The 143,188-nt window shown below is 50.9% G+C and overlaps 1 protein-coding gene, 2 long non-coding RNA genes and 1 pseudogene across 3 annotated transcripts; 1 reads left to right on the forward strand and 3 right to left on the reverse strand.

Moving 5' to 3' along the window:
• Positions 1-7,608: 7,608 nt before the first annotated feature.
• LOC138991695 (uncharacterized) lies at positions 7,609-16,597 on the reverse strand. Its single transcript, XR_011467563.1, has 4 exons — positions 16,058-16,597; positions 14,909-15,058; positions 14,217-14,781; positions 7,609-8,281 (listed from the first exon to the last, which is right to left on the reverse strand). It is a non-coding gene; the product is annotated as an uncharacterized lncRNA (long non-coding RNA).
• A 3,151-nt stretch (positions 16,598-19,748) lies between these two features.
• Positions 19,749-20,546, forward strand: LOC102286176 (chromobox protein homolog 1 pseudogene; annotated as a pseudogene).
• Positions 20,547-32,515: 11,969 nt separating this feature from the next.
• LOC138991845 (uncharacterized) lies at positions 32,516-40,524 on the reverse strand. The gene is made up of 3 exons (XR_011467738.1): positions 37,818-40,524; positions 35,146-35,295; positions 32,516-34,854 (listed from the first exon to the last, which is right to left on the reverse strand). It is a non-coding gene; the product is annotated as an uncharacterized lncRNA (long non-coding RNA).
• A 5,751-nt stretch (positions 40,525-46,275) lies between these two features.
• CRISPLD2 (cysteine rich secretory protein LCCL domain containing 2) lies at positions 46,276-113,702 on the reverse strand. Its single transcript, XM_005892455.2, has 15 exons — positions 113,543-113,702; positions 96,565-96,880; positions 93,612-93,730; positions 91,693-91,825; positions 91,152-91,267; positions 87,743-87,843; positions 82,488-82,628; positions 80,615-80,675; positions 74,855-74,921; positions 74,223-74,353; positions 73,027-73,070; positions 69,662-69,734; positions 66,529-66,604; positions 60,157-60,290; positions 46,276-48,658 (listed from the first exon to the last, which is right to left on the reverse strand). The coding sequence occupies exons 2-15, from the start codon at positions 96,802-96,804 to the stop codon at positions 48,604-48,606; spliced, it is 1,491 nt and encodes a 496-aa protein (XP_005892517.2). The 5' UTR covers positions 96,805-96,880; positions 113,543-113,702; the 3' UTR covers positions 46,276-48,603.
• Positions 113,703-143,188: the final 29,486 nt, after the last annotated feature.

Here is a 143,188-nt window from a genome sequence, read left to right on the forward strand (position 1 = left end):
CACTTGTCTAACACCCAGCATCTTTTGGTTTGAATGGATTCGCAGGAAGTCACTCTCAGGATTAGATGTTTCGCATGAAGACGCACACTTGTTTTGGATTTCCAACAGGTTCACATGTCAGCTCATGGATTCCCACCCCAACAATTCTGGGGTCCCTGATTTCCTGACGAGGAAACAGGGTGGGAGAGAGAGGGGACGTGGGCCCTGTCACTTAGCTGGTAAGTGGCAGGGCTGGGTTTGAGGCTGGGTCCTCGGACTTCAGATCATCCCAGCTGACTGTGGCCACACTCACTTCTCTTGTGATACTGTGACAGAATAAGAAATACGTGCATGGTCTTCGTCCTGGTTCCTGGGACAAGAGCTCCTAGAACCCGTGTAATCTGCCGACGGAGAGATAGGAGTGTCCTTGGCTACTCCTAACAAAACCCTCTCAACCGTGCCTGAGTTTATGCTAATGAGATGACTCTTGGTGCCCCCAGAGAGCTTCACGTGGGGGCTGGTTGTGGGGGGAACCAACCATCTGATTAGAGGGCTGGAACTTGCAGCCCCATCCCCAACCTCCAGGGAGGTGACTGGGGAAAGACCGGTGGCGAATGATTTACTCAGCCCTGTCTATATAATGGAACCTCCATGAAAACCCTTCTGGGTGGGTGAACACATCCATGTGTCCAGAGGGTGTGCAACAAAGATCAACAAAGATCAGACCTGAAACTCCATGGGGACAGAAGGTCTGAGCCCATTCCAGACCTTCCACTATGTACACTTTTCCATCAGTATCCTTTACAGTAAATGTAAAGGATTCATATTTACAATAATAATAAATGTAAGGAGGGAATTCCCTGGTAGTCCAGCCATTAAGACGCCATGCTTTCACTGCTGAGGGCTCAGGTTCAATCCCAGATCAGGGAACTAAGATCCCAGAAGCCACGTGGTTTGGCTAAAAAAAAGTAAACATAAGGAAAGTATTTTCCTGAGTTCTAAGAGCCATCATAGCAAGCTATTGAATGGAGGAGGGGACTTATTGATTTGTAGCCAAACCATAAAGAAGTGGGTGTCACCTGGGGACTCACCACTTGTGACTGGCATTTGAAGTGGAGGCAGTCTTCTGGGACTGAGCCCTTCACCTGTGGGGTCTGCTCTGACTCCAGGCAGTTAAGTGTTAGAACTGAATTAAGTTGTAGGACACCCACTTGATGTCCGTAGAGAATGAGAAAATTGCTTGTTGTGAAAAATCTACATATTTGGTGTCAGGAGTGTTACACATGAAACACAGACCTTCAGTTCAGTTCAGTTCAGTCGTTCAGTCATGTCCGACTCTTTGCGACCCCATGAATCACAGCACGCCAGGCCTCCCTGTCCATCACCAACTCCCATAGTTCACTCAAACTCATGTCCATCGAGTCGGTGATGCCAGCCAGCCATCTCATCCTCTGTTGTCCCCTTCTCCTCCTGCCCCCAATCCCTCCCAGCATCAGAGTCTTTTCCAATGAGTCAACTCTTCACATCAGGTGGCCAAAGTATTGGAGTTTCAGCTTTAGTATCAGTCCTTCCAAAGAACACCCAGGACTGATCTCCTTTAGGATGGACTGGGTGGATCTCCTTGCAGTCCAAGGGACTCTCAAGAGTCTTCTCAAACACCACACCTTAGCAGTAACTATATTCATTCATGCATTAACTCATTCAATGTTTAACAAGTTGCTTAAGTCAACTCTGCACTGTGGTAAGTGATGAACAAGAAAGGCGCATCCTGAATTCACAGAGACGGGACGCACAACCTCCAGATCACGGTCTCTCCACGCGCTGAGCCCAGGGCTGCGTGATTTACTGACAGAAACAGCAGAGTCTAATTCAAGTGTGTAGGGTGGGGTCATCACACTGGTAACTTAAAATTTCCCTTTCAAATTTAGTTATATAGCAGGCTGAATAATGACCCCCCATCGTATCAGGTCCTGATCCATGGAACCTATAAATGTTACCTTCTATGGTAAAGACCTGCAAATGTAACTAAGGATCCTGAGATGAGATAAGTATCCTGAGTTATCTGGTGGGTTTAAATGCACACTGGTGGTCCAGTGGCTAAGACTCCATTCTCGCAATGCTGGGGGTGGGGATGGGGGTGGGGGCTGGGTTCGACTCCTAGTCAGGGAACTAGATCCCACAGGCCACAATTAAGCGGTCGAGTTCACATACCGAAATTGAAGATCTCGCACGCGGCAACAAAGATCAGAGATCCCGAGTCCTGCAACTAAGACTTGGCACAGCCAAATAAATAAATAAATATTTGAAAAACGAAAACAAAAAGCAAACGCTATCACATGTATCCTTATAAGCGAGGCCAAGGAGGATCTGACACCCACAAAGCCTACGGCAGAGTGGTGGGAGGAGCAGAGACGCGGGTGTGGCCACAAGGCTGCCAGAAGCTAGGGGAGACAGGGGCCCTCCCGGAAGCCTCCTGGGGGCACGCAGTCCTGAAGCACCTGAGCTTGAGCTTCTGGGTCCCAGAACTGTGAGAGGATACAGTCCTGATTTGTTTTTTGCTGTGTTTTTTAATCACCAAGTCTATGGTAATTTATTACAGCTGTCACAGGAAATGAGCTCAAGGCATAACCTTCACAAATCCGAAGTGCACAGCACGATGAACTGCCGCACCCACACAGCACGCGTCACCCTGCAGACCAAGACAGACGTTCCCAGCACCCCAGGGGTCGGGCACTACCCTCCACCCTCCCCAGGAGCAAGGCCTCTGCCCGCCTCTGCCAGGAAAGTCTGGTCTTCCCTGCTCTCGAACTTCACATACAAGGGATCGTACGGCACAGACTCTTGTGTGAGGTGTCCTTTGCGGAACTTAGTATCAGTGCAGTGCATGCATGCTGATGGCTTTTTCTCTCTTCCTTTTCCTACTATAGGACTCCAACCTGTCTGTCTAGTATCCTATGGATGGACACCTCGGCTGTCCCCGCCTTCAGCTATCAATAAGCTGACAAGAACGTAGTTCCACGGTTTTGTGGACGTGCCTCCTGTCTCATTCCCGTACCTAGGAGTGGCCCTGCAGGGTTTGGTTTAGTCATTTTCTGTAATTTCCAGGTGATTCAAATGTGTAAATCAGGTGTGAGAACCACTCTCCAGGCCAGTGGCTCTTGACCAGGAACAGTTTTGCCCCCAAGGGACATTTGGCAAATCGGAACATCTCGGCTGGTCACAACTCAGAGCTATGCTAATAGTATCTCGTAGAGCGAGGCTGGGCTGCTGGTCAACCCCCTGCAGTACATAGGGCACACCCTACCCACCCACCCACCCACACAACAGGGATTATCCAGAGCCCATGGTCAAGAGACCTGAGGGTGAGAAATTCGACTATAGTCATTCACTCAAGACCACACGTATGAATAACCCACCTGCAGGCCACGGGCAGCTCCCAGAGTCTGGCCCTGCTCAGAGGGTGGGAAGGGTGATGATGGTGAGACCCAGAGGTCTGAGCCCTCCAGAGAGGCAGGCTGCTCTGCTGAGGATGTGGGCCTTTAGCGGAAGCTCCCAGGTGCCCTCCTGCCCCACGGACAGTAGTGTGGACTTCCGCTCAGTCCGCCCTTCCTGGGTCTGTCAACTCCACAGACACAGAAAGCCCCCAAGGGTGGGGACCATGTCTTAGCCGGTCCTCCGTTCCAGGTGGCCCTGTGGGGGGGCGGGGTGGGCACTGAAGTGAGGCTGTCCCATGGGACCCAGGACATGGGAACCAAGTTCCTACAGGAAGGCTCCCCCCGCTCCATCTGTGCTCCTTCCAGAGGTGACCCCATGTCCCTTCATGAGCTCCTCAACCTGCCCCCTCAGCCCTAGTCCACACTCCCCACTGGGGTACATGGCATTCCTCAAGCCCTCACACGCCACACATGGGCCACGAGAAGGCGGGCTCTTTTCTCAAGCCCCAGTCTCCACCATTTCTAGTCTATCATTTGGGGCCATTTTGGAGGTGGCGCTGTGCTGTGGAGTCCTTCAAATCCCCTCCAGCTCTCCCCTTGCTCTGTCTGGCTTCTCCGCTCTTCCATCACCTGTATCATCAATTCCCTGCATTCAGTACCCTCTGCTGAAAGGCCCAGCAGGGTGTCGGTTTCCTGGGCTGGACCTCGATTGCCCCGTGGGCCCACAGTGAGGCTCCCTGCTGCGGTCACACTTCTGGGCCCACCAGGGAGGGCAGGGAAAGGCCGAGCGGGGTCTTTACCCGGGTCTTCACCTCCCCGGGGTCGGGCTGCGGCCAGGCTCCGTCTCTCCCACCTACCCTGTCCCCCGGCTCTCCTCCCCCTCAGCTGCATCTCACATCCCCCTGCTGTGATCTGATTCACGCCGAGGTGAGTCCTCGTTGTGCGACTCTTCATGGGAGACGGCCCAGAAGTGGGAATTCCAGGAACGGTTACTCATGCTCGAAAGCCCGGCTTTCGAGACCACTATTTCACCAAGGATTAAGAAGACAACTCAAAAAAGTTACTTTCCTGCTCAGAGCTGTGTTTAGTCCTCTGCAGTCATTCTCCTCTGCCCTGAGCAACAAGCCACATCTGTGGCCTGGTTGGGATAACAGAAGGGGTGCCACTGGGGCACCTCAAAAAAGGCACTGGGCTATTTCAAAATCTTCTTCCCCTAGAGAAGTAAAGCCAGTTCAGCCAGCAAAAAACAGGCTGTTTTTATGGGAGCAAAACCTCTGTAGAAACTGGTGGACCCTTGGTTGCTGCTCTGTATCTGGTGTTTCTGGAACGGCAGATGAGAAGGTGGTGAGAAGGGAAGTGCGACTCCAGGGTGAGAGGGAGACTCAAGTGCCCTTTAGCACAGTCACACTTCCCAAGAATGAAGGGGGAAAAACACCTCCCCTCCCTTTCCACAAAGTTCAGTTGGCTCAACCCATCCTGTCTGAAAATAAAGAAGAAAAGCAGCTGATCAACGTCTCCTGCTTGAGGCCGTCCTTTGAGGAAGAACCCAAGCCATGACTCATCACTTGCCTGCGATAAGCATTTGCAGTTTCAGGCAGAAACAGGCCACAAGCATGCCAGGGAGGGTGGGGAAGCTGCTGCGGGGTCCAGAACTTCTGGCTGGTTGGGGCTTATCTGCCTTTGGTAATGCAGGGGGATCTGAGTTGCCATTCCATCGCCCCTCACTGGAAGGGTGTCTGTCTGTTCGAACACTCACAAGCACACACCCATGTGAGGTCCAAGATTCCCCAGGATGGGGGTGGGAAGGTAATCAGGCTCCCTTTCATCCTGTCTGAAGTTAGACCCAGACCAGGCACCCCGCTGGAGAAAACCCAGGCCGGCCAGACCTTTCGCTGTCTGGGTCTGCTCCACGAAGTGCTGGCATGTCCGGTTGGTGTCTCCTGGACAGCATGCCTTGGTGGCATGCCATTTTGGAGGCCGGCCCCTGTGAGCCGTGTCCACCGGCGTTAACGGGGCAGGCAGTCTCAGAAGGACTGCATCTCCAGGTCCGCAGCAGAGGATTAGAACCAAGCCCAGGACAGGTCCTGGCCGAGCGCACCGAAGCTGCGGCTCCTCACACAGCCACCAGAGGGTGCCGTCCAGCACCGCCCCTCCACTCCCCTTCTGAAACCCTTCCGAGGCTCCCCGCAGTTCCCAGGACACAGGCCAGCTTTGTAAACCCACTGACACGGCCGTGACCGTGATCTGGCCACTGACCTTTCCAGCTTCACCTTGCTCTCCCTGCCCTGTGCTCCAGCACGAATGGCTTTCTCCCCATTCCTCGAGAGGACACTTCCTGCATCCATAGGCTTTTGCGATCACTGCCCACTTCTCAGAGGCTCTCCCATTCATCTGCACCAAGAGAACCCCGGTGGTCTCTCAGGTTTAATAAGCATCAGATCAGGTGCCGAGGGAAGCCTTCCAACACCGCGATGAGGTTACGTGGCCCTTCGGCGCCCTGGTGTCCTGCACTTCTCGACAGCACTTACCACGGATGCAATTAGACCATTAATTCTGCTGTGGCTCATCCACTGTGTCCCCAGCTAGACCACCAGCATCTGAGGTGCCATGTTCACTGCTGACCCCAGGCCCACCCAAGGCCCCACTGCAGTCCAGTCTCTGGACATCACTCTCGGCACCTGGGAGGGCACGTCATGGCACCGGTGAGAGCCTGTAATTGTCAATGTGACCCGAGCCTCACAGCCCAGAGGGCAGCTGCTCCCTCACCTGGGGTCCCCTGTGAGGGACACAGGGAAGGAGCAGTCCCGCCACCTATCATCTGTGTGACCGTCACCCATTCCTCAAATGCCCCCACACACCTCGACACACGCAGAAACACACAGGGACACGCAAACACACGTGTGCAGACATTCCTACCACCTAGAGTAGTACCTGGCACACAACTGGTACTCAGTAAATATCTATTTAGTAAAATAATAAATCATTGAATGAAAAACGTGACTAAGTCAATGATGCGCTCACTATGCTGGGCGCTGGAGGAAACCCCCAAACACGCAAGTGTCTAGGCTTAGAGTCGTCACCTCGTACCCCCGAGGGGAGGCCTTGCAGGCAGGCGATACGGGAGGGCCTGGGAGTTGAGGAGCAGGACGGGACAGGATGAAGCCTGAGAGCGTATGATTTCATGCCCAGTCCTGGCCTCAGCCTGATCCAGCTTCGTGTGTCACATGCACGACTCACACGTGATACGCACGAAGTGCTTAGAAGAGAAAAACACCTTAACAAGTCTGCCCTGCATATGGAAATCGAAGGGAGAGGAAATTACGTGGCCAGTTCTGTTAGCGTTGGCCAGAGTCTGCGGGCCTCAGTTTCCCCTTTACAGATGCACAATGACCCAGGGCCTGGCCCGCGAGGCCTGCTGTAAGCCTCAAGCAGGGGACTCATGCCATCAGTCATGACCATCAGCCACCATGCTGTGGGCACGCAAGGCTGCCCTGGTACAGCTTCTTTCTGGTTGCTGTGGGGGCCTGTTCATGACATGAAACTAACCACATACCTTTCTGACTGAGGCAAGTGGCATTAAAGTACAATCGAGACGAAGAGCCACCCTCTGGCCAAGGCCATCCACCACGCTTACTCTGCCAGTCCCACCCAGCATCTGCCCCACAGCGAGGCCTCACTGCTCCGCTTCTGGTAAATGAGAGCCGAGTGCCCACTGCGGGCGGGAAATGGCTTGCAGATGGCAGGTGGGCCAGAGATTGCTAAAAACGGGCCACATTGGGGTCATTGAAAAGGCTCAGTACGTTGAAAGCCTTGAGCTGGCCAAGCCCAGGCCACAGCTGAGAAAGCAAGAGGCCGGAAGTGTGCACTGGGCTTTAGGGGCTGGACAGCGTCTTTTTAAGTGGAAATGTCAATTGGCTTCGAAAAGAAGACTCAGTTCTTGGAGGGAAGCCGGGACTGACCAACAGCCTCAGGGCATGAGCTAGCCCAACGGGGAGACCTGCTCCTATGTGGAGTAGGGACTCAGGGGCCTAAATGGGGCAGAAGAGGCGCGATTCCCCCTTGCCTCCCTCCATCCACTCACCCTCTCTCACCTTGTTTTTTCCTTCTTTCTTGACACCTCATTTTTCTTCCCTCCCTGCTCCGCCTCCCTCTCTTCCTGAGTTTTCTCTTCCACCAAATATTTATTAAATGCCTACCATGTCCCAGAGACTCTCCTGGGCACTGGGATTCAGCAGCGAATGAAAAGAACAGGACAATCCTGCCTTTGTGGAGTTTACAGTATAGTGAGAGATGAACAAGAAAATGAGTAAAAACACGTTTTTAAACAGCGATCTGGGAAACCAGTAAGGAAGAAAGGGGGATGTGGTCTGGGGGGTGGGGTGGGGTGGGTGGGGAAGGTGGCGAGGAAGATTGCTGGAGAGGGCATTCCAGGCAGAGGGCGCAGCAGCTGCAAAGGCCCAGGGCAGCAGCGCGCCTGGTGTGTCTGAAGAACAGCAAGGCAGGGTCTTCCCTGGTGGTTCAGCAGCTAGGAATCTGCGCTTCCTCTGTAGGGGGTGGGGGTTCAACCCCTGGCCGGGGAACTAGAGCCCACCTGCCACAAGTAAAGACTTCACAAGTGGCAACGACGACCCAGCAAGGGGAAATAAGTGAGAAGAACAGCAAGACGGCTCGAGCTCACCCAGGTCCATCCTCTGGAAGGCCACAGAACACTCCTTTTTGTCCTGCTTGCCTCCTGGTTCTCTCTTGGGGACTCAAGGATGAATTCTGAGCATCTACTTCACGTACAAGTCTCTGCTCCATGCTGGGCATTCAAGTGGGAAACTCACGCAGGGTCTGCCCTCAAAGAAGGCGTGGACAGATGTGGGTGCCTGAAAAAGTTAACACAGAACCACCTTACGACCAGGTGTGTGCCCCCACACACACGTTCGGAAGAACTGAAAGCAGGGACGCAAACAAACCCTCATACACGCGTGTTCACAGCATCACAGTTCCCAACAGCAACAGGTGGAACAGCTCAAGAGCCAGTGAACAGATAAACCGAGGGTGGTCTGTCCTGACAGTGGGGTATGATTTGGTCAGAAAAGAGAGGGAAGCACTGACAGCAGCAGCAACACGGATGAGCCTGGAAAGCCTCGTGCCAGGTGAGAGGAGCCAGACACCCAAAGTCACAGATCATGTGGCTCCCTTTATGTGGAATGTCCAGAAGAGAGAAGCCCACAGAGGCGGAAGGTAGGTGGGTGGCTGCCAGGAGCAGGGGGAATGGAAAGAGGGAGAAACAGCTTCCTGGGTGCGGGTTTCCTCTGGGGTGAGGGAACATTCTGGAACTGTGTAGAGGTGGTGGTTTATAACGCTGTGGACGTGCTAAAGGCCACTAAAGTGATCACTTTAAAAGCGTTAATTTTATCTGACACTACCTCAATAAATTAAACAAAACCTACCAAAGTGCGCAAGGCTGAACTCCGGAGAGACCAGCTGGAGGTGCTGCTCAGAGGCCGCGGCAGAGAGGTGCAGGCAGGGCGGGGGTGGGGGAACTTGGGATGTGCTGGGATTTCAGAAGGACGCCCCACCCCCAACAAACGGAAAAGGAGGAGTAGCCCCGGCTTCTGTAGGCCTGGGTGGATAGCGGGGTTCATCAGCGTCTGGAGCACAAAGCCCCCGGAAGCTTCAGGAGGAAAAGTGATGAGCCATCTGTGTGTCGGGTTTGTGGTGCCTGGGCGCCTCCCAGGGTGGAGGTGTGGGGTCCACAGCATCTCCCACCCAGTGAGTCGGTGGGAGGACTGCTAACATCTTTCTGGAAAGACAGGCTGTGGGTCCTGTTTTCTGGAGCCGGCTCTCCCCACCCCACCTTCTGGGCTGAGCCCTGAGATCAGAGTGGCTGCTGTCAGCTCAGTGGGCATCAGATGGGGAGTGTGTCTGGGCTGGGTGTGGCCCTGGAGGTTGGGCTTCTCAGGGTGACAGGGGGCTATGCTCGCGTCAGGGGCATGGCCGGGGTCTTCCCAGCTCCACCAACCTGATGAGCCCCTTCCCTGGGGCTTGTGGAATTTGCCTTCATCCATTTCTCTTGTGGGGCAGAATCCAGATGCTTGGCCTTCCTTAGCTGGATCAGGGCAGATCCGCTGGGAGGGCCCACATGAGGACCCCAGGGCACTGCCCTGATCCACCGACCAGGCTGGGGCCCCTGCCTCACAAGGGTCAGCAGGGAACTGGTCCTGCTGTTTGTAAACCTCAGAAGGCCGAGCCGAGTGGACCCTCTAGAAGCCAGGCCGGGTCCACAGACATCTGGAAGCTGTCAGTCTACTTCCCAGTCTACACTGATGCCCTTGGCATTGGGAATGCTGCCCTCGGGATGCAGACGCAGGTCTGGGGGTGCAGAAGAGAGGATGTCCCTACAGGAGCGGGGCCAGGGGCCAGGCTGTGGCAGGAATGCCGCGCTCAGTGGCCAAGGGCCAGCTGAGGAGGCAGCTTTCGCTCGGGCGCTCTGAGGACAGGCAGGCAGCCGGTTCAGGACCTTCCATGTGTGCGCCAGGCCTCGTCTCAGGCTTCATTTCCTCACACAGGAGCCGGGGGCGCTTCCCTGTGCTTGGCCTCTGTCTGGATGTTCCCCGCACCCCTCAGAGCTCACAGAAACACTGCCTGCCTCCCATTATAAGCTCTTGCACACCCCATTAAACACTAAATCTCAGGGTCTGTCTCCTGGTTGCCAGCCCAGGTGGGCAGGGTGTGTCTGGCTGCTCGTGACTGTCTGTGCCTTGTGCATGGTGGAAATCAGGAAAGGACTCGCTGTGTAACTGGACGGATCACTAGAAACCCCTGAGAAATGCTTTTTCCATTGTTTCTCCTGTTATAAATGCATTCAGTGACACGTGGATGACAGAGCTCCTAACTCTGCTTGTATTTTTGTTTTGAGGGAAAAGGAAGTAGATACAAGCAGAAGCTTCTTGTCAACATTGAAGCAACCGAGAGTTGCAGGGGAATGAACACTCGTCACAGCTCTTCAGCTCTTAAACCTTCCGAGGCTTGTACCCTGGGTGGGCAGAGCTGCCCATTGGACTGGGTTTGGGGTGGGGACTGTGGGATCCTGAATCTTCCAGAGAACCAGCTGTGCTCCCAGAACTGTGGTACAGGAGTCTAAGTTTCCTTCAAGAGAGCAGGGGTCAAAAACAGAGCTGTGCATCAAAATGCATTTTCCTGGGCTTTGCCACTTCGGGTGTGAGGTCTGGTCTGGGACCCCAGTGTGGAGAGGCTTGAAGGGCTCCGGCTGACGGAATGGCTTGCAGCCTCTCGAGGGACGACCCCTAAACCTGGAGTCTAGGGCTGGGCAACCTCCACGACCCCCAGCTCGTGTGGACACCACCCCCTTCCCACCGTGGTGACTTTGTGGGAATGAAGATAACTGGGGACAGGGTGGCCCTGATTAGCACTGAGACAAGCAGAATGGTCTGACTCATCAACAGCCTCTCTGAAAGCCAGATCTGGAAAATTTAGGCAAGGGGAAAAAAAAATGAAGTAAACAAACATGAAGAGAGGGGGGAAAATGTTTTTTAAAGGACTGGAACTAATTTGGGGGTTAAACCCAGCTGCCCACACAGATTCATTTCAGCTTTTCCAGTGTTATCCCATATGATTTATTTCCTGCTAAAGCATCTGACAACTATTGTGTAAACAGTTTCCATTTATCCTGGAAAGGCGTCTTCTCCAGCTCTGGGGAGGTCCAACCAGGCCCCAACTTAATCAGAACAACAACAACCGGTTTTGATTTGGAAAGACAAAACCCACAGGAAAACAGAAGAGTAAGACCAATGAGTCCAGAAGGGCCCTTGAGACAGCCTGGAATGAGTCACTTAGGGCGCCGCTGGCTCTTGGAAAGATCCAGGTTTGAGTCCTGCTGTGTGTCCTGGGCAATTGACTTAGCCTTTCTGAGCCCCGCTCTCCCCATCTATAAAATGGGGAGAGTACTTGGACCACCTCACAGGGAGGCTGTGAGCACAGCACATTGTGAACACTTAGAAACAGTATTACTTATTATTCTTATAAAGTGAAAACATGGCGCACAGTGAAGGACTTTTTCTCCCTACACTTAATACACGGGCTCATTCTGCAAAGGCTCCAGAAAGAAGGAGAGCACCAGGATTTTGGTCTTGGATATGAGGTCACTTACTATGAAGGAAACAGGTGAAGATCAAGAAAGGCTAGGGGATTTGTTTGTTCAAGGCTCAGTCAGCTAAAGGCATGACTGTCTTCTGAATCTAGGAGTCCTTTAGGGGACCTCTCTGGCAATCCAGTGGTTAAGACTTGGTGCTTCCAAGGCAAAGGACATGAGTTCAATCCCTGGCCAGGGAACTAGGATCCCACATGTTGCACGGCACAGCCAGAAAAAACAGTCCTTTAATCCGAAAGAAAAGGGACCTTCCTTTTGAAAAAAGTGGTCTGCCAACCTCACCACTGAGTCATTCTTTCAACGCCATGACCGAAAGAGACCCTTAAAGCCTGTGCTGTGAAGCTAGCTGGAGGAAAAGGAACTTCCCATGAGCTGATACGGGGGCAGGACGGAAAGCAGGCACGGGGGAAGGGGCTTCTGGAAGTGAGTGAGGGGGGCTTTGTGTGCGTGCTGGGGTCCGGGGCAGCCTGGCAGGGGGCTGCAGAAGAGCAGCGTGGCCCCCGCCCGGCACAGCTCCTGAGTAGCCACTGTTCTGTGGGATGTGATGCAAGAGGAAGCCCCTGGCTTCGGCCCAGGGCAGCCAGGGCTACCAGGTTGGCCTAGGAAGTCCACTCTGGCCATGTCTGTGGCTCAGCACAGGCCCTTGCAGGTCAGGGCACAGGGAAGGGCCACTGCCACCTGGGAAGTTCATCAGCAGAGCTGGGCACCACGTGGCAAGAGGAAGCGAGAGGCCAAGGTCTGGAGGCCAGGAGAGCAACTCAAGGTCAGCATTGGCGGTGCCCAGCGAGGGTGAGAGGGGGCAAGGGCAGGGCAGGCCGGCGGCCCCACGCAGCCCCGGACTCCAGCAGGCAGCAGCCAGGGTCAGCACTGCGGGGCCGGCCGGGCAAGGAGAGCCCAGGGTTCCCGGCAGCAACCCCAGCTGTGGCCTGAGGACACAGTTCACTCACTCTCTGCTGTGACCTCGGCTGCCTCCTGTTGGGGAGGGGCGGGTGAAGGGTCAGCGGAGGAGGCGGTGAGGACAGGGAAGCTGGGATGATCTCAGTGTCTGGGGAGGCACCCGCATTCCGGCCTCTTAGCTGTGACGTCCACTCTGACTCAAAGCCAGGCTTAGCACAGGCCTGGAGAGGCCTTGGGATGGGGACACTCCTCAAATTCCAAAAGCATTCCATGCAAGAGGGACTCAAAGGGGTAGCCTGGCTCCTCCCCCCATGTTCATTAGCCCCTCTGCCCTGGGCTGTAGGTTAGGGCCTCCAGGCAGAGAGCCTGAGACAAGGATTTGGGACAAACAGAATATAGCAGAGGTGCTCCCGGAAGGCAGGTGAGGGGTGCAGAAGGGAGAAGGCAGGGGAAAGATGAGGGAGAGAGTGGTCCCGAGCGGGTGGCCTGCTGGGGAACCCACGACTAGGGGTGAGCCTCTGGGCTGTCCCACGAGAGGGGCAGGACCCAGGCTCCCCACACCATGCTCGTCCTTCCCTGCCTCAGGGCAGCTCCCCAAACATCAACTCCTCCACGAGGTGACACCCATCCTCGTCTGCCTGGGACTGAGGGCTTTCTGGGCTCTGGGACTTTCAGCCAGATGCAAGTGGGTCAGCCTACTCTCTGGCTCTTCTGGGGAACACTGCTGCACCCCGGGCTTGCTCCTGTGGCCAGAGAAAACCTCAGATGGGACACGGCAAGTAAGAAGCCGTTGGCATGCATCACAGCGGGGAGCTGAGAGGTGACATGGGCAAGGGCATCCAGTAGCATCTGCCCCACCAGCCCTGTCACCCTACAAACCTCTAATCGCCCCACCTCCTTCCTGCTGCCTTCCCTTATCCACCAGCTGCAGCGTGCCAGCCAGCCATGACACTGCCCTAAACATTCCCAACACCAATGACCTCAGGGCCTTTGCACTGGCTGTTCCCTTTGCCTGGAAATCTTTTCCCAGACACAACCACAGTAAAGTGTGACCTCCACGAGGGAAGCCTGCGTGCAATCGGTGCAGTGTTCCCAATCACAGAACAGCGCCTGGCACTTGGTGAACGCTTATCCACTCATAAAGCAATGAAAACGACGTAAAACAACATGAAGGAGAATGAATGATCTCAGTGCACCTGGAGACGAGTTTCCAGGCCCTTCCACCCAAGGAGACTGCCTCCCACAAAGGAAACTGGGGGACAGTCCTCTAGACGACTGAGAGAAGGTGGGGGTTCCTGACGCTCACCCTGGGGTGCTGCCCCTGCTGCCTCATGCCCTGTGCGGCCCCAGCGAGGTGGTCATCAGAGGAGGCGTGACCCAGAACCAGGACTTCTATACTTCTCCACTTCAGAAAATCAGCCTATGCAGAACCCCATCAAATAAACCCCCAAATGTGGTTTTGCCTTACTTAAGCAGGGGTGAGGCATCTAGGCCCATGGACAACCCCAGGGACTGGGGTACAGCCTGAAGTCCACTGACTCGGAGAGCAAGGGGTTTCAGCACAGACATGGAATGCTAAGACCAGAGCTTCTCAAGTGGCTGCATACCCCCAGCTGCGGGTCGTATTCAATGCAGAATCTGAGGCGCAAGGTCTGAACGAGAGCCAGAGCCTCTGCGTTTCCAACCAAACTCCCAGGTGATGCTGAGGCTACTGGCTTCAAGCCCGCACCTTTGGGAAAAAGCCTCACCTCTGCCCAAGTCAGGGAGGATTTGATCCTCTTGCCTGCAGTTGCAACCAGCTCAGCAGAGGGAAGATCTAGGAGAGAGGCGGCAGCGACCTTGGAGTCATCGGCAGTGGGAGGAGCAAGGCAGCCTCTCAGACACACAGGCCCACGTGTCTGAGTCAGGTACAAGGTCCGCTGCTGTGACAGAGAGGCCCCCAAATACACCTGCTTAACAATACAAGATATTATTTCTCTCACAATCCAGAGGGAGGTGACTACTAGCAGGGCGATTTTGTGAGCTTCAACACATGGTTTTTCTCTCTGGATCCAAAGTGGTTGCTGCAGCCCCTGCCGTGGTGTCCACAAGCCCGACACTGGGAAGTGGGGAGAGACGAAGGCAGCCCAGGCCCGTGCTTTTTAAGGGCACACATAAGGACATGCGATGCGTCTGCTCACACTCTGGTGGCCAGACATAGTCATGCGATCATTTCTAGCTGCAAAGTAGGCTGGCGAGTGAGCAGTCTTAAGCCCAGTGAAAACTGAAGCATTCTATCATTAAAGGAAGAAAGACGGTGAGTACTGGTGACACCTGCAGGAAGAGAAGTTGTTATTTTAAAACTCAAAGTTATATGAATGATATTCCAACAGCCTTATTAGGCAGAGGCTGCCCACCCCAACTATGTGGATACAGAGTGTGTGGTCAGTGGAATACTGACCTCTCGCCAAAGACATGCATGTTTCAACCTCCAGAACCCGTGACTGTGTGACTTCACATGACAAAAGGGACTTTGTGGATGTCATTAAGGACCTGGAGGTGAAGAGAGGATCCTGGCTTGTCTCATGGGCTCCGTGTCATCATGAGGGTCCTGGCAAGAGGGAAGCAGGAGGATCAGAGAAAGGAGACATGAGGATCAAACAGAGGGCGGAGGGATGAGCACTGAAGACCAGGCTGTGAGCCAAGGGACGTGGGTGCCTCTAGAAGCTGGAAAAGGCCCGGAAATAAGTTCTCCCCTGGGGCCTCCAGAAGGAGCAGCCCTGCCCACACCTTGATTGTTGCCTGAAAGACTCATTTCAGACTTCCAGCTTCCAGGGCAGTAAGAGAACACGCTCGTGCGGTTTTAAGGTGTTGGGTATGTGCAGTTTGCTAACAGGAGCCATGGGAGGCTGTGCGGGGAGAAACAGCCTGCTGCTCAGCGGGGCCCTCCAGTTTGCATCCATAGGGCCCTGGGCTCTTTGCTGCTCCCACAGACCCTGCTCTGACTCAGATCAGACCTTCAGCGACCTCAAAAGACCCCTTTTGGGAGCCATCCTCACCAAGCACAGCTTAGCTTTCACTAACTGATGACGATCATAAGTAACCCGGATGAACCCAGGCCCCATGGGGCTCAGCAAGTCCTCAAAGTTCCCGTCACTCTCCGCCTTGCAGCCACCAGGGAACTTCTGAGAGAATACGTGAGTGCAGCCAGTCCAGAGGTCCCTGCAGTGGCTCTAGACACTACCTCCCTCTCCTCCTGTTCCGTAAGAGTGGCTGGTCTCACTGTGCCCCCAGGCCAGGCTCCGTCTCTCAAGCCCCAGTGTCTGCTGTCACCTCAGCGCCCACGGCACCTCGTGGATCACAGCTCCTGCCGCCCCCTGACCCCCACAGAGGGGCCCACAATCCTCTCTTGACTCTGAAAGCGCAGTTTTCTCTCCCTTGGCCTCTATCTAGAGGATTCCTGATGAATTCTACAAATAAGTAATCTTTTCACAAATATGTGATCTTCACCAAGGGTTTCTTATGCACAGGTGCTTTGCCCAACACAAGCTGACCTCCACAACCTCTAGACCTCACGGCCACCCTTCACAACAAGGATGTTGTTACGCACCCCTCGCCCCTGCGGCAGGAAGGAAATGGGTGGAGAGGTCCAGTGCTCCGCCAAGGTCACCTTGCCGGGAGGCAGAGGAGGAAGCTGGACCCCAGGCTGGCAGGGCACAGCCTCCTGTGGCTCCACTACTCTGGTCTGTGGCCAGAGCTGCCTGCAGAGAACACGTCCTCCCGCCGACCCGAACAGCCTGTTCACATCTGCTTCCAGAAGGGTGGCCCTCAGGGTCCCCTCAGGCCACTGCCCCCTTTCCTGATGGGAAGATAAACGGAGCTGGCGTTGTGTGTTGCTGGTTGGGCGGGAGGCAGAGAACTCGGGGGCCAGGAGTGATGAATCAGCAAGCATGAGCGCGGCCCAGCCTGAGGGTCAGGCTCTTCTCTGCCAAAGGACACGTGACCTCTCTCCTTGGCTGGGCTGGGAGGCTCTGCTTAAACAGCATCCTTTCAAGAAGCCCACGGAGGGGCCATGACAGCCCCACTTTCACCCGAGGTGACAAGGCTCTCTCCTGCTGTCTCGGAAACCTGGGAAACACTGAGGAGGAGGGGCAGGCTGGCCGGAAGCCCAGCGCTCAGAGACTTAGCTTCTCATCTGTAAAATGGAGCAACAGCCTGTTTCCTGTGTCCAGGTGCTGGAGAGGACCAATGAGATCCTGAAAGAGGAAGTATTTTGGAAACTCAGCTGTGCTTCTTTAAACACTTTGGTAGAGAGCCTGTGAGGCCAGGCTGGGGAGGGGACTTGCTAGGGGGACCGCCCTGCCCTCCAGGAGTTTTCAGCATGGACAAGAAGGCCCCCACACCATCACAGATAGGCCCAGGAACCCAAAAGTGCCAGGACATCCTGGAAGGCCCCAGGGATAGGAGGGGAGCTGAGGCTGGAAGGATGAGTGGGCAGAGAGCAGTCTGACTCTGCAGAAAGAGCAGTCCTGGAGGCAGTCGGAACACAGACTCAGCCCCAGAGTCCTGGCCTTCAGATCCCCACTGGTCACTGAGGAAGCTCCTCAAATAACCTCCAGGGATCTGAGGCCCAGGAGGGAGTGACCTGTTCAAGGGCACACGGCTGGGACCTGGTGGAAGCTTTCCATGACAGCCTGTGCAAAGGCCCTGGGGTGTGAGGGAGTGGGGAGAAGTGACAAGTGTGTCTCGGGGGCCGAGTCAGGTTGTGAGACCTTAGGGCTGCCCCCACCCTGGAAGCTGAACCCATGCAATGGTGACAGCACGATGTGAGCGGGTCCCAGCCAGAGATGAGGCTGGGGACAGAACTGCTCGGTCCCCGTGGGAAGCACACGTGCCGGGAACCCCATCCATCCCCCAGTGGCTCTCCTCCTCCGCCAGGGCTGGGGCGGGCAGGGAGGGAAGACTTTCTCTCTGGCTGGGGATGTGGGGCTGCCTCGCCCCTTGGGACTCTGCTTGGCCCCATCCCTCTGGACAAGCATTTGGAACAGGGTGGGGTGACTTCCTCCTGGAGATAAGGCCCAGGCAGGCGTCCATGGCAGCTGCTGCAAGGACAGCTGTGGACACAGAGCCTGGTTCCCTGAGCCTGGAGATGCTGCCATTTTCTGATGATAATTGAGCCTAAAGCCCCCAAAGATCCTAGGGGCTTAACCCACCTCAAAGACTGTGTGATGTTTTCAGACGAAATGCAGCTGGAAAGCCTGCAGCCTTTAAAAACAGCCCACAGTTCAGCAGGCTGCCCTGCTTTGCTGTGTTATGAGGCCTGACCTTGAGGGCAGCCGGGGCAGAGCCTTTGCTTGCAGATGGTACGTAGCTCATGTTTCTAACCTGTTTTGCTTTTTCGGGAAAAAATTAAAACGTTCACAGGTCACTCTTTCCCTCCCTGCCCTCATTAACAATAAAAAGTAGCTTTAGGGCATCTGATGGGGAAAACATAGCTTTTTTAAGGAGCTCTTCTGGGATATAACTCGCAGGCCACACAATTCACTCTTCTAAAGCACACAGTTGCATGGGTTTCAGCATATTGAGTCATGCAACCATCAATACAATGACTTTTAAAGCATTCCACCACTCCTAAAAGAAACCCTGGATTCTTAGCCATCACCTCCAACCCCTCCACCCCTGGCAACTACTGATCTGCTCTCAGTCTCTCTGCATTTCCTTTTGGACATTTCATATACATAGCATCACACAAGCTGCGGTCTTTTGTGTTTGGATTGGGCTTCCCTGGTGGCACAGACAGTAGAGAATCTGCCTTGCCATGCAGGACACCCGGGTTCAATCCCAGGGTTGGGCAGATCACTGGAGGAGGGAGTGGCTACCCACTCCAGTACTCTTGCCTGGAGAATTCCAAGGACAGAGGGGCCTGGCGGGCTACAGTCTACGGGTTGCAAACAGCACAACACGACTGAGAGATTAATTTCCTCTCCTTTTTTTTTGACCTGAGCATGATGCTTCCAAGGCTCATCCACGTTGCAGGCAGAGTCAGTGCTTCATCCCTTTTTACGGGCAAGAGATCCTATTCCATTCTGTGGACAGACTATGTTTGGCTTATCCATACATCTGCTGATGGAAATTTCGGTTTTTTCCACTTTCTAGAGGCTGTGAATACTGCTGCTACGAACATTTGTGTGCAAGTTTTTGTGTGAACCTAACTCTTCACTTCTCTTGGGTATATAAACAGAATTGCTGGATCATATAGTAACTCTACATCTAACTTTCTGGGTAACAGCCAGACTGGGAAACCATGAAGTATTATAACTTAAATGAAGCATTTATGAAAAACTCACTAACACTTGCGGAGCATTTACTCTGGTCAGGCTGTCAGAATGTTGCCGTTATTTCAGCCCCACGACAAGCTCGCTTGGCGCGTACTGCTTCCGTCCCCACTGTGCAGGGCAGGAAGCTGGGAATCAGAGACGCTGAGTCACTGAGTAGGGGGCCCAGCTGCTAAGTGTGGAGCAGGGATATGAACCAGGTTGTGGTCCCTTCCCTCCTGAAGACCTGGGACAGGCGGCCTGCTTCCAGTGTCAGGAGGACTGGGCTTCTTTTTTAGCCAGAGATGTTCTCATTTTGAAGAACTAACAACCCAAAGACCACTTTCTAATTCCTCCTCCTGGGAACTGATCAGAGGCCGGGTCACGATGCTGTGTGGCCGTAACTGACTCACTCGTCCTTCACCTTAACGGTCCACCTGGCTCAGCCCTGGGAAAGGCCTGCCGGCTCGAATCCCTGCTCCAAACCAGCATCCCTGCGGAGAACAGAACCCAACCAGGCCTTTTTCCTTACAGCAGCCCCGACACATGACGGCACGTGAGCCAACTTTCCCAGCTTGCCTGCCGAACTGAAAGCAGTCGTTCTCGGCCCTGAGCTGAGCAGAATCCCGGGGGCCATAAAACCCCAAGTGACTAAACAACCTAAGTGTCCACCAACACATGAACGGATAAAGAAGATACAGTACATATACACACAATGGAATACTACTTGGCCATAAAAAAGAAGGAAATAATGCCATTTGCAGCGCATGGATGGACCTAGAGATTATCATACTGAGTGAAGTGAGTCAGCCAGAGAAACACCATACGATATCACTTATATGTGGACTCTAAAATATGATACAAATGAACTTATCTATGAAACAGAAACAGAGAAGAGACAAGGGGGACGAGGGAGGGATGAATTGGGAGTCTGGGGTTAGCAGATGCAAACTATTGTATATAGTCTGGACAAACAACAAGGTCCTACTATAGCACAAGAAACTATATTCAGCATTTGCGCGTCACCCTTCGGCCTGAGTAGACCAAGACCATGCTACGTGGGCTGGGTGCACAGCTGGGGGACTGGGCTGGAGAGGAAACATAGTAAATTGGGAAGAGGACAGACAGGACAGCCTGGGCGCTTGAACCAGCGTAGGGAGGGTTGACGACTGCAAGACCCGAGCAGCATCATCCTTTATACCAGAAAGCTGGCGAGCACTATGGGGAAAAAACAAATCAAGAAGAAAGTGGAAAAGGTGCTAGAAGAAGAGGAAGAATATGTGGTGGAAAAAGTTCTAGACCGTCGAGTGGTAAAGGGCAAAGTGGAGTATCTCCTAAAGTGGAAGGGGTTCTCAGATGAGGATAACACACGGGATCCAGAAGAGAACCTGATTGCCCTGACCTCATTGCTGAGTTTCTGCAGTCACAGAAAACAGCACACGAGACAGATAAATCAGAGGGAGGCAAGCACAAAGCTGATTCTGATTCGGAAGATAAGGGGGAGGAGAGCAAACCAAAGAAGAAGAAAGAACAGTCAGAGAAGCCACAAGGCTTTGCCCGGGGTTTGGAACCAGAGCGGATTATTGGAGCTATGGACTCCAGTGGAGAACTCATGTTCCTAATGAAACGGAAGAACTCTGATGAGGCTGATCCGGTCCCTGCCAAGGAAGCAAGGTCAAGTGCCAGCAGGCTGTCATATCCTTCTATGAGGAAGGGCCGACGTGGCATTCTTACCCCTCAGAGGATGATGACAAAAAAGATGGTAAGAATTAACTTTCTTGAATACCAGCCCCTGTCACATCTGACTGGGTTTCAAGTGGGGAAAGAAGGTGTTCTCCTTGTCTTGATGCCATAAAGGTGGCTCGAGATGTCCTTTGAAGAGCCAGGATAGTTTGTGTGCCCTACAGCAGCCCAAGGGCTTCAAAGCTGCACACCCATCCGGTGGAGGGGAAGGAGGGTCAGTGTTTCAAGGCAACCCGTTCTGAACTTTGCTTAAAAAAAAAAAAGCAAAGGGCCTTCTATGAAGGACAAAAAGTAGAACGGGATGTGGGAGAGCAAGAGATACTGTAGATCTTCAAAGAGCATCTCCACAACCCACACAGCCTTCTTCCCAATGGTGTTAACTCTGCATTTTTACAGCATAGCACGTGTGTAAGCTAAGCTAAGTCACTTCAGTCGTGTCCGACTCTGTGTGACCCCATAGATGGCAGCCCACCAGGCTGTGTCGTCCCTGGGATTCTCCAGGCAAGAACATTGGAGTGGGTTGCCATTTCCTTCTCCAAAGCATGAAAGTGAAAAGTGAAAGTGAAGTCGCTCAGTCGTATCAGACTCTTAGCAATCCCATGGATTGCAGCCTACCAGGCTCCTCCATCCATGGGGTTTTCCAGGCAAGAGTACTGGAGTGGGGTGCCAATGCCTTCTCCAAGCATGTGTGTAGTTTTGGGCTATTACTGGTGTATTATTTGGGGTGGGTGGGGTGGGGTGGGAAAGAAGGGAGATGGGTTAGGATCATTTTTGTTAAAATTTGGGGAAACAGTGAAACAAAGGAAAGAACAACTAATGATGATTGGGTTCTGTGTCCAGAATATTGTATCCTTTCAAAAATGTCACTGGCAACCTAAATGAGGACTGTGAGAGGCTGTTTAAAAGCTGTGAATGCCTGAAACTTAGAAGCCAAGGTATTCCCTGCCTGAGCGTAATGCTGTTCCCAACAAAGGAATAAGAAGCTACCAAAGGTGCCATTTGGGGGATGGAAACTGGTTGAGGAGGAAAAGTCTTATTGGAGTGTGTACACAGGCAGATCACTCTGTCTTAGAGGTGCTATTCATGAAACTGACAAGAAGACCCTTTCTTTTCCTATTGTGAAGTTACAAATATCAGCTTCTCCATCCAAGCCACTGGGGAAGTATTTAGGGAAGGGCAGAGAGTGGTATAGGAAGTGAGTTAGTAGGGAAAGACGAGGGCTGGTGCTCATAGGGTGGAAAACTCTTGGAGCCTCTGCTTTTTGAACTCTGAAACCATCGGTGGCAGGGTTCAGGCACTGACAGCACAAGTTCAAGAGCTGAATGATTTCAAAAGCCCTGATCTCAGGAGAAGATAAATTTTCATACTGGGGCAGTGGTTCACTTTAAAACAAATTTTTAATCCTAAGAATTAACTAAAATCCAAAACGCTGTCTTGAGTCATGAGATCCATCAGTTGTTGACATCGTCTTGATCTGCATCTAGAACTCTATTGTAATTTTTAGGCGTGTGTTAGGTTTTTGTGAAAACTTTCATTTAAATGTAAACTTCATATCAACACTGTCAGTTTTTTGTCTTAATAAAACTATATACATTTATTAAAAAAAAAAAAAGAAACTATATTCAACATCCTGTGATAAACCAGAATGGAAAAGAAAATGAAAAAGAATATGTATGTGTAACTGAGTCACTCTACTGTGCAGCAGAAATTAACACAACATTGTAAATCAAGCATATTTCAATAAAATAAACTGAAAAAAACCCGCTGGGCCTAACCCTCTGAGAGTCTGAGCCTATGGGTCTGGGGTGGGGCTGAGAGTCGGCAAGCTCCCGGGCGAGGCTGACGCTCCAGGTCACTAAGAAGCCAGGTGTATCAGGGCTGGGCCACAAGGCCTGCACAAGGTGTGAAGCGCTTCTGTCTCTACTTGGGCAAGCCTGCCCGTGAGGGATGAGGCCCCTGCTGCACTTGGGACCTTTGTATCCTTGGGCGTTGTTCCTTCAGTTGGAAGGAAGAAGGGCTGTCTAGACGGGTGGGCAGTAGTTTCACAACTTATCAAGGTACCCACTCGGACCCCTGCCTTTGTATTTGTAAACTGATCCCTGGTGCTCTGCTGCCCCCCAGTGGCGGGCAATTCTGCACCACCTCCTTTGGGAGGTGCCCCTCGATTGCTGACTGTAGGCAGGGGTGCCTGCTCCCTGACCCAGAACCAGGGTCCTCATACTTGGTTTTCCTTGGGAACTGATCTGTTGTCAGTCATTTACACTTTAGTAAGAGTAAGTTCAAGTCCTTGCACTTCGTTCCAGCAGAGAGTGCCACCTGAACTCCAAAGCTCATACTGGAGGATAGGAATGCTTTGCCGCTGGCTTTAAGTTTTATGTACCCGAGAAGGGCAGGTAGGGTCCTTCCGAGAACAGAGGGCAGCTGTCTCCTCTGACCCTGGAAGGTAGGAGAAGCTGGCCGTGGCCCTGCTCCCAGCTCTGGGAGCTCCAAGCTGGAGGGGCGGGTGTGCACTTTGCATCTGCCTTGAGAGACAGACACCAGCCAAGGCCACAGACACCAGCGGGGGCTCAGATAGGCTACAAGCTTTCCTACCTTCATTACTGGCCAGTGAGGAAACTGGAAGACACTTGAGTGGTTGGCCCTGGAATTCTATGGACCCAGAACTCAGGGAGGCAAGAGCTAAAGGGGGTGTGAGGTGACCCGCACATCGATGACACTTAAAACTCTTAGAAGGTGGGTCTAAGAGGAGGGAAGAGGCCCAGGGCTGGGCATAAACGGAGAAGGACAGGAGCTGGCAGGAGAGGCCAGGGAGGGTGAGGAACCGCGAGGGGTGAGGACTGTAAGTGTTGACTGACAGATGCCAGATGGAAGTGTGCGGTCTCAGAAAAACGCGCCGTTTGATCAGCCACTTTGCTGGCTGTGGGGCAAAGCCTGACTGCTTGGAGACAGGGCCAGGGATCCAGCCTGCGGCTCCGTCCTGGGGGGTGGACTTGAACTCGGGCATCTTCCCTGTCCTTCTGCTTGAAGGCCAATTTTGAAGGATGTGGCCACAAGTCAAAGAATGTCTGGGGCCACCAGGAGCTGGAAGGACCCTCCCCTGGATCCTCCCAAGAGAGCTGACCCTGCCCACACCTTGATTTTGGACTTTTGGCCTCCAGACTGTGGGAGAATATATGTTTGCTGATTTAAGTCACCCAGTTTGGGTAATTTGCTATGGCAGCCCTAGGAAACTAATATGACATGGTATCAATGTATCCATATGTGTGTGGATGCTAAATTGCTCCAGGCTTGTCCATCCCTTTGTGACCCTATGGATTGTACCCCGCCAGGCTCCTCTGTCCACAGGATTCTCCAGGTAAGAATACTGGAGTGGGTTGCCATGCCCTCCTCAGGGGATCCCCTCGACCCAGGGGTCTAACCCACAACTCTTCCGTCTCCTGCATTCTTTACCAATAGAGCCACCTGAGAAGCCCTTTTATCTCTATACGTACATAGATACAAAATAGCCTCTCGTGTGTGTGTGTGTGTGTGTGTGTGTGTGTGTGTATAAAACGTATCATGTAATGAGAGTTTACTATCTCCACCAGTGCTTTTCAAAGTGTGGTCCAAGGAACCCCTGTACGGTCTGGATACCTCATCAAACATGAAGATTCCTCCCAGACCTCCAGGATCAGGCTCTCAGGCGTGGCCCCCAGCTGGCTATTTTATGACAGCTTCCAGGTAATTCGGAAGGACCTGGAGGCCTGGGACCCCCAGTGGCCCCTGGATGCGGTCATGAGGGTGGCCTGAGGGCAGTGGGAGGAGATTCCTCACCGAGGGCCCGGGAATGCATCCAAGGAGAGCAGGAGGGACAAGGACAGGCTGTTCTGTGGATGGGAGGTGGCCGGCGTCCCTGCCTCGAGGCTGGTGTGTGTTGTGGGCCCAGAGGTTTGGGGTCACGAGGACCCAGCCCCTCCCCCACTGCAGCTGCCTGCAGGAGGAGCCAGGAGCACAAAGGCTGTTTGACGTGGCCTCCTGATGTTTCGGCAGCTGCTCCGTGTCAGGCTGCTCCAGGAATTCCAGGGCCCAGGAAAGAGGTCGGGGCTGACATCCCAGGAGCAGCTGGTGGGATGGCCACAGGCCCATCTGGAAGGTTCGAGGCCTCAGGGAACACTTATGTGACGGGCTTAAAGGGAAAGTTTGGAAGTTAGCTTAGGGGCTGAGGACAAAGGAGCTCCCCATACAGTGGGCTGAGGGTCCGGGAAGCCCCTTCAGTCCAGTGCCTGCCACGAGGACCCTCTCTCATCCCTCAGGCCCCCCACAGCCCCCACGGGCTCCATGCTGTCAGGGAAGGAAGGACAGAGGGGTGTGTGTAACCTCCCCTTTTGCCCTGTCAGCCTGGCAGAGGGCTGCACACAGTAGGCGCTCACGAGAGTTTGCTGAGTGAACGCGTGCACACATGGACAGTTTCTGCTCTGGGGAGGGGGCGGTTTCTCGGGGGGGTGGTCTCTGACCAGCAGCTCAGCACCCCCTGAGAGATTAGTAGAAATGCAGTTTCCTGGGGCCCCCCAGATCTCTTAAATCAGAAACTCAGAAGGTGGGTGACAAGCTGTGTAATCATCAGGGGTCCTGCTGCCCCCGGCGTGGAACTACTGTGCAGTGTGGTGATGGTCACCCCGGCTGAGTGCCAGATCGCCCTCAGAGCTCACCACACAAAACCAAGGCCAAGCTCTCCACAGACTGGCTGAGCAGAGTCCCTGGAGGGGCCAGGCACACTGGATCACAGGATCCAGTGATCCTCTGGGGCAGCCAGGCTGGGACCCACACAGAGCCTGTGAAGTGACACGGATCCAAATTTGGATTCAAATCCTGGCCCCGCCTCTTGACAGCTGAGAGACTTGGGGCAACCAAGTGAACGGCCCCCGCCTCAATGTCTTGGTAAGAACACAGGGGACGGTGAGGACAGGACCTTTCCCGCAGGCGTCAGGGAGGCGACTGTGTTTGCTTCTGTCTCGCGTTTCCAGCGGCACCGGGTACACAGTGCCTAGGAAGCGGCAGTGACAGCGGTACTGTCCCACTATCATTGTTGCCACTGGTATTACTTCGCAGCCACGCGTTCCGGGAAACAGACTCACTCAGAAGGACGATGCAGAGGGTGGGGTGCAGTTATTACACCAGCGGCCCAAGGCAGAGTCTCCTCTTAGCCAAGGACCCTGACCCGTTTTTCTGAAAACCTTATATACCCTAAGTGTATGTGCCAAACCCACCTCCCCACATTCCCTGAAACTAGTCTGAACAAAGGAAAAGAAAGATACAATCAAAGCCTAGGTAGTTAACAGGGGACAATTATCAGTAGGCCGGTGGTCATACCCCAATAAGCATAATAGAATTTATGATTCTCTTCGGTTACACAGATAATTAGGGTATTCTTTTAGGCAAGAGACAGTCTAGGTACGAGTCCTGGGGCTCTTCCGTGCAGGGGGCCTGGTTTTCCAGTTGGTATGTCGTTTCCATAGATACTGGGCATAGAGCTCAAAGTCCACCGTCCAGCCCAAGGTGGAGTCCTGCTTTCAAGATGGAGCCTGTTCTGTCTGTTTCCTCCTTCATTCCCCACTCCTGATGCTCTTAACTCATAGTATGAGCACCATTCATAGGGATATATTGCACCCTGACTCTCCGACCTCTAATTTGGGAGAACGTCATCAACCTTTGGGTTACAAAGTTCATAATGCATTGTAAAATAAAGGGTCCACAAAGCAGAACTATCAAGGCAGCTATAACAATGGGAAATACAGTTTTCCACCAATCACCCTTCACCCAAGATAGGACCGAAGTCCAACAAGGAAGATTATCATCAGACATAAATTTTACCTGACCTTTCGTGACAGCTAGGGTGGCTGATATATAGCCAGATAAATCAGGAATACAGACATAACATTCAACTTTAATCATAGCACAGGTCCCTGTTTGTACTGAAACTCTGGTTAGTCTCAAGATGATACCAGCAAGTCCTTGTAGCAGCAATTGATTGCAGAGCTTCCCCTCTGTTTCTTCTTTAAGATGATCTTGGTTTCACGGGGCTCAGTGGCGGCCTGTTGTGTAGTCCACTCGGCGTCCTCCGGGTCTGCGTGGTATGCTCTCCTCACCGTCATGTGGTGGATCCACACCTGCAACTTTAACTGCAGTAGGGCTGGTCAGAACAACAGTATATGGACCCTTCCAGTGTGGGGCCAAGGAGTCGTGTTTCCAGGCTTTGACCACACCTGATCCCTGGGCACAAATTTGTGAATCTGTTCCCCAAGGGGGGATGGCGCCCTTTCTTGTACAAACTTAGTTACCTGATTTATCACCTGGTAAGGTGTTCCTTACCCAGTTGTTCCATCTGCTGTGAAATCTCATCTCCCCTTACCTGAGGCAAATTTGTTGGCACCTGTTTTATTATGGGAGGGGGCCTCCCATATACAATTTTGTATGGAGAAGAGCCTTGGGACTGTGGCGTCATCCTGAGTCTGAGCAGAGCTGTTGGAAACAAGTCCACCCAGGAAGAGTCAGTCTCTTATGATCCACTTGGAGACTGTCGCTTTAAGTGTCCAGTTGGTTCCTTCCACCATCCCAGGACTCGGGGGCCTATATGTTGTATGTAATTTCCACTTGATGTTTAAAGTGCTGCTTACTTGCTATACTAAATCAGTTACGAAAGCCGATCCAGTGCCGGTAGGAAATCCAAATCTGGGAACTACCTCCCTAAGCAGACACCAGGCTACTGCTGATGCTCTTTCAGTCCGGGTAGGAAAAGCTGCTACCCATCCCGAGAAAGTACATATTATGACCAGCAAGTAATGGTAGTGTCGGTGAGGTTTCATTTCAGTGAAGTCCACTTCCAGGTGTTCAAAGGGCAGCGTGCCTTTTACCTGAGTCCCTGGAGGTTTCTGTCTGTGCCGAGAGGCAGCATTGACCTGTGAGCAGGCGGGGGGCCTGGTTTTCCAGTTGGTATGTCGTTTCCATAGACACTGGGCATAGAGCTCAAAGTCCACAGTCCGGCCCAAGGTGCAGTCCTGCTTTCAAGATGGAGCCTGTTCTGTTTCCTCCTTCATTCCCACCATGATTATGATCACTACTATTACTACTGCTATCATTACCTCCTACCATCACTATTATTACCGTAACTACAAAAGACTCTGATGCTGGGAGGGATTGGGGGCAAGAGGAGAAGGGGACGACAGAGGATGAGATGGCTGGATGGCATCACTGACTCCATGGACGTGAGTCTGAGTGAACTCCAGGAGTTGGTGATAGACAGGGAGGCCTGGCGTGCTGCGATTCACGGGGTCACAAAGAGTCGGACACGACTGAGTGACTGAACTGAACTGAACCATTATCACTGCTATTAATCCCTTGGTCAGGAAGATCCCCTGGAGGAGTAAATGGTAACCCACTCCAGTATTCTTGCCTGGAGAATCTCTTGGACAGAGGAGCCTGGTGGGCTACAGTCCATGGGGTCGCAAAGAGTCAGAGATACTGAAGCAACTTAGCACGCATTGTTACTATTATTACTATTAATATTATTGTCACTGTTATGATAACCATTGTGTTACTATCATTACTAGTCTTTTTATCATTGCTAGTATTAATGGTAATACCATAACTATTACTACTACATTGCTACTACAATTTCTATTTTGACTACGGTTAGTACTATCACTGTTAGTATTCCAGCTACTATGACTGTTATTGCTCTGCTACTATTTTGTCAAGGCAGAAGCACTCTGTCCTCCACACTTCTTCAAGGAGGGACAACCACCTCTCGCGCAGGCTGAGATTTGGACTTTTGGAACAGGAACCTGACTAAAAACCCGACACTCTGCAGAACCAAAGGGGTCAGGGTCCTCCCAGGTCTCCAGTGCTGCAGTGCCAGGCTGTGCCCGGCGGGGAGGGAAGCCCTTTGGAAATCAACGGCTGGAGGCTGCAGGGACCTGGAGTGCAGCCCCTCCCGACATCTGCATCTGGGGGTTAATCTCCAGGAATGGAGTCACAATCTTCCCCAGACAGTCAGGGGTCCCCCTGCGCCAGACTCAATCCTGCAGGCTCATGTTTTAAAGCGTTTCAACCTTTTGTCGTTCCTGAGCAAACAGACTGGATTTACTGGGAAGGCTGCTTCCAAGGGGCTCTTCCTGACCCAAATCCTATCTTCCTGGGGCCAGATGTGAAACAAAACAGAGCAGCTGTCCGGCCTTTTGAAGCCAGGGAAGGGAACACTTCATTTTTTTTTTTAATATAAATTTATTTATTTAATTGGAGGCTAATTACTTTACAATATTCTATTGGTTTTGCCATACATCAACATGAATCCGCCACGGGTGTACACGTGCTCCCCATCCTGAACCCCCCTCCCACATCCCTCCCCATACCATCCCTCTGGGTCATCCCAGTGCACCAGCCCCAAGCATCCTGTATCCTGCATCGAGCCTGGACTGGCGTTTTGTTTCACATATGATATTATACATGTTTCAATGCCAGTCTCCCAAATCATCCCACCCTAGCCTTCTCCCACAGAGTCCAAAAGACTGTTCTAGACTTCTGTGTCTCTTTTGCTGTCTCGCATACAGGGTTATCATTACCATCTTTCTAAATTCCATATATATGTGTTAGTACAGTACTCTTGCCTGGAAAATCCATGGATGGAGGAGCCTGGTAGGCTGCAGTCCATGGGGTCGCTAAGAGTCAGACATGACTGAGCGACTTTACTTTAGCTTTTTACTTTCATGCATTGGAGAAGGAAATGGCAACCCACTTCAGTGTTCTTGCCTGGAGAATCCCAGGGACAGGGGAGCCTGGTGGGCTGCCGTCTATGGGGTCGCACAGAGTTGGACACGACTGAAGCGACTTAGCAGCAGCAGCAGCATACTGTATTGGTGTTTTTCTTTCTGGCTTACTTCACTCTGTATGACAGGCTCCAGTTTCATCCACCTTATTAGAACTGATTCAAATGTATTCTTTTTAATGGCTGAGTAATACTCAACTGCGGGAAGATGTTGAGCGCATGCAGCTAGTTTGCTTTACAAGTTTTCTTTGGGAGAACAGGAGAAAACATGACATTGACCTTACAGAAGAAAACGGCAACGAGCTTATAACATTCGGAGCGCTACACACCTGGATTCAACAAATGGAGCAAGAACTGCTTTCAGAGGAAATGGGGGCTGAGCCTGGCTGGCAGATCCTGATGGAAACAGAGAGGTTAAGCTATGCAGAGCCAGCTACGGGAACTTTTCTGCTCTGACCAGCTAGACTTATTCTCTGGGAAAAAATGAAACACTACCTCCATCAGAGGCTGGACTGTCCTAGAACTGATGAAATACACATCCCTTTTCATGTGTGGTTTTCCCTAATTATTGTATTAGTACATGGTCATTAACAATTATTTGGGAAACAGAAAAGCAGAAAGTCGAGAATCCTGTGTGCAGAGAAAACCTCTGTTAATCTTCGGTGAATTTCCTTTCAGTCTTTTTTTCCATACATTTAAAAACAAGGACAATATTGTACTGTAAGCTACGTTTTGTACTTTTTAAGTTTATGATGACAAAGAGTTTTATTTCCCCCTCTCACATGAGTTACCTGGACGAGCAGACACCGCCTGGCCCAATTCTCTAAGCCGGACACCTGGAGGCAACTGTGACTCTGACTTCTCCTTCTGCCCAAACCTGTGAACCCGAGTCCTGTCAGGATGGTCCGTTCAGTATCTCTCAACCCATCCACCTTTCTCCATCCCCTCAGCCCAGAGAGTGGGAAGCACTTCAGAAATATTTGGCTGAGGCCTCTCACCAGGGGTGGGCGACAGCCTCCTCCCTGGCTCCCACCCTCAACTCCAACAAGCTGTTCTCCACAATGTCGGCAGAACACACTTTCAAAATGCAAATCTGATCACCATCACCCCCTGATTAAAACCTCAACTGCTGTAGCCAATTGCTCTTAGGATAAACACCGGACTCCTTCTCCAGGAAGCCTCCCTGACTGCACACACAAGCACTCCCACTTCATAGCACCACGTAACCCCGCCACCGACTGCCATTCTCACGGGTGTCAATGGGCCCACCATCCGGCCTCCCTGAATCATGGCGCCCTGGGAAGCTCCCTATCGTCAGTGCTCAGCCAAGAGCAAGCACTCTGAGAATACATCTGCGTTAGATGAGTGAAAGCAATCCATCAACACAGTACTAGAGCAGCCTTATCATTCACGTCGTGTTTCAGGGTATGTGATCACCCAGTGCAGCACATCTCTGTATGGCCACAAAATTTTGGCATGGCCATCTTAAATGCTGAGGATGCCATGACACTCCAATGTCATTATTCAGGGGGGAGATCTGGTTCTCAGTCTACAGAATTTCTAGGGAAATAGCCCAGCAAAAATAACTCAGTTTGTCTCAGGGACTGGTCTCCAGTCCCTGAAAATCCTGTTAGTTATCTGCATCCTTGCCTCCTGGGCATGGATGGAGGGATGTCCCCTCTCCTGGAGTCAGGAGATGCAGTGGTCCTTTGACCACGCTAATCACTGAGGACCATTATCAGTGACGGAGCCTCCTGGGGCCGTTTTGAAAGGCAGCTTGCCCAGGTAAGCTGAGGCCACAGGTCCAGCCTAAACACAGAAGCCGCTGGAATCTTTCCAGGTGCCAGCCTCTTAAATCCCTCTCCCCAACTGTACTTTGGGGTTAGGTCCCTGAAGCCCCTGCAGCAGACACACCAAGAGGCCACCGTGGGGTGAATGTGGAGTCTGAGACCCATCCCTGCTGACACCTTAGGAGTTTCCTACTGTTTCCTAAGGTTTGCCATCCCTGTCTTCTTGGTTAAAATAATGATTTTCTTCCAAGGGCAGGTGGTTAAGTCTGTGACTCACTTTTGGCAAAGCAACGAGGGGAAAAACCACCACACAGTCTGGAAGGAGTGGAGCCGGCCAGAGAAGGAGACTGGACCTCATTCCTCGGTATCTGGGCCACAGAGGGAGAAAATGAGGTGTTTCAGTCTCAAAACGACCGTCATTCTGATCAACACCACCGCTGTCCTTATAAAGCCGTCCAACCCTGAGCCAAGGCTGCAGCACCACTGGTGCCGGTGTTTTAGGGACAAGACGGAGGCCCAGACTCGAGACATCAGGCTTCTAAGCGGCAGGGCTATGCATCTGGCTCCTTACCTGGGCATCTGGTCTGCGGTGCTCTCCCGCTCCCCGGACATCCCGGCAGCTCTGGCAGGTAGAAGGCTGAGAAGTTGAGAGGGCAGGTTGAGTGGCCCGATTTTCCCCTTGGAGTGATCTCTCCAATTTCATTATCAGGGGAGAAACCTGGCTCTTAAGATTATGGAATTCTGGGGAAATAGCTCCGCAATAAGTAGAGACTGGAGACAGTGGTGCCTGAAAATCCTGCTGGTTATCTACATCCTGGCCTCCTGGGAATGGAAGAGGCAGCCCCTACCCCAGATGTCCCCCCTCCTAGAGCTGTCTCCGGTTCCCATAGATGCCACCCTTCTCACTTACAGGAAGGTGGGGCAGTGAGGATCCCAGGGCCAGCATGTCCCAGCCATGGCACCTGTTTTGGGGCAAGTTAATTACACACCTGGAGCCTCAGTTTTCCCACCTGTAAAATGGGCTCAGGACACCTAACTCACAGACTTGCTGGGAAGCATTTTGCCCCTTCTCCTCTCCTAGCTTTTTCCTCTTCCTTTGGATCTTGGTGTAAACTATCTCCACCTAGAAGCCTTCCTGCTCCCACCCTGCTCCAGACTACTGGGTCCCTGAGCCCCTCTCCTCCCACCCTCCTCCCCTTGTAATTCCTGTCCTGTGTCTGTTGCTTCCCTGAAGGTGGGGGCAGGGTCTCTCTCACTGACCCACCAGGGTCAGCGCTAGAGCCCAGCATGTAGTGAGTGGATGCTTCTGGCATCTCTCGAGCTAGGAGGAGGAGGATAAGGACATCCAAACCATCCGAGGAATGGGCCACCCACTTGAGCAGGACAGTCTCCAGTGCCCTGGCGGGGGGGGGGCGGACCAAGCCGGCATGAGCGTGTTTCAGGGTTGGAGGAAATCGAGAACCTGAAAGAGCAGTGCTGGGATACAGCGTGACATCACAGGTTTGGGGCTGCTTACTCATTTTTTAGTTATTATTTTTTGTAACTTTTTATTTTGGTATAAATTCAACAGACAGGTTGCAAGAATATAAGGGATTCCTGTGTACCCTTCACCCAAATTCACCACCACTGACATTTCGCCCTATTCTTTCTCTCTCTATGTGTTCATGTAAATACCATACATACGTAAGTTGCAGACATCGGCCTCCTTTCTCCCTAAACACTCTGGTGTGTATTTCCCAAGAACATGACTTTCTATCACCCAAATACAATAAAATGATCAAAATCAGGAAATTTAACATTTTAACGGAATATAATACAGGGGAACCTCCAAGATGTTGCTGGCTTGACTCCAGGCCACTGCAATAAAGCAAATATTGCAACAAATCATACAAATATTTTGGTTTCCTGCTGCTTATGGAAGTTATATTTCCACTATGCTGTAGTCTGTTGAGCATGCAATAACATTATGTCTGAAAACACAATGTATGTGCCTTAATGTAAACATATTTCATTGTTTTAACATTCTAATCATCACCTGGGCCTTCAGAGAGTCCTCCTCTGTTTGCTGGTGGAGGGTCTTGCCTCAGCACTGATCTGCTGACCGACAGGGTGGTGGCTGCAGCAGTTTCTTAATATGAGACACCAGTGAGGCTGGCTGCAGTGACTGACTTTGGTGAACAGCTTCTCTGAAGCTTGCAGTGCTGCTGGACAGCATCTGGCCCACAACAGAACTTCTTTCAAAATTGGAGTCGGTCCTCTCAAACCTGTTTTATCAACGAAGTTGAGGTCGTAGTCTAAATCCTTTGTTGTCATTTCAGCAGTCTTAACATCTTCACAGGAATGGATTCCATCTCACGAAACCACTTCCATGTCGATCCATAAGGAGAATCTCCTCTTCAAGTTTGATCATGAAATTGCGGCAATTCAGCCACATCTTCAGGCCCCACTGCTAGTTCTCTTGCTGTTCCCACCACATCTGCAGCTAATTCCGCCACTGTATTTTGAACCCCTCAAAGTTGTCCATGAGGGCTGTGTATTTTGATACTTGAACCTCTTCCCAAGAATCATGAATGTTCTTAATGGCTGTCTCATCGCCTGCACTGAACGTCTGCTATTCACCGCAGGGCCGTCACGCATGAACTGAGCTAGTGCTTCTGCACGGTGCACTGTGTCACCAGGCACTGTTATGTTACAGAGATGGCGTCTTTCCTTCAACCTCACGAACCACTTCTGCAGCTTCCTCACCTCTCAGCCTTCGCAGAACTGGAGAGAGTAGGGGTCTTGCTCTGCATTAGGCTTTGGCTTCAGGGAACGTGGCTGGTCTGATCTTCTATCCAGACTGCTCAAACTTCCTCCGTATCAGCAGTAAGGCTGTTTCACTTTCCTATCGTCCATGTGTTCACTGGAGCACCCATTTAATTTCCTTCAGGAACTTTCCCTTTGCATTCACAACTTGGCTAATGGTTTGGTGTGAGACGACTAGCTTTTGGCTTGCCTTGGCTTTCACTAAGCTTGTTTCCAGCTTTTGATTTAAAGTGAAAGACGTTTGACTCTTCCTTCCACTTGAACACCGAGAGATCACTTCAGGGTTATTAACTGGCCTAATTACAATATTGTATCTCAGGAACAGGGAGGCCCAAGGAGAAGGAGAGACAGGAGAACACCTGGTCACGGAGCAGTCAGAATACACACGACATTCATGAATCAAATCTGCCTTCTAGTATGGGCGTGGTTCATGGTGCCCAAAACAACTGCAATAGTCACATCTAAGACCACTGATCACCATAAAAATATAGCAATAATGAAAAAGTTGGAAATACTGAGAGAATTATCAAAATATGACACAGAAACAGGAAGTGAGCAAATGCAGTTGGAAAAATGGCACGTGACAGACGCAGGGTGGGCTTCCCTGGTAGCTCGGCTGGTGGACAATCTGCCTGCAAAGCAGGAGACCCGGGGTCAACTCCTGAGTTGAGAAGATCCCCTGGAGAAGGGCAGACTACACACGCCAGTATTCTTGGGCTTCCCTGGTGGCTCAGATGGTAAAGAATCCGCCTGCAGTGTGGGAGACCTGGGTTCGACTGCTGGGTTGGGAAGATCCCCTGGAGAAGGGCATGGCAACCCACTCCAGTATTCTTGCCTGGAGACTCCCACGGACAGAGGAGCCTGGCAGGCTACAATCCATGAGGTCGCAGAGAGCCAGACACGACTGAGCGACTAAGGACAGCACACAGACCCAGGGTCACCGCAAATCAGCAATCTGTGAAAAATGGATATTCACAAGGCGCGATCAAGTGAAGAGCAATAGACCAAGGCTGGCCTGTACTGCTGGGGTCTCACAGTATGAACGCATTCTGCATGCTCTAGTATACCTCATTACTCCTATCTAACCCGCCGCTCACTCTCAAGGTCATCTCAGCGACACCGCTAAGAAGCCTTTATTTCCTGGGTCCAGGACTCTCCAGAGACCTATCCCCCTTCACTTTTCCCCTATTTTATTCAGAATCACTGAAGGAGGTAGGCGGGGTGAACATGGGGAAGGAGGCCTTACAGAAACAAATCCTCTTCTCTGAGCTGAGGAAGCAGCCTGCGGCTCCGGCTTGCAGGTCTCCCCCAAAGGGAACTCAAATTCTCCCCCTTCCATCTGTGTGGGCTCAGTTTACAACCACATGTCTTCACCTGCAGCCCAGGGCTCCTGAAACTGGAAAAAGGGGCCAGGCTTGCATGGACTTCTCCTGAACTAGTCTGGTCAGTTTCGCATTCATTCATTCACTCACTCACTCATTTATCCACCTGTTCCTGGTATGATCACTTCTTGTTGCTCAGTTATTTTTATAACCTTTCACTTGTTATTGTGATGTTATCGACACACTTACAGGGCTTTCTTGGCTATTATCCATCAGCCTTTATTAAATAGTCCAGTCCTTTATTAAAAATTGTTTCAAACATGTTACACACACTATCTCACTGACTCCTCATGATCGCTCTGAGACAAGAACTTATGTCTCTTGTACAGTTAAGGAAATGGAAGCACAGAGAGGTTAAGGAACTTGCTCAAAGTCACATAGCTGCAAGAGGCCCCAACAGGACTCCACCCCGGGAGCTCCTCATTCTTCAGTTATACTCCCTTGTCTGATGATACAGATGGGGGCGGGGGTGAAAAATAGACTTTCGAGATGGTGAGAGGCTGATGCTCATGCAGTTGGGGGATGAAAACCAGCACAGGCGCATGTGAGGTGTGTGATGAGTCTCTAAGGCAGGTGGGTCTCCCACTGGAGCTCAGAGAGGGTTCTGCAAGGCCAACTACACTCAGCAGGTGGAGTGGAGCTGGGATCCAGCCTAGGTCCAGGGTTCTGGTGTGTATCTGGCTGCTGTGTGTCCCAAGTCAGCAGTGGAGGTCACAGAGTGGCATCTGGGTTCTACAGGAAGGTCTGGCCAGAACCTGGTTCTGCCTCTTGTCAGCATGACTTTGGCCAAACGATTTAAGTCAGGCCTCAGTTTCTTCATCTGACAAGTGGGCCTGGTAATAATTCTTAAGTCTTGGTGTTGTTGTGAAGACAACCCACAGCATCTTAGCAGGCTCAGCTCAACAAAGAGTAGCAAATGGGGCCCTTCATTTTGACACTGCGCCGTGTCTGTTACCTTCCTGAAGTTAGCCGGGGGAAGGCTCAGGAAAGGAGGGAGGGGAGGGGGTGGCAGTATGGTTTGAATTAAGCTGTTTATATGCACCCCAGTTCAGTGACAAATGGCTGTAGTGACGGAAGAGCGTGGTTTCAATTTTCCATCTGGGAGCAGACGTCTCGTGGCTCTGCCAGCCTCGTCCACAAGTAGGCAGGTCATCCCAGCGGCCTTGGGAGCCATGGACAGTGGCTCTCTATCCACATGCTCACTCCCAGCCAGGCTGCCCTGCCACCAGGCTGGTGGGGGAGGAAAACTGTCCTTGCCAACCCCACTCAGGCCTCCCCTGGACAAGGTGCTGGGCTACACTGGGCCTGTTTCCTCATCTGTAAATGGGGTATTGTAGGGTTGTGGTGAGGAATAAACAGGGGATGCCCATGAGGTGTGAGGAGTTTTCCAGCCACCCACTCCTATAAGTAACTTGACCTTTCGATCTCAAGTCCTGCCCATGCCTAGTGAACTTGGTAGAATAAAATCTGTCATTCAGGGAAAAGCATCCTGGTTTTTGCTGTCGTTTCAAGTTTAAATTGGTTCATTCAGAAGGCCCTGCTTCTCCTTGAGGTGGCGTTTAATGGCCTTTAAAACTGGAATCAGAGCCCAAACCTCCTTGGCTCAGGTCCCACTCGCAGCCCCGGTTTCTCTGAGCTGAATCCCAGCCCTTCCCACAGCCTCAGGGCTGTCCTGACCGCTCTGGACTCTGGCCTCCCCTCCCCTGCCCCTGCCCTCCCTCCCTCCAGCTTCGGTGGGGTCCCTCGGACCAGGCGCTCTGACTCCCCAGCACCCTGGGGCTCGCTGCTGCCTCCACCTGGGACGCGCCGCCCCTTTGCAAGGTGCCTTCCTGACCACTCAGGGTAGAACACCGACAGCCCCTGCCTCAGTGCTCCCCGCCCCCTTCAGGGTTTATCTTGACAGCACTTCTCACCAGCTGACATACGTGTGTAACTTGTCTTAATGCCTGCCTTCCCTACAGGAAGGCAAGCTCCACGTGGGAACAGACACATTTGTATCTGCTGTGTCTTCATCGGTGGTGTCTCCAGGACCCAGACAGTGCCTAGCACAGAGCAGGTGTTCAATTCTGAATGTCAGGTGGATGGAGGGATGGACAGACAGTGGATAAACAGATGGTAGATGATGGATGGACAGATTGTAGACGATGGATGACAGATGGAGGGTGGGTGGGTGGATGAATGGATGGGAAGACGAGTAGATGGTAGATGATGAATGGACGTGTAGGTGACTGTCTTCAGTCTGCAGGCTGGGGAATTCTGCAAATTCTGGAAGGAAGTGGGGAACAAGACCTTTCTCCGCTCCAGTTTCCAGAACTGATCTGGGGGTTTCCTCTCTTTTTCCCCACCTGACTCCAGCACAATGAGAGGCAGGCACAGATGGCCCTTCACAGCACTCACAACTTATTTAAGCAAAAAATGGACCATTACAAGAATGTTGTGGATTCCCAAGAATCTCAAGGAGAGCTGGAGGCACAGGTGGGAGCATTCTGCAGCCAGAGACCACCCCACAGAAAGGCCTGGTGGGGGTGGGACCTACCTGCTGGGTGACTGCCATGCGGCCCAATGGGACTGGAGTCCAGACGCTCCTGTTAGGCCCCGAAACACAGGCAACCCAGTCCACTATAAACTGCAGATAAACAATAGCATTTTAGTAAAGGTATGCGGCATGCAATAGTTTAATGTTCTTATTCTGTCTAAATCTGGCACCACCACCTGCTGTCCCTGAAGCCCCTACAGCTCCCCGAGACAAGTCTCTAGACACCAGCTCCCTCACATCAGAGGCTCCCAGTCTGAAGTCATACAGACACATCCTAGGTCTGCACCTAGCTGCAAGGCATTCTGGGAAAGCAACCGTCTCCAAGCTCCTACAGCAGGAGGGGGCTCCGCCTCCTGGGGTCGGGGACTTGCTTAGACCACGGTCAACAGCTGGGTCTGGGCTCCCACTCACCCGTTGTGTGGAGAGCCTGGGCAGGGTGAAGAACCAGATCCTGCCCAGATCTGTTGTGTGGTCCCTGAGATTTGGCTTTTGAGATCTGAACTTTTTTTTCCCTCAACCCATTTTCTCAACTAAATATGTCTATTTAGATACAATCTCCACTAAAAGGAAGTAGGGTTCCTTGGAGAAATGGCTGATTCCAGGACTAGGGCAAATTAAGTACAAGGCAAGCCAGGAACACCATGTGCCAGAAGGCTGAGCCAAAATTGATGGGGCTGTGTCAGAAGGACATAGGGCCAGCTGGAAGGGGCTCCTGCTGCTCAAATCTGGGATGACCTGAGCATGAAAATACAGAAAAAAAATGTAATCCACCACATGAAATAAGAATGAGTCCGTAACAATAAACATGAGTCTATGTTTGTATATAACATAATACACATGGAATATACATTTATAAAATACACTGCGTGAATAAATGAATGAACGGAGGAGAAGGGAAACGTTTTCCTGAGGTGAAACTGCCAACTGACAGATGTGGAAGGCACAACGTAATGAGAAGTAACATCCGATAACCATCACAAAATGCTTGTTTCAGGGAAGAATCATCACCAGATATTAAAATTGGGGACTGAAGGTTTTATGGGGGTAGGACATTTACACAGTTCCAATACATCTCGCTACAAGATAATTAAAATATTTACCACCAAAAAATATAGGCTCTTTTCAGTGGAGAAACCTGGCAGATATCATCTTAACCAAGATATCAAATTGACATAAGAGCCCCACAGCGAACAGGCACATGGCCCCTGGTATGAGGCACTAACACTTACAATATCCCTTCTGTGAGATTCCTTCCAAAAACATGTCATCTGAATCTCATAAGGAAGAAACGTAAGACAAACTTGATGTGAGGAACATTCCACAAAACACTTGGTCAGTCATCTTTTTTAAAATGTCAGCATCATAAAAGAAGAGCATAAAGTGAAAAGCTTATCCAGATTCAAGGATACTAACGAGATGAGAAAACTGAGTGTGATTCATGATCTGAGATCTTTTGCTGTAACAGACATTCCTGGACAATCGGCAAAATCTGAATAAGGTCTGCGGATTAGATTACATAATGCATCCATGTTCATTTCCCTGATTCAGATAATTACACCAGGGTTATGGAAGAAAATGCCTCCTTCGTCCGAAGAGAACATCTGTGTTCTTAGGAAACACATACTTAGGTATTTAGAGATAAAGGGGGTTTCATGTCTGTAACTCCCTCTTAAATAATTTAGAGGAGAGAGAAAGAAGATCAAGGAACAGCAGTAAGTGTTCCTATCTGGGGAAGCTGAATGAAGGGCAGAGGAGAATCCTCTGGAGTATTTCTGTGGCTTTTCTACAAGTCTGAAATAATGTCAAAAGAAAAAGAAGAAACAAAAATCTGTCTAGTAAGTCAAAAGCTAAATAAAACTCACGTCTTTGTTCCTGCTCTTCTGCTATGGCCTCCCTTCCCAGAGAAAAACAGGGGCTGCTGCCTGAAGGCTTAGGGCAGAACTTGAGGGGGAAAAAAACAAGGAATGCAAAACACATTTGTTAAAATGATGATATAAACTAACATGTACGTAGCGCTTATTATGTGCCAGGCTTCCAAATGCTTTAAGAAAAATATTAACTTGTTTGAACCTCATAACAACTATACAAAGCAGCTGCTATTACAGCTCTACTCACAATAGCCAAGACACGGAACAATCTGAATGTAAACAGATGAATGGATAAAGAAGATGCGGTACATATGGAATGGAATATTACTCAGCCATAAAAAAGAGCAAAGTAATGCCATCTGCAGCAACTTGGATGGACCTAGAGATTATCATACTAAGTGAAGTAAACCAGAGAGAAAAAGACAAATATCACATGTAGACTCTAAATTACAATACAAATGAACTTATCTATGAAACAGAAACAAACTCACAGACATAGCAGATTTGTGGTTGCCAGGGTGGAGAGGGTGAGCAAGGGATGGAGTTTGGGATTAGCCTACGTAAACTATTATATATAGAATGGATAAACAGCAAGATCCTACTGTATAGCGTAAGTGAAAGTGAAAGTGAAGTCGCTCAGTTGTGTCCAACTCTTTGCAACCCCATGGACTGTAGTCTACCAGGTTCCTTCCTCCATGGGATTCTCCAGGCAAGAGTACTGGAGTGGGTTGCCATTTCCTTCTCCAGGGGATCTTCCCAATCCAGGGATCGAGCCCGGGTCTCCTGCATTCCAGGCAGACGCTTTAACCTCTGAGCCACCAGGGAAGCCCGTATGTATAGCATAGGAAACTATATCAACATCCTGTGATAAACCATCATAGGAAAGAATATGAAAAAGGACATATATATATATATATATGTGAGTCACTTAGCTATACAGCAGAAATTAACACACTGTAAATCAACTACACTTCTACAAAACAAACTTTTAAAAAAGCCAAAGTAGCTGCTATTATTGTTCCCATTTCATATATGAGGAAACTGAGGCTGCTGCTGCTGCTGCTGTCACTTCAGTTGTGTCCGACTCTGCGCGACCCCACAGACGGCAGCCCACCAGGCTCCCCCGTCCCTGGGATTCTCCAGGCAAGAACATTGGATTGGGTTGCCATTTCCTTCTCCAATGCATGAAAGTGAAAAGTGAAAGTGAACTCACTCAGTCATGTCTGACTCTTAGCGACCCCATGGACTGCAGCCTACCAGGCTCCTCCATCCATGGGATTTTCCAGGCAAGAGTACTGGAGTGAGGTGCTATTGCCTTCTCCGAAGACTGGGTTGAATAGTATCCCTCCCAAATTCATGTCTCCCTGCAACCTCAGAATGTGACCTTACTTTGAATTGGGATCTTTGCAAAGGTAATTAGTTAAGGAGCTTGAGGTGGCCACATGACCTGGGGCAGACATTGGAGTGATGTGGTGAGAAGCCAAGAGATGCCTGGGGCCCCCAGAGCTGGAAGAGGCAGGAAGGATCCTCCCCTAGAATCTTCAAATTCTAGGAAGTTTCAGACTTCTGATCTCCAGAACTGTGAGTAAGTGTCTGCTGTTTAAGCTACTGGATTTATGGTCATTTGTTACAGCAGTTCTAAGAAGCGACACCTATAGTTCTCACCTGTTCACAGGTGAGCCGGACCTGACCTACCCAAGGTCCCTTCTCCCATTCGTCCTCACAGGACCCACTTGACAGCTGGATCTCAACGTGGAAAAAAGACGTATCTCTCCAAACTTCCTTGCAGCAAGGAGTGGCTGTGGGACCCAAGTCTGACCAAGAAGGTATCAGTGGAAATTCACAGGCTGAGACCTCTGGGAAAGCTATGCTTCCGTGGTTTTTCTGGTTGAGGCAGACTCAGGTTCTTGCTCAGAATTCCAGAATTGAAAAATACACTACCTGGAAGAAAAGAGGCAGAATCAAACAGCCATGTGGCTTCTGCCCTTCATGGTATCGCTTCCTTCCTGGAAGGTCTGCTACGGGGTAGAGGTGAAGACTCATAACCACAAGGACACACGCCACTCTCTGAGGATGGCAGAGCAGTAAGTGGAAAAGAACCTGGAGGACTCCGCAAGCGTGCATCCCCGGGACCTCCCTGCCACTGCGGTTGGGTCTCCGTTACATGCAACTCAATGCATTCCCAGCTGACATTTTGACAAAGAAAATCTAATTAGGATTTGAATTATATTCGACACGTATATTGAATTAGCAAACTGTTGATGGAGACGGGTGCTTATTAAACGAGACAGCACAAGCTTGGTGCCCAGTTAATCCTGGCATGTAGTGGCACTTGGCACAGGTGGGTTCCTTTGCTGCCTTCCTGGGTCAGACAGGGGCAGGGGGACAGTGGGTCTGGACTGGTGCCAGTGGGATGGAGTGGAAATATCCTTGGACCACAGCCATGAGAAGGTGAGAGCCCACGAGCTGGGAGCCTGCTGGCTGACAGGCCAGCCCATCCCCATTCAGGTGGCAGCAGGGCCCAGAGGGCAGCCTTCTGCCCACGTGGGATCCAGGCCAGGCACTGACAGAAGAACTGGTTTAATGGTCTGTCTCCTGGTCCTTGGATGAAGGCTGCTACCGGTTTAGTTGGCCAGGATGAGTCAAAGGAACACCATGAAGGTTTCGAAACCTGGGCCTTCAGCACCAAATTTATTTTTTTAAGGGGCTAAAAGATTTTTAAAGTCCCAGTGGTAGTCTAGGACAGGTCTTAGTGTGAAAAATTGGAAGGAAAATGGGTAAGACAAACAAACAAATCAACCCCATAAAACATGTAACGGTTTCAGGACCACCCACCAAGCTGCAGGGTTTTCACTTTTCCTTTTTAGAATGAAGTGGCCATGGTTTGAGGAGCCAGGATTTCACAATTCCTGCCATCCCTTCCGTGGGTCCCCAGGGCCCTCGGGGCAGGGCAGGGGAAAGAGGGAAGGCAGGTCTCTGCTGGAAGCCAAAATCAGGGAAAAGGCTCTGCGGTCGATCTAGTTCAAGGATCTTCCAGCTTCCGTTCATATTCTTCCAGGGAAGAGGCGTCACTCCCTCTTCATAAGGCCCAGTTCATTTTTGGAAGTCCTGCAATCTGAATCTTCCTCATTGTACTTGGTAGAAACCTGTCTCCCTGTGGCATGTACCCACTGGTATTAGTTCCATGCTGCAAAGCAATGTAGTGATACATGCGGCAGCCGCGGGCACCCACCAAGGGCTGAGCACGCCTCAAGTATGACCTCACTGAATCCACACAAGCACCCCGTGAGCGCTTCATTATTGCCCCTTTACAGAGGAGGCCACCGACGCTCAGAGAGGTTCAGCAACTGGCCCAGTGTCACAGCGCTGGTGAAGAGCTGATGTGGGATTCAAACTCAGGCACGTCTGCATCCTGGCTCGTAACTCTTAGACCACGTGACCCCTTCATGGCCAACGGTCTGCCTTTCTTCACTCTAAACCTTTTTCTGTCACAGTTGCTCACGATAAACCTCGGACTGGGCATGTGACCCACTGGTGATGAAATGAATGCAAAAACAGGCCCGCTGGGGAATCCCAGGAATGATTTTCTTCCCCAATAAAAGAATACTGTGGGAAAGAGGACCCACCCCCTCGTCCCTTCTTCCCATCTCAGACTCAGTGTGGGGACAGTCTGTGACCGGCAGCCATCCTGCCCACAGAGGAGGGGGGGAGGTTTGCATGGATGCTGACCAGCTGTCCCAGTATCCCTGAGCCTCTGCCCCCAGATCACCTCCCTTCTGACTTCTCATGTGAGATATCTGGATGTTTTCAGAGTGATAATTCTCCAACGGACCCAGCACCAGAATCATCCTGAGGGCTTGTGAACTCCAACAGGTTCTGATTCACAGGATCTGGGTTGGGACCTAAAAATCTGCTCTTCTGACAAGTCCTGGGTCTACCGCATGGGTTCGTGTTAGCTGCCGCCCCAAAGCGTGTCACCCAGCACAGTGGCCATGATTACTAGAGCACCTTTCAGCCCGCAGCTCCCCTGGAATCACTGTTCTGCGGTGAGGTCACTGTGAGAAATTCCTAAATGAGCAGAGGCCCAAACAGGCAGAAGTGGCTTCTCTGGCAGGCCAGTGGTTAAACCTCCCCCATTTCAATCAAAAGGCATGGGTGTGATCCCTGGCTGGGGAACTAAGATCCTACATGCCACACAGTGCAGCTGGAAAAAAAAAAACTGTCCAAGCTTCCTCAGTTGGTAAGGCGGTGGGAGGCAGGCCAGGGACCCTCCGGTCAGTGCTCAGCCCCTGGGTCACCTTGTGCGACGCCTCCTCTGTTGGGGTCCCCAAGCAGCATGCTGGCATTCAGCCTGCTCACACCACTCCTGCACACCTTTGCTGTGTCTCAGACCAACTCTGCAAGAAGGGAGCACCAGCTCCCTCCAAGTTGCCATTGTCTCCTCAGCCAGTGCATCTTTTGTGTGTTGGACATTTAGGGGCAAAAACTTCAGGACCCAGGGTTGCGGCATCCTGGGGGTTCAGAATAACTTCCTGAAGCAGGAGAAAGAGGTGTGGGCACCAAGGAAAGCTGCAGGCTCTGTAGGAGAAAGGCTGGAAGGGCCGCTCCCAGTGCCCGGAGGTTGCCGTTGATTTGGGAGGGGGGGCATGCCTATGGCCTTGACAAAGCATTTGTCAGAAACCTGCATTTCCCAAACATCAGTAGTCATCATCTCATCTTTGTGATTTCTGTGACCCACCCACAGACCTGCTTATGCCGTATTTTTAAATCAACATTTAAAAAGCCTTAAATGGGAACTTCCTTGGTGGTCCAGTGGTTAAGAATCCACCTGCCAGTGCAGGGGACACAGGTTTGAACCCTGGTCCTGGAACTAGGACCCTACTTGCCACAGAGCAACAGAGCCCATGTGCCACAACTACTGAGCCTGAGCTCTAGTCCAGGAGCCACAACTACTCAAGCCCATGCGCCCTACAGCCGGCGCTCCACAAGAAAAGTCACTGCAATGTGAGCCCAGGCCCCACAATGAAGAGTAACCCCGCTCGATGCAGCTAGAGATCGCCTGCCTGCAGCAATGAAAACCCAGCGCAGCCACAAATAAACAAACTCTAAAATTAAAAAGCCGCAAGTGCATTTATTAAAAAGGAAAGCTGAAAATTCCCTGGTGGTCCAGCAGTTAGTACTCTTCAGCTTTCCCTTAGGAGGCAAAGGTTTAAGTAAGATTTCGCATGCCACTGCCAAAAAAAGAATAAAGGACCACTAATCCCACCATCCATGGGAATGAGAAGCACTTCTTACAAATAGATGGCCGGTGAAGGCAAAGGCAGAGCGTGGATGGGGAGATGAAAAAGGTCGGCCGGGAACCCCCAAAATGGTTTGTGGATGCTGGCGCTCGAAACACACAGAGACACACGACTCAACTGGACAAAAACAGACTGGCACCGGGGAAGATGACGTCTATTTAGGGCTGAGCGGGGTTTCCCCCTCCCCAAATTCATGTGTTGAAGCCGTAATGCCTGCTATGTCTGTATGTGGAGATGGGGCCTTTGAAGATGAGCGTGCTCATCTAACTCTTTGGGACCCACTGGACTACAGCCCTCCAGGCAAGAATGCTGGAGTGGGCTGCCATCTTCTCCTCCAGGGGATCTTCCCAACCCAGGGACTGAACCCGCATCTGCCCGCACTGCAGGCGGATTCTTTACCACAGGGCCACCAAGAAAGCCCTTCTGGAGATAACTAAGGTTAAATGGGAGTCTACATGGCAGGAATTGATCCTACAGAACCCGTCCTCGTAAGACGAAAAAGAAACACTAGGAATGCTCCAACAGAGAAGACTCAATGAGAAGGGGGCGCCTGCAGGCCCAGAAGAGAGGCCTGAGGAGAGCGGCCCTCTGAGCCTTCATCTTGGACTTCCGGCCTCCAGAGCTGTGGGGTCCGCAGACTCTGCGGTGGGAGCGCCGTGGGCAGCCGAGAGGACTAAGACGCTGATGGAGTGAGGGTAAGGCTGTCATACTCACCACGCCGTGCGACTAGGTGGTCAGGAGGCATCCCCTCAGGCCGCAGCCCAGCCCGGCCGACCGGAACCCACAAGAACGCACACACCCACGTCCTCACACACACATGCCTCCACGTCCCCACGTCCTCACGCCCCCATGTCCGCAGCCCCCCAACGTCCTCACGCACACACGTCCTCACGCATACACGTCCTCGCGCCCACATCCTGGCGTCCCCACGTCCTCACACCCCCACGTCCTCGCGCCCAAATCCTCACGCCCTACATGACTTAACGCTTTACGCACATCGGAGATAGAAATCCTTCCACGATTAGCGTCTCCACGCCCGTGCGCCGCGTTCCCGGGAGAATGGCATGGAAAAGAACCACCAGCCTGTTGCTGCCGCTAAGTCGCTTCAGTCGTGTCCGACTCTGTGTGACCCCATAGACTGCAGCCCACCAGGCTCCCCTGTCCCTGGGATTCTCCAGGCAAGAACACTGGAGTGGGTTGCCATATCCTTCTCCAACCAGCCTGGAAGGAGCTTTTAAACTTTTTATTACACAGATGAGGTGTGCCCTTAAAAGATAAGTCCCAGAAACGTTTTAGAAATAAAATCAGTTTTATTGAAACGACAGCAACGTGGTCCCTGTTCAAGCGAAGCACACATAAATTTACAATAAATTTTTGTACATAGGAAGTAGTAAAATACATCATTTTTCATAGAAAAAAGCACACATGTAAGCTGCGGGCTGAGTGAGCCTACAGACAGTATGAAAAATCAGAACATGACGGGAAAAACCGGAAGGAAACCAAAACTTTCTATTTTGGGGGTCCCAGTAACACTGTCGGCCAGATTTATCATCTTATGGGTGAGGTGCTGAAGGCGCCGTAGGCACTGTTAAACATTAAATGAGAAGGAGGTCCCTGATTAGTAGGAGAGCTTCTCCTTTGAAGCCCTGTGTTCATTTCTGGAAGATAAATGGTTCCAGTTTCAAAATGTTTGTGAGAGTGAAAGAGATAGCAAGACCTGGTTCTGGGCAAGGAGTTTCTAGTCCATTATATGGGCCAGTTAATGAAGGAACTGGGAATTTTACTTTTAAATGATAGAGTTCACTCCTATTGGATGTTTCAGACTCCCTCGGGCAGAATGCTTCAAAAGCAAACCTGAAATTCCCCTGGACTGTCACTAATTCTGAAAACCCAAACTCAGAGTTTGGACATGGTCACAGCCACCAAAGCCTGGTGACAAGCAGAAGCCCAACAGTGTAATACCTAGCTAGCATCTGATCCAAGGACTCAGATCTTTGGCAGGGACAAGATGAGTATCTGACAGTCTGACCAAATTCTTCCACTCTGACATTTGGAGTCGGACAGTCAGTACTTATGAATTATAACAAGCCCATAGTGTGCAAAGCAAAAACAGTCCTGCTCATTTCAGCTCTGTCAAGGTTAACGGTTTCATTCCTTCTACAAACTCCCGCTAGCTGGGAATAGTATTTAACTTCTGTTTCTGCTCTAATTACGGACACACTAACGGAAGCAACCAGCTTGGTTCCTCAGGTAGAGTTCCTTGTCCAGACGATCTTAGTTTTTTTTTAACTTTTTGCTAGCTCTTTTGCCTTAGAAATATGCTGATTGAGGGTGAAATCAACTTTGAAACTGGCATTCATGAAAGTGATCTTTTGGCCGGTCTGGTGGTGGAAGGTGGAATTTTACCTTCTGCAAAGAAACACTATTTACAGAAGGGTTTTTTATTTCACTGTGGGTTCAGGTCGAGGCTTATGAAGTTTTATATGGCAATGGCAGCCAGAGAGCACCACGCTCCTCGGAGCCTCAGAAACATTTGGCAAGAACCGTTCCACAAAAACAGGAAGAGAAATCCCCCGCGCGTGTTACCATCTCTTGTTATTATGCCGCAAGATGGTTTCATAACCACAGGCTGTGTCTCCTTCCAGAGCTGCTAACCTCGGCGAGGAATGTACTGAAGAATGAAGCCATTCCTCCCACTGCAGAAAAATAGGTCATCTAACGGATGGGGAATCTGCACACTTCAGTGCCATTTTAAAGGCAGCAACTAAACAGCCCTTCTTTGGCTGTTTTTAGACATCTTGGTGGGACCCACAGAGAACGAGGGGTTGAAATTAAAAGGTGGGCTTCATACAGAATCACTTACTAAGCAAAGACCCTGGTGGGAGACAAAAAAACTAGTCTGGGTGGAGTGTGAGCCGCAGTGAGGAGGGGATCAAAGAAGGGTCCTGGTTCGTTAGTCCTCAATGAGACCAAAGGTCGAGCAGGCAGACAGGCCACGTGGACGTAGGGAAGGACCAAGACAAGACACATCTCTGGAATTAGGGCTGAACTTGAAGTCAACCAGCACTGCTGTGTATAGAACCAGCCCGCATGCAGCAGGACGGGAGCAGGACAGGCGCCAGGGCAGAGTCCCCCAGACCAGCCCGTTTGTCTGACCAGCAAACATTAATCCCATTTTCACCATTGGTAGGGACAGATTGTGTTTCTGAATGTTTTAAATAGCTACCTCTACTCCATCCCTGAAACTCCCCCGCCCCCCAAGTGTTCTCCGTGCGCCTCTTCCCATGGCCCCAGTGCCTCGCGGTATCAGCTCCAAATCCTTCATTCTCTCCTCCGGTAGGAATCCTCTCTCCATCCATAGAAAGACGCCTCTGCGGGGAGACCCCCGGGCCTCAGCAAGATGATCACCAGCTGTCTGCTCAGGACCCCAGGGATGCTCTCTCTTCCAGGTGCGAGGAGCTGAGCCCAAGGCACGGCAGATGGGACGCTGGATGCCAATCAAAGGAAGCTTCCTGACTCCCCACATTCCCGGCCCACCCCCCCCATGACAAAATAAAAATAAAAAGAGAACCCCTGAAGCCGTCTTGAGGACGTGCCCTTCTCCCCAGCCCTGCAAGTTCACTGCCTGACGGCAAAGATGCGGAAGGCCTTTCCGTCTCTAAGGGTCCTCAAACTGAAAAAGAAGGAAGAGCGCATGTTACCGAAAGTTCTGCAGGGATCGAGCTGGGATGGGGGAGCTGGGTGTCCACAGGTCCCCTCAGTGGAAGCAGTGTGGCCAAGAGATGCTTCCTAAAGCTACAGGAACAGGGCTCGCCCCGGCCAGGAGCAGCTGGCAAAGCCCTCTACCTCTGCAGACACACCTGGGTCTGAATCGAGGGCTGGGTTGTTAAGGTGTTTCTGTTAACTTGGAATTGGCTGGCCCCCGTCTGTCTGAACGCAACTCAGCCTTTAGGACTTCTGCCTAGTTTTGCTACCACCTGTCAACCCAAAGAGAAGCCACCTGCTTGACTGATTAACAGGGTGTTAAAACAGTAGTGCATGTATTCCAGTTATTAAAAGAGGCACCACAGTTGGGCTCAGATATTGTATAGGAGTGTAGAGAAAGTTGCTCAGTAGTGTCCAACTCTTTGTGACCCCATGGACTATACAGTCCATGGAATTCTCCAGGCCAGAATACTGGAGTGGGTAGCCTTTCCCTTCTCCAGGGGATCTTCCCAACTCAGGGATTGAAACCAGGTCTCCCGAATTGCAGGCAGATTCTTTACCAGCTGAGCCACAAGGGAAGCCCTGATGTGAAGAACTGACTCACTGGAAAAGACCCTGCTGGGAAAGATTGAAGGCGGGAGGAGAAGGGGATGACAGAAAATGAGACGGTTGGACGGCATCACCAACTCGATGGACATGAGTTTGAGCAAGCTCTGGGAGTTGGTGATGGACAGGGAAGCCTGGCATGCTGCAGTCCATGGGGTCGCACAGAGTCAGACACGACTGAGCAACTGAACTGAACTGAACTGAGCTGTAAAGGAAGCATTTTCTATCCGCCTTTACCTCCTTCCCACAGTGGAGCCATTTGTATCCCTATTTTGCAGGCAAGAGTATGGAGGCAAGGAGAAAGTCAGTTTCTACAAGTCACACAGCCAGAAAAAACCACCCTCTCAAGATGGGAGCTAAATCCTTTTTTAAAAAGGAAAAAAACAAAACAAAACAACCACCACCACCCAGCTTCATTGAGATGCAACGTGCCATGAAATTCATACTTTTGAAGTGGACAATTGAGTGACTTTTAGTGATTGGGGGGGCTATGCAATCATCTCCACAGTCCAAGTCATTACAGTCATCCCCGGAAGGTCTCTGGTGCCCATTTACAGTCAGTTCCCCTGGCCAGTTCTGTGCCTATGGACCTGCCTCTTCTGGACCTCTCATGTCAGTGGAATCACACAGTGTGTGACATTCTGATTGGCTTCTGTTCTGGGCATGGTGTTTTGACGTTCACCCATGTTGTGGCCTCAAAACATCATGCTCAGAACAGAAGCCAATCACAGAAAGCCAATCATCCCTAAAGGAGAACAAGTCCATCCTAAAGGAACTCAACCCTGAATATTCACTGGAAGGGCTGATGCTGAAGCTGAAGCTCCAGGACTTTGGCCACCTGATGTGAAGAGCTGACTTGTGGAAAAGACCCTGACACGGGAAAAATTGTGGGCATGAAGAGAAGGGGAGGACATAAGGAGAAGGAGACAGCAGAGGATGAGGTGGTTGGATGGCATCACTGACTCAATGGACATGAGTTTGAGCAAACTCTGGAAGTCAGTGAAGGACAGGGAAGCTGCAGTCCATGGGGTCGAAAAGAGTCGGACACGACTTAGTGACTAAACAACAAAACAGCAACATGTTGTAGTGTGTTCAGCACTTCATTACTTTTCTTACCAAGTGATATTCCATCACCTGGGTAGATCACACACCATTAATCCCTTCCTCAGTTGATGGACTTTAGATTTCAATTTTTGGCAAATATAAATGACGCTGCGATGAATATTTGCATACAGGTTCTTGTGTGAATGTATGCTTTCAACTCCTTGTGGGTATATACATGGGAGTGGAATTACTAGGTCGTGTGTTAAATGTATGCTCAACTTCTTAAAAACCTGCCAGACTATTTTCCAAAGCAGCTGCACTGTTTTCCATCCCCACCAGCGACACATAAGCATCTTCCAGCTTCTCCACATCCTGTCAACATTTGTTTTTGTCCCTTTTACAGCCATTGGCTCCCTGTACAAAAACAGCTTCCTCGTGCTTTTGATCCAACTGCATAGTATTCTCTCGTAGGAAGCTATCGTGTACTCACTCGCTAAGTCGTGTCCGACTCTTTGCGACCCTGTGGGCTGTAGCCCACCAGGCTCCCTTGTCCATGGGATTTTCCAGGTAAGAATACTGGAGTGGGTTGCCATGCCCTCCTCCAGGGGATCTTCCCGACCCAGAGGTCAAACCCGTGTCTCCTCTGGCTCTGGCACTGGCACTGCGCCACGCTATTATCATATAGTTAACTGGGTCCCTGAGGATGGATATTTAGCCATTTCTAATGTTTCGCTTTTGCAAACAATGCTACAGAGAACAACCTGGTCCAGGGGGCTGCCTATATCTATAGGAGGGCACCCAGGGATAAGCTCCTAGGAGTGGAATTACTGCATCAGAGGAATGCCCACTGGTGATGTGGGCAACCTGCTGAATTGTGTTTCAGGAAGGTTACCGTGATTCACAACCTCCTCAACTACGCACGGGGTGGCCTGTTAACCCACGTGCCTCCAGCACAGCCCCTCATGTGGCTTTTTTATTACCATTCATATTTTTTTGGTTGAGCTGGGTCTTCTGGAAATGTGTATCAGATGGGAGCCTTGGCAAGAGGGGGCAGTGGAGAAAGTCCAGAACCCAGAAATGACGGAATGTTGGTGCCAGAAGCCCCCATGGGCCCACAGAGGCAGAGGGTGGACACTGTGGTGGGGGCTGCGGTGACCCTGGCTGCCCTGCAGGTTTCTCAGAAGCTCAGGGCCCTCCTCGGGCCTCTGGGCTGCAAGACTTTCCTGGATTCTCTGCCCAAATGAATCGTCTGGGAGAATCACTCAGAGCCACACGCCCTCGGCTATTACACGTGCTGGGGACAATTACCAGGGTTTGTGATTCTGAAACTCTACGGATGGGGCAGTGGGTGCCCCCATCCATAGGACCCCCAACAAGCCAGGGACAGGGGCCACTCAGGCTGTCATCCAGACGGGAACCCTAAGGTTCCTGCCAGACATTCCCACTGAACAACCACCCCACCCAGAAGGCACAAGCAAGCTCTGCTGAACGGGCTGTTTATTTCTCAGCACATCAGACAGTGGGCCAACTGGGTCTCATGTGCCATCAGATGGGTCCCTCCTGCTGCCTCAGGCAAGGTCCATGCTTCAAACGTTTACCAAGCTCCAGTTCTGCTAGCAAAGTGGACAACTGTGTGGGTCTGATGAAAACCAAGTGTGACCTGATAAATTATAAGACAACCTCCTTTTCTAAATCTCGCCCTCTGACTCTTTCTAGGTTAGTTTGTAGCTCCCAAGAGGGAATGTAAACCAGCACATTTCTGAACAATTTTCACCAAAGGTGTTGGATGATGTTCCCAAAATTATTGAATAATTTTCATAAAGGGTATTAAAAATCCTACAACTGGTTCTGAACAAATAGCTGAACTCATCATTTTGTCAGTCACTCAACCAGTATTTACTGAACACCTACTATGTATGGGCATTGGGGTGGGTGTCGGGGACACGGGGTTAACCACACCTGTGAAGGGGTTCTTACCTTCATGGAGCTTACGGTCTGGGGGTGAGAGATCAACTGCTAAATAGGTGTAAGGAGTAATTGCAGACAGTGGTGGGTCCTGAGGATCTGGTTAGATCGGGGGCACAGTCAGGGGGGAGGGTGAATGGAGACCCCACAGCAGGAGGGTGCCTCCTTGGGGAGCTGGCATTTTTGTGTAGATGTGCACAACATGAGGGTCCAGCCATGGGAGGTATAGGAGCTGGGAGGGCCCAGGGTTGGGTACCAGCAGGTGCAAAGGCCCTGAGGTATCCAGGAAAGACAGCAGGCCAGTGAGGGGCACTGCTGTGACAAGGCAGATGCTGTACCAGGAGGGTGGGGAAGTGGGTGGGGTGACCTGCCTGATAAGAGTTGGAGATTTTTTTCTCAGCAGGGCTTGAACAGGAGAGAGACGTGCCATGCATCACAGAAAGAGGTCAATTGGTGGCTGTGGCTATGCTGCTAACAGGAAGTTACCTAAGCAAAGTGTAGGGAAAGCACACAGGTTGTGCAAAGATGTTCTTTGCTGTGTTGTTTACAAAAACAAAAAAAGGAACCAACCCAGATGTCAGCCAACTGGGTAAAGAAACAGTCCGTCCATGCAACAGAATATCATGGAGCCATGGAATGATGGTGTGGCTATGTCAGGCATGGGAAGTATTGGGAAGACACTCACAACTGTTGTTGACTGAAAAAAAATTAACAGAACAATGTGGGCAGTCTGATTCCTTTTTCTCTAGGAAAAAAAAACAAAATCACAAGGGAGTTCCCTGATGGCACAGTGGATAAGAATCTTCCTGCCAATTCAGGGGACACGGGTTTGATCCCTGGTCTGGGAAGATTCCACGTTATATGGAGCAACTAAGCCTGTGCACCACTACTGAGCCTGAGCTCTAGAACCCATGAGCTGCAACTCCTGAAGCCCATGTGCTCTCGAGTCTGTGCTCTGCACCCAGAGAAGACACTGCAAAGACAAGCCCGTGTACCACAACTAGAGAGTGGCCACTGCTCGCCACAGCTAGAGAAAGCCCTCGGAGATGCAGCGCAACCAAAAGTAAAATTAATTAAGAAAGCTAAGAAATAAACTGTTACTGTGCAAACAGAAAAAAAATCTGGAAGGAAACCACTAGAGTGTTTACAGTGGCATTTTCTGTGATAGTAGTTTCTTAAAACTATTTGCACTATTTCTTGAAATTTCTCTAATCTTACTATGAAAAGTTAGGGGGTGAGGAGGAAGAGACAAAGAGAAAGAAAGGAAGGAAGGAAGGAAGGGAGAAAGAAAGAGAAAGGGAGGGGGAAGGGAGGGAAAACCAGCACAAAAACCCCCTCTGAGAACTGGGGAAGAACCGGAGCTGGCCTGGGAAGCCTCTGGGGCATCCCCAGGGTCACTGATCTACTTGACGAGCTGGGATGGGAGATCTGGGAAAGGTTGAGGCACTGTAGCCTCGGGTGGTGTCACAGCCCAGCCCTGGGGAGTGCTGTGACGGCCCCTCACCTGCCCTGGGCACCAGTGCTCAGCTCTCCCAGCCAGCGGCTGTGTCTGGCACACACACCGCCGCACCCCACTGCCGCCTCCGTTCGTTATGTAATCTTACCCCATCCAGTCCCCGCAGCCCCCCGAGAGATCTCCAGGGTTCCTCCCACTTACAGAAAGGAAAGCAAGGCTCTGAGAGGTGACGTGATTTGCCCCAAACAGAACACCTGTTCCAGGTGCAGCTGGGACACGGATGCAGCTCTGTGGATGCTCTGGGACCCTTTCCCAACCCTCATCCTAAATGGATGGGCTGTGGCCACACCACTGCTGAGGACCACACTGGCCAACCCCACATGGCAGTTGGGGCTCAAACTCTGGGAGCCCCTTGGGAGGGGGGGAGGTTGCAGGTCCGCCAGGAGCCAAAAGCATAAGGCTTTTCCTGGAAGCTCACTCCTGCGGGCGAAAATTACTCAGGGAGGAAGTGGTTGGCGTTTGGCAGCACATGACAGAGACTGGATTAAAGAGAGAGGACAGTGTACCTCTGTCCTGGGATGGACGGTCCACTAGTTGGCAGCTAACCCCGGGGGTATGGAACCCAGCGACAAAAGGATGGCAGAGGATTGCTATCCTGGCTTTAAATGTGCAACATCTTTTTTAGTACTAAGCAATATCACTTATATGCATACAAGAACATGTATGTATTTATATGTATAGCGTATTATACATACATAAACATTTTTTTAAATATTCTAATCTGTTCTCCCAGATTCTCACCCTCTACTGATCTTCCAGGAAACTTCAAGAGTCAGACAGAAATAGTTCCAGATCTTATCTATCAGACCTTGGGGTGGTTAATCCATTTCTCTGAGCCTCAGTTTCTGCTTCTGAGGACAGAATTTGCAAAAGCACCCCCTCCTCAGGGGCCCTGTAGGAGGTGAATGAGCTCATCCAGGGAAGGTTCTGGGTCAGTGCTGTGCACTTGACCGGAGCTCAAGCCCTGGGCCATGGACAGCGTCACCCCACAAGACTGAAACCACATTCTCCCATCAAGGGAATGGTGGGCAGGTGCACGGCGGCGAGTGAATTATCCATGCATAAGCCCAATCCCCAAGGAATCCTCAAACCTCTTCATCTCATTTCATGAAATAGAAAATATTTTTTAGGAGAAAACAATTTTAGAAAATATTTTTTTAGGGAAAAAAATACAATCTCCATTTTCATTTTTATGTGTATTGCCCAGGGTGGGGTAGGGGAAGCCTGGAAAAGTTATAAAAAAAAGCAGTTAACAGAGATTAACAGAATGCTTATAGGAACACTTCTTTTCTAATCCCTAGACATATTATTTAAATAGAAAGTGAAAGTGTCAGTTGATCAGTCATGTCTGACTCTTTGCTGACCCCTTGGACTATACAGCCCGCCAGGCTCCTCTGTCCATGGTATTCTTCAGGCAAGAATTCTGCAGTGGGTTGCCATTCCCTTCAGGGGATCTTCCTGACCCAGGGATCAAACTTGAGTCTCCTGCATTGTAAGGACACACTGACAGAGGCAGGGGAGACTGCCGGCCCGAGGACACCCAGCTGGCAAGCAGTACAGAGGGGTCCCAGATGCGATTCTCTACCGTCTGAGTTACCAGGGAAGCACTATTATTTAAATAATAAGTATTTCTCTTCTAATTAATATTCGTAAAGTTTACAAACAAGTGTACCTTAGGAGTGTTAAGGCTCACCCCAGCCCCTTCTTCGGTCAACAACTTGTCTGCAGTGAGAAGTCACATGTGCTGGTTACCAGCCTGAGTTCAAGTATGGGCCCTGCCGCTTATTGGGGTGCCCTTGGGCAAGTCCTTTAACCTCTCTGTTAAGCCTCCCTTTCCTTATTGATACATGTGGGTAACTGTGGTCTCTGCCTCATGGGACTGTTGGGAGGTGAGCTGAGCTAATGGTAGTACAGATCTGAGAGTGCTGGGAAACAGGAGCAGAGAGGGAGGGAGACGCCGGGGGAAACCAGCCCAGCTTGGTCCAGCCAGCCTGGGGGAGAGTGCAAAGCTCATTCCATCTGGAAATAATGGCCCAGTGGTTTCTGCTTCCCAGAGTTTCTGCACAAGTTGAGAGAGTTTCAGACACCTGACCCTCGAGACTCCTGGAGCTCACGGTGGTTACCGAGGGCTTGAAATGCAGCTCACCCAAACTGAGACGCGTTGTGTGTGTGACACACCCGCTGGGTTTCCCAGCTCTTATGAGAAAAGAGGAGTGCAAGTTTCCCACCAACACTTCTGTTTGTACATATTGAAACAATAATAATGTTGATTCATTGGATGAAATGAATGTACTCTAAATTCTCCCTTCTGTTTCTTTTTCACTATGATTACTAGAAACCTTAAAATCCCCATGTGTTGGGGAAAGAATCTAAAAAAAAAAAGTGGATATATGCACATGTAGAACTGACTCACTGTCTTGTACACCTGAAACTAACACAACACTGTAGATCAACTGTGCTCTAATCATTTGTTTCTAAATCCCCTGTGTGGCTCACGGTATGTATCTGTACATGCCCCAGTAGACAGAGGCCTCTGAGGACAAGAATTTTGGCTTCTTCTGACCCTGCTGTGGCCCCAGCCCCAGGGACAGTGCCCAGCACACAGGAGCTGCCCCATAAATGCTACTCCAGGTGGCCTACTATTTGGGTAAACATTGATCCACGTATATACCATCAACCTCTGTAAACAGGTCATTGTGACCAAGAGTATTATCTGTCATTGTTTGGTATATTTCCCAATCTCATTGTGAAATCTGTCTTTAAAATCAGTCCTGGCCTCAGGAAAAAAAAAAAAAATCCTGAACTGATATTCTTCCAGCTGTCACTTCTTTCTGAGAACATCTGGACAAACCCAGGTCCCAACATCTAAAGTTCTCCCGGATTCCTTTCCCTTCCATGCTTTCATGGGCACATGTGTGTGAGAGAGAGAGAAAGTGCCTGTCGTCTTACGTGGTCCCGGTTCTGCATGGTCATCTTTCAAAACTTTCAGGAAATCCTCTTCTAGAAAAAGACAATTGCTAAACTGAAGACACTTTGACGCAGAACCAACTTTTGGTCCGTGTACTGAGAATTCTGTTGAGGAGGTTTGTTTGTTTGACTGATTGAAGGATTCCCTAAATTTAAAGGTGGCTTTCTGTGAACGGGTGCTGTATGTCCAGTGTCCACAGTCTCCCTTGGGACAGCTATGACCACTCCAGGGGCCCTGCAGACACTGAGGACAGAGTCACCAGCCTCAGGCTGGGTTCCCACAGTCCCTAATGGGAACAGGCTCCAGGGAAATTTCTCAGCACTGGTCTGTACGCAGAGGGGCTCTGAGGTCCCATCTAAAGAAGGGGAGGAGGGGGCTGCCCTGCCTGGGGCAGCCAGACATCTCTGCAGGAGCCACATTACCACAGAGGCCCCTCCTGACAGTAAGATGGGGCCCTGCTGGGTGTGCTCGGCTCCCGGCACCACCCTCCACAGCAGAGATGCCTGTGCCCTGCTACTGAAGTTGTTATTTCTGCACTGTCTGTCCTGCAACCAGGTGACAAGTCCCGGGAGGCGGAGATGGGGACTATGTGTTCCCCGCTGGGTCCCAGTGCCTGGGACACTGTAAGGGTTCACCCCATGTGTTACATCTGATAGGTGAGAGCATGCGGAACGGATGGATATCAGGATGAAAGAGTAATTCCTGCACGATGCTTTCTCCCTTGTCCTGGAATAATCCATGTAGGCTACTTCCTAGAGTCGCGTTACCTGACCCTACGTGAAAAGAACCAAAGCGTCCTGAGGTTCAAAACTGGCCTTGAGGTGTCATAACGGCCAGACCAGCGGGTCTATTAGACACTTGCTCTAAGCCGCTGGTGAGCGCTTTGCACATACTTTCTCATTTAATCCTCACAGCAGACACTGACGGAGGCCTGGGGAGACTGCCTGCCCCAGGACACCCGGCTGACGAGCAGTGCAGAGGGCTCCCAGCTGCCCTCAGACCCCATGTTCCCTCTGGGCTGGCCTCTCCCCTGCACACGCAGGGCAGACTACCCCTGGCGCCCACCCATCCCGGCATGGGTCTGGGCCCCCGCAGATACACTACCTCACAAACTATCAGAATCACGGACAGTGCAACTGTGTGTGCCGGGACGTGGCCACCCTGCATCACCCCCTCTGGCAGCAGCGGTCACCCTCCAGCAGGAGTCAGGGCCCCCAAGGGGAGGCTACGCTCCCCAAGTGTCTGTCCCGGGTCGGCCAGAGAATGTGCTTCTCTAGCAAACTCCCAGTCAATTTGGATGCTGCTCTGCAGAGCCTACTTGGAGACCCACTGTTTTCCCCAACACTGGAGGTGGCTGCTATCATTTTCCCTCTACAGGTCGGGAAGCTCACCACAGAATTCAGCTGATCACAGATTTCAGCCTGCACGACCTACTCAGGGGGAAAGAGCCCAAGAAGGAAGGGAAGCAAACTGTCTGCTCAGTAGAACCTGTCTGAGTAGTGGGCATCAACCACTCCGGGGCCTGGGGAAGGCTGCCCGTGAGACACAGTCAGCCCTCTGTATCCATTCCACGTCCACCCGTGGCTGTGGAGTCCATGGATGTGGACGGCCTCCTGTTCTTTGTCACTGTATATAAGGACTTGGGGGCTTCCCTGGTGGCTCAGAGGTAAAGAATCTGCCTGCCAATGTGGGAGACGTGGGTTTGATCCCTGAGTCAGGAAGATCCCCTGGAGAGGGAAATGGCAACCCACTCCAGTATTCTTGCCTGGGAGATCCCATGGTCAGGGGAGCCTGGCGCGCTACAGTTGATGGGGTCACAAGAGTCAGACGTGCCTGAACGACTAAACAACCACAACGACAATAAGGACTTGAGCACCCTCGGGCTGGGGGATCCTGGGGGGCCCTGGAGCCAAGGCACCGTGAGCATCAAGGGCAGGTAGAACGACAGCATTTCAGGCGGCTCCTTGGGCAGAGAGAACTACAGATGGACGGGGGCAGTCAACAGTGGGGAAGAAGGCACTTTGGGGGACCCTCTGTTGGTCCCCAGTCCTCCCTAGAGACCCCCCTGTGTCCCAGCCTAGGGCGGGGGTGGAGCTGCTGGGGCCCTCTCAAGGATAAGAAGGCCAGCCTATCAGCTTCTCACCAAGGCGTTTTCTCTTTCAAAGGGACACAGTGAACTCAAGAGATGGGTGTCCTGGGATTTCTTTCCAGCCCCACCAGGAAATTCCACCTAATCAGCTGCTTCATTTCCCTCCCATTAAATCAATGGAATTTCCCTTCATTAAGCTTTTCCCACACAGAGGTTGCAGGCTTTGAAGGAGAAAACGCAGAAGCCACTAACTCCGGGTGTTTGTGGCTGATGGCTGTGACCGAGCACACCCCGTGCGCCCCTACCCCCTGCCAGGATCCCTGTCATTTGATTCTGCAGGGTCCGCCCTTGCAGCGCCCCAGGAGGCTGGGAGGGTGCGGACAGTGGCAGAGTGCCAGGGAGCCACGACAGCCTGGGTTTCACGGGGCCCGGCACAGTCTGTACCCTTGACTCTATATGCCTTTTCCAAAGCGGTCCCCCAAGTACAACATCTTCATCATTTCCCCTGGAGTGGGCTAGCTGGCTTGTGCGCCCCCACCCCAAGTTCCCATGTGGACCTCCCAATCCCCGCTGCCCTCGGAACGTGACTGTACTTGGAGAAGGGGACTTCAAAGAGGTGATTAAAGTAAATGCGGTCATCAGCGTGGGCCCCAGTCCAATGTGGCTGGTGTCCTGGCCAGAAAAGCTGGGCAACAGCCCCGTCAGCCTTGCAACACCCCCCAGAGGTGGGGACTGTAGTTCTCCCCACGTTCCAGGCCAGAAAGCGGAGGCTTGAGAAACCAGGCAACCGGCTCTGGGTCACAAAGTTGGGAAGGAGCAGAGCCTAGGTCTGCTGCACTCCAGACTCGGCTCTTAGCTGGGTAACGGAATGCAGCTATATTGTGACGCAGCTAGAGAACTGCTGTGTGACTATAACTTGATCCCTTTGTCTTTTGAGGGGAGGGGCGGGGGGGCATGCACACATACATTCCGAAAAAAGGACCATGGGGACGCACACCAAAGATCTCTAACTCCCCCAGGTGAGAGGAAATGGGTGATGGTTTTCCTTGGGGCTTTTCTGACACCTCTAAATTGTCTACAAAAACATGCGCTGGGCAGAGAAACAAGCTCTTATTTTGAAAAAAGAAAGGAAGAGAGAAGGACAGGCTTGTCCTGGGTGTTCTACTGAGAACACGCGCCAAGTCTGCCCAAGCTTTATATTAAAGGGCACTGACTGTGGCCCTTCTCCAACGGCCACCACAGGCCTTGGGTGTTGAGTGTCCAAGAAAGCAGCCCTACCTTTCAGACTGGACTCCATTCCTGAGCGAGGCCACGTAGGTCTTCTTTTTATCCACGGGCATCACGTCCACGTAGCCCCCACTCTCGTTTCGGATGACCCCTGCATGCACGGCAGTCTTACAGATGCTGGAAGTCTGAAAGTGCAGGAGGGCTGTGATTAGTGTGAAGGTCAGGCCTTCAGTCACACCCTCATGGGGTCAACCGTGCCTTGGCTTGCTGGTTGGTAGGATGTTGACCCCACCAAACCCTAGGAAGTAACCATCACTACCTCAATTCCTCCGCGGCCTCTCCAGCGAGACCTGGCCTCATCCCTCATTCGTTCCTATTTTGACAAATATTTTCTGAACACCTACTATGTGCCGGGCACTGTACTAGATGCAAGAGGATTCGGGGGGAACAAAATAAAGGTTCTGCCTTCACGGAGTCAAGAGAGACAGACAAACAAATACACAAACGAGGAACTCACCCACGAAGAAAACAAAACCTGATCATGAGATAAGATTAAGGGGCTCTTTTAGAACAGTTAATATGGGAAGACTCCCACAGGCATGGGGACGTCTCTGGGAGGAGTGTCCCAGGAAGAGGGAGCAGCCCGTGCAAAGGCCCTGGAGCACAGTGAACTTGTCATATCCAAAGAATAGAAAAAGGGGCCAGGGTGGCTGGAACACAGTGAGTCAGACAGCAAGCAGCAGGAGAGGGGGGAGGAGGTGAGCAGGGGCCAGTCACTTGGGGCCATGAGGGCCGTTGGGGCATCTGGGTTCACTCCAGGTGCCACACAAGCCCCTGTTTCAAGCAAGGGCAGGAGACGCTGTTTTCTAAAGTCATTGAGTCATCCAATCCCTGGGTAGGACAATCGTCGGGTTCAACTTCCATTAGGGTCTTGACTTATCCAGTAGAAAAACGCTCTTCAGACTGGGTTGTCTGAGAGTAATTAATCAACGTTTCTCAAAGCTGGGGAGACTCATTCAGGGCTGGGGAGGCCAGTGCTTGTGAAAGATGCAGGCTCCTGGAGCTCACCCTGACGTACCTACAGACTCAGAACCATCCCCTCAGGTGAGGGCCAGGTGATGCTGAGGCCGACTCAAAGTAACACCCTTCTGCGGTCCTTTATCCAGCCTGTGCTGGACTCCGACGCTGGCCTTGGCAGCGAGCCTCCACCCTCACTGCAGCTGTGGTCTTTACCTGGTGATGCCCTTCCTATGCCCCCTGATTCCACAGATTTGGCTGCTCTGGGGTGAAGCCTGAGGCTGTGTTTGCCAGGTGCAGCCAGGGCTGCAGGCACGAGGGGGGCCGGCCCACCTGTGGAGTCGACAGGCTCCCACGGCGAGCAGAGCTGATGGCGACTAAGCTTACTGAATACCAGCCCTGGGCTGCTTTTGCTTGTCATCTCATTTCATCTTCCAGTGAGATGGGTGACTACGTTACTCCCATTTTATAGTCCAGAAACACAGGCTCAGTGAGACTGGACAACATTGCCAAGGCCCTGAAGACACTTCATGGTTTAGTAGCAATTCCAAACAAGATCAGGCGAAGGGTCAAGTCTGAGCCTCTGTGGTCAGCAGAATAACGGAAATGCCCACTGAAGATGCCCACCCTCATTCCTGAAACATGTGGGCACGTGACCTGACACAGCACAAAGACTCTGAAGACGTGACAAAGCTAGGGACCTCGAGACGAGAGGGTCCTAAATTACCCCAGTGGGTCCAGTGGAATTCCAAGGGTCCTTGCAAGAGGTAGACTGGAGGGTCAGAGGCAGAGAGAAAGACCCAACATCCCTGCAGACTGCCAGCTCCTGCCATGTCCCTTCCAAATCCAGGCTATTCCAAACAAGCTGCTGGTTTTGCAGAAGAAGGGAAAACACTCACGATAGAAGGCCCCGCCCTGCCCGCTCCCTGGGAAGTTAATATTGCTGTTAAAAGCTGGAGAGTCTCAGAGCCGACTGGCACCCTCACACTAACGACGAGAGAACTGGATTTCTTGCTTCCCGCCACTGACTGACCTGAGGCGCTGAAGGCCAGTTTTTCTAATCCTGCGTGAACATATCTTGTCTTCAGTTCATACATTAAACAGATAAGGGCCGGATTCCTTAGCCTGAAGCAGGCTCCGGGACATCTGCGAGGCCCTGAGGCTGCAGGCAGAACTCTGTGGGCCTAGAGTGTTGGCAAGAACTTTCGAGGTTTTAGCACTGAGCCTGGGAAACCCAGCATCCCAGGCAAACTGGGATGGTTGGTCAACTTTATCAATACAAAGAAGCCTTCTCCACCCCCACCTCCTCGGAGGAAGGATCCACAACTTTCCAGTTCTCAGAAGGGTTTGTGTCCCTAGAAGATTAACAAGCAATAAGTCTGCTCCGTCTCAAAGAGAGGCAGGGAGACTCTACGAAGGAAATGATCGTTGTGGAATCCTCCTACGTTTGCTGTTTGCAGGGCTGAGCTGGGGCTCACTGTACGCCGGTGGGCAGGACTGGGGGTTCTTCCGTCTCCCTCTCTGTATTGCTCACACTCTATGAGTGACCAGACCCAGGGCCTGCCCAGGAGGCATATCCTCTGACCACAGCTGCCAAGAGGCCAGGTGCTCCGGTGTTGGGGCCTCTGGGACGGTCCTCTGCCCCGGCCCCCGAGGGTGTCTGGGCACCAGCGGTACAGAAGTTCCCACGATAACAGCAGGCATGGGACCCTCACACCCAGGACCTCATCCTCCTCACTGCATGGGCTGGTGATCACTGCACACGCCTTCCACTGCTGATGGCAGACAAACACTCTCCTCCGCTTCCTCCTCCCACACGTCTCCTCTCACCTCTGCTTCCCCAAAGGTACAAGGTATCTGCTTTCTCTCCTCAAGACCCGAGGCAACACCAACTTCGTTGTTGTTCAGTCACTCAGTTGTGTCCGACTCTGCGACCCCACGGACTGCAGCAGGCCAGGCTTCCCTGTCCTTCATCATCTCCCAGAGTTTGCTCAAACTCATATCCTTTGAGCCAGTGATGCATCCAACCATCCCATCCTCTGTCGTCCCCTTCTCCTCCTGCCCTCAACCTTTCCCAACATCAGGGTCTTTTCCAGTGAGTCGACTCTTCACATCAGATGGCCAAAATACTGGAGCTTCAGCTTCAGCATCAGTCCTTCCAATGAATATTCAGGGTTGATTTCCTTTAGGATTGAGTGGTTTGATCTCCTTGCTGTCCAACGGACACTCAAGAGTCTTCTCCAACACCAACATATTGGCAACACCGGTATCTGGATACTTATTCACAAGCACTATCAACAGAGATCTGGTCTCAGCACCCCTGCCCCCACCACTGGTTGGCTGGGTGGCCTTGGATGACCTATTTTAACCCTCAGAGGCTCTATCTTCTCAACATAAAGCAGGGATCATCATAGGTAATCTTTCTGAGCATTTATCACTACAGGCCAAGTTCTGAGTGTTTCAAGTGATTGATACAGTAACTCCCAGTAACCTACACAGTATCATCATCGTCATCATTATTATTATGTCATCATCACCACCACCACTATTATTCCCTCTTAACAGAGGTTTAAAGACTTGCCCCAAATCACTGGGCTGGCAAACAGCAGAGTCAGGACTGCTGCTCAGAGCCGGCAAGCTGCACACTATTCCACAGGGTTCAATAAGACCCCGAGAGGGGCTAGCGAGGTGATTATGTAAAGATCACAGGCTAAATGCAGGCCTGCACACAGCAAGTGCTCAACAGATGTCAGGTAACAAAACAAACACCACCATAATCATTGCTCTTACCATCACCATTATCGAAAATTCCCACAGGACTGTCATCTCCAACCGAGGGGTCCTTGAAGTGCCATCTCAGACCAGCAGCATCAGCACCACCAGGGAACTTGCTAGAAATGCAGATTCCCTGGCTCTGCCCCAGACCCCCGAGTCTGAAACGCGGTGGGGGTGGGACCCGGAACTCTGTCTGAACAAGCCCTCTGGGGATTCTGGTGCACGCACGAGTGTGAGAACTCAAGGAGCCACAGAGGGAGATGGGACAGATCAGAAAACTGAGGTTCAGAACAGGGCAAGGCTCATCCACCATCCCAGGCCTGTTTAATGTCACAGCCAGGGCTTGAGTTTTTGCATCTTCTGACCCAGACGTGGTTCACAGGCTGCACCCTGGTGCTCCCCCTGCCTGCAGCTCACCACAAAGTGCGGGGTCTGCCAAGGAACGCTCGCCGAGGGAGGCACTGTTGGGTCCTTCAAAGGCCTGGAGACAACTCTCCCAAAATAAATCTCTTAGCTAAACAGACATTTTCCAGGGGCATCATCATTTCCCAGAATACAGAGTGACCTAGAAACCGAGGCCAGAAAAGAGCCTCTGAAACGGGGTTAGTTTTCTCTTTCTTTCTCCCTTCCTTCCTTCCTTTTTTAAAAAATTTTCTCAAGAGATGTTTAGGCATTGACTACTGCAGTATTTTTATCTACTTATTCTTTTAACAAACATTAATTGAACAATTACTATACGCCAAGCCCTGTCATGGGCACCGGCACAGTGATGTCAAAAGCTCAAAATCCTAGTGAATAACTTAGAGACTGAATACAGGTTTTCACACAGGCCTGTTCACACCTGTGTATTCAGAAGTGCAGCAATATTCATGCAGGCAGAACAGACCCAAAGACAAGACACGCCCTCATCTGCATCTCGCCTTTGCCACTGCCAGTGGCGTGATCTGGGGCAGGTTATTCTGAGCCTCCCTGTCCGTCTCTGTAAGATGGGAGTAACAATACCTAGTGATGATGTTTTTAAGAACCTATAACAAAGTAAAATGTAGCCTTATATTATTATTAAAATTTCATCAAGTTTTCCTTGCATTTCTAAACTTTTTTTTTTTTTTTTTTTGCTTTATATGTTTAGCTGCTACACTGTTTGGAGCACATGGACTTGAATTTCACATTTACATTAATTGTACCTTTTGTGCCACTGCATAATGAATTGTATCGTCCCATTCAGTATGTTTAAATTCCACTTTATCAGATAGCAATATTGCCACTCCAGCTTTATCTATTTGTCTTTTTGTACTTTACTAGAATCATCTTGCTCGTCCTTTTATATTTAAAGCACTTGAAAATCAAAGACTTTGTCTTTCAGTAGCAGGTTTTGGCTTAAATATTTGGTATAACAATTGATTCACATTGTTTTATTCCCTCATTAAACTTGTAGAGCTCCATTTTAGCTAAGCACCTTTCAAGGAGAAAAAAAAAAAAAAAAGGCTCATTTAAAGAGGAGAGGAAAAAAAGATGAGGAGTGGGGGGAGGTCAGTCATGAAGTTTGCTTTGACTTTATAGAACTCAGTGAGCTCACACTACAGGAGTCCAGAATAAATGAAGGCAGATGGAGGCAAAGGTGGGGGTGGCGATAGTGGATGCAGGGGAACTACAGAAATGAAGATGAGGAAAGCTGAGCAAAAACATTAGCTGGGGTTGAGTGAAGCTGATCTACTCATGGACTTTCAGATCTGGAGGATTCCCCGAACTAGAAAACCCCAGCCCTGGCTCATTCTACACAGAGGTGAATGGCTTGGTCAAGAAGATCACAGAGCCTGCCGGGCAGAGCTGTGACCGTATTCACATCTCCTGGGTCACCGTGTCCCTAAACCCTGGATCACAGGAGGGAGAGACCTTGTTCTGTAGGAGCCACACCTGCAGACTCTTATCTGTAAGATGGATAAACAACAAGGGCCTACTCTGGAGCACAGAGAACCATATTCACCATCCTGTGACAAACCAGAATAGAAAAGAGTATGAAAAAGAATATGTATGTGTAACTGAGTCACTTTTCTGTACAGTAGAAATTAACACAACTCTGTAAATCAACTATATTTCAATAAAACTTAAAAAACAACCAAGCTAAAGTTTCCTTGCTAAAGTTAGGATGGAAAAGTGGAATATAATAAGAGTGGTTATCACAGGAGGCAAATTGGTGGGAGTTTGCATTTTCTTCTGTGTGCTTTTAGCTCAGTGTATGTACATAGCCAAAAAGAAATGCAATGAGTAGAGAAGACCAACAGCTGCACAAGCATCAGGAGAGCCAGAAAGGTTATTAAGTATCTGGGGGAGTGCAGTATGTGATGCATGGCAGCCTTCACATGAGAAGAGCTTGTCAGTGAGGGAGCAGGAGTCAGTTCACCAAACTCTGAAGCTGTCTGGGTAAGAGGAGGCACACCCATGTCTGCGTTCATCAGCACACATTGGTGGAAGCACAAATACTTCTGAAAATGCAGAAACTAGAGCACTGGTAGCAGAAATGGATGGTATAAATTTATCTAGAGGCACAGGAATGAGATTTTAAGTTTCTGATGTCCAGACCCTGGGACGTGGTTTCTGTGAGGCGGTCACCGATAAGGCCAGAATACTCACGTCTGCATAGATGTTGCTTCCAAACACGGGAGCCCAATAGGATGGCTCGTCTTTGCAGTGCGCTGGACAGCGAACTCTGGAAAACAAGAAGCATTTAGGGAATGGTTATCATCGGCAGAAAACAAAACTTCTTGAGAAAAGCAGCTGGCCCTCTATTTGCTCATCAAGATTTAGTACTTAGATGAAAGGCAATTATTACCACAGTCTACTCTTTAAGAAAAAATACATATATACCTCTCTCGCCCTAGCAGTGATAAAAGATATTTTTCCTTTTCTTAAAAGCACATGTAGAATTTTATTGACATATACACACTACTATATATAAAATAGACCTACTGTAAGATCCCACTCTATACTACTGTATAGCACGAGCAACTATACTCAGTACTCTGTAATGACTAAGGAAAGAGAATCTCAAAGAGTAGATATAGATGGAAAGATGGAGGGCAGGAGGAGAAGGGGGTGACAGGATGAGGTGGCTGGATGGCATCACCGACTCAATGGACATGAGTTGGAGCCAACTCCAGAAGACGGTGAAGGACAGGGAAGCTTGGCATGCTGCAGCCCATGGAGTCACAGAGCCTAACACTACTGAGCAACAGCAATAGCTGATTACATAACTGATTCATTTTGCTGTACACCTGAAACTAAGCCGACATTGTAAATCAACTACACTGCAATAAAATTTTTTTTAAAAAAGCTCTTCATATTAAAAGACATGCACAAACAATGAGGTGAAATGAAACAAAAATCTAGCAGAGGTGAGTATGCAATTGTAAGGGGTTGTATCTCCCATTCTTGGGTGTTTGCCGGTTCACACTGCGGGTACCTTATAGAGATTGTAATCAATAGATTTTTTTTTTAAGGCCACTGCCCTGTTTTGGATGAGGAAAGGGTGGGGGTGCTCACCTCTGTGAGTCACAGAATATTCCAGGGAGGGAACACTGATAACCTGGGGCAGGAAGGGTTTGCTCACTGCTATGTCAGTCACCACATCCCTGCCACAGGGGATGAGGAGAGTGCCTCAAACTGGAGCCTCTCAAACCAAGAAAGAGCACAAGCTTGACTTAAGAAAAGGTCTTTTGTCTTCATCTGCCACAGGCACACATGGGCTGGAGCCCAGGGACCAAGAAACCAAAAAGGCAGCCGGAAGCCCTCTGGCCCAGAGACAGGCAGGATGCCGAAGGGGAAGAGAGCCAGGCAGAGCGACCGGGAAGTGGAAAGGGTCCTTTGGGGCGAAGGGGCAGAGTGGGCAGAGAGAACAAGGATGTGTCTGAGATTTAAACAGAAAAAAAAAAAAGAGAATCTGGGTAAGAATGTTCTTTCCTGCTTCTAGAATGAGAGGTCAGAAACATTCTGGATACTTGTAGTATGTCAAGTTTTTCTTTTTGTTTGTACTTTCTGAAATTACTTCCTTCTGCTTCTCTTTAACATGCGGGGAAATATTAAAGGGACGTTTTCCCTTGAACATTCAGGGCAGGTCAGCGTGGTGGTGGAGGTGGCAGTGGCAGTGAGAAAGCCCCAAGGGGAACGTGAGTAGCCAAGGGGAGGAGTCTGGGGCCCAGTCCAGCCCCCTCTCCCTCGTCAGCACCCTCCCGGGGTTCCTCCTGCTCACCCTCGGGGTCTCCGCCTGCTAGGTTTTGGGGGGTCCGCTGCACCCAGCATGCAAGATCTTGGTTCTCCAACAAGGGATCAAACCCGTGCTCATTGCCATGGAAGCAGGAGTCCTAACCACTGGACCACCAGGGAAGTCCCTCACCTGTTGGTTTTAAGGTCAGTCTTCCCCTTGGAGAACCCACAGGCCTCCAGGCCAGGAGAAGGGCTCAGGGGGTGCTACATCCCCATCTTCTGAGAGGGTCTAATAGGTACTTCAGAGGCACCTCTTCTTTAGTTATGACGCACCATCTTCCAAAAACCAGCCAAGTAAGGTTCAGGCAGATGTGTATAAAACTCACTCCTTAGACAAACTGTGGTACATCCACAGAGTGGACCACCACTCGGCAATGTGAAAGAAGAAACAAATCACCCGTTGGCTCTAGGACACAGGTGAATTGCAAAGCATCGTGTGGAGTGAAAGAAGCCAGACACCCAAGTCTCTGCTGTGATGGCTCCATGTACATGAGATTTCAGAAAAGGCACGACTGTAGGGACAGGAAGCTGATCAGGGGCTGGAAGGGATACAGGAGAGGGCGGAGGGAGGGGAACGGACTACAAGGGAACCTGCTGCGGTGATGAAAACGTCCTCTATCGGGACTGTGGTGCACACTGTTCAAAACACACCCACCTGTATGCTTATTACTGGTGGACTTCACTGTGTGTAAGTTTTACCTCCAAAAAGCTGGATTTTAACAAGCTTGTTCTAAAGTGACCCACAGAAAATATCACAGATCAAATATAAGAATCAAAGAGCAGATTCCAAGGGGACCAGTGTCAACCAGCTTCCAGAGTTCTCAGCTGATCTAAGGGGTCAAGAATGACAGGTCCTGAGGTCTGTCTTGGGGCCTGGGAAGAGCTTAGCAGCAAATGAAGTCAAATACTCTCTTCTGCTTCCCTGGTGGCTCAGATGGTAAAGAATCCGCCTGCAAAGCGGGAGACCTGGGTTTGATCCCTGGGTTGGGAAGAATCCCCTGGAGGAGGACACGGCAACCCACTCCAATATTCTTGCCATGGACAGAAGAGCCTGGCGGGCTACAGTCTACGGGGTCGCAAGAGTCAGATACGGCTGAGCAACTAAGCACATACTCTCTCCTGCTAGTGGATGCGACAGTGAGCAGGGCAAATCACCTTCTCAGGTAAGTCCCTCATGGCGGGCTGCAGGCACTGGGCTGCACAAGGGACTCATGCAGAAGCCTCCAAAGATGCGATGCCCTCCTGGGCCACCCCTGGAGATCGGGATTCGTCCTTTTAATGCCTCTGCGGCAAGTCCAGTGTGCAGCCAGGGCTGAGAATGAGCGGTCTCAGGGAGAAGTTGGGTGGGCCCTTGACTCAGACCACAAAGCAAATGACTTCCTAGGTGGACACATGCCAGGGCCGCGTCTAGAACTCAGCCGTGCGTGGCTGCGTGCGCTGACCACCCTACCCACCCCGCAGCCCAGACCCCGTGTTTGCAAATCCAGATGCCAGGGAGCCTTACCTTGGGCAGTGTGTCCCCGGCTTCTCGTACGGGCAGAGCTGGGCCACGGTGGTGTAGCAGTCCAGGTCTTGCACTGTGAATGGGAGCAACAGGTCATGGGCGGGCCTGAGCCTCAGGCTTCCAGACTGAAAGGGGCTGCTGGTCCTGGGGGCTACTAGGGCCTCTGAACTCGGATGAGAGCCAGGGTGAGCACCCAGCAGGCACCAGGCCCCAGTGCTCCCAACTCCTCCCCCAGGGCCACTCAAGGAATGAGACAAAACTCACAGCCCAAGTGTGTCTACAGGTCAAAGGTCATCACACTTACCAGTTTCTCTGTGGGGCCAGCATTGTGCTTTTCTACTTTGAAGTCTTTCCCTCTACCTTATCACGCTGGATCCTCATGGAAGGTATTGTTCTAATTACGTATACGAGGAAACTGAGGTCCAAAAGAGCTAAGAGACCCCCTGAGGCTGCACAGGACAGGCTGAAGGTCTGGTTTTTGATTCCCAGCCTCAGCTCATTGCTCAAACCCTTCCTGAGGGGTAGGTGACTCCTTCAAGGTCAAATGCTGTGTCTAAGGAAGTACTTCTAATACTGAATACCTGTGGTCTCTAACAGCCTGTCCTTGTTCAGTCCAGGCCTCAGCAAACTCTTTCTTAAAGAGTCAGAGTAAATATTTCCAGCTCCCTGAGCCCTATGGTCTGTGTTATAACCACTCTACTCTGCTGTTGTAATAGAAACCAGCCTTCAGTTCAGTTCAGTTGCTCAGTCGTGTCCGACTCTTTGCAACCCCATGAATTGCAGCACGCCAGGCCTCCCTGTCCATCACCAACTCCCAGAGTTTACTCAAACTCATGTCCATTGAGTCAGTGATGTCATCCTCTGTCATCCCTTTCTCCTCCCACCTTCAATCTTTCCCAGCATCAGGGTCTTTTCCAAGGAGTTGGTTCTTCGCAACAGGTATTAGAGTTTCAGCTTCAGCATCAGTTCTTCCAATGAATATTCAGGACTGATTTCCTTTAGGATGGACTGGTTGGATCTCCTTGCAGTCCAAGGGACTCTCAAGAGTCTTCTCCAACACCACAGTTCAAAAGCATCAATTCTTCCGCCCTCAGCTTTCTTCATGGTCCAACTCTCACATCCATACATGACTACTGGAAAAACCATAGCTTTGACTAGATGGACCTTTGTTGGCAACGTAACGTCTCTGCTTTTTAATATGCTATCTAGGTTGGTTATAACTTTTCTTCCAAGGAGTAAGCGTCTTTTAATTTCATGGCTGCAATCACCATCTGCAGTGATTTTGGAGCCAGAAAAAATAAAGTCTAACACTGTTTCCATTGTTTTCCCATCTATTTGCCATGAAGTGATTGATGGGACTAGATGTCATGATCTTAGTTTTCTGAATGTTGAGCTTTAAGCCAACTTTTTCACTCTCCTCTTTCACTTTCATCAAGAGGCTCTTTAGTTCTTCTTCACTAAATGCAGGGTAGCGTCATCTGTGTATCTGAGGTTATTGATATTTCTCCCGGCAATCTTGATTCCAGCTTGTGCTTCTTCCAGCTCCGCATTTCTCATGATGTACTCTGCATATAAGTTAAATAAGCAGGGTGACAGTATACAGCCTTGACATACTCCTTTTTCTATTTGGAACCAGACTGTTGTTCCATGTCCAGTTCTAACTGTTGCTTCCTGACCTGCATACAGATTTCTCAAGAGGCAGGTCAGGTGGTCTGGGATTCCCATCTCTTTCAGAATTTTCCACAGTTTGTGGTGATTCACACAGTCAAAGGCTTTGGCATAGTCAATAAAGCAGAAATAGATGTTTTTCTGGAACTCTCTTGCTTTTTTGATAATCCAACAGATGTTGGCAATTTGATCTCTGGTTCCTCTGCCTTTTCTAAAACCAGCTTGAACATCTGGAAGTTCACAGTTCACATACTGTTGAAAAACCATTCTTAGGCAACACAGAAATGAATAGGCATGGCTCCATGCCAATAAAACTTTATTTACAAAACAGATGGCAGGCAGGGTTTGGCCTTGAAGGTTGTAGTTTGCCTGCCTCTAGCAGAGCCTATCATCTAGATGGGCAGGGGTCTGTGCAGAGGTCCAACAAGGGTCTGTTACACAATGGGATGCTGGGGAGACCATTAAAATTAGGTTCAGAAGTCCACTTGAAGGTATAGAAGTATACTCTTGGTATATTATTATTCAAAAACTAAATCAGGCTACCAATTTCAATTTTTAAGAACATATCAGTGTATATATTACCAAAGTATATACTCAATGAAGAGAGAAAATAAACTCTATAGAAATCCACCAAAATGTTCAGAGTAATTATCTCTGAGTGGTGGAATTTAGGTCTTCTTTTTTCTTTTTTCCCTACTGATTCTCCATATTTTTAAATTATCTGGAATAAATAGGTATTAATTTTGTAATGTGGTAAAATTTTTAAAATTTATAAAAATATGGTACATATTTTTATAAAGATATCTAACCAGGTAGTCAGGTATCCAGGAGGAGAAGGGGACGAGAGAGCATGAAATGGCTGGATGGCATCACCAACTCAGTGGATATGAGTTTGAGTAAACTCCAGGAGACAGTGGAGGCCAAGAAGGCCTAGCGTGCTGCAGTCCATGGGGTCACAAAGAGTTGGACACGACTGAACGACTGAACAACGTGTCTGGCATCCAGGCCAAATGACAAGCATGGCTTTCCCAAAGGAAGAGAGGGTAGGCGGGCAGCTTCCCAGCAGGGAGGGGAAGGCTGGTGGTGCCCATGCACCCCTGCCTGCTTGAGCCCCTCCAGGCAAGTGCCCAGTCTGGGCAACTACAAATCCAACCCCAGTTCTGATTACAGCCTGCTCTCCCATGGTCACATGCCGCCCTGCCAAAGGAACAAGCCACAGGTCAGGTACAAAGCTGGACGAGATACAGCAGATATAGGCCACGTCCTTCCCCAGGTTTCACTCTCTCCTCTGTGGCAGACATGACTAACCTCTCCAGCTCCGTTTTCTGCTGAGCACAGAACTGGACCTCAGAATCCTTCTCAACACAATGTTCCAGGTAGCCACTACCACTCAGTAGAAATCAATACTGCCTATGAAGCCTGTTAGCTACTCTAGACCCAGGCGATAGTCTTTCTGTGATAGTCAGCTGGGAACTCGGGCCTGTGTTTCAGCCTTAGCCATCTAGGGCCAATGCCAAGTTCAGATATGTTTAGAAACTAGCTAAGGAATCCTTCTCAGGAACCTCTTCAATATTGTGGCAATGCTGAGAAAAGCAGTATCAACAGTTATGATAACCATTAAATCAGTAACTAAGGGGAACAAAATTCCAGGGTAACCTGTGGATTGTGGTCATATAAGAGAAGACTGTCCAGCTTACCTTTTACTTTTGACACCGTGAATGAGCTGGAAGCCTTGTATTTGCTGTAAAAGGAAGCATTAGGTGAATACAAAACAGAACTGCTTCTAAACATGCACCCTTGTTACTGTACTTAGTTTATTTCCACCTCAATTTCATATCTTCCTACTTGTTTCCCATCACCCTGAAAGCCCTTAGGACATTCCAGAGCAAGGTCTAGACTGAGAACATTCTAGAACAGGGCTCATTAACCTTCTTTGTGCCAAGGATCCCTCTAGAGGCCTGGTAAAGCCTTTGGATGCCCCCTCAGAACAATGCTTTTTAAATGCATATGATACATTTAAAAGATTAAAAGGAAGTCATGTATTATTAATATCATTATCAAAGTATGAAAACAAATTTGTGTTAGCCTAATGGCTAACAGACGGGGAGGAGGCAGAGCTGGGTCCGTTTGACCCCAGAGCCTGCAGTGGGTTCCACCATCTCCTGGTCACCTTATGCCTCAGGTGCCATGGACAGATGAAGACACGGCCTCCTGCTGGTCTCCATGCCCCCTCCATCCCCCAAAAGTCAGGACGGCAAGGATGGTCTGCCTTGTGACCCATCCACATACCTTATGTGAAAAGCACCTTGCAAACACAAGTAGGTATTTTTAAAAAATGAAAAGCTTCATTCTCGGGGGTAGGGGGGTATGTAGGGAATGCCAGTGAACAATTAGCCTGCAAACTCAAAGATACTATCAGTCATTACTGAGGTGTTGGAAAAGGTCTCAGTGACAAGCAAGGGAGAAAAAGCAGGATTCAGAACTCACGTCAGACTGCAAGACTATACACTTTCGAAGGTTGTGTACCGAGACTATCTCGAGCAAGTGGGAAAGAAGGGGTCAATATTTCCTTATTTGTTTTTCTATATCTTAATGGCTATATGTACATTTCATAATTAAGAGCAGTATTAACTTTCAAATATGGAATAAACTTTCCTCAAAGCTACAAAAACAAGCAAACATACAAACAAGAAGCTCAACACATTAGACACACACACAGAAACCCAGTGGAATAAAATACGCTAAACAGCTTATAGGGGTGATTTCTGAGTTATAGCATTGTCATCTGTATTATTTCCCACTTCTTTATATGGTCCAGAACTTCCCAAGGTTTCAACAATACTCTCACAATCAGAAAAGAAGTTTTCAGGAGCCCTGATCACAGAATATTTACCTCAGAGATTGCACGCCGTTTCTCTCTGACTTGACAAAAAAGGGAACCTTCCCATTCCTAGTGACGTCCACCAAGCCTCCCCTGTCGTCCAGGATCCCATAGTGAATGGCGGCCCGGCAGATGCTGGACGCCTGCAGGGCGGGGCCGGAATGTAAGTACATCTGAATTCACCTTTGTCAGCAATCATTTCCAGGAACACACAAGATGTTTGTCCTCAACCCACAAAAAGCCAAAAAGCCGGGCCAAGGCTCACCCCACTGCTGACTCCGACCTCGCTCTATAACACGTCTTTGTTTCTGGGGTTGCTTATCTTTAAAAACTCATCTGTGTTGCTTTACAAACTAAGAACAGTGACAAACAGCCCTTTCTCCCCCTCCAGTGGAGCATATTAACGCTGGGGCTAACATAGAGACTGATCGGCTCAGGGGTCAGCCCCCATTTCCGAAAGTGGCTTCACAAATCTGTGACCCCAGAAATAGGCATGGATCAGCTATGCCTATTAGCCTCAGCTAAGAGGGGGGTTTGACTACTGAGCAAAAAGAAAATCTGTTCACCTGAAAACCAGCCACCTGCTTTTAACACAGAGACAGGAGTCCACGCCAGCCATTTAAAGAAGCTCTGGCCATACTTACACTTTCATAAAAGAGAGTCCCAAAGATCTTTGCTCCACTGTGCAGGCAGCCTGCGGGGCACTGGTACCTGATGGGAAAGAAAGAAGATGATTTTCATAAGTTGAATAAAATACGTTGATAAAACCTCGCCATGAATTTATTGTTTTTATTCCCCTTCAAAAGCTATTATTACATATAGAAAAGTGTCAGTGATCTAGCATACACTGTTTGGGAGCAAGTCACAATTTACCCAGGCTGAAGTGTATAGACACATGGACACAATTACAGATTCAACTTGGCCTCTTTAAAGACCATTTTCATGTGCTTCAGATTCAAGTCAAATAGATGGACATTTCCATGAACAGATGGACAAATGGCTTGTCCAGAAGAAAGACAAGTGGCTTCAAAGGCACCAAAAAAGTCCTCAGATATCAATCATCAAAGATGTGCAGACTAAAAGTTCCAGGTGTCAAACTACAAGGGTGTTGTAATAGAATAAAATTCATTGATGGTGACCATGCTCACAAACACATATCAATTAATCTTTCCAGAAAGCCTTAACAATTCATGTCCCTTAAACCATAAACCCTGCAAACTGGGAGGAAACATTTGCAAATGAAGTGACCCACGAGCGATTAATTCCAAAATATATAAATTCATACAGCTTAATATAAAAAAAAGAACAAATAATCCCATCAGAAAGCCCCCTAAATGAGCAGAAGATCTAAATAGACATTTCTCCAAAGAAGACAGCCAGATGGCCAACAGGGACATGAAAAGATCCTCAATGTTGCTAATAGAAAAAATGTACATTAAAACCACAGTGAAGTACCACCCATCACTAAAAAGTTTACAAATAACAAATGCTGTAGAGGTGTGGAGAAAAGGGAAGCCTCCTACACTCTTGGTGGGAATGCAAGTTGGTGCAGCCACTATGGAGAATAGGATGACGGTTCCCTAAAAAACTAAAAACAGAACCAGCGAGTGATCCAGCAATCCCATTCCTGGGCATATATCCTGAAAAGACGAAAAATTCTAATTCGAAAAGATACAGGTACCCCAATGGTCATGCCAGCAATAGTCACAATATCCGCATGGAAGTAAACTAAGGGTCCATCAACAGATAGATGGATAAAAAAGATGGTACGTATATACCATGGAATATTACTCAGCCATAAAACTAAAATAATTCCATTTGCAGCAACATGGGTGGATCTAGAGATTACCATTCTAAGTGAAGTCAGAGAAAGACAAATATACGCTATCATTTATGTGTGGAATCTAAAAAAAGATACAAATGAACTTATTTATAAAACAGAAACAGACTCACAGACGTAGAAAATTTAGGAATACAAAAGGGGAAATTGGGGAAGGGATAAATTATGACTTTGGGATTAATATATACACACTACTGTATATAAAATAGATAACCAACAAAGACCTACTGTATATTGTATATAGGAACTATATGCAGTATCTTATAATAACCTATAATGGAAAAGAATCTGAAAAGAATATATATATATGTATAACTGAATCACTTTGCTACATACCTGAAACTAACACAACACTGTAAATTAACTATGCTTCAATTTTAAAAAATTTAAAAATTTATATCTCTTGATTCTTGACTCTCCCAAGAAAAAAGTCAGAAAGTCAGACCTCCATGTTATTCCAACCGTTTATAACTGGGGAAAACTGGAAGTAAGTCAGCAGGTGTCAAAGGAATAGCCAAATGTATTTCTGTGTGGCCAAATGTCAGCGTATTATACAGCCACTAGAAATGAAGTTTTTGAGGAATAGTTATTGACTTTGGAAATCTTAAGTGAAACCAGTAACATACAAAATTGTACAATAGGAAAGGCCTAATCAGAGCACAGAACAAAGGTTGGAAGAAATGACATCAAATTATTACTGATACTAATGAGATTCTAGGACACTTATTTTATTTATACTTGTTTTGGTGGTTGTTTTTCTGAATTACAATGAACAAGGATATCCCTTAAAGTAAAAAAAAAAAATCCCAGTAAATATTATTCTTGCAAAAGTGCCATGTACAGACAACTGACGTGCCAGGTGGTGGGACGACATCCAGGAAGGGCACCGTGAGAGTTCAGGGGGTTACACATGGGCTGAGCTCTATTTCTTGACAGGAGGCGTCTAAGAGGTTTCATGTACACAGACCCCTGCCTTCTTCATGCTTGGGGAGGGCTCCGTCTACCTCCAATCCTGAAACTCTTTTGATGCCGTCTGACAATGAATGTTTTCCAAACCTTGTCATCTTCCCCACTGACTATTCAGGCATGATGCTCTTATTATGAATCAGCGGTTCGAAAGACACGGCACCGCCACGGGGCAGCTCGGGAGCCTCCGGGCATCCCAGACCTGGGAGTCTGTGGGTGGAGACCCTCTGGGACGACGTTCAGGGTGGGGGCAGATGGTTACTCCACCTCCCCCGCTGCCACCTCTTGCTCGTCTCACCACCAAACTGCCTGGTTCTACTTTCGTGGTATTTGCTGGCCCATCACCAAGGCTGGTGGGACAACGCATGAGCCCCTTGAACGTCTGATCCCAGCTGCTCTCTGTCCCAGGACTTTCCTGCCAAAGGCGAGTGGAGCGTTCTCCTGACAAACCTGACTCCACGTCCCCATGGTGTAAAACAGGACCCTCTCTTTCAGGTGACACAATACACCTTCTCTTTTGAGCATGTTTTTTTTTTTTTAATATAAATTTATTTAATTGGAGGCTAATTACTTTACAATATTGTATTGGTTTTGCCATACATCAACCTAGATAGCATACTGAAAAGCAGAGACATTACTTTGCCAACAAAGGTTTGTCTAGTCAAGGCTATGGTTTTTCCTGTGGTCATGTATGGATGTGAGAGTTGGACCATGAAGAAGGCTGAGCGCTGAAGAATTGATGCTTTTGAACTGTGGTGTTGGAGAAGACTCTTGAGAGTCCCTTGGACTGCAAGGAGATCCAACCAGTCCATTCTGAAGGAGATCAGCCCTGGGATTTCTTTGGAAGGAATGATGCTAAAGCTGAAACTCCAGTACTTTGGCCACCTCATGTGAAGAATTGACTCACTGGAAAAGTCTCTGATGCTTGGAAGGATTGGGGGCAGGAGGAGAAGGGGACGACAGAGGATGAGATGGCTGGATGGCATCACTGACTCGATGGACGTGAGTCTGAGTGAACTCCAGGAGTTGGTGATGGACAGGGAGGCCTGGTGTGCTGCGATTCATGGGGTTGCAAAGAGTCGGACACGACTGAGCGACTGAACTGAACTGAACATGAATCTGCCACGGGTGTACACATGTTCCCCATCCTGAACCCCCCTCCTACCTCCCTCCCCGTACCATCCCTCTGGGTCATCCCAGTGCACCAGTCCCAAGCATCCTGTATCCTGCATCGAACCTGGACTGGCAATTCGTTTCATATATGATATTATACCTGTCTCAATGCCATTCTCCCAAATCATCCCACCCTCTCCCTCTCCCACAGAGTCCAAAAGAGTGTTCTATACATCTGTGTCTCTTTGGCTATCTCGCATACAGGGTTATCGTTACCATCTTTCTAAATTCCGTATACATGCGTTAGTATACTGTATTGGTGTTTTTCTTTCTGGCTTACTTCACTCTGTATAATAGGCTCCAGTTTCAACCACCTCATTAGAACTAATTCAAATGTATTCTTTTTACTGGCTGAGTAATACTCCACTGTGTATATGTACCACAGCTTTCTTATCCATTCATCTGCTGATGGACATCTAGGTTGCTTCCATGTCCTGGCTATTATAAACAGTGCTGCGATGAACATTGGGGTACATGTGTCTCTTTCAATTCTGCATTCCTATACACTAATAATGAGAAAATAGAGAAATTAAGGAAACAATTCCATTCACCATTGCAACGAAAAGAATTAAATACTTAGGAATATATCTACCTAAAGAAACTAAAGACCTATATATTGAAAACTATAAAACGCTGGTGAAAGAAATCAAAGAGGACACTAATAGATGGAGAAATATACTATGTTCATGGATCGGAAGAATCAACATAGTGAAAATGAGTATACTACCCAAAGCAATCTATAAATTCAATGCAACCCCTATCAAGCTACCAGCGGTATTTTTCACAGAGCTAGAACAAATAATTTCACAATTTGTACAGAAATACAAAAAACCTCAAATAGCCAAAGCAATCTTGAGAAAGAAGAATGGAACTGGAGGAATCAACCTGCCTGATTTCAGGCTCTACTACAAAGCCACAGTCATCAAGACAGTATGGTACTGGTACAAAGACAGAAATATAGACCAATAGAACAAAATAGAAAGCCCAGAGATAAATCCACGCACCTATGGACACCTTATCTTTGACAAAGGAGGCAAGAATATACAATGGAGAAAAGACAATGTATTAAACAAGTGGTGTTGGGAAAACTGGTCAACCACTTGTAAAAGAATGAAACTAGAACACTTTCTAACACCAAACACAAAAATAAACTCAAAATGGATTAAAGATCTAAACGTAAGACCAGAAACTATAAAACTCCTAGAGGAGAATATAGGCAAAACACTATCTGACATAAATCACAGCAGGATCCTCTATGACCCACCTCCCAGAATATTGGAAATAAAAGCAAAAATAAACAAATGGGACCTAATTAAGCTTAAAAGCTTCTGCACAATGAAGGAAACTATAAGCAAGGTGAAAAGACAGCCTTCAGAATGGGAGAAAATAATAGCAAATGAAGCAACTGACAAACAACTAATCTCAAAAATATACAAGCAACTCCTGCAGCTCAATTCCAGAAAAATAAACAACCCAGTCAAAAAATGGGCCAAAGAACTAAACAGACATTTCTCCAAAGAAGACATACAGATGGCTAACAAACACATGAAAAGATGCTCAACATCACTCATTATCAGAGAAATGCAAATAAAAACCACAATGAGGTACCATTTCACACCAGTCAGAATGGCTGCGATCCAAAAGTCTACAAGCAATAAATGCTGGAGAGGGTGTAGAGAAAACGGAACCCTCTTACACTGTTGGTGGGAATGCAAACTAGTACAGCCACTATGCAGAACAGTGTGGAGATTCCTTAAAAAACTGGAAATAGAACTGTGTTATGACCCAGCAATCCCACTACTGGGCATACACAATGAGCATGTGCTTTAAATAATACGATTCAGCTTTAGATGAACAGACGCCAGGACCTATAGGAAGAAGAGCAAGGGCCCCTCCACCAATGACACGGTTTTCCTGCCGTGAACCTGAGGGTCTGCACGTGGCCACTGCACCTGTTGGCCATTCGCTGCCAGAAGGAGCAGCTCAGTGGCTATGTTGCCAAAACCAAGCTTCTTCTTCTTGGCAGATGTTTTTCAACATCCGAAATGGATGATACTAAGTGACTCCATTGGCTAGATTAATTCGTTCCACTCTGGGGGAGATGCTGGCTGCTCCTCGTCTGGTGGGGCCCTGGGGAAGCAGGCTGACTGGGACTCTGCAGCAGCTGTGCCGGACCCGGCCATGGCCACGCCTGCCCTGACGCTGCCGCGGCCCAGAGCTCCAGGTCACTCTGGGACCCCTTCATGCAGAAGGTGGAAAGGAGCACCCACCTGCACCAAAACATTGTTCAGGATCTCCCTGTCTACAGCACACCTGGCATTTCCACAGCAGATCAGCTGACAGGTCACGAAGGGACCCCTGACCCAGAGCAGGTGTATCTAAGGGCTGCAGGTGGTAGGAGAGGGAGGGGCCAGCCCTTACTTACCTGTTGCACGTGGACCCTTTACACTTGTCCTTCATCTTGGTGTCACACTTGACGACTTGGGCTAGGAGAGAAATGCAGAAACACTTGTCACGGCAAGAAACGGGAAGATGAGTCTGAGTTAGCAGATCCCATCCCCACCCTGAGGAACTTTCTGGAATATCCTGGAAGCCTCATCATAATGAGAGCAGCAGCGTCACCCACTGGCTGCAGGCGCAGGGTGGAGGTTTGCATCCCGGCTCCTTTTTCTAGTAGCACTATCACCTCGGACACTTACTTCCCCTCTCTGAGGTTCAAATCCCACTTATTACTGGGGATGGGTACAGTATCCACCTCCAGGGGTTTCTCTGAGCCTTGAAGAGAAAGTGAACCAACCCTGGAAGGCAGCCTGGTACACTGAGCTCCCCTCAGCCTCACAGGGCCCTGGAGGGCGAGCCTTGTGCAGCCCAGGAAGCGGGGACCCAGCCATTGTCCCCAGTGTCATCTCCCCTACAGCCAAGAGGACTTTGCCAAGTTTTCATTTTGGTTTATAGGGACATATCAGAATCTTGGAGTAGTATTATAGTTTGACAGAAAGACACGTATTACTTTGTAATTTTACATTATGGAAAAATAAAATAATAATGAAAGAGTTTGGAACCTCTGGACAGACAAGGACATCAGGGTATTTCCTGGTCACAGAGAGCTATGGGCTGACTAAACAGGCGGGAAGCCCAGGGGAGAGATAACTGAAGGCCCACGAGAACACCGGCTGGGTGCGGGTGGCGGGAGGGCAACTGACAAAATAGCCAAGGCTTTCTGAGAAACATGGGCGTGAGCCGGCCCCCTGCTCAGAGCCGAGTCCAGTTGTGTGCTGTGTGATGGTGTGGAGGGAAAACAGAGACACTGGCGGGCAGAGGAGCCATACCTAGTGCCGTGTCTGTAAGAAAATGCTCTCTAGAGCCCCCAAACTTCAGTAAACGTGCCGCACACACACGTGACCCGGGCCGGGGAGGGAGGAATCAGAGCCGAGCAAGGAAAGGCAGAGAGAAGCGAGCCCCAGGAGGGGAAGGGTCTTGGGAGACCAGAGGTGAGCGTGAGAACAGGGCATCTGGGGACCTCCGAAAGTCTCTGGGGAAACAGCCAACTTCCCACCTTAACGGAGCTGTTGGAGGCAACGCTGAGGACCTCACAGTACAGCTGACACGGGGGGACCCATGTGACTGTAAAGAGTCCTCACAGCAACCTGACTGAGTTGCAGCCACTCCGGCAAGGAGATGGGTGAGGAGGGACAGATGAGAACATGCAGCCCAGGTCTAGAATTCATAGCCTAGCTCCTTAGTGACTGCTTCTGTTCTTCTCTGTCAAGAACACAATGCCTCTCCTAAAATACGGACACGGGAAATGCACACACCCGTGTCTCTAAACTAAAACAGTGCTAACAAGAGGCATCAGGGCTCCTACTTTACAGATGAGCACGTGGAGTGTCAAAGAGGCAGGTCCGAGTCACAGGACCCGTGTGCGTGGCGGCCCCGGGAGCTGGGCCCCACGCTGCCTGTTCACTCATCCTTCGGGAGGTGGGCACCCCAACTGGAACCCGACCTCAGCCCCGGTCCTCTCTGAAAGGACAAGAGAAGGTCTAACTTTAAAATAATTGCATGGGGCGGGGAGGGGGGAAGGCTACCCAAGCACAGCTCCTGTAATGCTTCTTTTGAAATGACTTTAAAATATCACTTTTTAGAAACATGTTTGGGTGGTGCTTTTGCAAGCTACACCCCACCCTGGTCCCCGCTGTTTGTCGACTTGAAGACCTCTCAACCCACTGGCTCCCCTACTCCATCCATCCCAGAGAAAACGGCCCCTCCAGAGGCGGCCGGCAGGGCAGAGCCCCACTCACTCATGTAGGTCACAGGAGAGTCTTTCTTGGGCTTCTTGGGTTTGATCACCCTCGGGGTGACCCAGACGTGCTTCTCATCCGGAATAGGGGCCGCTTCCACCTCGTTCATGTCGTCCGTTTCAGTTTCCTGGCCATAAGTCTCTTAATGGTGAAGGGGGGAGAGAAAAGCAACATGCTGGGATCCAAATGAAATGCACTTGGGAAGAAGTAAAAAAGCCATCTGGAGATGAAACTAGTTTGAGGTTTGCTTTCACAAAGGGTCATTTCAGCAGCAAAGAGAAAGTCCCACCTCAGGGCCGACTGGCCAGGTGGGATTCTCTCCCCCAAAGGCGACGGATGGCTCTCTGCTCGCTGTGCTTGATTTGGAACCCAAGAGCAGCTGGGCTGACCGGAGGCTAGAAGGCCCTGGCACCCACCCCTGGATGGTCAGAATGACTTCTTGTCACATCTCTGCCTACTCACCACTGCCTACCCAAGGAAGCAGCTTCAGGAAGCTACCTCATCTTCTGACCCCAAACCGCAGCTGTCTCCCCAAGGTCCCTCTGCCCTGGGTTCTCACTGAGGGAGGGGTCCTCCTAGATACATGCCATCGGGGTGCAAGAATACCCGTGTCCATGGTCTTAGACACATTGCCCTTTACCGCCCTCACGTTCTGCTCCCTTCCCCACCCCCGAAGGTCAAGATCACTTAACCTTTCTCTGCACTGAAGTTCTGAAACCCAGTAACATTGGAACCATCACCTACAAAGAGCCAAAGACCCAACTCTTGGTTAAAAAAACTTAGTTCACTGGCTCCCAATCTTTTCCCCACCCAAATATGGTTATTTCTCCAAACATGATTGCAACCTTCATGTTTCAAAACATTCTAATTCACCAAACAAATTGCATTTATTAAGCATCAGTTCTCATCATGAAAGTCACTGTGATCTGTAATAGGCCACTTGGATACCAAGCCCTACACTCCAGCCAAAGCAAAGCAAAGTATTGCTTGCGTGCCCTTATCAAACATGAGCTGGTGCACATCTGCTGGGGGACTCGCCAAGGATGCCGTGGACCAGAGTTGGAAACCCTTGCCTTCTAAGCTTCTCCAGTGAGAAAAGACAACAGATGTGCTTTGATAAGAAGTTCAAGGAGCAGGTATGGGGCCCTCGCAGGCTTCTTTGTGTCAATGGATTAAGACTCAAGTCCCATCAAATGTCCACCAATTCTGAGCCTTATCTCCATTTCTCCTTAAGGGTGACAACATTTCTTCTCTGAAGGGCAGACCAACTGTTTTGTGTTGACACAAGCCATTCAATTGAAGGGCGACTTCAAGATTTCTTCAAGAGATCTTCTCTGGATGCCTTTTGATAGGATACTCTGCAGGCATTTCACTGGCTGACTCATCACCGTACAACCACCGCCCCAGGGGAACCCTGGGGATAGGACGGGAGGAGGAGGATGGACGGGATTGAAGCCAGAGGAGAACATCAATCCTGAGTCCCAAGTTCATTACCAGAGCTCGTGGGCCTTCATGTCCGGCTCCTGGACAACAGGCTCACCACCACCTGCCTCCCCCACCAGCTGAAAACTCCCTGAGGCAGCAGCCAGCCTGCTTCACACCCACTCTACAACGAGCTCCAGCACACAGCAGTTGCTCAACAAAACTGGCTGCATGAAGGACCGTCAACCCCCTCCAACCCCTGCAATGAATTCTGTCTTTGAACCCTTTGGAGAGGAAAAAAATAGTCCCAGCAAAGTTTAAAGATATTCAGGAAGGGTAATGTAGGAAACATTATCTGTAGCTAAACTCTATAGGCAAAATCTTTATGAAGATGCTGGGTTTGCAAACAGCACTTGGAACCCAGCAGCGGTCTCTGGTCTGTCTTCCCGTCAATGTGGCTATTCAGGCTTGCCCTTCACTGAAAGCCAGAGCTGTCTCTGGAATAAGCTGGGTTTTCTTCCACTGGCCTTTAGGATTTTTATACCTCATAATCGCAGCTTTATTTAGCCGAATATAGTTGGGTAGAGCAGCCTAAAGCATTTGAGGGCTCACTATTTAAGAAAATGGGCAGACAGTCCTCACCCTCGGACACACACATGAAAAGTGGAATGCTTACCCAGAGGATGGGCTGTATTTGAGCACATCCTAATTAAGATCCCCTGAGTGGACCAGCACAGGCCTGGGGAAATTCCGTGCCCAAGTTCACACCAAGGTTACCCTGTGCACCGTCCAGCTCCGGACCAGGGGTCCCAGGGCACCGAGCATTTCTACATCATTCTGCAGACTCCATCTGGTTCTGTAAGTGTGGACAAAGCTCATAGCTAATGTCAAGTTCTCGTGTCATCCTCTCATTGCCCTGGGAGGTGTGAACAGCCCCATTTCACAGATGGGAAAACTGAGGCTTGGAGAGGCTATGTGACCTGCCCAAGCTCACACAGCTGAGAGTCAAACTCCTTTCCCTGAACCCCACACCCTTCATCGCCACACAGGGACAGGCTAGAGGGGTGGGAACGCCTCTTACGGTCTATCCTTATCCCTGCTCCATCTCCATTGAGAGGTCAAGGCTTTGCCAGGCACCTCAATAAACGCTTATTAAGTAGCTTATGCAGATAAGCTGCTTTAGAGGAGACTTTCTGCATGGTTAGCTAAGGAAATCAGGATGCCCTCCAAGTGAAGTTGGGTATTTTCCACTAAAAATAAAGAAGCAAGTCCAGGAGGTTTCGTTGGGTGGGTTAACCTGTATCTAGGCTGTCTTTGTGTACATTTGTTCTCTGACAAGGCCCCTCTGTGGACTTTGGGGGTGTATTTATTCAGACAACATGCAGAACACACCTGCCAGGTGCCCCTGGAGGCCCTGGCATGAACCAGCGGTTGTAACTACAGGTGATTCAAGTTCATGGAGAGTCTGGGTGCAGTAAGGGCGTGGAGGCAAGTGAGCAGCCTGGCTGTGAAATCAGGGAAGTCTTCCTAGAGGAGGTGTGACACCACAATTGTGTTTTCCAAGAAAAGAAGGCATGTGCCAGGATCCTGAGATGGATGGGGGCCCCAGTAACCCCTAAGGTGAAGAACTCCAGGCCAAGTGACAAGTGAGGTCATACCTCCTCACCTGCTTCTCCAAGAAAGTAACAGGCTGGGTCCATAAAGTGGTGACTATGTGCAGGCTGCTGTCCTAGTAACTTGTACCTTCCTTACCACATCCTCCCAGCAAACCATCTGCAGGAGATGATGGCATTACTCTTACAGATGGGGAAACTGAGGCTCAGAGAAGGCAAGCAGTTTGCCTGGCACACCCGGCCCCTCTGCCCGCCCTGCATCGCAACAGCCTGCCTCGTGCACACATGGAGTCCCCCAACAGGAGACCTGAGGGGGCGCCCTCAGGAGTCTGCCCTCCCTCACAGTCCCCTAACCAGCCCTCAGGATCTGAGAGGGGACTTGTCCCTCTGGGCGACCAGATAGCAGCCACAGGACCCGCCTGAATGGGAACTTGGAGCCTGACATGGCTCGAGTGTCGGCCTGCCTTCTCAGCCCTCCTGTTACCCCCAGGGGCTGACACGTCACCCCATGCTCACACAGGAAGACTGAGGCTCAGACTGATGAGGTGACCTGCCGGGGTCCCCCTGCTGGAACGTGCAGGGTTGATAGCCCCCAAGCAGGTGTACTAGACTCTAAAACCCACGCTTGTCCCAGGAATCCAGGTATCGGAGTGGGACTGCGTGGAAATATTTCACTAAGGATGGGCGTGGGGACCCTGTCTCGAAGACGGTGGAGAGGGGGAGCAGGAGGAACTCCACCTAACAAACGCCTGTAGCACCCTACTGCACGGCGGGCACTGCCAGGACCTGTGCGCCGTGCCATGGCACAGCAGCTTCCTGCCAGGCGCGCCCTTCCCTTCCTTCATCACCAGGCTCAGTCTTCCTCGACAGCTGCCTGCGCAGGAAGCCCTCCCTGACCCGGCCCACGCGGGGGCTTGTGCTACAGCCCCGAGGCACCTGTATCATGCCCTGAAAGGGGCAACGGCCCCGCTGGATGTCAGGTTCCCCGGGGCAGGGCCGGGACTGGTCCCCATAGTTACTCCACCCCATCACCTACCAACATCCTGGCACACAGCAGGCACTCAGGATGGTCACACCAAATGCACTGACTCTCTCATCTGAGTCTGAGATGCGTCACGGACAGATGCGTCACCAGGCCCATTCTGCCGCCGGGCAGAGAGACCGAGGGGTTTGAGCAAAGAGCCTCAAATCACTAAGATCCAGAGCCGGAAGTCTCATGTCTGGACTCTGCGTTGAGCCCCTGCTTCCCCCGGAGACTCAGCTCCCCGCACGTAAGTCATAACCCAGGGGACCACATGGACTGGGCCACACTGCCGCACCATCAGACCCTTGCTTCTCCCCTCAGAGGACTTCCCCCAGCCACCGCCCCGCTGCAGTGGGCAGAATCAGCAGGGAATAACTGGCCCAAGAGGGCTGGAATCCACTCTTCACCCTGGAGCCCACTGGGCTGACCCCACGAACCCCCAGCAGGGAAGGGCCGCTGCCTCCTGCCCGTGCCAACCCTCCTGAAAGGCCCCTCTCAACCGTCACAGGACCTGTTGATGCAGCCACGTGAAAAAAACACACCTTAACCGCAGACACATGGTCAGCGCCTCAGCCGGGATGGAGTTGGAGGAAATAGTCCGAAATATGAGGAGCACTTCAGGCATGAAAAATGTGCATTATTTACAGGAGTGGGGTAAATGGAAACGCCCTGTTGCTGGAAAATACATGGCCTGAAAGCTCTAGCTGGGCCTGAGCTGAGGCGGGGGGAACGTAGATGTTTATGATGAGTAAGGGCCGGGTGAGCCACACACGTGGGTTGGTGGGGGTCTGGTGGGGACAAGAACAAGCAGGAGGGGCTCCGATAGCCCACCCGGCCCACAGCTGGCCTGGACCATCCATCACACGGCTGCTTTAAATTCCTCGTTTGTTGTCTGTTTTATACCAAAGTCTGAGCACCAAGAGGGCAGGATGCCTCTGGTCAGTGCCGCCCGTGGGAGACGCCCACTGGGGGATGTCCCAAGGGGAGCTGGGGCTCAACCCTGAGTCTGGAGATGGGGAGGGGAGGAGGGGAGTGTGGGCTGGAGTCTGGAGATGGAGGAGGGGAGCAGAGGCCAAGGGTGGAAGGGATCAATTTCTCCCCCTAGCTGTCCAACATCCCCATTTCACATTGGCAGCTCTACGACTCAGGGGTGGGAGCAGAAGCCCGCTCCCAAGGGCTCTGAAGTGGATTCCTACCTTGGTAACAGAGGTTGTTCTTGCAGCCACCGCGGTACTTGCCCGGGCACTCGGAGCAAGGCTGGCCGGTTTTGTAGGGGGCTTCTCCGATCCAGTTGCCCCTGAGGACAGACCAGAAACACCATCACAGGGCTGCCATGCCAGAGCCCGGGGACCCCTCTTTCTGTTCTAGACCCTCTTGGGGCCCTGACACGGTCAGGGAAGAAGGAAGGTATGAGGGGGACAGGCACTTGCCCTGAGCCCCTCTGTGCACAGCATCTAGAGAATTACAGAATAATCTAGCCAGGAGCCATGAAGCGTCCTTCCCCTTCTCATCCTTTGTCCTGTGGCCCCCACCTATGCACGCTGCTCCCTCGCACAACTCTGAATGCCGGTGGCACTGCCCCCTCCCCCAGCCCCAACACCAACGCCGGGGAAGCTGCTGGGACCCTCCCTTTTAAGCCATTTCTCAAATGAGTGATGGGCAGCCTGTTCCAGGGAGGGCCTCGAGGTTACTGGCTTCTCACTGCATACCACCTGCTCACTCCATCCTTCCAGCACCCTAGGAAGGACATGCTAGAGTTCAGTCCTTTATCAGGAGAGGAAACGGGCTCAGAGATGTTAAGTGACTTGCCCAAAGTCACACAGCAAGTGAGTGTGAGGGCTGGGATTTGACCTCAGCCTGTGCGGTTCAGAGCTTTGACCATACTCTGCTCGTGGGGCTGGGACCAAGGTCCCTCTGGGCATCACAGGCACTGATCTGCCTCCCTCTAAGCTTCCAGGGCAGGAAAACCAGAGGCCGCTCGATGGGATTTCTCCAGAGCCTGGGTAGTGGGTGGTGAGCAGGATTCCAAGGCCCTTCTAGTGGTGCCTTTGGCAGCACAGGCTGGAGCAGTGAGTGACTGGGGGCCAGTCTCTGCGATCTGTTCTAGTAACCTCCTTCAGGGTTGCCCCAGTCAACTAGCTATCCTCTCAGGAAATAGATGCAGGGCCCCACTCTTGGGCCAAGGGTAGCCGAGCCATGAGGAGCAGGCTCCGGGGCTAGACCTGGCCCTGCCAGCCAGAACCTCTGCCCCCTTCTCTGTACAGGGTAACCTTGGGGGCTGGTCGTGAGATGAAGGAGGTGGCTGTATGTACGCCTCACGTCGGGGCTGGCCTCTGGTGATGGTGACACAGTCTCTGAGCACTTGCTAAATCAGCAACCTCATGGGGTGATGGGCTGACGGCTGTCCAGGGTGGCCAGGGAGGGAGGGGTCCCGTTAGTGCTGGCCAAGGGACAAATTGCAGAAAACATACTGTTTGCTCCTGGTCAGCACAAAATAGCGGAATGGAACCACCCAGGGCCACGTGGGTGTCCGGCCGGGGATGGTGGGCAGGGGCTGTCATAATCTGCACCCAGAGAGGGCAAAATAACATCCCCAGCAGGCTGCAGACACTGCTTTGTTGAGCACATCTGCCTCACGTGCAGGCTGGCCGGGACTCACAGAGGGCTTCAGGCTGACCCCCACAAATGGACCATCACCAGGTGGACCCTGGGTACCCCAGCACCTGCCCTGTCACTGGGTGGGGCTCAGTAGGTTCTTCAGACCATTTGGGCCCCCAGATGGGCTCTTCCCCTCCCCCAGCTGAGTCTGCCAGCATATGTAGGCTCCACGTTTCCTCAGTGACAAACCATGCCTGCCACAGGACTGGAGCAGTAACTCTCAGAGTTAGCAGTTGTGGACGTGGGCTGGGTGCCAGGCGTCCTGGGAGCCTGTCTTCCAACCTGGGTGCTATGTTATAGATACATGATGCATGGGCTGAACGTATGTGCACACCCCCCAACTCATATGTTAAAACCCTAACCCCCAGGGTAGGTGCATTTGGAGATGAGGCCTCAGAGGAGGTGACTGAAGTTAAATGAGGTCACAAGAGTGGGGACCCTGATCCAATAGGATTAGTGTCCTTATAGAAAGAGACATAGGAAGCTCAACTTCCCCTCCATCTCTCTCCTCCACCCCCTGCACACACTGAGGAAACACCATGTGGAGACATGGAGAGAACGTGGGCATCTGTGAGCTGGGAAGAGAATCCTCACCAGAAACCAGCCCTGCTGGACCCTGATCTGGACTTCTGGCCTCCAGGGCTGTGAGAGAGAAATCTGCTGCTGAAGCCACTTTGTTACAGCAGCCTGTGCTGACTAATACATGTATATACATGTGAAAATTTACCAGCTGTACTTTCAGGATTAGTGTATTACTATACACAGGATATTAATTTTTTTAAGAAAGGGATAGGCGCTAAATAAGGGGGAAGTGGTATTTCTAGTAGGATCTTCTAGTGTTTGGGGTTTTTTAATACACAGTCAAATTGAATGATTCCTCACTCCCCACCTGCCACTCTTCCAGGAGCTCTGACCAGCTTACTGCCCTTCCGTGGGGCTTGGTCCCCCCACTGATGACACAACCCCTAACCTCATCCCTGTGGCTGTGGAGACACTGCCACCACTAGCGTGCCGGATGGTTTACGGAGAGTTTCTATTTTCCTCCCAACCTCAGCGATTCCCCTTCATCCCACCTTCTCACGGCCACTCCTGACCCAACCCAGTAAATGAGGTCATTCCTGCTTCATGCAGTCACTGAGAAAATATGCCTTAAGGGCCCCTGCATGCAGGGCCCAGTGCTAGGATGGCAGCCAGCCCCACGGCCAGTGCGCAAACCACAGGCTGTAAACTGGGTGAGCTGCTCTCCGAGAATCAGCACATAGTTGTCTCATGAGCAACAGAGGCGAATGAGTAAAGGGATAAGAGACACACTGATGACATCAGGACGCCGTGAAGACGAAGAGGGGCTGTGACCACAAAGCCTGACGAGGCCCCTTCTGGGAGGGGAAATATAAAGACGCAAAATACCTATTTACCAGAGTGCTCTTTGCTGCATATTTTCAGAAAAAAAGAATCTTTACGGTGGACTCCACCAGTTGCCCAGCCAACAGCTATTCCTGCTTCCGACTTATTCAAGTAGTCCCAGAGGACGATTTGCCAAGCCAACCGGGACAAGTTCATTGGTCGAAGCCAACTGGGGCAGTCTTGTTCCCCCTTGTCCATGAGTAGCCCGGTTCTGGCAGATGACTTAAGGAGAAAGTGGGCCAGGCAAGAGAAAAGCCAAAGGAGAGAACTCTTTTCTACCATTCTCTTCCCTTCTGTTTGGGAAGACTTGGTGCCTGATGTTTTGCAGCCTTCTTATGACCATGCGGAGAGGACAGTACTGTAAGAAGACAGAACGTTCTCATTGACACTGCTGGGCTACTAAGCTAACCTCGACACACTAATATCTGAATGCCTTGTTATGTGAAGTAATGAAGAGATTTTACCATTTAAGCCAGTACTAGTTGGGTCTTCCACTGCAAGCAAACACACCCCAACCCATAAAACCATGTCACTTGTTCTTACTTTGGAAAATAATTGCAGACGAGGTAGACCGCATTCTCCCAAACATCTCCCCAGACATTCATCCTCGGGCAGGTGTTCACGGCACAGCCGATCCTGTTGGTTGTGGCCCAAACTATCTGAAAAGATGACATCCATACATCAAAGTTTAAGGGGAAAATGGCCAGGGTGACATAATCTGGCCTGAATCCGTAAGGTGCCCACAGTAAACGGGTGTGTGGTAAAGGAGTGAGGCCCAAATTCTTCCCCTCGCCCATGAACAATCCAGACATTTGTTTAAATCAAAAACAGAAAAGTGAACAAAACAAAACAAGGAAAATGCCCCAGCAGTGTAAAACTGCCATAGAAGTTTCTAGTGCTCATTCTCAGCTTCCATATTTGTGAACCAGCCACAAACAGCTCAACCCACCAGTTATACTTTGAGTAGGACTGAATTAAAGGGAAAAAACTAAGGCAATGATAGAACAGAGGTCCTCTGATTGGGGGAGAGCCCCACAGCTCTGGGGCTGCCAGGCTGAGGCCACACCTGATCTTCTGGCCTTACCTGGGTGTAGTGGGTGCACATGGGCCCGGAGCACCTCTCCGGACACCAAGGGTTGCATTCGTGGGGGTAGGGGTAGGTGTAGTCCTTCACCTCATCATACCAGGACTGCACATGGGAGCCAGGGGAACGAGGCCTGCAGGGACAGAGGGACAGACCAGCTTGTTAAGTTCCGGCCACCACATGCACACAACAGCAGAGACCCCTTCTGGCAGCACCACCACCCACGGTGGAGCTGGGGGGGAGAGGCGGTGGGGTGCGCTCCTTCAGGCCAACAGCCCCACATCCACCTGGCACCTGTTAGAAGTGCTTAAAACCCGAACTGGCCTCCTTCAGAGTCCAGGAGTATGCCTGGGTGACCCAGACACCACCTGTGTGTATGGGAAACATGTATCTGGCCCCAGTGAATCCTTTTTTATACTATTAATTATGTACTTTTTATATACATTTGGGGAAATATATGCAGTCCCTGAATCCTGTGTTTCACAGATACTACTGCATAAGAAAAGACCGAAGGGGGGCAAACCTTGCTCCAAGCTCCCATTTGGGATCCTATCACCTGAGCCCTCCCTCGCCCCCAGCACTTAGAAGACCCTCCCCACCTCTTGTTGGTGACCGTTGGCCCTCTCTTCAGCCCCAGGCTGGCACTGGGAAAGAAAATAAGCCAGATGCAAGCCCCGGCTGCTGTCACCAGCAAGTGTAGACAAAGTGGTTTCAATAAGCAGAACAGATGCAGGGGGAACTGGGCACTTCTGAGGGCACCGTGGGGAGCAGGGCAGTCAGCGGTCTTGTAATGATTACCGTCAGGACTCAGGTAATGGTGGCGTCAGTGCCCTGGCCAGGGAAAGCGCCTCTCTGCTTGGGGCCAGCTTGGAGAAGGACACACAGAGAGCATCAGAGCTCCAGGGCCACAGGGTACCCACCACCCCATCTATCCATGTCCCACAAGCTTGCTGCCAGGCTGGGCCAGTTTTAGAAAGAAAACATTCAGCTGCTGAGGGGCTTTCAGATGAGGGGCTCCTCTGGAAAGTGAGTCAGCAATATTGATACAGAAAGGGAACAGCCTTTTTGCCATGGACCCATCAATCCTACTCCTTGGAGTTTTCCTAATGAAATCATTCAAATGAGCAAAAAGGGAAAAAGAGAAAAACAAAACCCAACTACGAGAATGGAATGCCTAAATTCTGGTCTGTCAACCTGATGGCTCACAAGCAGCCTTTAAAATGTGATAACCGTGACAAGTATGTACTAAAAAACTGATGTCGTATGAGAAGGAAAAAAAATCAATAGCTGTCCTGGCCACAGTTACAACTATTCGAAAATATGTCGGCCAGATGCAGCCCAGGAGCCCAGAAACACAGAAAGAGCTGACCAGGTCAGCGGGTCCATGGGTTGGGTTCCTCTTAGACATTTTCTGGTGATGCTGTCATAAGACTGACTGGATAAAAAGCAGAAAACAACACCGGGTTGCTATGCCTCCACGAAGTCAAGCCTCTAGCCCCGTGATGACCCCTTGCCCAGGTCCTGCCCAGAACAACCCTGGCTAAAGGAGAGTGCAGGGGCTTGGGGTCCCGTTAAAATCCAAGCTCACAAACTGGATATGGTAGGTCTGAAGGCCAGCAAAGCTCGTCCTGTGTTTTCAGGGGCTCTGTCCAATCCATATCGATTTTTCAATGAATGGGGCAAAGTGGAAGCAGACCCTGGAACCCTAGCGACTCCTGGGCCTCTACTCAGAGAGCTCGTGTGCCTTGCACATGGCCAGCAAGTCTTAATCTGTCAGAAGACATCTTCCCGCTTCCTCTAAGGAAACCGGCCCAGTTGACCTGGGCGAAGGTCGGTGGGTGACATTTAACAGATGCTCAGAGGTCCGGCAGTGTGAGTGAGACCCCAGGTCACAAGTAGGGGGCCACGGCGGCTCTCACCTGCCCCAGTGCACGGCCAGGTTCTGCCCGATGGACACCAGCAGGCTGGTGGGCCCATGCTCCCAGATGCATTCCCGGGCCCAGGCCACCGCCGACTTCTCCAGCTCTTCATCCCAGGTCTGCAGGGGACGAGAAATGGGCACCAGGAGGTAGGGTCAGGAGTGTGTGGAAGAACTCAAACTGCACAGATGCCCCCAGCTCGGGCCCCAGGACGACCCTAAGGAGCAGGCTCAGCTTCTGCGACACTGGACTCAAGGACTCCTAGAGCATTTCGATGGTCTCTGGTCAGCAAAGAACCTGGAGGAGCCTGGATGCTCAGAGCTCCTGCTCATCCTGTAACTTGTTGGGAACCCTGGCAAGTCCCTCCTCTCAGCCTCAGTTTCCTCATATGTGAAACGGGAGAATGAATAACCTGGAGATGTATGGTGGTCATGGCTGTACAATGGTGTGAAGGTACCTGATGCCACTGAACAGTGCATTGTAAAATGGTTGAAATGGTAAGTTTTATATTATGTATATTTTACCATTTTATATATACATATATATTTCTTTATACACACACATGCTAAATTGCTTCAGTTATGTCCAACTCTTTGTGACCCTATGGGCTATAGCCCGCCAGGCTCCTCTGTCCATGGGGATTTTCCAGGCAAGAATAATGGAATGGGTTGCCATGTCCTCCTCCGGGAGATCTTCCTGATCCAGGGATCAAACTCACATCTCTTATATCTCCTGCACTGACAGGCAGGTTCTTTACCACCAGTGCCACCTGGGAAGCCTATATATAACCCTATACATATACACACGTATATATAGTTTTTTTTTTTTTCTAAGTAGCAAGAAATGCCTTCAACTCACCCAGTCCTGCTCCCCTCCGGCAAAGCCCACCCTGCCACCTGCAGGACAAAGAATCTGCCACCGGCTCCCCTCCCAGCCAGCACAGGGCCCATACATAACTCCCCAAAAGAGAAAACGGTGAACCAAGTGAGGGAGACCACTTCTCTCTTTCGAGAATCTGATGCCCAGCGCCCTCAGGCTGTGAGCCAGCGGCTGCCCCGCCCCCTCCCAGAGTCACCAGGCAGGCAGGAGGCCCAGCCCCTCGCACAATAGGTGCTCACTGACAGCCTGTATGGGGAGGGCCCTGGGACGTTCCAGGAGACTGGTTCACCAACCACGGGACCCCAGCGTGGAGCCACCCCTTGCCCCCATCTCCAGTCCTGCGTCTCCTTCTGGCCAAGATACCTGCACTCCTCAACATCCAGGGGCAAGTCCTAAACCCAGACAGGCTGGCTCCAGAGCCTGTCTACTCGTAAAACCTCAAAACAGGGTGTCTTAACTCCATGGGGTTTTATAGTCCACCTCTTGGGATGAGCCTGTTTCAGAGGGCTGTGGCTCAAAGCCCCAGGAAGCGGGGCTGAGCAGGAAGCCATGGATTTGAGACACTCTCTTCCAGTCAGTGCCACCTGTTGTTGGGTGGCTGCACGTTGGCAGGCGAGGATCCTGGCAGGGGGCAGGAAGAGCCTAAAAAGAAACCTACCCTAATTCTCTCCATCTTTAACCCTAAAGAGCTCTGCATGGCTGCCCTGCACACTAACATTTTGAAAGGGTGCCCACTCTGCCTCCTAAAATTAGCACAGCCCCTTCAGAACAAACCCCTGGACTATTTTCTTGAGGGGAAAAAAAGAAATGGTTTCATAAGGAGTCCCCAGGGGACAGCCTTTCTCAGGCTCTTCCCAGGCGGGCATCCACTCATCCCTGGTGACGGGCCACCTCATCAGGCACAGCAATGCCTAGGGGCCCACAGCCACACTGGCAGGTGCCCGACCGTGAGGGTGACCAAGGTCAGAGCATGATCAACACAGAGAGCGGCAACTGAGTCCAGAGGAAGGAGAGGGGCCTGGGCTGCACGGAGCTGGATACGGGAGTGACAGGGTGCAGATGCCTGGGGTGCAGAGGGGGGCTGTATGCACAGCACCCTGAGACCTCTCTGGCCACAGAGGAGGAAGGGAAACAAGCTAACCAGACAGACCAGGGCTCCTGACAGGAGGCCTCGGGTGCCAGGCAAGAAGCACAGAGGGCCCTCGAGGCTCCTGCCAGGAGAAAGGCTGGAAGAATAAAGATTGAGGAATTACAACATGATGCCAGGATTCAGAGGGCAAGATGGGAGCCCCTCCAGGGCTGAGGCTGCCCCGCTAATCAAGGCGAGAACAGCATGGGCAGGGAAGATGAAAACAGGTGGAGAAAGAGCCCCGGGTACCTAGAGGGGCAGCAGGGTGGGGTAGAGTTCAGACTGAGCATGGACAGGCAAACGAGGGTGTGGGTCCTGGACTCAGCCAGACCCAGGTCGGAATCCACCTCTGCCTCTGCCAGCTGTGTGATCCCGGGCTAGTCTGTAAAGCTGGGGGGAACCACGGTGCCCACTTCATGGGGCCGAGAAAACCAGACATGGAGACACATGAGTGAGGGTGGGGCTGGGGACGGGCACCTGGAGCTGGTCGCTCCTTCTGTTCCTAAGTGCGGGGGCTTCTCTTGAGGTACAGGGGACCCTCCACCATCCCTTTTCGGCCTCCTCCTCCCAGCAGAACACCCCACTGCTCACAGACTCAGCTGCCCCTCACTGTTTGGACAGAGGAGCACCTGGAGAGTGTGGGGTGGAGATCATGCTGCACGGAGGCCACGGCACCAGCACAGCCCCAGGGCTGAGCATCTGTGCTGGGCACGCGATGGGCGTGCCCACCAGCTACCAAGTGAGTGCTAAGGCCCAGCCCAGCGAAGGAGACACGGAGGCCAGAGCCCAGCCCGTGACCCTCACCGCCCCCACTCCAGGAGGGCCTAGGGGGAGAGTCGAGGGCATGGAGCTGGGGCTGAGCTCAGAGAGGTGCAGCCAGGGGAGCCTCTCTGCCCAGGAGCCCCGGGGCCTGGGCCCCGCCCCCCGCCCTGGGCCCGCGCTCACCATGTACTCCATGTTGGAGGCGGGTGGCGAGACCTGGCCCCGAAGCTTGTTGTGAAGTGTGAGGATCTCCTCCCGGTCTGCCCTGGAGATGGCCCTCCGCGTCCGTGAGTGGGGCTGGTCCCCCTGGTATTTGCTGAGCAGCTTCTCTAACTGTGTGATATTGGGCAGGAAAAAGCCTTGGGCTCCGCAGAGCAGCAGCACCAGCCCCAAGGGCACGACGCCAGTCAGGACACAGCTCATGGCTCCACGCCGGCAGCGAGGGCAGGGAGTGACGGGCGGCCTGGGCGCCTGAGGCAGAGCTGGGCGATCTCGTGTTCTGAAAGGAAGCAGAGGGCAGCCAGAGAAGTCCGTCAGTGCCAAACCCGCCACGGCAGAGAGGACCGGGCACCCATCTCCCCACTGTGCAGATGTGGAGACTGAGGCTCACAGAAGCCACACTAGCAAGATCCAGCAGGCAGGAAGTGGTGGAGCTGGGATTCAAGCCAACGGCCTCCAGCACGGCAAGCGGCCTGATGCCACATGGACATCCTGGCTCGGTCTCTCCCAGACTCAGCTTCTCGTGGCGCCTCCTTTTCCTCACTCTGAGTCAGCATCTGGACTCATTCAGGCTCCGGTGAGTCTATGGCCTGAATTAAACTCCATCTCCTGCCCCCAAAAGAGACTGCTAAAGCCATTTCACGTCAGCAAAGGATGTGCCGTGAACCAACAGGGGTAGCAAACTTCCTAGTCCCTGTGAAGTAGGACTCAGTTCCCAAACTGGCCGTCAGGCACCCCCAGACCCATCCCTGCACAGGCTCCTCCTGTCACGGCCCTTCCACGGGGTGTGTAACCATCACACTCTATGACATAGCCTCCCAGGGCCCAGCCACATGCTCTGCTGGCTTGATCCTCAGAGAAAGAGACGGGCCTCCCAGGGGCACCTGTGTACCCACTCTCACCTTGTCCCCTGCCTGGAAACCCCCCAAACAGTCCAGCACGCAGCCTCCCTTGGCCAGCTTCTGTCTGACAGTGGGCCTGTTAAAAGCACTGCCGGGTGTGACCCTCTTGGCTGCTGAGTGAATGGTTCATATGGGTGATTAGCACCCAACAGCTGCATCAGCGGGGTCAAGGAAGGGATGGAAGACGGTGGCTAGGACTTCCGGACCTCCCAGCCCCTCTTGGGGCTGTGCTTCCCAAGGAGTGTTTCTGGAACCCTAGCTCCTGACACGTGCCAGGCCAGGGGCTGTGGTGCACGCCTCGTGGTCACATCAGTTGGGATTCACCCCCTCTGAGATCCACAGTGCCTGACGCTGTCATTTTATGACCCGTCAACGATCTTCATGATCCATCCTTGCCTTTGGGCTCTGGGCCCTTTTCCCAAACACCGCCTCTCACTAACCTTTCTTCCTTGGCAGGCATCTTAGGAAAAGCTGTCTTAGTCTTGGAACACACTTACTAATTCTAAAATTCCCTGGCCCGAAGATAATTTATTAGGTTGAGTTTCCGCTGTGCCTGTGCTCCTTCCCAGAGCCCTTCCTGAGCCTCTGCGGGGGCCAGTCGCCTCATCCATGTCATCTCCAGCCCTTACGACAACCCAGGAGGTCGGTGTGCCCTTGCAACCACTTTACAGACGGGGAGGCTGAGGTTCAGAGAGTTGATCCCAAGGCTGCTTACTGGTAAGACTCAAACCCAGGTGTGATGTCCCTGAGAGCCTGGGGTTTTCCACCATGCTGCGCTGGTTCCTCTCACCCTGGGGGGCCAGGGGTCACACTACAGGTCACGAGGTGTGGTCCTCCTGATGGCTTGCTGTCTGGTCCAAGAAGACAGGACAGGGCTTGTCATTCACCCTCTCACCTCTGTCTCACCCGCAGGGAGAGTTGGTCGTAACCCAGTGGCCTTTATTGGCACCTATTTTGTGCTGCACACTGGGAGAGGAGGACAAGGCACTGTCCCTGGCCTCAAGGGGCTCCCAGTTAGGCTGGGGAGACCGGCAGGGAAGCCCCCAACCCCTGACCAGTGGGATAGGCCTGGCTGAAGACAGGACGGAGAGCTGGAGGGAGGGCTCCAGAGACCCCTGGGTGAGCAGGGAGGGAGGCAGCCTGGAGGCTGGCCCACCCAGAACCCCAGGAGGCCCCCCTGTCATCTCCCACGTGAGCAACAGCCAGGGTTTCACTGGTTGCGTTGGCGTGGGGCTGCAAGATGGCAGCGGAAGGCAGGGATCCTCTGGGGCTTGCCCTGGGCACCTGAGAGGCTGAGCACAGAGCCTGGAGTGATGGGAACGTGGCAGTTCCCATCTCCATCCCTGGAAACTCTCCAGGGTCCTGACCAGGCTTACGCTTCAGATAAAAGCAGCCGACATCCAGGCGGAGGCCCAGCTCCGTGGCCTCTCGGCCGAGGAGTTCCCTCTGGGGCAGAGCCGCAGGGACCACGGGAGGGCTTCTGTGTGCTCACTCGCCCCGTGGGAATCAAGTCAGTAACACAGACGCTCCCAGGGTCCTTGCCGCCTTCCCGCTTAGTCACACCACCATATATGACCATTTCCCAGCTGCAGAGGCCAGGCTGAAAAGGATGCCAAAAAGTACTGACACTGGGTTAAGATTTGGGACAAAGCGGGAGCAAGACTGACATCATAAAATGACCACCCGGTCGTCAGAGAAACATCCAATTTGCTTTACTCTGTGCTTCAGCATCCTGAGGGGCAGGGCACTCCCAAAGGCATGAAACAGGAATTGTTTACGTGACTCGACTGGACCAAAACCTGGGTTTGGTTTAAATCACCAATGGGTGCAATTCAAATAACTCTCGGTAGGGGGAGGGGTAAAATAACTGTGGGTCAGTGTGGGCGGAATATTATAAAGCAGGTAAAAGAAAGACCTGGAGCTCTGGGATTGTGAGCAGCAACAAAGCTCTAATCCAATGTTGGGCTAAGAAAGTCGTAGAATGTTATGCTAACGGTACCATTTATGTACATTTTAAGGCATATAAACTATATTTTAGACAAGTTTGTGGATATCATAGGTGCACATGCATATGTATGTATGTGTGTATTACACAGACATGTATTACATGTGTTTGTACATATATCATACGGTGTGCATGCACGTGTTTGTACAGTGAAACCAGTTCATGGTGGTGGTTGACTCTAGGAGGGAAATTGAACCGGGAATGAGAATATGAGGGGACTCATCTTTAATATATTGTTTCTGCTTTAAAATCTCAAGCACGTGTGGCAAAGCGTAAGCTCTGTTCATGCAAGGTGGACCAGGTGAGTTAGCTGTGATGCGGTAGCCAGAGCAGGGCGTCCTTGAGGGCCGAACCTCACTGGTGAGTGCCGTCTATCCTTTGGACTTGTCTACTTCAAATTTTTAAAAAATATTAATGAATATAAGAAAGCAAAATGCTAAAGCATGAAAGGACAATGAAACCACCGCTGGTTCGAAGTGCACCCTCCTGGCATGTTCTCCTCAACAAGGGCGACCTTATTCCAGAAGACTTGGTGAGCTGCCTTCACTCTGAACATTCAACGGCCTCACACGGTCCATGGCCCACAGATGGGGCCTTCTCTCCAAGGTACAGGAGAGAGCTGATGAAGCCTCGGGTGGAGCTTCAAAGTTGGGAGAACCACGGGTTTAGTCAAACCTTCCCCTGGGGAGAAACACAAGTGTAAAGAGGCATTTCTCCAAGTGGTTCCTCCACCTCGAGACGGTCGCTGGCACAGACATGCCGACTTGTCTTGGGTCGGCATCATGTCGGGTAGGACTGCTGGGTCTGAAAGTGGCCTGGCGTGTCTGCAGCTTGGGGCGGGGACGGGGAGTGGCGGGCTGGGGGGCTGGGGGGCCATGCTGGGGAGGGGGCAATGCTTGGATCCTGATGGCTTCTAAGTGTGGGCCAAGGAGAACACGGAAGATTCAAGCAGAACTGTAGCAGTAACAGGTCTGGTGTCCCACAACTTTATTCCAGACCACGGCACAGGGCTGGCATACAGAGGGAAACACAGAATCGTGGACTGAGCTATGCCTTCTGCAAATTCCATCGTTGGAGTCCCAACCCCAGCTCCTCAGACCATGGCTGGGTTTGCATACAGGGTCTTAGAAGAGGTGATTAAGTTAAAATGAGATCATACAAGTGGGCCCTGCTCCAGTATGGCTGGTGTCCTTGTAAGAAGGAGGGATTAGGATACAGGCATGCACAGAGGGATGAGCGTGTGAGATACAGGGAGGGGACTGCTGTCTACACGCCGAGGAGCAATGCCTAAAAGACACCAGCCCTGCCAGCACCTTGATCTTGGACTTCCAGCCTCCATGAGGGTGAAAGAATGAATTTCTATTGTTTGAACTGCTCAGTTTCGGGTGTTTGGTCCTGGCAGCCCTAGCAGACTAATATTAATACAAGCATCAGATAATAAATGAAAATTAGGTTCTAAACATCCTGCTGGTGGCTGTATGGAAGGGGGTAAGGGGGGAACAGGGAGGCAAATCGGGCAGCCAAGACTGAGATTGCGGCTGGAACCTGGGCAGAGGCGATTGGTGCTGTGTCTCAGCACAAGGCCATCGGCCGAGGCGACTTCACCAGGCCCCGCCAGCCCCCTGGTCTGGGCAGACTATTCAACTTCTGCTGCCCAAACAGCTCGATCAGAACTTATGCACAAAGCACTTCAGCCCCCTTTCCATCTATAATTTAAAAGAAACTGACTCACAGACATAACAGCAGACTTGTGGTTGCCAAGGGGGATCGGTGTGGGGGAGGAACGGAGCAGGAGGCTGGGGTTAGCAGAAACAAACTATCTACAGAATGGATCAACAACAAGGTCCTCCCGCAGAGCACAGGGAGTCAATATCCTGTGATAAACCCAGAATGGAAAAGAATATGAAAAAGAATATATACAATGGCACCCCACTCCAGTACTCTTGCCTGGAGAATCCCATGGATGGAGGAGCCTGGTAGGCTGCAGTCCATGGGGTCGTTAAGAGTTGGACACGACTGAGCGACTTCACTTTCACTTTTCACTTTCATGCATTGGAGAAAGAAATGGCAACCCACTCCAGTGTTCTTGCCTGGAGAATCCCAGGGATGGCGGAGCCTGGTGGGCTGCCATCTACGGGGTCGCACAGAGTCAGATACGACTGAAGCGAAGCAGCAGCAGCAGCAGCATATGCATAACTGAGTCACTTTGCTGTACAACAGAAATAAACACAAAATTGTAAACCAACTATACTTCAATAAAATACATTTTTTTTTAAGTTTTCCAACAGAGACCCACACATTGCCACCTGGGGCTTTCCAATGACAAGTACAGGCTCCTACCAGGGAGGCCGGTGGGGGCTTACCGGGAGGGAGACCCACTGCATGCCCGTGGCTGCATTTCTCACTCCACCCTCCTGATGATCCAGGGGTTTGTGTTCTACTGCTCCCATCTGACAGATGAGGAGACTAAGGCCCCTGGGTCTTTGGGAACCCACCCAAGGTCACACAACTGCAAGCAGAAAACCTGGGGCTGGAACGCAGCTCTGTCTGGCCTCTGAGCCCCCTCCTCAGTGCTACCACGCCTTCCCCGGGGTGAGCTTCCCTGGGGATTTCCCATCACTACCCACACAGGGGCAGGACCCCCGCAAACAACCCAGCTCACACTGTGACCCTCCCTGCCCTTCTCTGCTTCCTGGGCAGATGGCTGGGCTCAGCGGAGACAGGCCCCACCCCCACTCCAGGTCAGCCAGTGACTCTGTCGAGAAGAAGGCACCCACGTGTCATCCCCAGGGGAGTGAAACATTTACGTCATGGTGACATTGCACCACGACGTGCCCCGTCACCGAGCCTAGCACCCACCCAGCCTCCATCTGCCTGTGACTCAAATATGATGCCTGCTCTGACTCTTTCTGCAACCCTCCAGCCCTCCTGATATCCCGAGGGGCTCACACTTCAGGCAAGTGGGTTATCTGAGCTCCCTTGGGGCCTGGAGATGGAGGCCAACACTCATTGGCTCTTTTGCCCCCAGCTTCTCCCAGGGTGGCCAAATGCAGGCCTCATTTCCAGAGAAGCCCTCTCCACTCTCTGTCCCTGGCCTGCAACCAACAGCATCAAACACCCGAGTGAATGCCACACAGTTGACAGAAATGCAGTCTCGGAGAGGTCTCCTTGGCAGCAGTTGAAACTCCCAGCTTGAGAGACCACAAACAAGATAAGGGCACCAGGGATGGGGGGCAGCGGCGGGGAGACACCAACAGAGCTTTCAAACCCCTCGGTCGACAGCCACTCAATCTGGGGTCGGATTCCTGCAGCATCGCCAGGATACATTTGGACTCTGGCTGTTTTCCACTCTGTTTTCTGGAAAACAAAACTGAGCCCGGGTGATCTTCCATGGTATGAGTGATGTCTGGGGCTGGACTGATGTGGAACCAAGACTTGAGATCCCACTTCTTGGAAGCATGGAGGGCTTTGTACACTTGGCTGCTGCCACAAAGCTCTGCCATCACCCTCCGCCCCGCCTAAGAGTCTGTGGACGTCAAGGGCACCCACAGCCTCACATGCCCCCAATCCACCTCAGGGTCTCCTGCCACTCAACTCAACTCTCAGGAGCGAAATGAAGAAAGAGAATGTGGATGAACCTGGAGGCGTCACTCTGACCAGGCTGCTTTCGCCTGTGTTTAGGAAAGTCTGCCAGAAAGATGAATCTTCATGGGACCCGCCAGCCGGCAGCCCTGAGGCCGTGCCAAGCTCTCTGCTCCTGCACACGCTGTTCCCGTGGCTCAGCCTGTGACCCCAACCTGCCCCGCCCCCGCCGGGGCCCGGCGGATGAATTCCTGCCCGTGGATTAGGACTCAACTTTGGGGTCGCAGCTTAATCATGGCCCCAGACCTGTCCGCCTTGTTCACCACTGAATCGCCAAAGTCTGACCTCGTCTGAACGAGGAGATCTGTACATTCACTTCGTAAATGTTTATAGAACATTGTTGGCGTCTTCGTCGGTGAACAAGATCGACAGGTCTGCAGGCGTGATTCAGCTCCCGGAGATTTCCGGAAAGTGGTGACCCTTTGACTCCTCCACTGAGTCTTTCTGTGGAACAGAGACTGATCTGCCTGTGAGGGGAGGAGCCAGGCTGGGATCAAGGGATGAGCCGTGGGACAAGGAATCACAGGGTCACAACATTACAGGGTTCATTGCGTGGTTAATGGCTAATCGTATTGGCTATGACAATAATAATGATGCTAAATGCTCCACAGATCCATTGTTTGAAGAGATTTGAGGAAGACTGGGATTAATAATGGTGAATGAAATGAAAAAGGCTATTCTCTCTTATTTCAAAGTCTCTTCTTGGAGACAAATCTAATTTTTAAAACTCCTATTAGATGTCTAATGCTGGTGGGGATGATAAAAAAAATAAAAAGGCCTCCCTTAAATCTGAAATGTGCTTCAGTTCCCTACATGCCTGGGGCCTTAGCCACTTTCTCTCAGCTTTCTGGGGAAGTGATGACTCGAGATGTCACAGACAGGGTCTGCAGCACGAATATGATCAGCTGGCCAGGAACCGGATTCACAATGACAGTTATCCGGCTCAGTGGCCATTGCTGCCCTGAGGCTGGGTCTCTTTCCAGGGCTCAGCTGAGCCCTGGGTGTCAAGGAGCCAGCAGCCTGCCTCAAGTCTGCTCACACCAGCTGCCTTGCCAGCTAGACTTGGCGCTTCTCGAGAGGCTGGAACCAGTGCTAGACTGGCAAATGTTTAATAATGGACATTTGAAAAACCTTGAAATATTCACCCTAATCTGTAGTGTCTACCCATTCCCTTGGTGTAAATATCCCCACCACGGCAATTTCAAGCCATTGATGTAGGGTCACTGAGTGTGGAGTTTCTGGAAAGAGTCCCACGATAACACACTGTGATGCAACTTTTCCACCATACACATGGAGTAGACAGCAACCACCCCAAGAACAGAGAGAACAGTGAAGCAGGGTAAAAGATTAGGATGCAATAAGTTTGGACTAGTTACTACTTTTTTTTTTTTTTTTTTTTAACCAGGGCCCCGGGTCCTTCATCGAGGGAGTCTTCGGTATCCACTCCGTACTCGCTTCCGCTTCCGCTGCCGCAGAGCCACACGGGACGCGTAGTCCGTGAAAAGTAGAAGCAGCTAAAGCGTCCACAGTGTGACCAGGAAGTCTACTTTTATTTTAAGTAAGACTTATTTCATTGTAAGTTTATATAACATATAATGGTGGTTGTGTGTACAGGGAACTATACCCATTATTTTGTAATAAACTATAAGAGCAAAAATCCGAAAATATGTATATGGAGGGCTTCCTAGGTGGCACAGTGGTAAAGAATCCACCTGCCAATGCCACAGACCCAGGAGACAGGTCCCTAGAGGGGAAAGATCTCCTGGAGAAGGGCATGGCAACCCACTCCAGGATTCTTGCCTGGAGAATCCCATGGACAGAGGAGCCTGGCGGGCTACAGTCCAAGGGATTGTAAAGAGAAGGACATGACTGAGTAATTGGGCACGCACATGCACACACACACACGTGTATAACTGAATCGCTGTATTGTACACCTGAGACTCACACGACACTGGGAATCAACTATATTTCAATTAAAAAAAAAAATGATGGTGGGATTGAACTGGCCCACAGCTTTTCCGGAAACTTAACCATCAGCTCCCATAAGCCGGTATGAGCCAGCTCCAGCATGGCACTGGCCGAATGGGTCTTACTCAACCCGAAACTTCGGGGCGTATTAACTGCCCAACAAACAGTTCTCACCAATCACCCAGCCAACACGTGATGAGTGAGGACAACGTGGCTGACCTGTTTTGGGTCCTCTACTCCCAGAATCTTGTCTTTTACTGTCTCTGCAGACTGCTGGGGTCACTATGACTGTGATTCCTATTTTACAGATGAGGAAACTAAGGCTCAGCACAGACGAGCAACTTGCTCACAGTTGTGCAGAATGCCTGCAGACGACGGCAAGGAGCCTGCCACGCTCTGACTCCCTGCCTGCCTTGCCCTCCAAAATATCAGGGCAGTTCTGACTTGCACCTCCATGTCAGCAAGAGCCCCCACAGCTTGCCCCAAAGGCAGGGGCATCAGGGCTCCAAGCTTCCTCAGGAGCATAAAGGAGAACTCAGAATGTGAGCGAGGCCAAAGGCAGAGCAGAGTCAGACCCACAAACCACCCAGAAATTCCAGGAATGAAGTGGCGGCTGGGAGAAGGGGGGCGGGACACCCCAGCCTGTCTCGGGCAGATCCCAGGGCTGGGAAGAGCGGCTGGGTAAGTACCAGACACGCCGAGGGCGGGGATCTCCCTCCTCCACGGGAGCCAGTTTTCCTTAAACCCTTCTCGACAGAATTAGGGAAAGACCATGGAGGACTGTCCCTTCCTTTGTCAACTGCTCTGCCCCCAACCCCACAAAGACGGACATTAGGCTTAACAAAAAAGGCCACCCCCACGGGCACCTTCTTTCCTCCTGTCCCCTCAGCAAAAGATATGTCCTTATGGGATACACAGGGCAACAACTCCGTATGTTTAACTGAATATAATATATAAAACCCGTTCAGTTTTTAAAATACTATGCAGGGAACATACACAATTCTGAACAAAAAGCGCACTTACGCTTAATCTACTCCGTGCGGGAAAAAAAAAAAAACAGGTTTGTTCAATGCAAGCCAAGATAATATATGAGAAGCCACTTTAAAGTGACTGGATAATAAATTAATATACTCTTCAAATACCTAGTACATGACGCCTGGGGCCCTTTTCTCCCTTCTCGCAGACATGTGGATGTTTCCTTGGAAACAATGCTCCCAGAAAGCTTTAGATAAGTGGCAGGAAACCTCCAGCTCCCAAAAACAAGAAATCGAGGACTCTCAGGAGACATCAAAGAAAAGTGTGGACAGTGGGTCAAACCTGGTTTGAATCCTGACTCTGTGACGTAGACCTGGGGCTGCCCAGAAGGTCCCTCAGTCCCTCGGAGTCTCCAGTTCCTCCCCGGCAAAGCAAAGTACTGAGTTTCTCCCAGGGCTGGGGGAGAATTTGCCGATTATGGAAATAGTGGTTGTAAGGAGCCCAGCGGCAGAGTCCCGAGACTCACTGGTGTTCAATTAGTGTTTCTTTCCCGCCCCTTGAGGGTGAAACCAGCCACCCCGACACCTCCTCTCCAGGCTCCAGTGCTGGCAGCACCGGGACTATCCTCCCACCTGAAGTGCAGGGTGCACCGGTGTCAGGCGGTGCCTGCAAGGGTGAGTCACAGCCCTGAACCGAACTCAAGCCTTCTATATAGCACCAGGCTATGGAATCTGCACGTGGCCTCTCAGGAGAAATCCCCAGGGCAAGCCCTCAGGTGGCCAGGGAGTCCCTGGGGTATGCAGTGAGCAAGACTCTGTCCCCAGGAGTGGGGCGCAGTGGGGGGGCGGGCATCGCAGCAAGCAGAGGAGACCATACCGAGGCTGAAGGAAGACAGCCTGGGACACCGGACGGTGAGGGTGGACAGAGGTAGGGGCAGTGACCACTCTGGCTGGGGTGAACTCCAGGCAGTGGGAACTGCAAGGACGAACGCTCTGAGATGGTCACTGTCTTTGGCCTGGACAAGAAGGGTCAGAGCAGTGTGACCAGGGAGAAATGGGGTCACAGAGGCAAACAGGGCCAGGCAGCCTGGGGCCCCGAGGGCCTTGACAAAGAGTGTTGATTTTACTCTAAATGCAAAGCGGAGTGGGGGGTGGGGTGTGTGTGTGTGTGTGTGTGTGTGTGTGTGTGTGTGCGTGCGCACACGGGCGCACACTTCAGGTGCAGAGCAGATGAAGCCAATGGTGACAGGGTCTGATTTATGCTCTGAGAACCCGGCAGATGCAGCTCCGCAGATGGGGCTCACAGACCTAATGCTGAGCTGAAGAGGCCAGACTCCAGTGATGAAACATCCATGCTGCCCTTGATGTAAACTTCAAAACCAGCCAAAACCAACCTACTCCAACAGAAGCACAGAAATGGTTCCCCTCGGGGGTGGGGCTGTGGGAGGGGCCTGGGGGGAGTCAGGCTCTGTCACGCTGGGGCCCGAGCCTGCACGTGCGCACTTGGAGAAAACGCCATCCCCCTGTGCATGAATGCGTGTGCTTCCTTCTCTAGCATGTTCAACTTTAATAAAAAGTTTAAGAGAAGAGTTAAAGAGGCTCTGGCTTCTGTTGGAAGAATGCCTCCACAGAAGCAGGAGAAGAGCACTGGGCAAGAGATTACCGTCTGGGCTCTTCCCTGAGTATCAGCGCTGAGACAAGTCCGGGGCCTGGACTCCGACAGCCCTTCGAAGTGAACCTGAAGGTGCTGGAGCCCAGAGCAGGCTCTGTGCGGCCGGGGCCTCCCAACTCGGCCAGACAGCGACTCTGCCAGACAGGGCCCGGTTCATCCTGGTCTGAGAGGGCACTTTGTCCAGCGATGCCAAAGCTGAAAATATCTCAGTCCCCGGGAAGCCCGGCCTTGACGGTTCCCGGGAATAAACAGTGTTTTTAAAGCAGCCAGTGCTTCCCCCCATGAGAACAGACTGGCTGTGTTGGGAGCCAGCTGGGGGCGGGATGGAGAGATGCAGCAGACATGTACAGACACACAGATGTATTTTGAACGCTGGAGAGGAAACAGCCCTTTCTTTCAGAGGGGCCGCTTAGGGGTCACCAACAGACGGACTTCACAAGGTCCTGGGCACACGGGCTCTAAACACAGCTGAAGGAAAAGGCTGGAACCCTCAGGACATTTGCTCAAGCCCTAGAGCAATGGGTGCTGGCAAACCTAGCGTCATCCCGGAAGAAAGGCCTAGGAACACGCCAGCAACTTGCTCTCAGGGGCCTCGACTTGACAGAAGAGGTCATTATAGCTCCCAAGCCACTGGCTCCATCCCTGCCACGTGACTTCTCTGTGCTCATACCAGGTCCTGTAAACGGAACCATCCGCCCCAATCAGCCGCCCCACCCACCCCATTCTGGGCCCCTGCCCAGGGAAAGTCTTCCAGGCTTTCCCAGGCAGTGGGTCCCACCCTGGAGCCTGCACCAGAAACTGCTGGAAGTTGAGCTAAAGCACAGATTGCTGGCCCCATCCCCCGAGCTTTTGGAGGTCTGCAGTGGAGCTGAGAATCGGCATCCTGACAGCTCCCCTGGGTGCTGCTGCTGGCCCTGGGACCTCACTTTGAGAACTGCTGCTCTAGGTGGCACCAGCCTCTCAAATCTCCCCATGCTGCACCTTAGTCCGGTGTTTCGCAAACTCTAGCCCTTGGCACACCCGCTACCCCAAGCTTTGCCCACCTTCCTACCATCTCCCTGTTCTAGTTCATATTTCTTATTTTTATTTGTTGGTTCACTTTGGGAGTTCAAAGAAATTTATGTTAAAAAGGGAACCTTCAGAACTTCCTGGTGGTCCAATGGTTGAGACTCTGAACTTCCAAGGCAGGGAGCACAGATTGATCCCTGGTTGAGAACTAAGCCCAAATGCTGTGCAGGGCAGCCAAAAATTTAAAAAAAAAAAAAAAAGTGGGGAGGAGGGGCCTTCTGTGATCAGCATGTGCAGAGAACCTGATCCCTCCTGCTGTGACCGGAAAGCAGGAGTGAGATGAACCTGGGTGAACATGGAGCAGAGCTAGGACCAGAGGCCTCACTGTAGAAGGTGCTCTGTCTTTGTTGTAAAGGGAGGTCAGTCTTGTAAAGGGTGGGTTGCTGCTGGGTCAGCACACAGGCTCAGTCACCTTGGGGATGGGCCGGGATGGGCTTCACACACTGCGGGGGACACCAATCATCCCACCGTGACCTACTCTCAGGGACGAAGGCCACACCGTGACTCCTCTGTGCCCCACAGCTCAGAGCAGGAGCTCCAAATTCAGCACAGCTGACCCCATCACAGGGCAGGCTCCTCCACCCTGAGCCTGACCTCCAGACCCCTAGACCCCAGACAGCTGAGCTTCCTGTCACTCTCAGGGTACCAGGGGAGCCCTCCTCCAGGCCTCTGCACAAACATGGTCCCTCTCCCAGCACACCCCTCAACGTCCCACCCACCCACCGTCACCTCCCTTGCCAGGAACACCGCCTCTTTGCTCTAAAACGACTTCTGTGTGTGCATGCTAAGTCATTTTAGTCCTGTCTGACTCCTTGTGACCCCGTGGACTGTAGCCCACCAGGCTCCTCTGTCCATGGGATTCTCCAGGCAAGAATACTGGAGTGGGTTGCCATTCTCTCTTCCAGGAGATCTTTTCAATACAGGGATCAAACCCAAGTCTCCTGCGTCTCCTTTTACCACTGAGCCACCAGTAAAAGAACTTCTAGGATCTTATCAAATCAGCCACAGCAGTTGCCAGCTGGATGCCAGTCCCTAGTTCTAGAGAGATCCAGAAGTTTTCAATCCAAAAGAACGTCAGGGAGGGGTCCATTCTCGGACCACTTGACTACAAACAAAATGGAAGCTGGATTCTTTTCCTTCCAGGATTTTACCATTCTGCACTCACAGTGGGAAATGATCCAGAAACTTGGACTGAAAATGTGGGATTTCATAATTTATAATATTTTTTTAAAATGATGGTCCAAAAGTTGCATAATCCTCATTAGGACTTTTCTTTTTTACCCTGAATTTGTGGTTTTTTTCTAAGCTGACGCAGCACTTGGGGCAATCAGAGAAGATAAATTTCCCTGGGGCTGGACCACAAGAAACTGTCTGTCCCCACAATCTTGGGTGGGGGGGGTTGTCTATCACCAAGTACCCACAAATGCACAGCCTGGGGTACAAGATGTTCCCCAGGACAACATCTCTGACAAGAATCTCTGCCAGTTGCTCTCCAGGGTGAGGGGTGGGGAGATACTGTGAACACTTCCCCTAAAACACCCAGGCGCCCCATTCTCTATGCTCATGGCAGAGGGCCTTGATTCCTTCTGGAAGGAGATGATCTCAGTTGATGCCTCTTCAAGATGAAACTCTAGAAAAAGGGACACATGATCCTTAACAAGGTAAAAATAAGGTTACCAGGGGACCCACCTATTCTACTCACAGGGGAAGAACCAAAACAACTGAAAATGGGTGTACAAAAAAAAGTGTACACAGATGTCAACAGCAGCATTATGCGCAACAGCCGAAAGGGGGAAATGGCCCAAACTTCCAGCAGTGGATGAGAGGATCAACTAAGGGTGGTCTGTCCTGCCCATACCGTGGAAGAGTATTCGACCGCGAAAAAGGGCGCAGCACTGACACAGGCTCCAACATGCATGAACCTTGACCATGTCATGCTCAGTGAGAGACGCCAGACACAGAAAGCCACATACCGGATGGTTTCTTTTACACAAAACGTCCAGAATTAAGCAAATCCAGAGAGACAAAGCAGATGAGCAGTTGCCAGGGGCTGAGGAGGACAGAATGTGGAGTGACTGTTAATACTGGTTGTAAGGTTTCCTTTCAGAGTGGTGAAAATGTCCTGGAATTAGACAGCGTTGATAGTTTCACAACACAGCTAATGTACTAGATGCCACCAAACTATGTACTTTAAAATGATAAGTCTCATGCTATTAGTATTTTACAATACTAAAATCATTTTTTTCCAAGGGAAAGGAAAAAAAAAAAAAAACAAGAGCAGCCTGTCCCTCCCTGTTCCAGAACAGAGTGTGCTCCCCTTGGGACTTTGCGAGGGGCTCCAGATCCCAATCGTAGTCAGCTCAGTGAACTGAAGATGAAATGATGCCTATGTTCCGTTTTCCTTTCTTGACAAGCCATCAGCCCCTTTGAGTGATGCTGGGTTTGCACATCTGGGACTGATCAAAAACCAGTGAGTCTGCAAAAAAAAGGGGGTCTTCCTAGGTCGGGAGTAAGCAGACACAGAGGCACCTCCCATACATAGTAAATTACTCTGGTGACAGAGAAAAGAAATGTTCCAGCTCCCATGAGGCCAAAGAGGTCAGCATTCAGAGGTCCTGCCTTTAAAAGCTGGTTTTCAAATGCAACCTACAGAAAAACCCAGGTATCCAATGTGGGGTCGCTGAGGGAAGGATGAAGTGTGGGGTTCTTCAGAGGCCCATGCTCCACTCCTGAGGCTCCAGCCCCTCCCTATCCAGCCAGCTCTCCTTGGCAGTCCAGAGGCAGGGCTGTGGGAGCAGCTGGCATTGCTCTGGGTTCCCCAGCAGGGCCCCTGCTTACTGATGCAGGTACCTGTTGGCAGAGTGGATCCCAAGCCCCCGTGTCAGTGTCTCCTCTCCAGCCCCACCCCTAACCAGGGCCAGGGAATTCAGACCCCACACGGCAGAAGCCTTGCCCAGAAGCAAGCTCTGAGCTGACAGTCATGTGGCCAGTCATCGGACCAGCATCTTTTCCCAGGATCTGAGGGAGAACCCAGCTAGGATGGCAGCTGTCCCCGACCCTGCCCATGTCATGTTGGGTACATGCCTTCATCACTCGGAGCCTCAATTTCCTCCTTGTAAAAAGGAGGACAGTCCAGCTCACAAATAAGTCAGTGGTCATCCATGTAAAACCCCAGGCATGTCTGGCCCACAGTAAGTGCCAGATGAATGTCAGCTGCTGATAGGACTACAAACGCGATCATTACTATTCCTACTCCGATTTTTTAAGAGACTGTAAAAATCAAGACCACTCTCTTCATTCTCTTCCCTGACTGCATCGTCAGGGACGGGCTGGCCCCAACTCTGCTAACTGTGTTTTACCTGGAGCCCCTCTCAAACAAAATGATCCCTCAGGTTTGAAGGTCAGGTTCAGAGGTGGAGTTAGCAATTGGACAGAGAAGTGTCTTAAAGGAGGCAGGACTCAGCCCTTAAGTGTGAAGGCTAAGTGCAGACAGATAGACCTGAGGTGACAGCATCACACACAGCCATCAAGTGCACAAAACAAATAGGCCCAAGAGTTCCCCTCTGGATCTGTTTGGAGAAGGGGGCACGCCTTTCATCCTGTCCTTCACATCCTGGCCTCTCATCTATCAGGTTCTAGACCCTAGATGCCCTGACCCTTCTGGGGAAGGCAGGCTCACCCTACTCTGCCAGGGTAAGGAGCCCAAAGGCTCAAAGTGGAAACTCACAAGCCCACTCTTGGCTGGAAGGTGAGCTAAGCATCTGTCAACTCCCAGCTGCTTCCCTGACCAGAGCAGTAACTCACCTTCCAGCTAACAGACACCCAATTCAAACTGGACTTCAATGAGCTGGCATTAGCCAGCTGGCTTGTCCACCAGCCCAGCCCTTTCCAGGGAGGCTCTGGGTCTCCACTGCCCAGGGGGCTGGCCCTGGCTCTTCCACTGGGGGTCGCAGATCTCCCAGACCCCAGAGCTGAGCCCTCAGCTGCCAGCGGTTCCCCCCATCAGAAGTTTATACAGATATCTACTCTAGCTGAAGAAACCCGGGAACTCTTCCCAAACCTGTAGAAACTGGACATGCGCCACGCCCGGACACATCCACAGCCTTATGGGGCTTTGGAGGCAGACGGAACTGGGTCCCAGCCTCCGCTCTGCCCGGACACTTCACCTCCCTGACCCTTCAATGCCTTCCTCTGAAATAGAAGAGGAAGACTACCTGGAAGGTTTGTCGCAAACACTACCGTAAAGGGGCGTGGCTCTGTAAACGGCCCAGCAGAATACACACGCCGCTAGGATCACCGCAGCCTCCACACGTGGGCAGAACACATTCAAACTCCTGCCACACGCTCTCCACTTACTGACGCCCACAGTGTACACAGGGATGCAATAGATACTGGCGAATTGCACAGGGAAGGCAAGAGTACACACAGCCTCAGGGAGCACGATTCTGCGGTCAGAACTGCTTTGAGTCCCAGGCTCCCTAGCTTCTAGTATGTGAAGTCTCAGACAACTTGCTCTCCCTGAGACTCAGTTTCTCCATCTGCAGAAGGGGATGCCGCCGAGTATGGTTCTCAAATGCAGGAGGCATGCACAGCTAACTTGCTTGCGCACAGTAAACCCTAAGAAATGGCATCTGCTCTGGTTATTCCAGCTCCTAGGAGATTGAGGGGGTGGAGAGCACGGTGCAGAGAGAGGAATCTAAGGCACACTCACCTCCCTCCGCAGGGCTCAACCACCTCCTTGCCGGCGTCTCCTGCGCGGAGTGGCAGCGACAGCAGCGCAAGCACAGCAGACACAGCGGGCAGATCGCGGGATGAGGAACTCTCGGGCCGCCGAAGGATGCAGTGGGTCAGAGGACCGTACGCGCTGCCTCTTGTAGGCTGCCCAGACCCAGGAGCCACGCCCCCGGCGGCCCTAATAGGCTCGCGCCGCCGTGGCCCCGCCCCTGCACGCCTTCGGCTCCGCCCCACCCCACCCCCACCGGCCCCGCCCCTCCCGGCCTCGCCCCACTTAGGAGCCTGGCGGCCTCCGGGAGGCGCTGGCGCCTCGGGTCCGGGGCGTCGCAGGGAGGGCGGGACCACCCGCGTCCTAAAAACTCGGCTTGAGAAAAGGAGGACGCGCTCAGTTTCCTCACCATGACCATAAAACTAGCGTTTCCATTGAGAAATTAACGGTGCACCCAGCGCGGTGCCAAGCACTTTCCACCAGGGGTTTGCAAATTTACCAAATTCCACTTCTGTGCGCCTCAACTGGTAACTGGAAAATGGGAAAAGAGAAGCTACCTCCTTGGGACTGGTGTGGGCCCTATCAACTAGGGTGTAGAATACACTTGCTAAATTTATCCCCATCCTCTACATCTGGATAGAAAACTTCACTCTTGCCATCCAGACACACATATACACATAGACACACACATTCCCAATGTGCAAATGAAGACAGGAAGATGTTACTAGATGAACGCAGTAAAGCTGAGGCCCAGGCTAATCCTTAATCGTCATTATTTCAGTGTAGGTTCACAGGAATCCATTGAGATGGAAATGATCCCATTTCACAGATCAGGCAACTGAGGCTTGGAGAAGAGAGTGCCCCAAGTCCCTAGCTGGCAGTGCAGGTAAACAATTCAGTGAATTTAGAGCCAGAAGAAATCACCTTTGAGAGATGTAGCCAAGGCCCTGCTCAGCAAAGGAAGAAAGCAAGGCCACAGGAGCTAAAGGACTCCCCGGTGCTCCCCACTCTTAATGTGGACCTACTGTACGCGGGCTGGAAGAAGCACAAGCTGGAATCAAGACTGCTGGGAGAAAGATCAATAACCTCAGATATGCAGATGACACCACCCTTATGGCAGAAAGTGAAGAGGAACTAAAAAGCCTCTTGATGAAAGTGAAAGAGGAGAGTGAAAAAGTTGGCTTAAAGCTCAACATTCAGAAAACTAAGATCATGGCATCCGGTCCCATCACTTCATGGGAAATAGATGGAAACAGTGTCAGACTTTATTTTGGGGGGCTCCAAAATCACTGCAGATGGTGATTGCAGCCATGAAATTAAAAGACGCTTCCTCCTTGGAAGGAAAGTTATGACCAACCTAGATAGCATATTCAAAAGCAGAGACATTACTTTGCCAACAAAGGTCCGTCTAGTCAAGGTCATGGTTTTTCCAGTAGTCATGTATGGATGTGAGAGTTGGACTGTGAAGAAAGCTGAGTGCTGAAGAATTGATGCTTTTGAACTGTGGTGCTGGAGAAGACTCTTGAGAGTCCCTTGGACTGCAAGGAGATCCAACCAGTCCATTCTAAAGGAGATCAGTCCTGGGTGTTCTTTGGAAGGACTGATGCTGAAGCTGAAACTCCAATACTTTGGCCACCTCATGTGAAGAGTTGACTCATTGGAAAAGACCCTGATGCTGGGAGGGACTGGGGCAGGAGGAGAAGGGGACAAAAGAGGATGAGATGGCTGGATGGCATCACCGACTTGATGGACATGAATTTGGGTGAACTCATGAGTTGGTGATGGACAGGGAGGCCTGGCATGCTGCAGTTCATGGGGTCGCAAAGAGTCGGACACGACTGAGCGATTGAACTAACTGAACTGAACTGTATGCGGGCAGTGCTGGTGCCCGAGGGAGCCTGTCCTCACCACGCTGCTTATTCCTGACTGAAGACACCGAATCACTCAGTATCAGCTTTTCCCCAACAGCCCCATCCAGTCACTCTGCACTGGCCCCTGCGCTGTACAGCAGTGAGCAGGCACAGACATGCCCCTCTGGGCCTGGAATCTGAGTCTGGAGTGTCAATGGTTCAGAGCACTTGGCTGGTCGGGGGAGGGGGGTGGTCAGGGAGGATGGGGTAAATATAAGGGAAGAACCTCAGTGACTGGCCAGGCATGTGTGACTAGGATTCAGAAAACTGGAAACTCTTGAAGATTTAGGTGCAGCTCAAATGCAATTTTTTTAAAAAGTTATCTTTTTAACTCATTTTATTTTCATCTTTTACTTTTCTTCCTCTTCTCAGTTTTTGAAGCATCGTTCTCAGCTCAACACTTATTCATTCAATACTTATTAAGCTCCTACTATGTGTCAAGCTCTGTCCCAAGCACTGGGCATTTAGTGGTAAGCAAAACAGACTGCTTCATAACCAGCGTCCTCGGTGTGACAAAGGGCAGATCCAAGGGGAGGAGTGAGCTGTATTCCTGACAGATGCCTCTCAGGTACCCAGCCTCATACCTGTCATCCTGGCAAACCCCCCTGCTCCCAACAGCCCTCCGAAGCTGGTGCTACCACCATCAAGAAACTGAGTACAGAGAATGTAAGTAGCTTTCCCAAGGTTGAACAGCTCCCCAGTGGAGGTACTGGGATTTGTTCGTTTGTTTTTTCACTAGAGGAGAAATTTTATTTTACATTTACAATTTCAATTAAACTTTGGTTGAACAACGACACTGCATCTGAGCCTCGGGAACACAGGGCGGCTTTCTGAAGGCCTCACTTCTCCCCTTCCCTCGCTGGTTCCCTGCTCGCAGGCACGCTCCCACCTACCACAAGGAACTGGGATTCCAACTCAGGCTCGCACCACTCACCTGCTGCCGCCTCGTGCACCATTAACCCTGGGGCTCAGGGGGGTGGGACGAAGCGGCTCCTGCCCCCGCAGAGGGGAAGAGAAGCAACTCAGACTGATTTCTCACGGGCCCAGCATGCAGGGGGGGTGCGGATGGGGGTGGTCAACAACGAAACATCTCCAGTTTGGCTGAGTTGGGCCTCCCCTCCTTTGGCAGCCGCCCTGTGGGCTCCTCGCTAGTTCTGGATGGCTCTGGGGACACCATCCCCAGTTCAGGTGTTCCAGGGGCGCCACTGGCAGAGCTGCAACCTGAGGGCACCTCTCTATAATGTCACCCCCAAGCCGACGTGCCAACTCCTATCCAGACTGGCTGCCGCTGCCCCGCCCCCTGCACCAAGGAACTGCCAACACCCCACCTCCTCCACTCCCTGCTTCTCCTTTCCTCTCTCTCTGTGGGCTCCTCTGCATTTGTGCAGCTGCTTCTTGTCTGTCCAGAGCTGCCTGCTGACTTCCGGCAAGCACTCACGTCTGAGACCTTGGCCCCTAAGCCAAGTGGCCTGAGGGGAACAGGGAGCTGGATGTGCCACAGTGTGAACCCACTAGACATTTCTCAGCAACCTCATTTCTCTTTAACATCTCAATGGGGTTAATATTTCTCAAACGGGATGTTAGGGTCACTGCTGCTCTGTAACAAACCATCCCAAAAGGTAGTGGCTTAAAACAACCATTTTCCTTGATACAAATGAACTTACTTACAAAACAAAAACAGACTCACAGACAAGAGAACAAGCTTATGATTGCCAGGGGGAAGGACAGAGAGAAGGGATACTTAGGGAGTTTATGGCTGACATGTACACACTGCTATATTTAAAATGGATAACAACAAGGACCTAATACAGCACACGGAACTCTGCCTAATATTATGTGGCAGTCTGAATGGGAGGGGAGCTTGGAGGAAAATGTATACCTGGATGTGCATGCCTGAGTCCCTTCACTGTTCACCTGAAACTATCAGAGCATCGTTTGTTAATCAGCTATGCTCCAATACAGAAGTTAAAAAAAAAAAGTTTAACCTAAAGAAAAAAGAAAGAAACATCACTCTGTTCACGGTTTTACAGGTCAGGAATGTGGGATGGGCTCTGCTGGATGGTTCTTCCTTGCCTCATCGAGTGCCTGCAGTCAGATGCTGGCTAGGCTGCAGACATTGGAAGGTCCCCCCTGGCCGGATACCCAAGCTGTCATTCTCGTGGTAGGAGCTCCATGCGGCCTTTCCAGGCAGTCAGACTTTTTACTTCCCCCAGAGCAAGCCTCCCAAGAGAACCAGGCAAAAGATGCAGGACCTTTGATGGCCTGGCGGTGGAAGAACATCACTGCTCCCACACCCTTGGTCAAAGCACAGGAGAGAGGGCACAGACCACACTTTTCAACAGGTACAGATCAGAGAATCTGCAGGCTTGTTTTAAATCCTCCCCAAGTTTTAAAACAGATACAACAGGGAACTCCCTGGTGGTCCAGGGATTAAGACTCTGTGCTCTCACTACGTTAGGCCCCAGTTTGATCCCTGGTTGGGGAACCAAGATCGCGAAAGCCATGCGGTATGGCCAAATCAATTAATTAGAAGAACAGACACAATATGTGAAAACACATAAACAGTGCCTGGCACCAAGCAGACATTCAGTGAAAGATAACCGATCCTTCTTAGGGGAAGGAGGGTCTACATGAACGACTTTGAATCCTGGTTCCACCAGCTCTGTGTCTTTGTTCAAGTCACCTGACCTCTCTGAGCTGCAATCGCCTCCCAGGCTGGCTAACCCAAGGGTCAGTTTGAGCCCAGGTCTGTAGCTTTCCGGAACCAGCAGGGCTGAGTTCAAATCCTGGCTCCTCCACCTCCAGGCCTGGCCTTTGTTCAGCTTCCCGTGTGTAAAATGAGGTGATCATAACAGCATCTTTCTCTCCCATGGCTGCCATGAGCATTAAATGGTTAATATAAGGAAACTAGTCAGACAGGGTCTGGCGCTTAGCAAGTATTAGTTAATATTACTGTTATTAGGGCCAACAGAGTACAAAGGGAGAGGTTTGATTTCCATCGACTTTTCCATCATTGTGCAATCTTAGACTTTGGTTTCCAAAAAACTGCATTTCAATTTGAATAAAACGGTGTGTCATGGGCAATGTGGACTCCTGGGAGGTCCTGGATGGGAAAGAACTGAGAGGCACCCAAAGGTCCTCTTGGGAAGGGACTGGCTACATACATCCATGGGAATCCCAGCAAAGGAGCCTATGTGCCACCCAGGCAGCAGTTAAGTCATGGAGACTTTGAGACCAAGGAAAAGGCCGTCTGGTCATAATGAAGCCCAGGTTGGAAAAAGAACGCTTGGGCCTGGAGAGGTTCCATCATCTTGTCTGCTTGCTCTCTCAGAACCAAGGTGGGCTAATGCGAGGACCACACACGTCTGCAGAATAGAGAGGTCTTCAGATGGCCATGAAAGTTTAATCATCCACAGCAAAGATCAAAGTCTCTCCTTCCTGTCTCTCGAGGTGGCTGCCATAGAACTGATGGGTCTAGAACTCACACCAATGTCTTCTTACCAGCTGTTTTCACTGGAGTCTCCTTGAGCTGGACACCAAGCGCCAGGGTCGGGGAGTTCCAGCTTCTCGTTTGTTCCTGCCACACCCATTTAGCAGCTGCACAAAGCCACTGAGCCTCAATTCAGCATCAAAGACCTCTAACAAGTTGAGTCAAGGAGACAAGGGGGTACCATTTTGTGATGGGTATTAGCTTAGAAAGAAGAACCAAAAAAGTGGGAAAGATGGTGACCCCTCTGTGTTGACAAGTGCCAACTGTGTGGTCCTCTGGGATCTCGGTGGGATGGGTTTGCTTGACTTGTTGAAGAGGAAGGCCCAAGGGTGATTTCCACATCTTATATTAGCAGGTGACTCTTGGTGGGGGATGTAAATCTAGGGGAAGATCTTGATCAATTGAAGCGGCATGTAACAGAAACCCACTTGAGGTAGCTTAAGCACAGAAGGGGGTTTCTTGGCAGGATACTGGGTTACTGTAGAATTCAAGGACAGCCAAGACCCTCAAAGAACGAGAATTAGTCCTGGAAGCACGTCAAGCGTGCTGTCAGTACTTTCTGTGTGTACTTTTCACCTCTCACAGTAGGGGTCCCTTCCTTCTCCCTCTGCAGCCTGGCCTTGCTCATCGCCTATGGACATGGCCATCCCACCAGCATGGGAGCTCACATCTCCCTTGTTCCAGGGACCAGCTCAGGGTGTACCCAGTTGTCTCCCAGTTCCAACTTCCTAGAGAGAGAATCTGACTGGCCCTGTTGGGAGAAGATGTCACTCCACAGTCAAGGCCCCGAAGTGCCTGGGATTTAATGCCCCTGAGACATTGGCCAACCGTGGCTAACAGGGCTGGGGGTGTAAATACCCCAGACCCTGTGCTCTTGGCTGGGATGACTCAGAGGTGGATGTTTCCCAGATTCTCTAGCTGGTCACACAGTAGTCATCAGCTTAATGCTATATACATTACATTCCTGCCCTTCCTGCATCACTAGACTTATCTCCTTCTTGTATTCCTTGTGAGTGCACGCATTCAGTCATGTCTGACTCCTTGAGATCCCACGGACTGCAGGACTCCAGGCTCCTCTGTCCGTGGGATTTTCAGGCAAGAATAATGGAGTGGGTTAGCCATTTGCTCCTCCAGGGGATCTTCCTGACCCAGGGATCGAACCCAGGTTTTCCTGCACTGGCAGGCGGATCCTTTACCAATTGAGCCACCTGGGAAGCTCCTGTATTCCTTCTACATCTCAAATAAGCTGCCTGCCCTCAAATCTTCAGCTCAGCATCTGCTTCTGGAAACCCTAACTACGACAAGGACCTGAAGTTTAGGAAGGCGAGCCCAGGAATCTGTTTGCTGAGGATATCTGTGCATTCATTCTTCTAGCCACTGAGTATTAGTTGAGCACCTACTGCATGCCAACATGTGGGCCAGTATAGGAGAAGACCAGGAAAGAGTCGAGAAAGTCTAGCCATATAAAGAGAGGAGGGCTTTTTACAAGAAGAAATTGGGAAGCCAAAGGCTGAGCTGTGGCATTATTTAACTACATAAAAACGATGACTCACGTCGGAAAAGTGAACACCAAGTCCCAGAATACGATGGGCACCCCCTTAAAGTTTGAGAGAGGCAGTTTTGAGCAAATGAAAGGAATTCTTTAGCCAACAGTGAAGAGCAAATTTATCCACCTTGAGTTACCCCACAAGAAGTAATACAAGCAGAAAATGTAAATAGATTTTTAAAAATAAATGAATGCCGGAGTTCATTTTTCATTCTATTTGATGACATTTACTGAGGACTTTCTTTGGACCAGGCATTCTGGAAAAAAAAAAAAGAGATGAATAAAGCAGACATGAGACAAGCCATTTGACGGAGGGACCCCGGGTGGATGGTCAATGCGTCCTCTGTGCTGAGGGCAGTAACAGGGATCTAGAGGCTTCCAAGGAGCCCAGAGGGGGCGGGTGTCTGGACGGAGGAGTGAACGGAGGCTTCACAAACAGACGTGATGCAGGGCCAGCTGCAGGTTATGGAAAGGTAATTAGGACAGACTGAGGAAGAAAAATAGGTGATGTGTCAGCTCCTATGAGTGTAAGGCCCAGGAAGAGACCGGTTCAGATACACCTGGGACCAGGACCTCAGAGGAGACGGTCACCACCCCTCCCCTCCGCTCCCCTGACCTCCCCCTCCTCTCTGGGCTCTGCCTGGCACCTCTGGTCAGTCCATGAGGCAGAGTAGGTGGCCAGTGGTAGCTATGATTCAACAGGTCACATTTCCCGACTGGCTTCAAATTGAGAAGCAAAATCCCAGGGAAGGACATGATTAGCTGGGCTCAGGCCACATGTCCACCTTGGCAGATGCTGCCATGCCCTGTCCTGTCAGCTGCTGGCATAGACACTCCTTTGCCCTGGGCATGGCACAATATCACATGGAATCACACCAATAACTTAATAAGAACTAGAGTGTAAACACCCAGCTCCTGCACCCCTCAGGGGGATGACACTGGCTCCCAGAGACCCCCGGGGCTACACTCCAGGTGCTGAGATGGTAGCTGGTGTGATGCCCACCCTCTGTTGGCCCTTTCCCTCCTCTCCCTCCTCCTGGTATTTCCTGGGATCATCTCCTCAATAAACTACTTGCACTCACATCCTGTTTTGGAGTCTGTTTAGGGGGAATGCAAACCAGGACACCCAGACATCACCGCAACCCTGTGACCAAGGGACAGGACCTGGTACGTGGTGTTCACCCAGTGGCCAGGGCAGCCAGAGTCAGTGATCCGAGCAGGGGAGGAACAGCTGCCCCAAGGAAGCAGACAGATGGGCAAGAGAGATGGGCAGAGAGATGGCCAAGACAGACAGGTCTGGAAGGATGAACAGGAGACAAGGGACCATGGTGGAGAGGCGAGGCTGTGGGGTGGGGATCTGAGTCAGCCTTCTGAGCAGTGTAGACTTCAACCTAGGGGGAGAGAATGAGGAGCCCCCAAAAGGCAAGACTCGCATTTGGGACAGATCCTGGGGCATCCTTGGGGAGACAGCCTGGGGCCAGGAGAGCTGGGATGGAGGTTTTTGGGAAACTCCTGGCACCAAAGAGGATGGTGGGCCACAGCCCCCCACAGCTCCCTTCCACTCTGGGTGCCTGGGTGCTGGGTGAGCCCTGAGCTCACAGGAGAGAACTAGGTACCCAAGCTCGTTGTCTATTGAGTGCTCTCCATGAGTCCCGTCTCCCATCCCTCATGCCAGTGCTCTGAGGTGGGACCTGGGGCATCTCCGTCAAGTGAGAGGAAAACTGAGAGTCACACACATAAATAAGTGGCCCAGGATAACACAGTAAGATACAGAGTCTGGGAGCCAGTGGATTCCAAAACCTGACCTTTTAACAAATCAGTGATGTGGTAATTCATCATCAATAGGTCCAATGCAGCATCTCTCTCCCCCTCCCTCCCTCCCTTTCTGTCTCTTCCTGAATCTATTCAGGTCCTAAGTCCCAACTGTGAGCTTCCTGCTAGCAAGGGATACCTCCTGAAGCAAGGAGGTAGTCAGACAAGAGTCAGTTTAGTCAGTTCAGTCACGTCCGACTCTTTGCAACCCCATGGACTGCAGCACGCCAGGCCTCCCTGTCCATCACCAACTCCCGGAGTTTACTCAAACTCAAGTCCACTGAGTTGGTGATGCCATCTAACCATCTCATCCTCTGTCGTCCCCTTCTCCTCCCACCTTCAGTCTTTCCCCACCTCAGGGTCTTTTCCAATGAGTCAGTTCTTCGCATCAGGTGGCCAGAGTATTGGAGTTTCAGCTTCAGCATCAGTCCTTCCAATGAATATTGAGGACTGATTTCCTCTAGGATGGACAAGAGTAGCCCATGAAATCCTTTGGTTAAAAAGTGCCGGACCCTTCAGGGAGCTTTTTGTTACAGGATTTGGGATGGAAATGCTTTCATGGTCTTGAAGTATAAACAACTACCCTGGAACGCTCATGAACCCTTCCTCCTCAGCCAAGGAAAAGTTTATAAGAAGTGATAAGGTTGCCAAACCATCACCGCTCAGACGACACAGTGTGTGGCCATCCTGGGGCCATAATGCCAGCTTCCCAAGGCTCAGTCTCAATGCTAGATCCCTTGAACCACAAAATTCCCTAGTAGCAACAGAATGCTCAAGTTGCCTCCAGAAAGCTCATCTCTCTTCTTCCTTAAAAATAGGAAGATTTTTTTATTGTCGCTTAGCTAAAGGATGATACTTCCCAGCCAACCTCACACCTTCTCTTGTCTGTAGAACTACATCTAAGTGTGGCTTCAAGGAAGTCTCCCTCAAGGGAAACTTCACTGTTCTTCTTCCTTCCTGCCTGGAATATGCATATGATGGCTGGAGTGCAGCAACCACTTTAGACCACGAGGTATGGTGGGAACAGAAGCCTTAAAACTTGGCCACCTATGACTAACATAGGTGTCTATATCAGTCCCACTACCTACCTCAGATTACTTTTACATAAAAAGATAAGTTTTTATCCTGATTTAGGTGAGGAGGAGGGGTAGGGTTTTTATTCCTCCCCAGTACTTACTTTGGGTAACATCTTTAGTTTAAACCTGATAACAGATCTAATGTTCGAACAGGGGAGTTTATTTTTTGTTATTCTTTCTTTGTTTTTGCTCTTTGGGATTATCCATCTGGAACCTCTTCATGCTTGGAGGCAAACAACAAAATGGAAGTATGCTAATATCTTTACAAAAAGGGGGAGACTATGTTTCACAATTTTGTGAGACTCGTTGCTCATGCTGTTTTTGAAATCATTAACCTGGAACAGGCCAAACCCATATCCGAAATACGCCTAGGCTGCCACCGTCACCAAGGTTCCTGCCTGCTTCTCTCCTCTCCAATATTCCAGGAGCAGAGCCAGGGAATCCCTATGACCGTGGCTGAGAATGCCTCGGAAGCACAGCTCTTCTGGCGACTGCTGCATTGGTGATTGCTTTCTCTCCGGTGACAATCAGGCTTTTCCAGAGCAGGCTGGGCCCTGGGTATCACATCCAGGGTGTGGCATTTCCAGAAGATTCTAAATCTTCCTGTCAGCCTGCAGATGGAGCCAAGCATCCCGACACTGCCTATTTGCTCATGAACAGCATCCCCTGGTGTGTTTGCTATACCCTCCATGCCAGCCCAGGGGACTGAGGGGTGAAAAGAATGGAAACCTGTCTCCCCTCCAGACCCCAGCAAGGGAACCCCTCCTGCTGGGGAGGGCCTGAGCCTCCAGATCTCCTACTGGACACTGAAGCCAAGCTCTGTCCTTCCTGTCCTGAGACTCTGGGCCAGTGCCTTGATTTCCCCATCCCTTGTCTCTCCATCTGTGAGATGAGAATAGTAACAGACCCTCTTGACAAAGCCATTGTAGTGTGGTTTTTTTCTTTTTTTGGCTGCACAGCTCAGGACACAGGATCATAGTTTCCCGATCAGGGACTGAACCAACATCCCCTGCAATGAAAGCTTGGAGCCTTAACCACTGGACCGCCAGGGAATTCCCCAGAGCGGCTGCAATAAATGAGTTAACTGTTGGCATCACCCCTTTCCTCCGTGTCCTCTGAGTTGTCAACACCACTATTTTTATAAATATCGTCCCAGTTGAGCACTACTGCCTGTGGGACACCTCCCTTAATCTCCCACACCCTACTGCTACTGCTGCTGCTAAGTCGCTTCAGTCCTGTCCGACTCTGTGTGACCCCATAGATGGCAGCCCACCAGGCTCCCCCATCCCTGGGATTCTCCAGGCAAGAACACTGGAGTGGGTTGCCATTTCCTTTTCCAATGCACGAAAGTGAAAAGTGAAAGTGAAGTTGCTCAGCCGTTGTCTGAGCTGAGCCGTTGCTCAGCTCAGTTGTCTGACTCTTAGCAACCCCATGGACTGCAGCCTTCCAGGCTCCTCCATCCATGGGATTTTCCAGACAAGAGTGCTGAAGTGGGGTACCATTGCCTTCTCTGCCCCCTCCCTAGGAAACAGTCAAATAAGTGGAGTTTCTGGTCAAAGTTGGAAAAGCAGGGTAAATCAGTGTATCTGCATCCTGGGGTGTGCCAGAACAAATGACCACAAACTGGGTACCTCAAAATAACAGAAATGTGTTCTCTCACAGTATCCGAGGCCAGAGTCTGAAATCAAGGGGTCGGCAGGGCCGGACTCCCTCTGAGCCCCGAGGGGAGGATCCTTGCTCTTCCCCTCCAGCTTCTCATCTGCCCACTGTGTCCCCTGCTCTCTGCACACAGACACCAAGTCACAGTGCATTAGGGCCACAATGATCCAGCAAGAACTTCACCTTATTACGTCTACAAATCCCTTTTTCCCATAAGTCTTGGATGGATGCTGTTCCTTTGACTCTAAACTGTGAGACCAAGAATATGGCAGAAGGATGCTGGGCCAGGCCTTAAGGATCCGGCAGCTTCCACTTCTTCCTTGTGGGACACTTGTTCTTGGGAGCCCACCACCATGCCAGGAGGAAGCCCAAGCTGCCCCCAGGGAGGGGAGCTGGCAGACAGCACCAACGTGCAGTCATGAATGTGGGTCCTTCAGACCCAGCAAAATGATTGACTGGTGATGCTCTGAGTCATTAAGTTTAGGAGGTGCTTTCTTGTTCTGCAATAGGTGACAGGAACAAGGAGGGGTGATCCACTCCTTCCTGTTACAGCGTGGGGCTGGGCACACAGTGGGCACGCACCAAATGTTCAGGGACTGAAATACAATCATCTCTGACTCCCAAGAAACTACTCAACGATGGCAACAACTGGAGGCATTCATACCCTGTGATCTATTATTACACAAAACATGCCCAGGTTCTGTGCTCCTTCTTGCCTAAACCAAGACAAATTGAGATTACTTCCAAATGATGGGGTGGCTTTTGTATTCCTGTTAAATAATGGCCCTCATGGAAGACAGACTTCCGGAGCCCCTGGCAGGCTCTGGCTGGTGAGTCAGCGAGACCTGCAGATGCGTAAGTCCCGGCAGGTCTCTGACCCAGGGACGACTGCGAGGACGGCCTCACCCTGCACACACGTGTTCCAGGTCGGTGTCGTCAGCTGGATGACTCAGGTCTGTTGCTGACTGGGACCTGCTTTCCACTCAAGCCAAAGCTGGAGAGATCTCCTCCGGGGAGTCATGGCCACATGCTCAGTCATTATGGTGGTGGCGCTCGGGGACCCCACATCTTCGCCCCCTGTATCTCCAGCCCTCAGATCATCACCAGGCGGAGTTTAATGCTCCTCCCTTGGGCCTGGCCTGGCCATGTGGTCTTACTCTGGACAATAGACTGTGGGGGAAGGGATGGGGCACCCGCTCCAAGCCTGGGACCCACGGGGCCTGCAGTTTCTGCTCTTGGTCTCTCAGACCCGAGACAGGTATGCTATGGGGAAGCCCAGTCTAGCCCCCAGGAGGACGAGAGGATGGGGTGGAGGTGGCCAAGGACCCCAGACTGTGCCTGAGCTGCCAGCCAAACCCCACTGCCAGGCACCTGGGCAAGTGGCCTCGGACCCCTATCCCTAGCCAAGTTGTCAGTCGTCTGCAGTGAGAGCACAAAAGGACCGCCCCACAGAGCATGAGAATGCACTGCGTTGTTCGAGGTCCCGACAAACTGGGATGCTCTGTTACACGGCAAAGGCTGACCGAAGCAGAGCACACCATGTGGTGACAAACCTGGTCCAGGAGAGAGCGAACGGGAAGCCACATTCCCCTCCCACCAGCCAGCTGTCTGGTGGAAATCCCAGGGAGTATTTTGTACTTCTCTTATGGGCTGAACAGGGTCCTCTCCCAAAACGCGAACCTTGAAATCGGTTGAAAAGAAAACCACAGGCCCAAAGTGGTGTCGCCTGTGCTGAAGCCTGTGGCAGCAAACCTAGACTTCGTCTTCCGTGTTGAGTTCGGGCTGCGCTGGGTGTCTGCTGTGACGCGCAGACTTTTCTCTAGCTGCGGTGTGTGGGGGCACCACGTCACGATGCCTGCGCTTCTCCTGCTGTGGAGCAAGGCTCCAGAGTATGGGCTTAGTAGCTGTGGTGCACAGGCTTAGTTGTCTCGCAGCACGTGGGACCTTCCAGACCAGGATCCAACCCACGTCCCCTGCACGGGAAAGCAGATTCTTAACCACTGGACCACCAGGGAAGTCCCAAACCTAGACTTCACATCTGGCTTGACTGCCGTCTCTGGCTCCTTCCTGGCATGGACGTTCCCTTCCCCTCGAAGGCTCTGTGATGAGCTGAGTAACACCCCCAAGAGGAGCCCAGCTTGATCACTGAAGCCTGGAATGCATCGATGAGACGGGTGGGTGGCATCGCCGACTTGATGCGCTTGAGTCTGAGCAAACTCTGGGAGATGGTGAAGGACAGGGAAGCCTGGCGTGCTGCAGTAAATGGGGTCGCAAAGAGCTGGACACAACTGAGCGAAAAACCACTGACGCATCAGTCTCCTAGGGCTGCTACAAACGACCAAAATGGGGGTGGGACGTGAAACAACAGAAACTCGTGCTCTCAAAGCTCCAGAGGCTAGAAGTTCAAAATCCAGGCATCGGCAGGGCCATGCTTGCTCCAAAACCCTCAGGGAGGATGAATTCCATGCCTCCTCAGCTTCCACCAGTCTTGACGATCCTCGGGCTTCCTGGGTTCTACATCCCTCCCATCCCTGACTCCAAAGTCACAAGGCTGTCTTCCCTGGGTGTCTCTGTCCAATTTCCCTCTTTTTACAAGATACCAGTGATTGGATGGAAGCTACCCCACTCAGGTAGGACCCCGACTTGATTACATCTACAAAGACCCCATTTCCAAATAAGGTCACGTTCTGAGGGCTGAGTGCAGACGAAATTTGGGGGAACACTAGTCCAGTCACCACACTTTGTAGGAGGGGCTTTATTAAGGTGATTAGATCTGGGAATGAATTATCCTGTGGGTGAAGTATGATCACAAGGGTCCTTTTGAGAGGCAGGGAGGCAGGGGCAGAGTCAGAGGAGAAGGAGGTGTGAGGCAGAATCAGAGGGACGTACTCTGAGGATGGAGGAGGGGGCCATGAGCCAAGGGATTCAGGAAACAGATTCTCTCCCTGGAGTCTCCAGAAGGAACCCTGACTAGTCCAGTGAGACCCTTTCAGGCTTCTGACCTCCAGCCCAGCAGGACAGTAGGTTTATGCTGATTTATGTGGCTGAGTGGTAAAGAACCTGCCTGCCGATGCAGGAGATGCAACAGATGTGGGCTTGATCCCTGGGTCAGGAAGATCCGCTGGAGGAAGGTAAGGTGACCCACTCCAGCACCCTTGCCTGGAGAATATCATGGACAGAGCAGCCTGGAGTCCACGGAGTCACAAGAGTTGGACATGACTGAACATGCACATTTCATTTCACATGCTGTTTTAAGTCTCTAAGGTTAGGGTCACTTACTACAGCAGCCATAGAACACTAATGCAGATCCCATGATTTACTGTGATTGCAAAAAGGGTATCGGGCGGCCACGGAGCTAGGCCACAGCCTTCTGCGATGCCCCTTGCAGGGTGAATCAACCAGGCGCAGGGAATGGCTTCCAGGCAGTGTGGCTCGCAGACCACACAGCCCTCAGCACAGCCTGAGTCATCTGCTCCAAGAGCTGCTTCCTCAGAGCCTCTTTACCAGAAATGTCCTGGGTTGTCTGGTTATTTTTCTAGCAATCATGTAACATGTTCCAGATGCAGGAATTGGGTGGGGCCAGCCTTAGGCTTTGTCCTGGTGGGCAGCAGCCGCCTTCCACCATCGGGGAAGCCCTGGACAGCCTGCAGAAGCTGGGACCAGACTGGATGTGACCATGGCCAAGGCATCTTCATGCTGTCCTCCTCCTCCACATGCTTCTCATCCCTGTGGGACAGGCAGCTATGCTCACTCCACTTCTGCTCACTTCACTTCCACTCAGAGGTGTGTGCTTATCTTCTAGAACAGGGCGGGTGGGGTGGTGTGGAGAGTGGTAACTAGTTTAAACTTGACAATAAGCAGTGCCCCAGTCTCTGTCCCTTGACAGCATCTCTGCTCATTTGCAGAGTCTCAGGTCACTTGTCTGAGATGTGTCATCCGGAGCTTTTCACGGGTGCATCTTCCTCGACTCTCTCCTTCCTACGATGATGCTTCATGGAGAAGGAGCTGTTTCGGGTCTTTGTTGTTTTGCTGGGGCACGGGTAATCCACTCAACCCCCAGATCCTTTTACAAGACACTGGAGCCAAGATTAGGGTCCTGTGGCTGCCAGAACAAATGACCACAGACTGGAGGGGGTGCGAAGGGGATGCTTAAGACAACAGGAATTCATGTTCTCGCAGTTCTGGTGGCCAGGAGTCTGAAAACAAGGTTTGGATGAGGTATGTCTCCCTCCTAAGGTTCTGGAGAAACCTCTCCTGTCCTTTACAGTCTCTGGTGGCTCAGGTGTTCCTGTGGCCGCTTCTCCCCAGCCTCTGCCTCCGTCCTCACCTGGCCCCTCCTCTCTCTCAGAGGAACACTGGTCACTGCACGTAGAGCCCACCTGGGTGATCTCTCTTGAGATGGGCCACTTGATCACATCTACAGACTCTTTTTCCAAACAAGCTCATTTGCCAGTCTCGGGGTGGGCACGTGGACACAGCTTTTACCAGCCCCCATCAACATTACAGCAACACTACTGGGCTCAGCTCTGTTCTCGCCCTCCTAACCAGGCTGCCCCACAGCAGCCTGGACACACAGCGCTGCCCCATGTTGGAGCTGGGCCTGCATGTGGTTGTTAGGGGAAGCACACTGACTGAGCCCACCCACAGGCCATGCACTGTAGTAAGCATCTGCACGAGATTTTTACGACAGGAGATCCTGGTAAGGAAACGTGGAACTAACAAGCCACTACCAATGGAAAGAGTTTGGGAAAGGTCACAAGGAAACACCACGTATCCTACCACCTTTCAGAATCCTTGCTGGCATCCTTCTTGGCTGAGCAATGCGGCGCCACCAGGAAGGACCCAGCCAGAATGACCGCCAGAGACAACCTGGAAACTAATCCCATCACTATGAAACCCAAGACTGAGCCACGTGGCAGAGCAGTTCTCCAGGGCCCTTTCCCTCCTGCTCTCTGCCCGGTGCCCCTTCCCAATAAATTCTCTTGCTTTGTCAGCACACATGTCTCCTCTGACAGTTCATTTCCTAGTGTCAGACAAGTGCTCAAAAAGGGTCCCCATCCTGCAACATGGTAGTCTCCCTTCCGTGTGGCACTGGGGTAGCTCCGAGTCCTTCTGTTTTCTGCCTCCCCTTAATCTACCTTCCTCCATCAACTTTGGGGGACCCAGGGGGCAGCTCAGGACATGCCCCGCACTTCTTTCTCATCCCTCCCTCACCCAGCTGAAGCTGGAAGCAAGGATGCCCTTTGGCGGACCCTGAATTTTATTCCCCTCTTGAAGGTCAAGTCCAACGGGCCTCTTTGGTGTCGTCGTTGTTGTTGTTAACTGAAGCACGGCTGATTTGCAACACTGTGTTAGTTGCAGGTGCACAGCAAGTGCTTCAGCTATACATATGGATATACTGCTTTTCAGAGTCTTCTCCATTATAGATTCTTAAAAAATACTGAGTACAGTTTCTCAATAAAGGACAGAAATGGTATGGACCTAACAGAAGCAGAAGATTTTAAGAAGAGGTGGTAAGAATACACAGAAGAACTGTACAAAAAAGATCCTGACTCAGGTAACAACGATGGTGTGATCACTCACCTAGAGCCAGACATCCTGGAATGTGAAGTCAAGTGGACCTTAGAAAGCATCACTACGAACAAAGCTAGTGGAGGTGATGGAATTCCAGTTGAGCTATTTCAAATCCTGAAAGATGACGCTGTGAAAGTGCTGCACTCAATATGCCAGCAAATTTGGAAAACTCAGCAGTGGCCACAGGACTGGAAAGGTCAGTTTTCATTCCAATCCTTTCAAAGAAAGGCAATGCCAAAGAATGCTCAAACTAACGCACAAGTGCACTCATCTCACACGCTAGTAAAGTAATGCTCAAATTCTCCACACCAGGCTTCAACAATACATGAACCGTAAACTTACAGATGTTCAAGCTGGTTTTAGAAAAGGCAGAAGAACCAGAGATCAAATTGCCAACATCCACTGGATCTTTGAAAAGCAAGAGAGTTCCAGAAAACCATCTATTTCTGCTTTATTGACCATGCCAAAGCCTTTGACTGTGAGGATCACCAACCAAGACAAATTGAGATTACTTCCAAATGATGGGGTGGCTTTTGTATTTCCTGTTAAATAATGGCCCTCATGGAAGACAGACTTCCGGAGCCCTGGCAGGCTCTGGCTGGTGAGTCAGCGAGACCTGCAGATCGTAAGTCCCGGCAGGTCTCTGACCCAGGGACGACTGCGGGGGCGGCCTCACCCTGCACACACGTGTTCCAGGTCGGTGTCGTCAGCTGGATGACTCAGGTCTGTTGCTGACTGGGACCTGCTTCCCCTCAAGCCAAAGCTGGAGAGATCTCCTCCGGGGAGTCATGGCCACATGCTCAGTCATTATGGTGGTGGCGCTCGGGGACCCCACATCTTCGCCCCCTGTATCTCCAGCCCTCAGATCATCACCAGGCGGAGTTTAATGCTCCTCCCTTGGGCCTGGCCTGGCCATGTGGTCTTACTCTGGACAATAGACTGTGGGGGAAGGGATGGGGCACCCGCTCCAAGCCTGGGACCCACGGGGCCTGCAGTTTCTGCTCTTGGTCTCTCAGACCCGAGACAGGTATGCTATGGGGAAGCCCAGTCTAGCCCCCAGGAGGACGAGAGGATGGGGTGGAGGTGGCCAAGGACCCCAGACTGTGCCTGAGCTGCCAGCCAAACCCCACTGCCAGGCACCTGGGCAAGTGGCCTCGGACCCCTATCCTAGCCAAGTTGTCAGTCGTCTGCAGTGAGAGCACAAAGGACCGCCCACAGAGCATGAGAATGCACTGCGTTGTTCGAGGTCCCGACAAACTGGGATGCTCTGTTACACGGCAAAGGCTGACCGAAGCAGAGCACACCATGTGGTGACAAACCTGGTCCAGGAGAGAGCGAACGGGAAGCCACATTCCCCTCCCACCAGCCAGCTGTCTGGTGGAAATCCCAGGGAGTATTTTGTACTTCTCTTATGGGCTGAACAGGGTCCTCTCCCAAAAGCAGCGAACCTTGAAATCGGTTGAAAAAGAAAACCACAGGCCCAAAGTGGTGTCGCCTGTGCTGAAACCTGTGGCAGCAAACCTAGACCGTCTTCCGTGTTGAGTTCAGGCTGCGCTGGGTGTCTGCTGTGACGCGCAGACTTTTCTCTAGCTGCGGTGTGTGGGGGCACCACGTCACGATGCCTGCACTTCTCCTGCTGTGGAGCAAGGCTCCAGAGTATGGGCTTAGTAGCTGTGGTGCACAGGCTTGGTTGTCTCGCAGCATGCGTGGGACCTTCCAGACCAGGATCCAACCCCGTCCCCTGCGGGGAAAGCAGATTCTTAACCACTGGACCACCAGGAAGTCCCAAACCTAGACTTCACATCTGGCTTGACTGCCGTCTCTGGCTCCTTCCTGGCATGGACGTTCCCTTCCCCTCGAAGGCTCTGTGATGAGCTGAGTAACACCCCAAGAGGAGCCCAGCTTGATCACTGAAGCCTGGAATGCATCGATGAGGCGGGTGGGTGGCATCGCCGACTTGATGCGCTTTGAGTCTGAGCAAACTCTGGGAGATGGTGAAGGACAGGGAAGCCTGGCGTGCTGCAGTAAATGGGGTGCAAAGAGCTGGACACAACTGAGCGAAAAACCACTGACGCATCAGTCTCCTAGGGCTGCTACAAACGACCAAAATGGGGTGGGGACGTGAAACAACAGAAACTCGTGCTCTCAAAGCTCCAGAGGCTAAGTTCAAAATCCAGGCATCGGCAGGGCCATGCTTGCTCCAAAACCCTCAGGGAGGATGAATTCCATGCCTCCTCAGCTTCCACCAGTCTTGACGATCCTCGGGCTTCCTGGGTTCTACATCCCTCCCATCCCTGACTCCAAAGTCACAAGGCTGTCTTCCTGGGTGTCTCTGTCCATTTCCCTCTTTTTACAAGATACCAGTGATTGGATGGAAGCTACCCCACTCAGGTAGGACCCCGACTTGATTACATCTACAAAGACCCCATTTCCAAATAAGGTCACGTTCTGAGGGCTGAGTGCAGACGAAATTTGGGAGAACACTAGTCCAGTCACCACACTTTGTAGGAGGGGCTTTATTAAGGTGATTAGATCTGGGAATGAATTATCCTGTGGGTGAAGTATGATCACAAGGGTCCTTTTGAGAGGCAGGGAGGCAGGGGCAGAGTCAGAGGAGAAGGAGGTGTGAGGCAGAATCAGAGGGACGTACTCTGAGGATGGAGGAGGGGCCATGAGCCAAGGGATTCAGGAAACAGATTCTCTCCCTGGAGTCTCCAGAAGGAACCCTGACTAGTCCAGTGAGACCCTTTCAGGCTTCTGACCTCCAGCCCAGCAGGACAGTAGGTTTATGCTGATTTATGTGGCTGAGTGGTAAAGAACCTGCCTGCCGATGCAGGAGATGCAACAGATGTGGGCTTGATCCCTGGGTCAGGAAGATCCGCTGGAGGAAGGTAAGGTGACCCACTCCAGCACCCTTGCCTGGAGAATATCATGGACAGAGCAGCCTGGAGTCCACGGAGTCACAAGAGTTGGACATGACTGAACATGCACATTTCATTTCACATGCTGTTTTAAGTCTCTAAGGTTAGGGTCACTTACTACAGCAGCCATAGAACACTAATGCAGATCCCATGATTTACTGTGATTGCAAAAGGGTATCGGGGCGGCCACGGAGCTAGGCCACAGCCTTCTGCGATGCCCCTTGCAGGGTGAATCAACCAGGGCGCAGGGAATGGCTTCCAGGCAGTGTGGCTCGCAGACCACACAGCCCTCAGCACAGCCTGAGTCATCTGCTCCAAGAGCTGCTTCCTCAGAGCCTCTTTACCAGAAATGTCCTGGGTTCGTCTGGTTATTTTTCTAGCAATCATGTAACATGTTCCAGATGCAGGAATTGGGTGGGGGCCAGCCTTAGGCTTTGTCCTGGTGGGCAGCAGCCGCCTTCCACCATCGGGGAAGCCCTGGACAGCCTGCAGAAGCTGGGACCAGACTGGATGTGACCATGGCCAAGGCATCTTCATGCTGTCCTCCTCCTCCACATGCTTCTCATCCCTGTGGGATAGGCAGCTATGCTCACTCCACTTCTGCTCACTTCACTTCCACTCAGAGGTGTGTGCTTATCTTCTAGAACAGGGCGGGTGGGGTGGTGTGGAGAGTGGTAACTAGTTTAAACTTGACAATAAGCAGTGCCCCAGTCTCTGTCCCTTGACAGCATCTCTGCTCATTTGCAGAGTCTCAGGTCACTTGTCTGAGATGTGTCATCCGGAGCTTTTCACGGGTGCATCTTCCTCGACTCTCTCCTTCCTATGATGATACTTCATGGAGAAGGAGCTGTTTCGGGTCTTTGTTGTTTTGCTGGGGCACGGGTAATCCACTCAACCCCCAGATCCTTTTACAAGACACTGGAGCCAAGATTAGGGTCCTGTGGCTGCCAGAACAAATGACCACAGACTGGAGGGGGTGCGAAGGGGATGCTTAAGACAACAGGAATTCATGTTCTCGCAGTTCTGGTGGCCAGGAGTCTGAAAACAAGGTTTGGATGAGGTATGTCTCCCTCCTAAGGTTCTGGAGAAACCTCTCCTGTCCTTTACAGTCTCTGGTGGCTCAGGTGTTCCTGTGGCCGCTTCTCCCCAGCCTCTGCCTCCGTCCTCACCTGGCCCCTCCTCTTCTCAGAGGAACACTGGTCACTGCACGTAGAGCCCACCTGGGTGATCTCCTCTTGAGATGGGCCACTTGATCACATCTACAGACTCTTTTTCCAAACAAGCTCACATTTGCCAGTCTCGGGGTGGGCACGTGGACACAGCTTTTTACCAGCCCCCCATCAACATTACAGCAACACTACTCGGGCTCAGCTCTGTCTACGCCCTCCTAACCAGGCTGCCCCACAGCAGCCTGGACACACAGCGCTGCCCCATGTTGGAGCTGGGCCTGCATGTGGTTGTTAGGGAAGCACACTGACTGAGCCCACCCACAGGCCATGCACTGTAGTAAGCATCTGCACGAGATTTTTACGACAGGAGATCCTGGTAAGGAACGTGGAACTAACAAGCCACTACCAATGGAAAGAGTTTGGGAAAGGTCACAAGGAAACACCACGTATCCTACCACCTTTCAGAATCCTTGCTGGCATCCTTCTTGGCTGAGCAATGCGTGCGCCACCAGGAAGGACCCAGCCAGAATGACCGGCCAGAGACAACCTGGAAACTAATCCCATCACTATGAAACCCAAGACTGAGCCACGTGGCAGAGCAGTTCTCCAGGGCCCCTTTCCCTCCTGCTCTCTGCCCGGGTGCCCCTTCCCAATAAATTCTCTTGCTTTGTCAGCACACATGTCTCCTCTGACAGTTCATTTCCTAGTGTCAGACAAGTGCTCAAAAAGGGGTCCCCCATCCTGCAACATGGTAGTCTCCCTTCCGTGTGGCACTGGGGGTAGCTCCGAGTCCTTCTGTTTTCTGCCTCCCCCTTAATCTACCTTCCTCCATCAACTTTGGGGGGACCCAAGGGGGCAGCTCAGGACATGCCCCCGCACTTCTTTCTCATCCCTCCCCTCACCCAGCTGAAGCTGGGAAGCAAGGATGCCCCTTTGGCGGACCCTGAATTTTATTCCCCTCTTGAAGGTCAAGTCCAACGGGCCTCTTTGGTGTCGTCGTTGTTGTTGTTAACTGAAGCACGGCTGATTTGCAACACTGTGTTAGTTGCAGGTGCACAGCAAGTGCTTCAGCTATACATATGGATATACTGCTTTTCAGAGTCTTCTCCATTATAGATTCTTAAAAAATACTGAGTACAGTTTCTCAATAAAGGACAGAAATGGTATGGACCTAACAGAAGCAGAAGATTTTAAGAAGAGGTGGTAAGAATACACAGAAGAACTGTACAAAAAAGATCCTGACTCAGGTAACAACGATGGTGTGATCACTCACCTAGAGCCAGACATCCTGGAATGTGAAGTCAAGTGGACCTTAGAAAGCATCACTACGAACAAAGCTAGTGGAGGTGATGGAATTCCAGTTGAGCTATTTCAAATCCTGAAAGATGACGCTGTGAAAGTGCTGCACTCAATATGCCAGCAAATTTGGAAAACTCAGCAGTGGCCACAGGACTGGAAAAGGTCAGTTTTCATTCCAATCCTTTCAAAAGAAAGGCAATGCCAAAGAATGCTCAAACTAACGCACAAGTGCACTCATCTCACACGCTAGTAAAGTAATGCTCAAAATTCTCCACACCAGGCTTCAACAATACATGAACCGTAAACTTACAGATGTTCAAGCTGGTTTTAGAAAAGGCAGAAGAACCAGAGATCAAATTGCCAACATCCACTGGATCTTTGAAAAAGCAAGAGAGTTCCAGAAAACCATCTATTTCTGCTTTATTGACCATGCCAAAGCCTTTGACTGTGAGGATCACCACTAACTGTGGAAAATTCTGAAAGAGATGGGAATACCAGACCACCTGACCTGCCTCTTGAGAAATCTGTATGTAGGTCAGGAAGCAACAGTTAGAACTGGACATGGAACAACACACTGGTTCCAAATAGAAAAAGGAGTACGTCAAGGCTGTATATTGTCACTCTGCTTATTTAACTTATATGCAGAGTACATCATGAGAAATGCTGGGCTGGAAGAAGCACAAGCCGGAATCAAGATTGCCGGGAGAAATATCAATAACCTCAGCTATGCAGATGATACCACCCTTATGGCAGAAAGCAAAGAAGAACTAAAGAGCCTCTTGACGAAAGTGAAAGTGGAGAGTGAAAAAGTTGGCTTAAAACTCAACATTCAGAAAACAAAGATCATGGCATCTGGGTCCATCACTTCATGGGAAATAGATGGGAAAACAGTGGAAACAGTGTCAGATTTTATTTTGGGGGGCTCCAAAATCACTGCAGATGGTGACTGCAGCCATGAAATTAAAAGACACTTGTTCTTTGGAAGAAAAGTTAGACAGCATATTAACCTAGACAGCATATTAAAAAACAGAGACGTTACTTTGCCAACAAAGGTCCGTCTAGTCAAGACTATGGTTTTTCCAGTAGTCATGTATGGATGTGAGAGTTGGACTATAAAGAAAGCTGAATGCCAAAGAATTGATGCTTTTGAATTGTGGTGTTGGAGATGACTCTTGAGAGTCCCTTGGACTGCAAGGAGATCCAACCAGTCCATCCTAAAGGAAATCAGTCCCGAATATTCATTGGAAGGACTGATGCTGAAGCTGAAACTCCAATACTTTGGCCACCTGATGCGAAGAGCTGACTCCTTGGAAAAGACCCTGATGCTGGGAAAGATTGAAGGTGGGAGGAGAAGGGGACAACAGATGAGGTGGCTGGATGGCATCACCTACTCAATGGACATAAGTCTGAGTAAACTCTGGGAGTTGGTGATGGACAGGGAGGCCTGGTGTGCTGCAGTCCATGGGGTCGCAAAGAGTTGGACACGACTGAGCTGAACTTAATAGTTTCTTGTACTATATAGTAGGCCCTTCTTGTGTATCATCTTCAGGAGTGGAATTGCAGGGTCATAGGGCAGTTCTGTTTTTCTGTTTTTAAGGGACCTCCTGACTGGTCTCCATAGTGGCTGCACCAGCTGACATTCCCGCCAACAGTGGAGGAGGGTTCCCTTCTCTCCACATTGCCACACCATCTTCAGCATTCACTGTGTGTAAACTTTCTGGTGATAACTGGCTCTTAATGCATAAGTGGGAGCTAAAGGGAATTAGAAGACCCTTTGTCTTTATCCGAGTCCACTTTCAGGCCTCTGATATCTGATTCCAGGCAAGACTCAGACTCCTCTCTCCTGCTGAGCTCCTGAAGCATTCCTGGTCCCCCAGAGGCAGACAGGAGCCTCAGCTGAGAAAGGGAAGCATCAGGCACCCTGAAACACAAAAGAGGAAGGTTCATCCCCAAGTTCTCATTTGATCCCCTTCCACTACTAGCAGGGCCTGCACTTACCCAACCTCACCAGTAGGGGGCTGCAGAGGCATTTTGAAATCAACCCTATTGGAGATCAACTTCAAATCTGATAAAGCACACAGCTGACCAGGTTCCAACTACAATCACAAGTAGAATGTTTCCACCACTGCTGGAAGGGCTGGAGCCTCAGTTCACTAGCCACAAAGTTGGGCTGATAACAGCGGGGACTTCACAGGGGACCTCCTCATCTGGAAAGAGCAGATGAACCAATGCAGGTAAAGCCTATGCTCTAAAATTTGTACACTGGAGAGACGTCAGCTAACCCAAGAGGTGGACTTAAGAATGATAAGAACTTGAAAACAGTAGTTAGAAATGTGCTTTGGCTGAGGAAGTTTTGGAGCATGGGACACACAGCTCTGGAGAGAAGCTTAGCATGAGGGGAGGGAGGAGACGCATGGTGGGGGGAAGGTGAGCCAAGGGGAGCTCGTCATTCCCAGGGACTGGGCTTTCAGCAGTCAACTCATTTCTGCCAAATTTCCAGAACTCTCCATCCTGCCCCTCTGAGAATTAGAACCATAGACACCACACTTGTGAGCTGAGGGAATAAAATGCTCTTGGCTTCCAGTGTGGGATTATTCTGTTTCCTAACTGGTAACCAGAGGCAAATCCAAATATGCATTATTATTATTATTGACCTATTCCTTAACCAATTATCTCATGATTGGGCTCATTATTTTAGGGAAAACGGCTACTCTCTTTGTGTGTGTGTGTCATAACTCTTTTTTTTCAAAAGAAGACTTTTTTATTGTAAAAACTGATTAAAGTAGGTATTCCTAACTAAAAAAGTCGCTACTTTCTATACATCTCTAATAAAACTTCAACTTTTAAATTATCTACAATGAGAGATGAATTAGAATCAGACAAGCTATGCAACTAATCTGAAAGAGAAGAAAAAGTGAGAAAAAAGTAACAAAGAGGAGGTAAAACAAATGGAAAACCAACAGCAAGATGGCAGGTTTTAACTCAACAATGTTATTTATATTAAATGTAAACTTATATTAAATTAAATTAATATTATATTAAATGTAAATTATACATTTACATTTATATTAAATGTAAATGATCTCAACACTCCAATGAAAATGCAGAGATTGTCAGACTGTACAAAAAAGACACAATTATATGCTGTCTATAAGAAACTAACTTTATGTATGGACATACAGAGAGGTTAAAAACAAGGAGAGGGAGAAATGTACACCAATCAACATGCTTATGCTCATGAAAGGAAAGCTGCAGGGCTGATACTGCAGCACAGTGGACTTCAGAACAAGGAATATTTCCAGGGATAAAGAGGACCTACTACAGTGATAATAGACCTACATGCAGAACCTAAAATCATAAAACTCCCAGAAGAAAAGACAGGAGAAACTCTCAGCTAGGCACTGATTTCTCAAGATACAATATCGAAAGCACACCCTGTAAAAGAACAAGTTAGTAAATGGGATTGTTTAAAGCAAATGTTATGACCCTGAGCTGTTGGTTTACAATGTGTATAGAAATGATAATGTGGTTATAAAAGCATTTAGTATGGGGAGGGTACATGAAAATGTACTGTCTGAAGAAGAGTCCTGTATTCTCCTGGAGTAATTCAATATTAACTCAAGTTAAGCTGTGGTCAAAGATGCATACTGAAATCCCTAGAATAACGTTAAAAATGGTGTGGGGGAATGCTTCTAAAACATATTAAGCAAAAGAGAGGAAAAGAGCATTGTGTCAAGGGTACAAGCTATATTGATATATATACACACATATATATGAATATAGAAAGGCCAAAGGGAATTATGCAATGAGATTATAGAGGTCTGGGTTTACTTCCTTACTGCTGAAAGTCTAACAAAGACATTTCCAGTGAGCATGTATTACCTTAGGGGGAATGTGCAAAATAGGATGATGAAAGAAATACGAGGAGGAAGGAAGAGAAAGGGAAAAAAAAACAAAACGAAACAAGAAGGGAGACGGGGCAACAGAGGCAGCAAAAGGACAATTCTGCAGGGAATCCTGGAGGAGAGATGGAGCAGGGCCCCCCCCCCTCCACTGCACCGTCACATGTGGGAACACGACCTGCCAGGCACCTGTGGAGCGGGGCATCCTAGACCTGCAGCAGGTGTGTGCCTGTGAAGCAGTCCACACTGGAGCCGCCCTGTCAGCACTCACTATGGACCGAGGGCAGCTGGAGGCACGGTCTAACTTTCTATTAACTGAGGACAGCAACCAAATCCACATCCTGCCTCCGTGAAGCACTTCTGGTGCCTGGATGGGATCCAGGGGCCGTCCCCCTGCCCTCGTGGTCTGTCTCTGAGATTGATTGAAATGATCGGGAGTTGGGGGAAATCGCTGGTCCCACCTCCTGAAAAACCCTAGGGGAGGGCGGGGGTCTGGCCCATTCTGAGTCAGTCTTGCTGACCGGGACAGGGACGGGTCAGCCGAAGGGAAGGTTCTAAAGTTCCCGTGAGTGACGGGGTCTTGCTCCATCTGCGGAAGGCGCCAACCCTGGCGGGGAAACAGCGGCTCTGCACGCAGGAAGGCCTCTCAGGCTTCCCAGAATTCTTAATCAAAACAAAACACCATCAGCGAACAAACGTTTCAAGGGTAACTCTTCTTTTACTAAAATTTCCTGCCAGTAAATGGAAGTCATCTGAGAGGTTAACGACCTAGCCGCTTTACGACGTCTCTGAGACATGGGCTGACTCCCTGGTTATGCACCAGAAAGGCTTTGATCGGCAGAAATAACACTGAAATTCCAAAAGTCCATCCTTGATAGATAAGTCGGCCAGCCCCCAGTGTTCACTGGGAGGACGTGTCTTCAGGATTTGATTTTTCAGTTTATCCCGATTAAGAGGCACCATCCAAATGGGCCTGGGTTTGAATCCCTGCCATAGCTCTCCCTTGCTGTGTGCCCTTGGGAAAGCCAGTTGCCTTCTCTGGGCTTCAGGCCCCACTGTAAATGAGGGTCCTAAGCACAATCCACCTCCTGGGGCTGCTGTGGAGGTGAATGACAGGATTATAAATGAGTAATGGTCAGGATGCGCGAAGGACTTAGTAACTAGCAGTGCTTATGATTAGTACTTAAGATGTAGACTTGACCCAAGCGCTTTCACTCCAGAGACAACTTATGCTCTGTTAGCGGAGACCCTGAGCACCCTCCAGCGGCATTACAGCCGGGCCCTGGTGGACCCCTCACGTTGGCCCTCTTTCTGCCTCAGTTTCTTCCTCTGTGACATGATGGGCTTGGCCAGCTCCCTCAGGACCATGTCCACTCTGACCTTCTCCAGTTTTCCAGTGAAAACCAGCTCAGCACACACAACTAGGATGGAGGTGGACACACACGCCCAGGAAAGCTGAGTTCAGGCTGGGCCTCATGCTATTGTAGAGGAAAACAGCTTTTAAGCTTAAACCCAAATGACTTCCTGGGTCGGTCCCCGCGATGCCAGGACGCACGGAGTTCCTCGACACACTCAGCTGTCATGGGCTCCCACAGTGATTACTGTTATTAAAAATAAAATCAAGGTGGTTTGATTCCATCAAGATGGACCAGCACTGTCCTTGCTGGCTCTCTCACTGGGATCGACTCAGAAGTAGATGGAGGCAGACAGACTGGGGAAGGAGCCAGAACGCAAAGCATCCTGGGGTGGTGGTGAGCTGACACCCTTCTCCTGGAACCTCCTGGCCTGAGCTCACAGGCAGCAGAAAGGGAACCATGTACCAGGTAGGGCAGAGACAGAGCAGAGAGAACCCATTTCTGGACTGAGCAACACCAAAGGGAGTCTCGGAAGAGTCAGAGAATGTGGGGGCACGCCCCAAGTTGTTTTCCCTCTATTCTGCTTTTCCTACTGTTTATCCCAGCCCCCAGGGAGTCTGCAGCGGGGATGTGGTCGGGCAGGCACCTAGAACCTCCAAGTCTGAAAAGTGTCTCATCAGAAAAGCTGTGAAAACCTATTTTTTTTACATTTATTTCTGGCTGGGTCTTCCCTGCTGTGCACAAGGTTTCTCTAGTTGTGGTGAGAAGGGGCTACTTTTAGTTGGGGAGCTTGGGCTTCTCATTAGGGAGGCTTCTCCTGCTGCAGAGCATGGGCTCTAAGGGTGCGTGGGCTTCAGTGGTTGTGGCACAAGGGCTCAGCAGTTGTGGCGCATGGGCTCAGTTGCCCTGTGGCATGTGGAATTTCCCCAGACCAGGGATCAAACCTATGTCCCCATCCATCGGAAGGAGGATTCTTAACCACTGAACCAACCAGGGAAGTCCCAAGCCCCCTCCCCACTAGCTTCTCCCTCACTCTGACCTTTTGCCACTTGGTCCTAGAGGCAGGAAGGGCGGGAAGAGCACGGCAGAGCGGGAACTAAGGTTCAGGCTCTCTGGCCGTGGGAGGGGGAAGGGAGACCTCGGTAAGGGGAAAAGGAAAGAGGAGGGAACCCAAGAAAGCGACCCCATGCAGTGGGAGAGGAACTCCTGGGCTCACCTCTGGGCCACACATGCATCAAAGTCTCAAGAGACAGTAGAAAATGTTTTGAATTGAAAATGAAAATGCAAAGTATCCAATTTGGTTGGATGCAGCCAAAGCTATCTTTAGAGAGAAATTTATAGCATTAGAAAATGTTAGAAAAAAATAATAAAGATCTCAAATCCATAATTTAAGCTTCTACACTAAGAAACCAGGAAAACAAAAGTAAAATAAACTCAAAGCAAGCAAAAGAACGGAATCAAGATGAAAAGCAAAAGTCAATGACACTGAAATCAGTGACAGAAAACCAAGAGAGAAAAATCAATGAAATCAAAAGCTGGTACTTTAAAAAGGCCAATAAAATTTGACAAATCTCAAACAAGGCTGACAACAGGTAGAGACAGACACAAACAGCCAACATGTGGGATAAAAAGGAGTTAACACCACAGACCCCAGAGACACTAGGACGACCATGGGAGAATACCTTGAGCATCTCTTTGCACTTGAACTGAATAACTGAGATGAATTCGAACAATTTCTAAACAGCCACAGATGACCAAAGCTCACCCAAGATGAAATAGATTATTACCCAGGATTCCTGTATCTATTAATTAAACTTGTCTAAAACTTTTCAAAAACAATCTTTAGGCCCAGATGGTGTTACTAGCGAAAACTACCAAATGTTTACAGTCAAAGTAACACGAGTCCCACACAAGTAAGGAA

This window comes from Bos mutus, chromosome 18 (assembly GCF_027580195.1).
Source record: "Bos mutus isolate GX-2022 chromosome 18, NWIPB_WYAK_1.1, whole genome shotgun sequence".
NCBI classification, from domain to species: domain Eukaryota; kingdom Metazoa; phylum Chordata; class Mammalia; order Artiodactyla; family Bovidae; genus Bos; species Bos mutus.

Bases quoted from the DNA above. Each gene is read 5' to 3' on its own strand.
- CRISPLD2 (XM_005892455.2), bottom strand. From the start codon at position 96,804: ATGAGCTGTGTCCTGACTGGCGTCGTGCCCTTGGGGCTGGTGCTGCTG. The intron at 74,922-80,614 runs GTAAGTAAGGGC...CTTTCCCATCAG, and splicing joins AAAGGGTCCACGTGCAACAG to GTACCAGTGCCCCGCAGGCT. The intron at 69,735-73,026 runs GTAAGCTGGACA...TCCCATTCACAG, and splicing joins CACGGTGTCAAAAGTAAAAG to TGCAAGACCTGGACTGCTAC.